This window comes from Acipenser ruthenus, chromosome 7, assembly GCF_902713425.1.
Source record: "Acipenser ruthenus chromosome 7, fAciRut3.2 maternal haplotype, whole genome shotgun sequence".
NCBI lineage: Eukaryota > Metazoa > Chordata > Actinopteri > Acipenseriformes > Acipenseridae > Acipenser > Acipenser ruthenus.
The window spans coordinates 67287989-67396381 of NC_081195.1; the positions used below are offsets into that span (position 1 = coordinate 67287989).

The 108393-nt window shown below is 40.6% G+C and overlaps 4 protein-coding genes across 8 annotated transcripts in view; all 4 read left to right on the forward strand.

Moving 5' to 3' along the window:
- Nucleotides 1–2368: 2368 nt before the first annotated feature.
- On the forward strand, nt 2369–14885 carry LOC117416144 (inner nuclear membrane protein Man1-like). Its single transcript, XM_059027687.1, has 13 exons — nt 2369–3985; nt 7547–7587; nt 7809–7878; nt 8299–8372; nt 8474–8553; nt 8646–8791; nt 10312–10413; nt 10623–10725; nt 11123–11301; nt 11504–11585; nt 11971–12076; nt 12171–12249; nt 12589–14885. Exons 1-13 carry the CDS (start codon nt 2530–2532, stop codon nt 12750–12752), a joined length of 2682 nt encoding a protein of 893 aa, XP_058883670.1. The 5' UTR covers nt 2369–2529; the 3' UTR covers nt 12753–14885.
- A 2155-nt stretch (nt 14886–17040) lies between these two features.
- Nucleotides 17041–58871, forward strand: LOC117415957 (methionine-R-sulfoxide reductase B3, mitochondrial-like). 4 transcript variants are annotated; one of them, XM_034026927.3, is made up of 7 exons: nt 17083–17197; nt 22658–22811; nt 29487–29595; nt 31349–31426; nt 35664–35692; nt 57144–57241; nt 57926–58871. In XM_034026927.3, the coding sequence occupies exons 2-7, from the start codon at nt 22697–22699 to the stop codon at nt 58103–58105; spliced, it is 609 nt and encodes a 202-aa protein (XP_033882818.2). In that variant the 5' UTR covers nt 17083–17197; nt 22658–22696; the 3' UTR covers nt 58106–58871. The 4 variants fall into 4 exon arrangements, with proteins under 4 accessions (XP_033882820.2, XP_033882818.2, XP_033882821.2 ...); XM_034026930.3 differs by lacking the exon at nt 22658–22811 and adding an exon at nt 23589–23713 and having other exon boundaries at nt 17084–17197; XM_034026931.3 differs by lacking the exon at nt 17083–17197 and adding an exon at nt 23589–23713 and having other exon boundaries at nt 22729–22811.
- A 3151-nt stretch (nt 58872–62022) lies between these two features.
- LOC131737560 (uncharacterized) lies at nt 62023–63360 on the forward strand. Its single transcript, XM_059027688.1, has 2 exons — nt 62023–62230; nt 62420–63360. The coding sequence occupies exons 1-2, from the start codon at nt 62023–62025 to the stop codon at nt 63358–63360; spliced, it is 1149 nt and encodes a 382-aa protein (XP_058883671.1).
- Nucleotides 63361–84142: 20782 nt separating this feature from the next.
- The window catches only part of LOC117415193 (high mobility group protein HMGI-C), a 73353-nt gene continuing 49102 nt past the window's right edge, over nt 84143–108393 (forward strand). Inside the window, exons 1-4 of one of the 2 annotated variants that reach the window (XM_059027690.1) lie at nt 84143–84865; nt 87066–87152; nt 89820–89903; nt 97769–97819. In XM_059027690.1, the coding sequence (XP_058883673.1) occupies nt 84758–84865; nt 87066–87152; nt 89820–89903; nt 97769–97819 (330 nt within the window). In that variant the 5' untranslated portion in view covers nt 84143–84757. The remainder of the gene's footprint in view (nt 84866–87065; nt 87153–89819; nt 89904–97768; nt 97820–108393) is intronic. The other variant, XM_034025219.3, reaches the window with a different exon arrangement.

Sequence of the window (108393 nt, forward strand, 5' to 3'; positions counted from 1 at the left end):
AAGTGACCAGAACTATATGTTTTAGGTAGAGTATATATAGAATATTGTATAGGGTGCTGTACGCTACAAGTCTCCACATTTTCCACACCACAACAGGTCAGAGTGGGGAAATCAGCTTGTAACAATAATTAAACAGTGTAGTGAATGCTAATCTTTATGTGACATAATTTCCATCTCATGCAAAGACATTTCATATTGTGGTATCACATCAATGTCAGGTTCTAATATAGACCAAATAGTTGCCTATTTTATGAAAGTGCAGTAAATCCATACAAGGGTCATTCCATGCCAACTCAACCAGTGGCGTTGCCCGTCTGTCTCAAATTTTCCTAGAAAAATTCACTTGGGGTTTTCAGACACACTGAGTTCAGAAATTATAGCCATTATGTTTTTAAAATTGTCCCTTTTGACCTGTGACCTTGCAAAGGTCAACCTAAAGTGAAAAAGGGACCTTGACCAGAAAAATCACCCTGGGTGCAATTTAGATGTTACCATCATGTGTAGCACCTCGTTCTACTCGTATTGAACAGGGCTTTTCAGAAAAAAATACTAGGAGCACCCTACTCACTTCTGGCAAATTGTCAGATGAGGGGTAACTGACGAGTTTTATTTGAACTTCAGCCTATCTTTTCTGGTTGAGTTGGCGTGGAATGACCCACAAATAATAGCAGTTTAGCTTCATTGTGTTTACATTGTAACTGAAATGTACAATCCACAGCAAAAAAAAACAAAAAACTTATATTATTTGTTTATTTAGCAGGTGCCTTTATCCAAGGCAACTAGGGTGTGTGAACTATGCATCAGCTGCAGAGTCACTTACAACAACTATGCATTAGCTGCAGAGTCACTTACAACTATGCATCAGCTGCAGAGTCACTTACAGCAACTATGCATCAGCTGCAGAGTCACTTACAACAACTATGCATCAGCTGCAGAGTCACTTACAGCAACTATGCATCAGCTGCAGAGTCACTTACAACAACGTCTCACCCGAAAGAAGCACAAGCAGGTTGGACCGGGGACCTCCTGGTTACAAGCCCTTTTCTTAAGGTACAGCTCTAATGTAGTTTAACTGTTATCACTGTGCAGGATTGTAAACTGCACTCTGCTGTTTAAGTCTTTAATTGTGAATAGGGAATCGAGTGACGGCAAGCCTTTGGGTGTGAGGATTACTGCAGAAACGCACGAGAATCGGTTGCTTTGCAGAACATAGTGGTGTTAATGCTGATTCATGGTGTTAATGGTGGCTGCAGTATGACTCCTCACACCCAGAGGCTTGTCGTCACTCGCTTCCCTTTTCCCCATTTTTAAGACTCAGACATAGGCCTATTTGCAGTGATGATCAAGACTTTTTCACCCACAGTAAGGAAATATGTGGGGATTTGTATTTATCTTTTTTTTTTGAAATTGTGGTTTTCCAAATGAGATCTCATATACAAGAGACAAGAATGTAGGAGAATATGCAGTCCACGGCGAAAATCATCCTTCCGTGGACATACATGTATATGAAACACTTCCAAAGGCCCCTTGTGTTTACTGCTTCTCAGTGTTCTTAATATAGTAAAGGTGACGGGAGGGTGCCAATAAAGAAGTGTTTCAAATGTTTGCAATATAAATCTTATTTCAGGTGTCGGGACCCTTTCACTTTAAAGCTTAGGAGGGCACTGTTTAGAATGACATTGGGAATCTAATACTCCATCTTTTTACAAAAGAACCCTGGGAAAGGTTTGAATAAAATCTGTATAGAATATTACAATATGGTGAGACGCCATGGAAAAATTAAACAGTAACAAAAAGCATAATAATAATAATAATAATAATAATAATAATAATAATAAGGACTACTGCTAGCTCAAGTATTGTACTGACGCCACGGGAATCGAGACAGAAATCAAATAAAGCACTTAATAATAATGCTGGAAGCCAGCGTCTATTTGGTATAGTGTCTAGCCTGAGCAGCGTGCATTGCGAGTTTGTTGCCTTGTCAAGGTGAGCTGAACAGCTTGTTTGAGATGCCTGTGAGAGGGATTCACGAAACTCAGCTCATTAACATCTGAAACAAAGTGTGCGGGAGAGAGCTGCAGTCGGATGTGATTTAAAGATGTAAGCCTCCAGTCTGGTTGAGGATTACAGTACTAATGCGGTTCTTTATTTGGCAGTCTGGCGAGAGCCTTCAGTTTAAGCCTTAATGTACCTTTAAAAACTGTAAATAGTTTAACGTTTTTTTTTTATTTGTTTTGTTAATTGACAAACAGAATAGTTATAATTGCAACGCAGAGTTTTTAGTAAGAGGTTGCAGGATGCAATACACACATTTGGCTGTGCAGACAGTCTGAAGATTTCTTATTTCTTTTTTCTTTTTTTTTTGTTTGTAAAAGCGGCTCAGCCAGGTGATAAATTGATAAATCTGCAGGTAGGTCGCCCTGCCTCCATCAGACAGTGTACGTGACGAGGGAACGAGTTACTGTCTGGGTCTGGTCCGCTGACGTCACTTCCTGCAGCGCCTGTGCGAGTGAGCGTTGGGTAAAGATGGCGGCGGCGCAGCTAACGGATGAGGAGCTTTTCTCAGAGTTAAAGCGACTCGGCTTCATCCCAGGCCCGGTTACCGAGAGCACTCGCCCGGTGTACCTGAAAAAACTCAAGAAATTGCGGGAGGAGCAACCGCAGCAGCAGAGGGGGTCACTCGGAACCAGGGCGAGTAAAAGCAGAAACAGCGGGGGTGTCAGTAGCAACAACAACAGCAACACAGCGGCGGGAGCTTCGGGATTCGGAGCCAGGCCAGCCAGCAATGACGTCACCTACCTGAGCGCTGCCAGGAGCCCCGGCAGCCGCCCGGCTCCCAGCGAAAAGAGCTCAAGGGGAGCGGGCAAGCTGTTCCTGGGCTTCAGCTCCGACGAGTCGGACGCCGAAAGCAACCCGAATAAAGGCGGCGGCGGCGGCAGGAGAGAGCGGGGCTCCGGGCATCATTTCCAGCAACAACACAGGCCTACACCCACTAGCGGCAGCAGGAGTCAAGGAGTCGGCGTGAGTAGCAACACCAGTAAACCCTTTAGTAGTGCAGCGCTACTAGACGGGAAGAGAGGCGGAGGGGGTGCTTGGTGGGGGCCAAAGGGTAAATCGGCCACCGGGATCCACCACCTCCTGCATACCGAGCGAGGGGTTTACGGCGAGGAGGATGATGAGGATGATTACGACGAGGAGGACCGGGAGAGAGGCAGTCCGACTCTGAATGGCAGCAGGGCGTCTTGTGCCAGCAGCAACAGCAGCCAGCTAGCGGGGGGTTATTCAGACTCTGACGAGGAAGAAGAGGACAAGCCGGGAAAGGAAAGGCACATAGGTCGGCGGCTTGGCCCCAGACGGAGTCTCTCTAAATCAGTGCTGTCTGTTAATAAAAGTGCCAGGGGGGTGGACAGCGGCCAGGAAGGGACAGGAGGCGGTGTAATCATAATAAATGACAAGGCTGCCGCTGAGAGTCTAGACATAGCCAGAGACCGAGAGGGGGAAAAGAAAGACCGCGACGGCTTTGGAATTGGTAGCGGATTGCAGAACCGCAGCAGCTATAGAAGAGAGTCCTGGCTCCTCTCCACCGCCATGGGGGAAGGAACTGCAGACTCCTCGGCTAATAATAACCATGTGAGCAGCAACAACGGCGGAGGCGGCGTTAGCTCTGCGACAAAGGCGAGATATTCCTCTTACAACAGTGTCGCAGCGCCAGCCACCGCTTCCTTGTCTTTTCGGTCGAATCACTCGAACCATACAGGCTCGAATCATGCCTACAGCAGAACCGGACCGAAGAAAAAGCTGCCGGAGACCGAAGAAGAACTCTTGCAGCAGTTCAGAAGGGACGAGGTGTCTTCCACGGGGAGATTCAGCGCCCACTACCTGTCCATGTTTCTGCTGACTGCAGCCTGTCTGTTCTTCGTTTTGCTGGGGCTGACTTACCTGGGGATGCGGGGGCATGGAGGTGCAGAAGAAGACATCGTCAGTAAGTAGAAGTCGTCTTTTTAAATTTGTTGTGATTTATATTTTTAAAGACAACCATGTTTTTATTTTTTTAAATACAGTATTCATATCAATGTGTGCTAATGTGAAATAAAACCAATCTAATTGGAATTATAGGTATGCTTGTCTTAATGCTGCCGTTGCAGTTAGACTATGTAGACTTTTTTATTTTTTAAACTAGAGTATTTAGGCAATACATTAATAATTCACAGTATATTATAAGTAGTCTTTTGTACAGATCATTTTTTACACCCTCAAGTCAGCAAAGTGTATTTGGGCCCCATATAGCCAACTATGTTACACTGCCTGATGCATCATACTATGTCGATGTCAAATCTAGTCTTGGTTGGAGTGGAGATATAGCCTCCTTTCCAGTGTACCAGACATTGTAATGAGAAGTTACAGCTTGTCAATTGAATTTAGGCTGACGAGGTATGTGTCTCTCTCTGTCTTTTGACAGTCTGTATTGAGCATTTATTTTGGTAAGACACACACAAAAAGCAATCTGACATTGGAATCACATGGAGGGGGGTGTATATATGTTGCAAAACCCAGTACACATGCTTCTTTTTCCCCCAGACATGCAAGCCATGATAAATTAAGGAATAAACTGATTTCTGATCCAATCCTCTGGTAGTTCAGACAAAGTGTGGAACGGTTGCTGGAAATGACTTAAATCTACAAATTATTTCACATGCATTATAAACCAGAATAGTCAACTACTTTGTTTTATTTATTAAATGTGTAGCTTTGAGTGGCATGTGCTTCCACCCCAAACCCACACTAACTTGTTAACCAGCAGTAGCAAAAACAGATTGGTGGCTTTAACTTGATCAGATTTTGACTAGCACTGGAATTGCTTTCACTCCTATTGTTTTTACACTTTTCTTTTGATAAATTAGAAGCTGTGGTTGCCAATAGACATTATGGTTTTAATACATGTTCTTAAAATAAGCCATGCAAGCAAATTTGAACACATTAAATAGTTTGTGGAAAAATTTTCAGCAGACACACCACATTGTACACCTCAAGTTCACATGGGCAAGAGGGGGGTTCTTTGCAAGCTGTCCCAAATACCATTTTATCACAAGGATACCAATCCTTGCCTGGGGATATAGTTGAGGCAGGTGTAACCCCCCCCCCCCCAATATATTTAGAAACTGCTTGACCAATAGTTACCAAACAAGATTCTTTAGCATAAGTTATATTATGTATATTAATCTCGGGTATATGGAAACCGTTTGTCTGTCCGTCCAACTGTCTTCATGTATGTCATTTTTTAGTTCTGCCTATAAGTAGTTGCTACAAGAAATTGTATGCACCAGGGAAACTTTAGAGGAGCTGGTGGTATGCAGCAGCCTTTCCTGATGCCACCAGCCTGGCTGTAACCACATTTTGCTCTAGAAATGCATCTATATCTTTTTTCAAAAGTATTAATGTTTTAAACTCATAAATGGGTCATTCCCTATTGTTGGCCACTAATGCTCCAGCTAAAAGATGATGCTAACTCAGATCATACTGTACCAGTTCTTCAAAATCCTGTAGCATGCATATTTTAATGTATTTAGAGGCATGAAGAGACAATCTGATTGGGACATTGAAAATGTACGTTTTTCCAGCATAATCTGTGCCAAATCCCTACATTGCACAGAAGAAGGCTAACATTTGAGGTAATTTCCGGAATTGGCTCACAAGTAGCCTGTCTTAATTAGCCTGGTTCTTTCTGCATTTCTGCCTCTTGATCTTAAGCTTGTCTTTATGCCTCCTGCTGTCTCACTGCATGCAAAAAGACATTTGAACACTGTATGTGGAGTCAAGGCAGCAGGGATAAAGAGCAACACACCCTTAAGATCACACCTGTCTGTGGTATATGTAGAAGCTAAATTGCTCTCTCTCTCTCTCTCTCTCTCTCTCTCTCTCTCTCTCTCGTATTCAATAATGAGATTTGGGGTACAGACTTTTATTTAGCGGGAGTTGCCGTCTTTTCTTTGGCGGTGGCAACATCTAAAGTGTTCCCCAGGAATGGGACTTATATATATAAAATCTCATATCATATCTTTTTTTTTTTTCTAAAATGTTCAATTAGCAGAGCTCTACTTTTAATGAGGTTTTTAATTAACCCTTTGAGGTCCTATGTCGGACCTGGTCAGACATCATCAAAAAGACGCAAAAAACAGGTCTCTAGTCGTTTTTTTTCTCTGGAAAAAGCCGAGAAAACCATTCAATGGCCGAGTGAGACCGATAGGAGCCGAGAGAAGCCGAAAAAAAAGGGGCGTATCTCATGAATACTGATAGACCCGACACCACATAGATAACACGGACATACACAAACAAGATAGCTGCTTCTGCATCCAGAGCTCAAAGAACATCACAGACATTTGCAGAGCTTTTTGAGATGTTATAGTAATAAAATAACGACTTGGATCACATTATTGAGGAGTTTGGTGATAAAATGAGTGATCAGGAGATGATTTATCAGTATGCACGACAATAAAGAGGTATGTGAAAAATATAGCGAACAAGGGGTGGGGCTGGAGATGCAGTACTGAGTGTCCTGTTGATATGCAGAGCCTTTTAAACCTGTTTTACTGTGAAAAAAATACTTTTAAACAGCACGTCTAAAATAAACTGCGAGTGTGAAAATAAATTGGACCTGACGCACCTGAGACGCACTGAATAAATGGACCACAAAGGGTTAAAGGGAAGTAGATGTGCTTGCTTAATTTTGAATTATTTCCAGGACTGGATTAATGGAAATAATTGACACGTTTTTGGCAAGTCTGGGTGGCTTGTCTGGAAACGCTGGTACTTTGCATGCAGTGTCAAGCACTAGCAAGAGCTCATGGAATACATTCATTGTTTGTTTTGAAGTGGGGGAATTGATTTTATTTTTTCCGAATGTATTTGTTCATTTTCTTTTATATAAGAAGCCATAATGGCCTCTGACACATTTCTGCTGTAGGGTCCCTGCTCGAGCTGTGTTGGTGGATTTTCCTTTTCGTGGGGTGGGGTGGGGTGGGTGGATAAACTTGTTGGAGGTGGCTATCTGTAAGTGTTCTGTGTACGTGCTTTGGTCTTATGGATTAGGGTCATGTCCGTCTCCCTGTTGTGTTAAAATATTGTCTTGGAGAAACACGCTGAGGTGTGGCATCCTGAGTGTGGATGTGTGAACTATTGTCTCAATTTGAATTCTTGAAACCAAGTGTGTCACATTGTTCTCAACTGCTACATTTTATCCTATGTGTTTTAGTTTTTGTGTGTTTTTTTTTTTTTAATTTTATTTAATACAGTTTAAAAAGTCCAAACTCTTAACACAGCATTTATCACCCTTTTATCAATCTCATTATAGTTCTTTGCTGTATTTCTAGCTGAACATCATAGCTGTGTTTCTTCTCAATCTATAAAACACTATCAGAGCACAATGAAGGTGGAATTTGGAGCAAGTTTCCCCAAGTAATGGAAAACTGGTATTTGTTGTGTGTGTAATTTCAATTATGTGAGCCTCTGTCATTTGAATAATTATGCTTTTTTTTCTTTTCTCCAGTTAGGAGCCATCCATTTGGCAGTGACTTTGATGCTCAGTATGTAAGTATCTATCTGCCTGTCAATCTATGCATTGTACTGTAGTTTTTTTTGTTGGGCTTTAATAATAGATCTTGGTAATACTATTTAGCCCATTTTATTTCCAAACTGGTGGTATACAATGTAGGCTAAACCAAACAATACCTGCTTTCTGAGGAAACTGGATGCACAGAATAGTGAACTATATAAATTGATTTTATTTTGTCTTTTTCCCTCTCCTTTAGGAAGACGAAGAAAAGTCACAAATCCTGAACATTTTACTTCACCTACATGACCACCTGGCACAAATAGCAGGTATAGTTCTACTGTCTCAGTGTTCCTTTCTGGTTTAATTTAAAAGCACACCTCCCTTGTGGCATTTCAGTTGGCCAGATTCTTATAAATGATAACCACAAAATATTTGCGCTTTCCGATTGCATGTGCTACAACAAGGTTCTCCCCAGGCATTTTCAGGGGCTGTCTTGCAGATGCTATTGTGCCTAGGAATAATAAGCATTCAATTCTAATAGATGGTTGCAGGCTTTCTGTTCTAAACGGTTTGTATTTCATAAAACACTGGCTTATTCTGTGTTGGTTTACAGTTATTGCTGTGTTGGTTTACAGTTATGTGCTATTTGACTGTATTGAGATACTGAAACCCATGGTTCATGTGTAATTGTGTAGAGCTTTTACAACAGCATCAGCAGCAGGATATAATATTTGTTCCATCTGCAGGTGAACATGACTGTGGTGATCATTTCCATGAGAACAGAAGTCTTTCTGTCCAGGAAGCTTCAGAACTTTTAATAGTAAGTGTTCATATTTATTTGTTTGTTAACTCAAATTTCAACTTTCAACTTTCAAATCTTATTCTAAATGAACTCTGTTCTCCTCCCTCTCTTTCTCCTAGATTTCTAATCCTAGTTATAAAGAGAAAGTTTCCACTGCACTCGAGTGGATTCTCAGAAGTGGAGAAGATGTAGGGATAAGGTAAGCTTAAAGTGTATTAAACATGATATGAAAACATGATTTTGAAAAAAGAACTATAAAATGTTAATATTTTGCCTTGTTTTGTGTTAAAGGTTGATTGGCAGTGATCCTAAAGAGGAAGTAAATGAAGTTTCAGATATAAAATATCTGGAGTCCACTCATCCCAACATGTCCTTTATCTGCCGCTTTCAACGTGCTTTTGTTACGGTCATCAACAGAATGCTCATTTTTCTCATAGGTGCGTATAAAGTTGAACACAGTTATTTTAAAGTTAATATCCTGAATTCTGTCATGCAAAAAGTATTACTATTTTTACACCTGTGACCACCTGCTCTGCTTGTGCTTACAATATATGTAAAACAGCTTAAGGTGTCTTCCACACCTTGACAAGCACCATATAGACATTCTGCATCTATCTTGCATAGACTGAAGCTGCATATTGCTATATTCTGATTTTATATTGGCATCTAACAACCTTTTTTACAACAATTTTTGAAACATAGCTGCTTAACCTTAAAAGGAAAAACTCCAGACTCCTATTGCGTAGCAGTTCAAAGCATTCCAGGTTTCCCTGCAAGCCCGTACAAAAGGTGCATGCTGCATCCGATGAATTAAACTTAAATTGTACAGCATAAATTATGCTTAATAAAATTTTGTTCAGGAGAATGTCCTGAACAAATACACAGTACGTGGGTTGTTTTTTATTCATCGTATGTTATTGGCTTTGAACAAAAAGCTGTTTTCAGAAGCTGCTTTATTTATTTTGCTTTGAAATATTTCCTTTTGAAGCCCTTCTTCTTTAATACGTGATATCGCCTGAACATGTGTAATAAGTTAAACGTCTCAAGCTTTAAACCTTTTTATGCAAAATATTGTGTTAGAAATACATGTTCACAGCAAAGTCAATTTTTCTTACTTATTTTAAAGACAATTTTTTGCATTTTCTATTCCTCTTTCTGCTTTATATAAATATTTAGGCTTCCTGCACCTTTTCTTAAAGGATGAATTTCTGAAGAAGTGGTTTTAGAAAGGACCACAATAATGTTCGTGTCCGTACTTACTTAAAAGCAGTGACCCGGGGCTCCCGAGTGGCGCATCCAGTAAAAGCACTCGCTAGAGTGCAGGATGCGCTCTATAGCCTGGACGTCGCGAGTTCGAGTCCAGGCTGTTCAGAGTGTCGCCTGGGGGGAGAGAGGGTTAGGTCGGCCAGGGTGTCCTCGCCTCACCGCGCACCAGCGACCCCTGTAGTCTGGCCGGGCGCCTGCGGGCTTGCCTGTAAGCTGCCCAGAGTTGCGTTGTCCTCCGACGCTGTAGCTCTGAGGCGGCTGCACGGTGAGTTCGCAGTGTGTAAAGAGCGGGCGGCTGACGGCACACGCTTCGGAGGACAGCGTGTGTTCATCTTCGCCCCTCCTGAGTCAGCGCAGGGGTGGTAGCGGTGAGCTGAGCCTAAAAAAAAAATAATTGGGCATTTCAAATTGGGGAGAAAATAATAAAAACTAATTGGCAACGACTAACTTTATAAAAAAAAAAAGCAGTGACCGGTCATTGAGGATGTGATTTTCCTATACTTTGTGAGTGTGTGTGGAAATAAAGCCAGGTTAAACTCAATTTAACCAGCCATTCAAGTTTCCAGGTTCCTGAAATCTTTGTATGCTGATTTGTGAGCATGCTAGATTGTCATACCTCTTAACAATGTGTGTCTCCTTTTTTTTATAGAACTTTCCTTTATATAATTATACATGTGTCTTGTCGTTGCAGGTATTGGAATTGTGTGGGGTGTTCTGTGGTACATGAAGTATCGCTGGAGGAAGGAAGAGGAAGAGACCAGACAGATGTATGACATGGTGGAAAAAATCATAGGTAATGCTATGAATCCTTTTATTGATTTTAAAACCTACATTGAATTAAATTATTGCTAACAAATGGGGAAACCAATTTGTAAACATGCATTATGGAAATTGTATAGTGACTGGGTTGACATATTTGCATACAAATATAATGAAGCCTAAAAATGATCAGCAGAGGTTGGTCTCATTTTTGTGGTAACTTTCCTTTCCTTCATCCAATAGATGCATTAAAAAGTCATAATGAAGCTTGCCAGGAAAGCAAAGACTTGCAGCCCTATCTACCAATTCCACATGTGCGAGACTCCCTGGTCCAGCCTCAGGCCAGGTATGTGTTTGTAAACACGGTTCTGTACTTTGAATCAATGTAGTTACGTACAGACTCATCATCCTCGCTTGATATCTGATATTGACATGTGCATTTAAAATAGCTTGGTTCACAGCTGCATTCTATGATTCTCTAAATAAAGTTCCATTACAGGTGTTAAATGAAAATGACCTGTTTCACTGCCACACAATCTCTGGTCATATCAGTTATACGGATGTCAATACATGTAATTGGCATTTCCCCTTACATTAATCCTATGGGTATGCTTTGTTTTTTTTTCGCAAAGTTGGCAGACCACACAAGTGTATGGTATTCAGACAGCAAAAATATATATTTTGTATATTGTTTGCCGTAATTTGCAGAATTGAATCCTTTTTCCTAATGAAAATTATTTCAGGAAGAAAATGAAAAAAGTATGGGACAGAGCAGTTAATTTCCTCGCCACAAACGAATCTCGTATTCGAACCGAAACACAAAGACTAGGAGGGGCAGACTTCCTGGTTTGGAGATGGACCCAGCCATCATCTCCCTGTGATAGAATATCTATTATGCCATCCAAAGTATGGCAGGGAAAAGGTAACTCTTTCTCTTCATGGCAATATCATATGTTTATTAAAGGGGTATAGAGGGGATAGCCAGTGAAATTGGGGGTGGTGTTTGGATTGGTGTCATATATTAGTATTGCATGCAATTCACCTTAATCATGCTTTCTAATGAGCAAACCTTCAATGTGAAATGCGCAATAATGCTAACTTCCCCTTGTACTTTTTTTCACCAGCTTTCCCCCTTGACAAAAGAAACTCTCCACCTAACAGTTTAACACCTTGTTTAAAGATCCGCAACATGTTTGACCCAGTAATGTGAGTATAACACGGCAGTGATGTCAATGTAGTTTTACTAAGTTATTATTTCTACTTGTTTAAGACTCATTAAAAGCCTACACTTTTCTTTCCAGTCTCTTGTTCTTCTGAAAATGGCTCTTTGTCTACCTTCGGGTACTTGGTAATATTTTTTTGCCGACAAGCTTGCCTCTCGTAAGGGCTTACACCCAACATTTTAACTGTTTGGTTTCTGGAGAAGCAAAGAGCACCAAGCACTGAACCAAGTAATTGTGTTTCAGTGTAAAATTACACATGGGGGTGGGCACTGCAGCTTTAAATAGTCCACAATGGCTTTTAATTAAAATACTTCATGTTTATGTGGTTCAGTGCTTGCAGTACCCATATATGTGAGTCTCCATTACAGGGAAGTTGGAGAGGATTGGCATTTGGCAATTCATGAAGCCATCCTAGAGAAGTGCAGTGATAATGACGGAATTGTTCACATTGCTGTAGACAAGAACTCACGCGAGGTTGGTTTTGACATTTTTTTTAATATTGTATGTGTTCTCATTTTTTGTGATGTTATCTCTGAAGTATAACACTCTATACCTTGTCCGTTTTCAGGGATGTGTATATGTGAAATGTCTCTCTGCAGAATATGCTGGCAAGGCTTTTAAGGCATTACATGGCTCTTGGTTTGATGGTAAGATTTTGAACTATTAGATGTAAATGGCATTATTGCTCATATACAAGTTTGTTAAACATGACATTTTGTTAATTTAATATAATGGTGCTTTGGTTAACTAATTTAATGTAGTATTAGAATCCTATTACAGACCCTTGACTACAGTGCTGTCTGACATCTTTAGTGTTGACTTACAGACTTTTTCAAATGAGAAATACAAACATGAATTGGGTGAATCTGTTTTTAAACAAGATTGTTTATTAGCAGTGTGTGTAAGCATGTGTGTTTTTATTTTATTTTTTTAAACTTAGCCACAATTTTGAAGTTTGTTAACTAATTCTTTACTTTTCTTTACAGGAAAGCTAGTAACAGTGAAGTACCTCCGACTAGACCGATACCACCAGCGTTTTCCCCTGGCCCTGAGCTGCAACACTCCTCTTAAAGCGTCTAACACACACATGAAAACAATGTCTCGCCTGCGTCTGCGCACTGGCACAGTGAACTCACAGGGACGCTCCTGAGAGTCTCCCTCTGCCTCTGAGTTGCCACTGTACGCAGCATTTGGGATACTCCTGTGCAGATGCCGTCTTCCTTTTTAACCTCTTGGTTTTCTATGTAAACATTACATTTATAAATAAAGACCTTTGGGGCCATTTAAGGAAGCTGGAGAAAGTGTTGTGGGTGTTCGGTAGCATCCAAGGAGACGGCTTAAGAATTGAGCAGTCGAAACAACAAAAGCAAAGTACTTCATGTAATCTTAATTAAAAGAAGGGATGGAATACATATTTGGTCATTATAGAAGCTCTGCATGAAGGACCTGGACTCATTTTTTTCTTTTTTTTTTAATTTATTTTTTTTGCTTGATGCGGTGGATATATATGAAAATAAGTAGTCTTTTTTTGTTTTTGTTTTAATACAAATATAAATCCTCATCTGAAGATTACCAAGGAGATACAAGGCTTCTAATTAGAATTGCACATTTTTGGAAATCTGCCCCAAATTAACAAAGTATTTGTCAGCCTCTGGGTTGCTTTTTAGCTGCATGAACTGGTTAAAACATTGCCCCTATTTAAGCTTTTAAGTGTATGATTATGTGGTTATTTATTATTTCCTACAAGATGTTTGGGGTGATGTAATCCCTCATAGTAGTGCAAGTGTGACAAAAAAAAGGCATGCACAACCACTTCGACGGGTGCTGAAGTATATAAATGTAGATGATGATGGTGCTGACAGCAGTAGCTTTTTCTCTAAATGTTTGTATAAAAGCAAACATAAGCTTCCTGTTTTCTGATCTGTAAATTTAAATCCTACAGGCAGCACCAGTATACAGAGGTGGGGGGACATGAGATGATACAGTACACATATAAATGGCTGTAGGTGGGGAGGGGCTCCTCTATTTAGTAATACAGTAGAACTAAGTTACATAAATTAGCAATAATACAAATGGTTGCCGGACTTTAAACAGTTTTGCTGGTTAACTTTCCATTCATTAACTGCCACAGAGATCACATTACAGTTTTTCTTTATTCCATTTTGGATACAGGTGACCACTACCAACATGCAGTATGTACTATAATTTATTTTAAATAACCTATTTCCAACATGCAGGTATAACTAGAAATGACTGGAACACAAACAAAAATAATAACCTTGACCCACTGTATTGGCACACTATATATTTTTTATTTTTCAACTTGAAAGAAGCTGAACATGTATTAATTCTCAAAACTGCAAGAAAGGAGCACTTCCCTTAACTATTTAATTGAACTAACAAGAGAAAGAACAAGTGAAATCCGATCCGTTTGAGGTCTAATGCGGTTAGCTGGTGAATTCAGTTGAACTTCTATTGTAGTTTGCAAGGTTGTGTATTATTTTTTTAAATCCTGTAATCAAATACTATGATGCAGATGAGAACGAGAGGGTATATATTAATCAGATAAGCTTATGGTCACTGTTTATAAACATACTGTGTAGTTTATGCTGGGTGTTTTGCAGCACGAAGTTGTACAGACAGTGCACATTTTAAATGTAAGAAACCTGATGCACACTCCCCACAGCAAAGAACCTTACTGTGCCTTAACTTTTGTGCTTTTTTTATTGGCACTGCATTTCTTGAGAAAGTATTTGGGTTTATAAACTGTTGGATGGTGAAACTTTTAATCTGTTGTGTTCATTGCACAGAGCTAATGCTATGTAAAAGAAATTCTAGCAAGGAATCTTGCTGTATTTTGTGTGCATCATGGTAATGTTTATATTTTTATATGTTTTGGCCTGACTGGTGCACCTCAATTTTTTATGACCTATTGCAAGAGTGAATGTAAACAAGTTGATGTGGTATTTTCCAAGGGTGATGCTTGATTTAGCTGCATCTTTCCATTTATTTTTTTCCTGCTTCTGATGTATGTTATGTAAACACTACACTTATATAATTGTAACATGTACTATTATGCAGCTTATTTTCCATAAACTGTTAAGTTGACCAATATCCCTACCTGCAAGACAGATGGGAAGGTGTATGATATCCAGACATTTAAAGTTCAGATGTTTTAATGTAATTAAACTTTGTCACTTGTCTTGTAAAAGCAACTCTAATTAATTAAAGGTTTATTAGGGGTTTTTAATGGGGAGTCATGTATTAAAGATATTAAAATGGATCTATGGTTTATTATAAAAGTTTCACTGAAATGCTGTCAGTTCAAAGTTTAATTCACCTTTGAAGAAGGGAAGGTGTTCAGAGCCTTTAACATAGCCTACCACAGTCTGTTTAAACTATTCTAGCAATCTAGATCTCTTGCAGTCCCAGCATATTATGCATGTGTTTTTTAGTTGTGTTTGTTTTTATGCAAGCACAGGCAGCTAATTATGGTAAGAATATTGTTAAAGCATAGACACACTGAAGAACTGTACATAGTATTTACCATATATTCTCTGAGGAGTATGGAGCGCATCTCCCATGCAATGTTTACCTGTGCTTGTGTATGTGTATTTGGAGATTATCACAACATCTTGACCTTTTCATGTTTCTTTAGGGGAGGGGTTGGGATACTTAGCCACGGATGTGAACGCCTGTGTCACTTCCAGGAAGCGTTAGACTGTTACCTTCACCTGCTTCAATACTTCAGTAGAGCAAGTGGGGAGCCAATAGTTTGTTTTTTATGGAAGCAGGACACGTGCAATGGCAGAAGCATTTATAGAAAAGCATAATAAAACCTCTGTTTTGGGGCAACAGAATTCATAACCACTCCAATGTGCTCAGTACAGAAATTCTAATCCAACCCCTCATGCTGAGTGCTCAGAGTACAGGAGTTCTAATCCAACCCCTCATGCTGAGTCTGCTCAGATTACAGGAGTTCTAATCCAACCCCTCATGCTGAGTGCTCAGAGTACAGGAGTTCTAATCCAACCCCTCATGCTGAGTCTGCTCAGAGTACAGGAGTTCTAATCCAACCCCTCATGCTGAGTGCTCAGAGTACAGGAGTTCTAATCCAACCCCTCATGCTGAGTCTGCTCAGAGTACAGGAGTTCTAATCCAACCCCTCATGCTGAGTGCTCAGAGTACAGGAGTTCTAATCCATCCCCTCATGCTGAGTCTGCTCAGAGTACAGGAGTTCTAATCCAACCCCTCATGCTGAGTCTGCTCAGAGTACAGGAGTTCTAATCCAACCCCTCATGCTGAGTGCTCAGAGTACAGGAGTTCTAATCCATCCCCTCATGCTGAGTCTGCTCAGAGTACAGGAGTTCTAATCCAACCCCTCATGCTGAGTCTGCTCAGAGTACAGTAGTTCTAATCCAACCCCTCATGCCGAGTCTGCTCAGAGTACAGGAGTTCTAATCCAACCCCTCATGCTGAGTTCTTAGAGTACAGGAGTTCTAATCCAACCCCTCATGCTGAGTGCTCAGAGTACAGGAGTTCTAATCCAACCCCTCATGCCGAGTCTGCTCAGAGTACAGGAGTTCTAATCCAACCCCTCATGCCGAGTCTGCTCAGAGTACAGGAGTTCTAATCCAACCCCTCATGCTGAGTGCTTAGAGTACAGGAGTTCTAATCCAACCCCTCATGCCGAGTCTGCTCAGAGTACAGGAGTTCTAATCCAACCCCTCATGCTGAGTTCTTAGAGTACAGGAGTTCTAATCCAACCCCTCATGCTGAGTGCTCAGAGTACAGGAGTTCTAATCCAACCCCTCATGCCGAGTCTGCTCAGAGTACAGGAGTTCTAATCCAACCCCTCATGCCGAGTCTGCTCAGAGTACAGGAGTTCTAATCCAACCCCTCATGCTGAGTGCTTAGAGTACAGGAGTTCTAATCCAACCCCTCATGCTGAGTCTGCTCAGGGTACAGGAGTTCTAATCCAACCCCTCATGCTGAGTCTGCTCAGGGTACAAGTGTTCTAATTCAGCCTATGCAACAGGTTTGACCTGAGTCTATGGGTTTTAATGGATTACTGTAATTGATGCAGGATTCAGGTAACTGGATGGGATTTTGACTGCTGGTACATGACGGTTTTAGTAACAGTCATTTTTTCCCTCCAGATTTTGTTTTCAGAGGATAACTATTAGTAGACTCCACATCTTGCAATTCCTAAATATACAGTTTGATATGTTGGTAGAGATGGCAGATAATGTATACCATAAACCACAAATCAATGAAATTCATATATTTAAATAAAAAACTAATTAAAACATTGTGTTGAAGATGCTGTGTGTATTATAGTGCGGAGTGTGCCTATCGTCCCAGGCCTCGGCACGACAATGCTGCCAGCCTTGGCAGGATCCTGCTCTTGCTCATATTAGGATATATGTCTTGCCTAGCAGAGGAATTTCCCAGAATCCTTTTCGCATTACCCAAGCGGCACGGAGAGAGCCCATTCCAGGTTAACGGTGTAAATGATTCGTCGCAGAAACAGTCACCATAATTTATTTTTAATTATCTTCAGCGTCTTGCTTTTATCTGCATCGCTTACAAAAGGTAAGACCCGACACTTACATGTTTAGATAGGCTAGCAAAAAACCAAACCAAAAAAGGGCTCGTTCGGCGATTCAGCCGTAGAAAGAGTTGCCAATTTGTATTTCTAGAGCTTTCCTGGTACTGTACTGACGGGTGAGCAGATACAGTTTGGTACTTTTTAGAATTGTCCTACAGAATATTTTCTGTTTGTAAATATACAGTTCAGCTCTAAAGTGCAGCAGAACTAGTTTGTTTTTGTATAGTGGATTGATATTGTATATATAGATGACAGAGTGATACAGTGTTGTGTGTTGCAGGTAATAACGCAGTGTTGAAGCACCGGTAACATCATTTATTAATGTCATTTTTCTAAATGATTCACGATTGATCTTCATTCCAGTTGCAATGCTTAGTACACTACGTTAGTCTAGCACTTAATGCTTGGCTGCAAATATAATTTGTACGGCACAAACTCAGCTGCAGTACGCGTCTCTGTCAAAAATGAAATCTAGTGTTATATTTTGTGGAAATGAAGTCGGTCTACGCGTTAAATTAACGTTATGCAACCAGGTTGTTTTCGCTTAGGCGTTTGTTGTCAAGCACAACATGGTGGCTACGAAAGAAAACCAATGATGAGGGGATCAGCGCTTTAGACTTGTTTATTGTAAGGTGAAATGTGACCCGAGTCGTATAGCCAACAAGGCTATACACTCAGTATCATCTTCATCGCACATAAATGCCTAAATCTCAATACAAGAGGGAGGAATAATGAATATATATATATATATATACTGAATTGCTGGGGTTGGAACAGACCGAGGGTGGGATTTTGGATCCTTGTCATCTGAAGTGCACACTAGTAATTTATAATCTTTCTTTAATTTAAAAGCAAAAACACTCAACACAGCAAGTCTGGTCAGCAGTTCACGCTGTGGATCAAGTTTCTGTATCAATCAAGAACTAAATACTTTATTTTAAACATGCATTGTTTTCCAGTGCACATAAGGACGCAGACAGCCAGTGAGGGCTTTGGCAAGAGTGGTTCTGGTATTAATGTGAGCTGTTCAGGCCAGACAATGAGGCACATGACTGCACGTGGATCCTGTAAATCCTCTGGCTGTTGATATCAGCAGGCTGAGCTATTTCTAGTGGCACTGGTCTAGATCAGCTGTGTGATGCAGAGTGCCATGGTGTTACCTGTTAGAAGCGGTTCCCCTTTTATTGTGCTCAGAACCAGTGTTTCTTTGCTTGTTTTCAATTGAGGGTGTGCAGATATTTCCAAAGGCAGCATCCTTGTACAGCACCTCTGTTGTAGGTCATGTGTCAGTGAGATGAGATGAGGTCGAGAGCTTTAAAGCCACCAATATAGACAAGCCCAGCTCTTGCATTGTGGTTAAGACGCTGCTTGCAGTACGTGTGGGTTTCTGGTTCGTGCCTTGTGTTTTTGTTTTTTTCCTGTACAGTAAGCCATCCTTTCAGACTGTTGGTTCCTGTTGTGTGTAAATACAGTAGGGAGCACAATACATGCTGTATTGTATGTGTATGCAGATTTAAGATTCCTCATATTTTTTGTGGCTCAAGTGTAACTGGATCGTACCTGTCTGGAACACAAAACCGCGTGTAAAATTGTATTACGTTTTTATTTATTATTTATTTATTTATTAGCAGACGCCCTTATCCAGGGCGACTTACGATTGTTACAAAATATCACATTACAGAGTATCACATTACAAAGTATCACATTACAGAGTATCATATTACAGATAAGAGTAGTTGTAAAGTACAATAGAATCAGTAGCAAAAGATCAAATTCAAATAAGAGCTAAAAATGGAGATTACAGTAAATAATTACATGTAAGAGCGGGTTCGACTAAGAGCAGTTAACTTATAGTAAAAAGATTTGCTCATACGAGTCCAGTATGAGCACGTGGTAAGTACGATGAATGGATGAGAATGATTTCAAACAAGAGCAATTACAAACATGTGAGTACGGATACCGGTAAGACTAAAATCAAGTACAAGATACAGGAAATAGTTATAATTAAGAGCAGTAGTAGAATACAACAAGGTATAGAGCCGTTCAGTGCAAGTACAAGCTGATGCAAGTACTGGTACAATTGGGTGCCATATAGTCCAGTATAGTGGAGAGCTGTGAGGTTTACATTGCATTCAGTCTACTGGTTCATAAGTGATTGCATGCCAGAGAAAGCAATGAGGTAAAGATGGAGCCAGACTCCTTAGACCAGTTCCGCCAGGGCAAAGAGCTCAATTGTATACATGCATGCAGTGTCAAGGATCGTTCTGTTTGTGCAGCTTGCAACATGTGAGAGCAAGATCAGCTAGCTGTTAACTAGTTTCCAGCAGATAACTGGACAGAAGCCAGTATTTAGTGTGAAAGAGACGTGATGGTGGGTGTCTGGCTTGTCGCAGCATTCCAAACCGCAAGGAAATGAAGGATCGCCGTGTCACACGCCTTTCAGAAAGAGGACAGCTATTCATCAGGCTGCGTGTTGTTGGGAGAGACTGCTGACTTGTCTCGAGAGTTGTCTACTGGAATGTTTCCTTTCTGCTTGCCAAGGTGGCCTTTAATATACCAGTTGCAGTCTGTGTTACAGATACACTGATCATCAGTCCGGGCTTGCAATTAAACAGTGTGTTCAGGAGGGCAAGTTGGGAATAATAATGTCCCCCCTGTTTTGTATTTTTCAGACATCATTTATGCTTTGGTTACTTTACATGATATTGTTTTTTGCTGCAGTCATTTATAAATTCTGTTACAGAAAATAATTTGAACATTTTGCCACTGAGTGTCATTCAAGCAGTGTTTATTTTGAGTAATCGAATCTTTGTCCCGGCCCTTATTACAATATTGGAAACTAAGCCACTGTTACAACGAGATACAAGCAGAAAGTGATCTCTGAGGTATATTAGCTGCCCACGCACCCGATTGGGGAAGGAAAAAAAAACAAAAAAAAAAAACATGACAATCGCATGCAAATAAAAACTGCAAAGCTGGCAGCCCCCAGGAGAGGTCAGGCTTGGGTCGTGCTTCTTCTCTGCAGCAGGGGATTTGGAATCCGTCATCCTGGTTGAGGGTTGATCTCAGTTCATTCACACTACTGGCGCACGTGTCGTTGCAGATTAGGAGCAGGGTTAGGAAATAAGTCAGGGAGGGCAGCTCAGCCTGTCCTGCGAGTGTGACTTTGTCTGGGATGGGGTTGGGGGTATGAATTATATGGGGGAGATCAATGTGGAAACGTTTTTCAAATTGATCACTGCTGAAGCCACTGCTCTGTGTGTAAAGTGTTACTGAAAGCATTCTTAGTATGTACAGTAGCTGCCTCGGGTTTGATAGATGGTGGTTGCACATTTGCTTTGGAAGCAATCGCCCAGTTAGGGATGGATCCAGGATGTATAAAGACATATACAATACTAATCACAATAACTAGCGCTCAATGCTGTTATGCTTCTTGAACTATTAATACCCAGCATGTAGGTTTTCATGGGCTTGGGGGAACTGGCTGTTATAACACCCAGTTTCTGTGCCTGTCATTCCAGAGACTTACTTGGAATCTTAATGAAAGTAAATGCCAGAGACATCACACTTGTTTTATAATATATACCCCTATTATGTAATATACAGTAATGCTGTCTTTTAAAAAATGCCTTTCCCCGTTACGTTATGCCCCCGGGGATGCATTGTTTTTGTTCATGAAAACTTCCAGCTCTAGTTTAAATATAGTGGCAGAAAGAGCAGGTGCCTAATACTGTGCTTCAGCAAGGGTGTGTTAACAGAAGGTCGTGTAACTGGGAAGTCAAAGAGCAAATGCTGGTTCCCATACTAACTGTCTGTAGGTTATGTCAAGGCTTGGCGTGTTTCATCTTCTGTAAGCATGTAGAACTGTAGGGTGCTTTGTTGATAACTGTGCCTCCTTGTGTTGGAGACTGGTACTGCAGGAGTGAACTTCCACACATTGGGTTCTGTTCACAGAGCCTCATCTCATGAACTTGGTGTAAAGTCCAGAACAGTTATAGGAATATCATACTTGATTTATTCATTAAAACACACTTTGAAAAAGCTTTGTGAATGTGGCCCCTGTGCCTTCTGGTGTTAACAACACAGCTAAACCAGCTGCTGTAAAACAAACATTTGTCTTAACATTTGTGGCCCTATTTAACAGTTTGGCCTATTTATGTGTTAATCAGTGGAAAATCTACATTTTATTTATTTATTTATTTATTTATTTATTTATATATATTCCAAACAGAACAGTTTTCTTGCATTTTTTACAATCTTAGTACAGTTCTCCCTCCTCATACAGATTACGGCTCCCGACTTCAGCATTATAAAGGAGGGGGGATGGGACGGTACACTGTAACTGTCTGCATGGCTTGCCATTTCAAAGAGCTTCAAGAGCATCATATGTTAGGAGCCCTGCAACAGATTAACTACTGCAGAACTTTACAATCAGGGCTGTAAGGCTTGGACTAAAGCAACACTAACATTGTGTATTTCACTGAACTCGTACAGTCCCAGAGTAAGCTTGTACATTTCCACTGAGCTGCTGCCGGCAGTGCTGAGGTCTTTGCGGCTCGGCGTGCTGACGAGGCCACGCCCCCGCTGCACAAACACCACTCTCATTGGGCGGCTTTCTCTTTGATGTTCTAAGGTTACAATGTAGAAGGTCTTTCTTTAGAGCTGCATTATTTATTAAGGGGTTATTTTAGCGTGCTCCATTCAAATAGCGGCCCTGTTTAAGCTGCAGTGTCCCGACAATCCGGCTCAATTGTACATTAAAAATGTCATTCAGTGGTTAACCGTTCAGTGCGTTCTACTTCTTAGAAACCAGACCTTGTTAGTAGTTTCAGCTGAAGGCATATAAAAGTCCTTATTGTCACATTTTATGACTTAATCCTGCACCCTTCTGGGTTATGAATGTCCGTTTGCAAGGGAACAACCCTCCTCAATATTTAACACCATGCTGTATGGGTCCTGCAACTGTTGCAGCAAAAAAAACCAAAAAAAACCTAAACAAATCTACCCGAATCTACAGTCTAAGTGTTAACAGCACAATTTAAAGCATGTCGATAGATTGTATATAACCACTGAAGAACAGATGTGTTGTCACATTGATTTGGGGTTGTGTAAACAGGTTTGTATTGGAATCAGGGATATGAACTAGGGTGTGGGAGGGCAATACAAGATTGCTCGATACAGAACGTGCTGAATTAATGTAACTCTGTATGTGTGGCTCCCTCATTCACTGCATTACTAATCCCACCTGTGCTTTGGCAAGCCGTCACCACTAGATGGAGCTCATTCCACATACACTCCAGCTTGCTTCTGCTCGTGCATTGTGACCTCCAGTCCTGTACATCACCCATGGTGAATCCGCAGGGGCCCCCTCGCTGGGGCTCTGGTCCTGGTTGATAGCGGAATGGCTGATCTGCAGAGTGACATCACTGCCTCTCTTCCTGCAGTGCTGTCGCTGCCCCGCTGTCTTAGCTGTGACAGGCCAGATGGCTGCGGCTGGTAGGCTCTCAGGCCGGCTGGTACTACTGCACTTGCTGAGACAGACTAGGAAGACGTGTAATGATGAGCAGCGGGGATTCAGTAGGACTGCCGCTTGTCTAGGTAATGAGCCCTCTCACTGAGCACTTTCATTTCCACGCTGTCTTAACTAGGTGCTGTACAGTGTTGTACTGCAAGCACAGCACCGCTCCTGTAATACTGCTCCAGGCTTGAGCTGAGGGCTGCTTCAGTTTCCCAGATCCAGGAGCACTTGTGAACATGACGTTGTGTTTACTGTAGAGTGAACGATTCTGCTGAGAACATACAGTGCGCGGCTGCTGCTTGGCTGCTCCTCTGGTTTTCTCTATTTGTAAGAACAGACTGGAGGTTTTTTTTTGTAAAGTCATCTTCTGAGATGTCATGCTTCAGACATGCTAATGTAATCGGCTTTCTTTCAGATATTCTCCAGGTCAAACGCACCGTATGAAATATGTGCTTCTACTGTAACATGTTTGTGTTAATTGAAACTTCACAGGATTACAGAAGAATCACAAGAACAGGGAGACTGCAGTGTCAGCATCACTGACTGAAATTACTCTACCTTTGCATGGAATGAAAAAAAGTTTGATGTTTTGGGGGAATGGTTACTTTCATATCTCCATTGTTCTTCCTAAACCTATCTGTACTTTATACTAACCAAGTAGAACAATGCATTCAATTGATTTACTGCAATACCACAAGGTTATGTTTATCTCAAGTAATATATTCTTTTAAACTGCCTTTTCTAACCAAAATTGACTGAAAACAACCAGGGATCTGCACTGTATACTGTACTTGTCGCTGTGTCGTGTGCAATGTGTTTAATGTGTATTTTTCCTTTTCTCTTCTCCCTACCTGTAGCTCCAAACCCCTCGTTGCCTTCCTCTTTGCTGGTGGGAATACCCCAGTGATGTCTGCATTCAACCTGCTGCATTTGGTGACTAAAAACCAGCCAGTGCCCCTGCGAGCCTGTGGGCTCCCCTCAGGTTGAATGGGTGCTGTTTGTTGTGTTATGCAAACCAGAACCCTAACACAAGCCAATGGGTGATGACTCTGCTGCAGAAAACTATAGACCGTTCAGAACCTTAAAGGGATGTGTGTCCTGTACATTTTTCTAATGCTGATTTAATATCATGTTAGGTGTGTTCTCTATAGTATTGTGGCTCACATCATTGCAATGCTTAAAAGCATTCCTGCAAAAAATGAGTGTAAAAGATTCACCAGAGTGCAGGGAATTGAGGTGGGGAAGTATATTAGTGTTGCGCTGTGCTCCATACAGTAGATGAAGCACTGTGCACCGAAGCCTGCGCAACACTGACGTGCTTCCCTGCTTCACTTCCCCTCGTCATCTTTTAATGGTTTCTTTTCAGTCCATTTTTGCTGGAGTCGTCGGCAAGCAGGTCACATTCGAAGCTGATTTAAAAGTAGAGTAACCCCCATGATTTATCACAGGTGTCGGGGTTCTATATATCCACAGTATAACAAGGGCAGCGATATATCGAGACACATGTACAAAAAATAAGCTAACAAATAATGTAACTGTAATACATTTGATGTACTTTATTGCTTTTCAGATTTACTGAAAAATGGCCAAATTACGTACTGCACCAGTAGTAACTACTGTATTGCTAAACAAAATGACATGAGTAAAAGCTAAAGGCTATAGCATAGCCTACAGACAGTCAGTTCACCTCTGGAAAGTAATCCGTTACTTTTCTCTGCTTGTTCTTATTCTGTGACTCGCCACCCTAGAAATCGCGAGCAGCATCCACTTGCAGCTCCCCTTTTCACTTGCTCGACAGCCTTCAGCTTTTCTTCTACAGACACATTCTTTCTCTTCGATCTCCGTTCTGCATACGTATCTGTACGCAGCCAGTGCACTTTCAATGGCTTCTCTTTTAAGCTCCAGGCAGCAAAATGTAGTCTAGTCTGATGGGGTAATTAATACTCGGAGGCGTGCACAGTTAGTTTCTAGCCATTGCATTTTAAAGACTGTTTAAAGCGCAGTCGACTCCAGGACCACAGTACAGTGAGACACTATATACGAGGGGTGGGAGGGGCACTCTACAGAACAGGCAGAGTGGGACACTGAACAGGGAAGGGCAGTGAGATGTAGGAGAATGTGGATGGAGTAAAGCATCTCTTTATAGTGGAGTTTGGTTTTTTTGCTGACATTTCTTTTCAGGAGTAGGACGTTAGGTAAGTCATCCTTGGTATCTACACTGCTTCATGGCCCATGACAAGTCTTAGTAACATGTGTCCAGCCTCCTTCCTTTTACTGCTGAGGTTATCTTCCTGTTCCACAGTGACACCGAACAGCAGTGCTTTCTGCCAGCTTCCCGTACGGCTGGAATGTTGCAGAGCTGCCCTGGGACGTCCCAGGAGGGGGCTGCTTTAGTGCCCAAATGTTTTACATGTTCTCATTTTCAGTCAGACATTCTCTAGAGACTACCACTGAAGACAATTTAAAGAGGGAACCGCAGAGAGGAATTACCGGGTAGATAACATGTATTTATTAGTGCATCCGTGTAATCCGTAGAATTTCCACGCATCACTCAGAATGCTTCTTAAGCATCATGTAATAAATATCCCTGTGTTGATGGTCAAGTATTTCAGCATTAGAAAGCTGCTACAGATTGTGAATGCTGGTCATCTCCTAGATTCTAATTGGGATGTGACTTAATAAATCTCAGTCTTGTTAAGGGCAGACACGTGTAAGCAAGAGATAGCAAATATGGCATGCGATTACTCAGGAAACCGCATTATCGTTTAGTTTAGGCTTCCTTCCTAGTCGATAAAAGACTTTACAGTACCTTTGAAGTACTAAAGAAGCAGTAGTAAGAATGGTCCAGCAGATGGCGCTGGCTTGGTGTTTGATGGTCGTTTCGTTTTATGAAACGTTCGCAGCGCTGTAGTGGGACAGACATGCATTGTCATTTGGGTGCCCAGTCCCCAGTCATACAATACCAAAGAAATACTCGGTAACACTTTAAAATAAATGTATGTTCATGATTATTTCATGTGCATTAAGGGAAATGTTATGAAGTCATGAAAAGTATGTCATGAGCGCATGCTTGTGACTTTTGAATTCAATAGGAATTTCATTTGAAATCAGTAGGAAATCATGTGTTAGTTACATTGGAATTACAGACACTTATTTTAAAATGTTACCAAATACTTTATAAAGCTGTCTTTTTCAGTATTCCTTGTATATAATACAAATAGAAACGTTATGTTTTTTAACTCCTCCAGACTAGTTTGTCTGATAGGATAGTATTGCATATCCTCAGAATGAGTCTGCACAGTACCACGACATGCTTTCACAGTGTCTGTGTGTGGTTTTTATACATTAATGTAGGCTACTTACTGTTTCAGTGTGTTTTCTGCAGCAGACTTCCCAGACAATTGGAGCATCACATTGTGCTTTGCTGTGTTTTGCAGTTTTGGGGCTTTTCCCATTGTTTTGATAAGGCCATATTTTACACTTTGTATGTGAAATGCATTGCTTGCTTCACATTCTACCTGCATGCAGCAGTGTGTTGCTGGATTGTTACAAACTAACACATGTGTTAATGGTGTAAGCTGGTTTTTAGGTTCCCAGCCTTCCTTAATGATGTTCTTGACTTCCTGCATTGTAGTGTCTGTCAATAATGGGCAAAGGATACTATATATCTCTATTTGAAAAATCTGAAGCATGTTCAGTACTACAGTGCCTCATGGCATTATGGCAACCCATTGCACAATATGGGACTCGATTCTCAAAGCTGTATACCCCAAATTGTCATTAGCACATTTTTTTTCTGAAAAGGAGAAAGAATACCAATTAAGATTAAAAAACAAATTAGAAATAAGTGCTTACAATTCCCTAAATTAAAGGTCTGAGTTAGGCAACCTTATTGGGTGTATTTTTCTTTCTGAAAAAAATTGTTTTGAGTATTGAGTTGGAGTAAAATAGCTTTGAGAATTTAGCCCTTGTGTTATAAAGAAAAAAAACAAAGTGCAATACATAACTACATTTTAAATGTTCTTGTGTGGATCCTTAAGTAATCTTTTGATCAAAGAAGGTCAACCCTTAAATGTTAATAAACATGTAACTACATTTCCATTGAATATACATTGAATGACAACAGCTGTGGCTGGCAGCATTAGTACTTTTGTAACCATTAAGACATACAATTAAGTTTTTGTTTATATTTGAAATGTGCAGGAAGCTTACATAAAAAAAAAAAAACTAGAAAAGTAAAAGGCGCTGTTAACAAGGACTGGATGCATAGGGACATCTTGAAGGATTTGGTGAATTCTGAAGCTGTTTGTAGCTAAACTGCCAGATGCAATGTTAACATTGTAATTTATATAATGCATACATTTCCTTTGCTGTTGGCTCAACTTTGAATGGCTTACTAGTTCAGGGAAACCGTGCGCACAGAGAATAAAAAAAACTTTTGACAACTTTAAATAAGCAAGGGTGGTTTATAAAGAACAAACCTCGCTTACAATTAGGAAACAATATTTATATTTGAGGTTGAGAAGCCAGGATGTTGGAAAATTTAGCTAATTTGGACCGTGACCTCTAAGTGCACCAAAACCAAATAATTTGTAGGGTATGACACAGGGCACATTCCTGCAAAATGTGTGTGAATGCTGCTTGAGTGGTTCTTGAAAGACAAACAAAGAAACCAGGAATGAAATCCTTATCCCTCCCGAATCATACTGAAGCTAACAAAGGGGTACAGCCGTGCGCTCTCTGAGCTTGTCGTTGGAGTTCTGCAGCTTTGCAAGCGACACTGTTCAGTGTACATTATTATTATTAAAAGTAAATTGTGAAAAACAAGTGTTTTAAATAGCTTTCAATCAACAAATTAACTTTTAATGCACCTTTTAATCCATTTTTTTTTTCTTGTGATGGAGCATCTCGTTCACTAGGATGTCCCAGACAGGTTACAATTCCCCTCCATTCAGGCAGCGATGCATGTGCTGGTACAGGAACTAGAATCGCAGCACGAGCTGGAGAACAGAACTGAAAAACCCTTCCAGGAGTTCTCAATGTGCTGCAACAAAAACAGAGAGCTTGTAAGCAAGACCAGTAAAGGAACGCTTTCCAATAGACTTCTTACCAGACTGAAATGAGATGCCAAGACCAGCCACTGAACGAAACAAGTAGCAGACACCAGTCTATACAGTACTTCAGCTAGTTGGAAGTATTTTACACAGTTTTGCAGATATGCATCTATGGACATAAAAAAAAAAAAAAAAGTATTTTCTTGTATAATTTGGATCATGGAGTACACTGCGGTCTGAATCTACAAAGGCAGTTAAAATAACAGCCAGGAGTGACCCAACAGCAATGAAATATTTTTGCAAAGAGCATGTGCTCTGTGAGCACTGTTTTAGTAAAAGCATCCAATGTCTGGAAATTGCAATCCAATACCATGTAATTTAAACCTGCAGTCTCTTCTGCACTAAATAAAATACAGATGGGAAGCTCTGTTGCTGATACTTGGGGAGCATGCATAAATTAGCAGAAAAATTATATATATATATATATAGTCAGAATTGTTTATTTCTAATTGCAGGTATTCTAATTACCCTTGTAATTAAAACATAAATAAATAATACAATTATATATTTTTTTAAACAATGTGTTTTGTCAACAGGGATTTGGAAATGAAATGAAAATGCTTTGAAAAGCTTGTAGCCAAAAAAATAGAAAAAAGAAACAAGTCTTTGGAATTCCTGAGTAATATATATATATATATATATATATATATATATATATAAATATATATATATATATATATTATATATATATATATATATATATGAAGAAATGATTCCCAACATGACCCTAGAGCTGAGGTTACACATGTATGGAATTGGTGAACCCTGATTGCTCCACTCCTTACCTTACTGAGGCAAGAGAATGCCTTGTGAAGAAGAGCCAAACGCTTCCACAGTTTAGAAAGCTGGATAGTACACTATATATTATAATATACCGTGTATACTGGGCTTAAAACAGAAGGCTCGCTCATTCACTTGTTACGGGGGGGGGGGGTATATTCTGGGTCTGAATCGTTGACCACTTGATATCATTTGTGAATCCCGGTTGATTTAGGACACTTATTTTAACTGTCTAAAAAGTGAGTTTTGTAAATCCTCTCTTTTTTTAACACTGTATTAAAATGGCTGGGGTTTTTAATCTGTAATGCAGCAGGTGGACTGTTTTCTGAACAATGTACAGGCAGAGCTGGAATAAAGGCTCTTGTTTTGGGGTTATAGCCACACGTTATCTAGCCGACGCAGAGTGCTGAATGTTGGTACTGGCACAGAATAAGCCCACAAGTGCACGTCACATGGTTAACCGACTCTGAGCAGCTATAAAACTGTGTGTTTGAGGTCTCGGCTCATTCATTCAGTTAATAAACCGCGTGGCTTCAGCAGTGCCCCTTCTGCTTTTTATTTTTTTATTACACCATTGCCCCCCCCCCGGCCATGTACAGCCAGCCCCTGTTTAGACCATTAGAATAGTTATAAGGACGTATCTTATTTGTTTGGTTTGCATCTCAAGAAGGCTTTGGCTGCAGCACGTTGCCACCGCTCCAGTGGATTTGCCTTGCTTTTGTGCAGCGTTCTCTCTTTCTAAGCAACCAGCCCGCAGTCTCAGCTGGGCCGTTGACCAGCTAGTGCAGAACACGTGTGCGCTGTGGCCACCAGCCAAAGCAATTGATCCGGTTTTAAACTATACTGTTTGTTTTTTTTCAGGGTCACGTAGGGATAAAAGGACCTATAAGGTAGTCTTCTCCCAGCAGGAGCTGAAGAAACGGCTGACACCCCTGCAGTACCATGTTACTCAGGAGAAAGGGACCGAGAGGTAAGGTGGGCGGAGGGGAGGGAGGCGGCAGGCTAACCCTAACCCTGACCCTAACCGCACTACTCATTCTGTCTTGGATAGTCATAAGGAACCCCCTTTGTACTGCATGTTAAAGGAGAGTGAGATTTGCAGTGTTTGAAGGTCAGAGGCAGGTGCGCTTACTGTATCCATTCTTCTGCACTTGATTAAAGAAAAAAAAAGGGTTTTGTAGTGTTGTTTCAAATGAGAAAAAACAAAAACAAACTGTGGAAAGGGCACCTAGCCAAGGAGTGGAATTCGAAGGTGTTCCTTGTGTATTAAGAAACTGGTTGCCAAAAAAAGAAGGTAGCATAATGTCGCTTTTTTTTTTTTTTTTTTTTAAATCGCTAAGCACATGTGGAGAAAGTATTTATTGGATCATTTGCAGTCGGAATGTCAAAAATGTTCAGTATCTGCCCTCACTTGGCTGTAGTCTTTGGAAAGTAGCCCGAAGTGCTGAAAAAGGAGTGCTTTCTTCCAGGGTTGTTTTCAGTGAGTAAAGCTGAACTCTGCTGCTTTACAGCTCACCGGTAACTTGCCAAGACCTAGCCTTTTCTGCTGTCTAATTTATACCGTCAACTGTGGCACCAGGCCGTGGTTGATTTCTGGTCCAAATTTATCCATGATGTAACCGGTCATTTCCTGATGAAGACTCTTTGTGGAGGTGGTAACCTATTTATTTGGCCTCGGTTTCATGTTTTTAATGTTTGATTGTCAATAGAAAGCTCAGCAATGATCCTGCAACATGCCCTACCCTGCCCTGCTCAATGCCCTGCCCTGTTCACTTCCCTGCCCTGCTCACTGCCCTGCCCTGCCCTGCCCTGCCCTGCTCACTTCCCTGCCCTGCCCTGCCCTGCTCACTTCACTTCCCTGCCCTGCTCACTGCCCTGCCCTGCTCACTTCCCTGCCCTGCCCTGCCCTGCTCACTGCTCGTTGTACCCCAGCAGCTTTCTTGTGTAGTTCTCAGGCAGTGGAATGGTTTAATGCTCAACACTAACCCAAGATTAGGTCATTCTTTAAAATGCTTCTTATTAAAAAAAAAAAAAAGGGAAACTCGTAAAAATGGGTGAAAGGATAATAAAACCAAGCTGCGTAGCACACAGACTTTTTGTTAAAATATACAGCTGATTTGTATTAAACGAATGACCTTCTGGCCTTATAGATTGTTAATTTACCAAATATTCTCTTAAAGCTGCCGTCTCCCTGTCCGAAGTTAATTTAAAGTCTAAATGTGGGCAATGCTGCATGTCTCTGAAATAGTTTGTGGTTCTAAATTGTTGGGGGGGGGTTACTTTTTTTTTTTTTCTCTTATGCAAATATATTCTTCACAAATGGAGCACCATAAGGAAACTACAGCCAGTATTACAGAACATATTGGAATAGTTCTTTGATCCCAGTTAGCTAACACATTGTATAGCGTGTTGGCTGTGGTGTTTCACATTGAGCCCTATTCTTGTCCTGTCCAGTATTCAGCCCATTGCCCTGGACTTCATACATGAGCATGAAGGGGTTGATTTGATCAAACTCCGATCTGCCAGTGGCACATTGTTTATTTATGAATTACCCTGTATATACCATTTTAATGATAATTTAAAATTTGAATTTTAGTTTTCAGTCTGTCAGTCCTCACACTGGGATTGGATTCCAGAATGGGTTTTGAATTGAGTGAGTTGTTTTATCTTGCATAGTATTCCCAGCAAGCACTAACCCAGATTCCGTATTGACTTCCTTGCAGTGCCTTTAAAGGGGAGTTCACCGACAAGAAAGATGCGGGATCATACACATGCGTTGTTTGTGGGGCCTCATTATTCCAGTAAGTATTTGAGATTTAAAACAAGGTTGGTTTCCCCACCAAGTTACTTACTGACCTGCCTCCTTCAGGTCGTTCTAGCTAACAAAATCATTTCAATTCATCTCACCTTTCGCACTCTTGAATTGACTGCATAGGCCTCAAGTGTGCAGTTTTGAAAGCAATACATGTTACAGCAAACACGTATTTTCATGTTGAATACTTGAAAGGAGGTAATGTTTAATATTCAGATGATTTAGAAGCATTAGCAGGCTGGTGAATGCATATCACTGGCACACTAATGCATCCTGAATGCAGCACATTGATTTCAGCTACAGTTCATGGTTGTATTGCATTCTCATTATTATTTTAGACACATCCTGCCCCCTGCAATACTTTGTGGTATTTATTATTACTGATGCCTCCATTCACTGGGAGGGACAAGGTAAAGGTGTACCCGGTGCACCTAGGCAGTACCCATCCCTGGCTTGGTTCAGTCTGTTTTGAGGTATCACTGTCCGAGTTGCATCGTCTCGCAAGGGCCCCTGCTGACCACCTCTGGTATCTCACAGAGGCAGCTGCGGTCTGGTATGCCACTTATTGTTAGTGTGTGATATTGATCTGACTGGAGCATGCACACTAATTGGTTCAAGAGCGAGATATCGACATCGCTGTCCTGTTGCAGCTTGCATGGATAGAGCAGGCAGAGAGTTAATTCTGCTTGACAGGACATCAGCAGCATCTTGAGAGTAATTACCCAAGTGAAGTTTTCCCACAGCTCAACGGAGAGCTTCAAAGACCTCTGAATTTACAGCTAGTATTAACCTATATCAGAAACATGATCCCACATAGGTTAAATATTTTCCCTTTGAAATCTATAAATTGCTTGCTATGTTACTTTTTTTTTTTATAAAAATCCAGGAAGAATGAATTACTCTGGGTTTGATAGTAATCACATTTTTCCTAGAATACTATTTATTTTATTTATTTTTTTATTTTTTTTCTTCAAAACTTTGAATCTGTTACCTGCATGTTGGAGGTTAGGGTTAGAAACTCTAGCCCTGCACCCATCCCTGGATTTCAGAACTATCCTTGTTTAGGTATATTATTGAAATGACCATAAGCCAGAAATCCGTCCCTTGATCAAGCATATTAATAAACTCTAGTCAATGAAATGTATAACCATGAGAAAAAGCATGGTCAAACTGCAAAAATACCGTGGTAACGAAAGTGTCTGATTGCATAAACATCTGGCTCCTGATCATTGAAATGTTATTGAATGCAGAATTGAATGTGAGTACAGGACAGTGCTGTATTTTTTCATTGAATCTTCCTCTTTGAGCCCAATTCTATTAACTTTTGAATATGGAATTTGGGACTACATACTCCAAGTTTTGCATTGAAGTGTTAATCACTACATCAGTGGTATTCCATTACATTCACTGGAAGGCCAGGTAAGGCAATGTCCAAATCCTGGCAAGCCCTGTAAACGGGGGCTGGGATTGTGCAACACTGGCAAGCCCTGTAAACGGGGTCTGGGATTGTGCAACACTGGCAAGCCCTGTAAACGGGGACTGGGATTGTGCAACACTGGCAAGCCCTGTAAACAGGGTCTGGGATTGTGCAACACTGGCAAGCCCTGTAAACGGGGACTGGGATTGTGCAACACTGGCAAGCCCTGTAAACGGGGACTGGGATTGTGCAACACTGGCAAGCCCTGTAAACGGGGACTGGGATTGTGCAACACTGGCAAGCCCTGTAAACGGGGACTGGGATTGTGCAACACTGGCAAGCCCTGTAAACGGGGGCTGGGATTGTGCAACACTGGCAAGCCCTGTAAACGGGGGCTGGGATTGTGCAACACTGGCAAGCCCTGTAAACTGGGGCTGGGATTGTGCAACACTGGCAAGCCCTGTAAACGGGGGCTGGGATTGTGCAACACTGGCAAGCCCTGTAAACTGGGGCTGGGATTGTGCAACACTGGCAAGCCGTCACTGTGACTGTTTTCCCTGGTCCGCGCTCTGGTGGGACGGGGGGGTGGACGAAAAAGAAAATTCATAATACTTGTCCTTTCTGTGTATCTTGTTTTCTGTTGATGACGTCAACGTGAGAATGGCAACATTTCATGCTCACCGTATCGGTTTTAAAGCAGGTATAACTGCGATGACAAAATACTTCGAAAATGTCACCAATAACAACATTGAAGTTAGCTGTAGCTACAAGTGAAAACTACATCTAAGCTACAATATAGCTGAATGTTTATTTAGACTTTATTTATTTTGCTTATTTTATTTCCTAAAAGCAAAGCAGCTTTAACTTTTAATTTGTCAGTCGTAATTTTATAAAGACATTATGGAAGGCATAATAATACAGTACTGTGCAAAAGTTTTAGGCAGGTGTGAAAAAATGCTGTAAAGTCAGGGATTTTGTAGGCATATAGTCAGGTGTATGATTAAACAATTATACCAAACAGGTGCTAATGATCATCAATTCAATATGTAGGTTGAAACACAATCATTAACTGAAACAGAAACAGCTGTGTAGGAGGAATAAAACTGGGTGAGGAACAGCCAAACTCAGCTAACAAGGTGAGGTTGCTGAAGACAGTTTACTGTCAAAAGTCATACACCATGGCAAGACTGAGCACAGCAACAAGACACAAGGTAGTTATACTGCATCAGCAAGGTCTCTCCCAGGCAGAAATTTCAAGGCAGACAGGGGTTTCCAGATGTGCTGTCCAAGCTCTTTTGAAGAAGCACAAAGAAACGGGCAACGTTGAGGACCGTAGACGCAGTGGTCGGCCAAGGAAACTTACTGCAGCAGATGAAAGACACATCATGCTTACTTCCCTTCGCAATCGGAAGATGTCCAGCAGTGGGGCTGCATTTCTGCAAATGGAGTTGGGGATTTGGTCAGAATTAATGGTCTCCTCAATGCTGAGAAGTACAGGCAGATACTTATCCATCATGCAATACCATCAGGGAGGCATCTGATTGGCCCCAAATTTATTCTGCAGCATGACAACGACACCAAACATACAACGAAAGTCATTAAGAACTATCTTCAGCGTAAAGAAGAACAAGGAGTCCTGGAAGTGATGGTATGGCCCCCACAGAGCCCTGATCTCAACATCATCGAGTCTGTCTGGGATTACATGAAGAGAGAGAAGCAACTGAGGCTGCCTAAATCCACCGAAGAACTGTGGTTAGTTCTCCAAGATGTTTGGGTCAACCTACCTGCCGAGTTCCTTCAAAAACTGTGTGCAAGTGTACCTAGAAGAATTGATGCTGTTTTGAAGGCAAATGGTGGTCACACCAAATATTGATTTGATGTAGATTTTTCTTCTGTTCACTCACTTTGCATTTTGTTAATTGATAAATATAAACTATTAACATGTCTATTTTTGAAAGCATTCTTACTTTACAGCATTTTTTCACACCTGCCTAAAACTTTTGCACAGTACTGTATATATGTGTATGTATGTATAACAGCACCTCGCTGCGCCTTCTTGCACACTGAACTCTTGTTTCTTCGACTGTCCTGGACCGGGCCAGTTGTACTAACTAACAAAAAATGGGATCGGATCTGGGCTCACTGGAGCCGGATCATGAGAAGGTGTTGTACTAAGATGATCTGGATGAGGCTCCACTGATCCGATCCTGGAGCTCAGAAGCTGTAACTAGGGAAACTGACCACTGAGAAGCGAACATGTTGTTATTATTATTATTATTATTATTATTATTATTATTATTATTATTATTATTATTATTATTATTATTTATTTCTTAGCAGACGCCCTTATCCAGGGCGACTTACAATTGTTACAAGATATCACATTATTTTTACATACAATTACTCATTTATACAGTTGGGTTTTTACTGGAGCAATCTAGGTAAAGCACCTTGCTCAAGGGTACAGCAGCAGTGTCCCCCACCTAGGATTGAACCCACGACCATCCGATCAAGAGTCCAGAGCCCTAACCACTACTCCACACTGCTGCCACATGTGTGGCATGTAGTTTAAAGACCCTGGCTTCCAAATTTGTATCACAGTAATATTACGAAGAAATGGTGGTACATCAATATAGTGAAAAGCTGACCGACAATATAAATCTGTATAGCTTAATTTACTCAAACAGTGGCAGACGAGAAGCCCGAGGGGCCAGACTGAAGGCTCTCACGGGCCGGATTTGGCCCGTGGGTCACCAATTGAAGAACACTGCACTATATACTGTGTAATAAGCTCTATTTTCTTTTACAGATCTGAAACTAAATTCGACTCTGGATCTGGTAAGTGTTTCTATGCATTTACATTGCACTGCTACAGCACACATGCACTGGGCAGAGACACCTTCCTGATACACCTGCTCAAAACACAAACATGTACAGATCAGAGAGAGGCAATAATGCCAGCCCAGGGCAGTGACCATAACTCTGCAACTGACTGTACAATGTTACTTGATCAGTTGCAGATATTAACAATCTCACAGAGAACCAATGCCTGTTTCTCCATACACAGACTCTTTCAAATCCCTTTCCAGGTTGTTTTTAGAAAGTAAGCTTCCCTATCATTTGGTTCTTTTATGTATTTTATTTATTATTTATTTATTTAAATTTTTAGTTGTTGCCAGTGGGGTATTTTTATCCTGGTTCACCGATGCAACCCCCCGGCGACTCGGGGGAAAAGGTGGCTGAAACTCGCGTCCTCCGAAACGTGGTCCTGCCAATTCCTCATTTTTCACACTGCAGATCCACAGCGAAGCCATCAGACCTATAGTGGTGGAGGACAACACAGATCTGAATGGCTCCACTGAGAACCGCAGGCACCCTATAAGCCATAGGGGTTGCTGGTGCACGGTGAACCATGGATTCCCCTGCCGACCTAAACCTTCCCTACCCGAGCGGCGCTCGACCAATTGTGCGCCGTCCCCTAGGAACCCCCGGTCACGGTCGGGAATGACATAGCCTGGATTGGAACCTGCGATCTCCAGGCTGTAGGGTGCATCCTGCACTCCATGCGGAGTGCCTTTACTGGATGCACCACACGGGCATAGTACACATGAATACAAACTAACAATTGGGAGCTCTAAAACAAGTAAAACAATGACAGAGAGAAGAAAAAGGGGGGGGAGGGGGGGGTTAGGGCCTAATTAAAATAAACTTCTGAGATAAGAAAAGGCATCTGTCCATGCCGTTACAGATTTTGCACTGGCATGATGTAATCTAGCTGTACTTCTCTCCACCAACACAATATCTGCAAATTAGTGCAACCAGACATGATCTAAGGGTACCTCTGTCTCCACCCAGCCTCGTAGGATTGACTTTTTAGCTGCTGTTAGTCCAGCCAACAAGAGCCGTCGTGTCTGAAGGCTAATATTCATTTGGGAGTCATCGCTGAGAAGGTGCAGTCGGGGACTCAGTGGCACTTTCACACCAATCACGTCAGAAAGCACAGTGGCCACATATTTCCATAAGCATTCAATTTCAGGACATTCCCAGAACCATATGTAGATACGTTCCGGCCACACCCTGAGTGCATTTATGGCAGAGAGGATCTGAAACGATCTTCATCTGGAGTCGTCGGTATGGTGTAGCATATATTCTATGTGCTAGTTTAAAGTGAATTAGTTGGTGTGCTAGATTTTTTGAGGACGAAAAGACATTGTCCCATACTGCTTCCCAATCAGGACTACCGCCCAGTTTTTCAAGCTCTCTATCCCATATTAAGGTAACTGGAAGGGAGCTATTTTTAAAAGAAAGAAAAAAGTGATATAAAGAAGAAACTAAGCCTCTTGAGGTGACTTGAAGCAAATATATTAGTCACAGGGTGGATAGGTAACATAGAGTCCAATGGCACCCCATAGGCGCGAAGGTCTGAGCGGAGTCTGAGGTACATGAAATAGGTAAAACCAGGGAGCGAGTGATTTATCCTTAAGGTCCTGGAACGTGCGAAGACCATTATCAAAGCTATCACTAAGAATATGAATATGTCTGGAGGACCAGGGTGGATAAGTAAAATGCTGAGAGCCTGTCAGTAAAAAGGGATTGTTCCATATAGGTGAAAGCTTATGAAGTTTTGTGGGGCTGCCAAGAAATCGGTTAACTTTCTTCCAAATATCTAATGAGTTTGCAATGATTGGACCCATTCGAAGAGAAATAGCCCTGTCCTTAGGGGCGGAAAATAGAAGATCCTGGAGTCTGATTGGCTTAACTAAGGCTTCCTCAATTGGTCGCCAAGAAGCTGTAGACCCTGAATCCAGCCACGTTTTAAATACCCTTAGCTGAAAAGCCCAGTAGTAATATTTAAAATTGGGTACTGCCAGGCCGGTTTAGGGCGCTGCAAAGTAGTCAACCGAATCCTGGGTCGCCTATCCTTCCAAATAAAACCAGTTATAATAGAATTTATTTGTTCAAGGTACTTTTGTGGTAATGAAATGGGGATCATAGAAAATAGGACATTTTTATAACAGAAATCATGTAATGAAACCTGTAATGGAGACCATCAAGTCAAATCTGTTTTGATTTTATTTAGAACTTCAAGCATATTTTCTTTACGAATCTGCTGGAAATTTGGGGATATCTTAATGCCCAAATATGTAAAGCCTGTGAGCTGCGGCCGAATAGAGATATGAGGGGGAAGAGGGGTTGTTGTGGCGATACGATTCAAAGGCATATAAACAGACTTAGACCAGTTTATTTTATACCCAGAGAGTTTACCAAAATGATCAATTATATGCAGTGCGTTAGGGACTGAATCAGAAATATCAGATAGAAACAATAAAATGTCATCAGCATAGAGTGATGTATGGTGTTTGGAGCCCTGTACAGTAATGGGAGCTATATTGTTACTTTGTCTAATAGCTTGCGCCAATGGTTCTAAGGAAAGGACAAATAATAATGGTGACAATGGGCAGCCCTGTCGGGTACCTCTGCCGAGTGCAAACTGAGGGGATAACATTGACCCGGTCTGCACACATGCAGTAGGATTGCTGTAAAAAGTGCGGATCATATTGATAAAAGAATGGCCGAAGCCAAAGCGTTCTAGAACTGCCCACAGATAGTTCCATTCCAGGCGATCAAATGCCTTCTCGGCATCCAGAGAAAATACAGCACAAGAGGCGGGTTGATGGGGGGCTTGGTCTATAATATGAAAAAGACGCCGTATGTTGTCTGAAGCAAGGCGGCTCTTTAAAAACCTGGTCTTGATCAAGTTAGAAGAAAAGGCTGTACAGCAGCCCCTAATAAAGCATTTAGTAACCTCCCATAATGAATGTGGGTTGGTTGCAGTATTAGAGTTGATTTCTAGGAAATCTCTCAAACTCTCTGCGAGGTGTTTTTTATGAAAGCTTCATTCTGAAGTAGAAATTAGTTAAAACGCCAGCGTTTAGCACGCTTAATTCCTGGGACCAAGTCAAATGAATACAAAACCGGAGCATGATCAGAAATAAGAATTGGCAATATATCTGTGGAAATAATATTACGCATAATAATTGGGGAGATAAAAATGTAGTCGATGCGAGAGTATATTTTGTGTCTATGCGAAAAGAATGTGAAATCTTTAACACCATTGTTTCTCAGACGCCAAGCATCATGTACATTTAAGTCTTGTGCAAAGTTTTGAAAGTATTTAGAGGCATAAGAGACAGGGCAGTGCCCTGTGATGAAGTATCAAGAGCTGGATTGAAAGTCAAATTAAAATCCCCCCCAACAATAAGTGCACAATCTGGGAGTGCTGATAGCTTAACCCTGACGTTCTCAAAAAATCAAGGATCAAAAACATTGGGTGCATAAACTGATGCTAAGCACAGTTTAACACTGTTAAGTGTTGCTGTTACTTGATAGAAACGGCCTTCAGTATCATTGCTTGAACTATTAATGGTAATATTTCTCTTTCTGTTAACCACAGTCAGTACCCCTTTTGTTTTATTCAAGGCGCAGGTGTGAGCAATTACTTTATAGTGTTTATTTTGAAATGTATTGACATCAGCAGATTTGAGATGGGTCTCCTGAATTAATGCAATTGTAATGTTTTTACGATGTAAAAAATCTAAACATTTGGCTCTTTTAATGGGTTAAGACCACGCACGTTCCAGGACATACAATTATAATTAGCCATTATGGAGGTTTAAAACAGGCAGTAAGGGGCCACTCGTCCCCGGTGTACTGAGCGTGTATAACAGAGATTGCATAATTAACAGACAGCAATGAAAGAAGTAAACATATCCTGGAATTGGCATCGAACAGATCAAATAAAACGAAAGTAAAAAATGTTTTAAATAGTCCCACACTGGTATAACAATGTGCTCTCAAGCGATTGGGTTGGCCGTTGTGAATGATCTTCAGTTTTGCCGGGTACAACAAGAAGTTCTGGGCTCCAAGCTGCCTGAGAGATTTCTGAACCGGGGCGAAACATTTTCTTCGCTGGGCAGTAAAGGCGGAGTAATCAGGGAAGAAAAGTAGAGAGCTTCCGTCTAGCCGGGGTGGTGTAGCTACATTTCTGGCAGCCCTAAGAATGAGCTGCCGATCAGTATAGCGAAGTAATTTAAAAATGAAGGTGCGAGGCCTGTCTCTGCGAGCGCTAGATCCATCATAGATGCGATGGGCCCTCTCAATTTCAATAGGCCCGGTCAAAGATGGCAGCCACATTGGTAGGGATTTTTGCAGGAAGTCAATAGGGTCCCCCCCCTCGGTCCCCCCCCTCGGTACCCTCTGGCAAACCCACGATCCGCAAATTGGATCGGCGGTTTCTATCCTCTAACTCAGCCAGTCGAGATTTAAGCAAGGCAATCTCCGTTTCAGATTCTTTAATGCTAGCCCGGTTTTGGCGCTGGGCAGCCTGGAGAATATCTACGCGCTTATTCTGCTTGTCAACAGTGGAGAAAGTAACAGAAATCTTTTCCTCGGTTTGCTGCAGCCGAGACTGGATGGACTTAATTTCGGTAATTTTCTCAGCAGTGATTTTGCTTTTTAAACACTCCCTGATGCATTCCACAATAAAATCTCTCAGCGAATGAAGCTTGGACTCTGTTAGCCAGGGCAGCGTCTGGCCCTGTGAATCTTCGCGGCTGGGCTCAGTCGCGTTCCGTGCTGCGCCCTCAAAGGCAAGTAGTTGCTTTCTGGCTTTTTTACTCTTGGCTTTCATAGTTGGGGAAGGAGTATTCGGGTCCATGGCTGACGAATCCCTTTTCTCTGGTGTCTCCATTGTGTAATGCTAGTAGCAAAGCGTGCCCTTCACTGAAATAATATCGGCGATGAGTGTGGGAGCGCTCAAACTAAGCCACCATCTTGGGTGGAAGCCACCGGAAGTCGTCCCCCTTGGTTCTTTTAGGTATGAAACTTCCTGAATGCATTTTATTTATTGACTTCTGTATTTCTTCTGCTTTTGGCACGTTAATTAATTCACTTTTTAGAGTTTCAATCGATATGCAGTATTACTTCAACTTCAAATCGACCGTAGAGTTACCCACACTTCTCCTCTTGTGCACAAGAAGCGTGGACTTGAGTGTGCACTCTCTGCAGGCATGATAGGTCTGCCGGGTCCCCTTGCTCCCTCACTCATTGGCCTCACTTGCTGCTTCCTTTATGTTTCCATTGTTTTTTTCAGCAGGCCAGGAGCGTGTGTGTGTGTGTAACCCAGAAATATTAATGCCCCCTTTTTAACATTTAATTTGGCAAAGTACCAAGTAAGCACAAGCAAATAAACTGTGACCGTGTATTGACAAGTCAACCTGTCTAACTCCCCATACCACTTTGAACAGGCTGCACAGCACCAGATCCCCTTGATGGAGAATGCCAGCCTCAATATGTACAAATAAGGCTGTTTATAGCAGGAATCCAGAAGGTAACTGTTCAGTATAGTTGGTCTCGTCAATTGTAAAACTCCCATGGGACATAGCTAGGAAGCCCACTGATAACAGCAGTGCAGTTGTACTTCAAGATTGTTCTTTCCAGTAAGGTGTGGCTGCTTGAGTGATCAGTGATTCTCACAAGTATTGTATGCTGTCAGTTAAGGGTGTAATCTGGAAAAACAAATTCATGGTTGGTTTCCAGACCCTAATTATCACTAGTCTTAGACTATCTTAGGTTAGGTAGTCCAAGACTAGTGCTAATTAGGGTCTGGGATACCAGGGTAAAGTCTCTCTTGCATTAAAGTGCTGAAGATTCAGTAAATAAAAATATTCTTTGTAAAACAGTCATTGCTTGCACATGTATGTGTGCTCCAAAAACAGTATTGCAGTGTATTGTAAACCGCCACTGATATCTGACAACTACCCCAGACCACTCCCCTTGATTTGGTTAAAGTTGCTTTATAGATTTGGCCTCCAGCCTAGTTGCAGTGACAGAGCCCCCTAGTGAGCAATTTGAAAGCCGTCCATTTGAGCTGCAGTGTGTTTAGTGGTTGTGAGGTAGGGCTCTCAAGTTCATCATGATCAAGATTGTCACAGATACAGGACAGGAGGGGTCGTAGGGATTATTCTCTTATTCGATCATGAACTAATTTTTGATCACTGGAATTCAATATCAAATAATGTTTAAATTATATTGGAATTCCTGACTCGAGGTGTGATTTATTCATGTATGTATTTATTTTTTTATTTTCAAAAGGGCCAAAGTAATAATTACAGCAGGTTGAAAAATATATTTTTGAAATCCTCATATCGGTAAGAATTGGTCACCAAAAAAATATTACAATGTAACCCTTTTCCAGTCCATAGTCAACTTTAAAAAAAATCAGAAATCGATGGACTGCATGTCTAGGAAAAGCATGTTGATGTTCACCGAGGGCTTTGGTTTGTTTTGGATTTTGAAGCCTACACCTCAGACCTGTGTTTCAGTGCTCTGTAAAGCTATTTATAGGTGACGTGTCAGATATGATAGTGGAAATCCCTTGTGCCTGGGGGGCTGTTTTCATATTGATTCCCCAGTTATATGGTTGAACACGCGCTTGTCATTATATGTTTATTATTAACAGAAGAATGCGATACTGTGTGCGCTCCTAAAATAGATTGCTGCTTGGATACAGGAACCTCCTAACAATAATGAAGATATTTAAATGAAACATCATGCTAAAATGATGGATTTCAGTTTGAATTCCCCCTGCCTTGGGATAAGAGATTTGAGTTTAAACTGTTTGGTTGGTGGTCTTTTTTTTTTTTTTTTCTTCAAATGAATGATGTGGAAACCTGAAAGCAGTTTATCCAGAGGGCGGGTTGTACTTGTGTAATTCTTGTGTAAGTGTGGATCCTGTGAAAATCATTTAAGGAAGCAACTTTTGCTATTTATTTATTTATTTATTTATTTATTTATTTAATTTATTAATAGAAAATGCTTAAACAGTAAACTATTTCTAAACTAAAACAGCAAAAATCAGATCCCTGCTAATAATATCACTGAAGTGGGGTTCAGTTTGTTTAAAGGCACTTTTTTAAAGATGTTACTGTATTAATGATTAGCAAAGGAGATCAGGATTTATTTTAATATCTATTAACTAACGAATAACTAGTAAGCTAGTTGTTAAGTTAGTAAACAAAAAAGTGTCCTTTTAAATTAAAGTGTGACTTATATTAATCATTATTATTATTATGTATATTGTTAGCTTAACCATAAAGTGTGACTTATTATTATTATTAGTAGTAGTAGTAGTAGTAGTAGTAGTAATAATATTAATTATATATTGAGACGCTAGCACACCGCATCATCGCTTGTAGTAGTAGTAATAATATTAATTATATATTGAGACGCTAGCACACTGCATCATCGCTTGTAGTAGTAGTAGTAATAATATTAATTATATATTGAGACGCTAGCACACTGCATCATCGCTTGTAGTAATATTGATAATAATATATTGAGACGCTAGCACACTGCATCATCGCTTGTAGTAATATTAATAATAATATATTGAGACGCTAGCACACTGCATCATCGCTTGTAGTAATATTAATAATAATATATTGAGACGCTAGCACACCGCATCATCGCTTGTAGTAATATTAATAATAATATATTGAGACGCTAGCACACTGCATCATCGCTTGTAGTAATATTAATAATAATATATTGAGACGCTAGCACACCGCATCATCGCTTGTAGTAATATTAATAATAATATATTGAGACGCTAGCACACCGCATCATCGCTTGTAGTAATATTAATAATAATATATTGAGACGCTAGCACACTGCATCATCGCTTGTAGTAATATTAATAATAATATATTGAGACGCTAGCACACCGCATCATCGCTTGTAGTAATATTAATAATAATATATTGAGACGCTAGCACACTGCATCATCGCTTGTAGTAATATTAATAATAATATATTGAGACGCTAGCACACCGCATCATCGCTTGTAGTAATATTAATAATAATATATTGAGACGCTAGCACACCGCATCATCGCTTGTAGTAATATTAATAATAATATATTGAGACGCTAGCACACTGCATCATCGCTTGTAGTAATATTAATAATAATATATTGAGACGCTAGCACACTGCATCATCGCTTGTAGTAATATTAATAATAATATATTGAGACGCTAGCACACCGCATCATCGCTTGTAGTAATATTAATAATAATATATTGAGACGCTAGCACACCGCATCATCGCTTGTAGTAATATTAATAATAATATATTGAGACGCTAGCACACTGCATCATCGCTTGTAGTAATATTAATAATAATATATTGAGACGCTAGCACACTGCATCATCGCTTGTAGTAATATTAATAATAATATATTGAGACGCTAGCACACTGCATCATCGCTTGTAGTAATATTAATAATAATATATTGAGACGCTAGCACACTGCATCATCGCTTGTAGTAATATTAATAATAATATATTGAGACGCTAGCACACTGCATCATCGCTTGTAGTAATATTAATAATAATATATTGAGACGCTAGCACACCGCATCATCGCTTGTAGTAATATTAATAATAATATATTGAGACGCTAGCACACTGCATCATCGCTTGTAGTAATATTAATAATAATATATTGAGACGCTAGCACACCGCATCATCGCTTGTAGTAATATTAATAATAATATATTGAGACGCTAGCACACTGCATCATCGCTTGTAGTAATATTAATAATAATATATTGAGACGCTAGCACACTGCATCATCGCTTGTAGTAATATTAATAATAATATATTGAGACGCTAGCACACTGCATCATCGCTTGTAGTAATATTAATAATAATATATTGAGACGCTAGCACACTGCATCATCGCTTGTAGTAATATTAATAATAATATATTGAGACGCTAGCACACTGCATCATCGCTTGTAGTAATATTAATAATAATATATTGAGACGCTAGCACACTGCATCATCGCTTGTAGTAATATTAATAATAATATATTGAGACGCTAGCACACTGCATCATCGCTTGTAGTAATATTAATAATAATATATTGAGACGCTAGCACACTGCATCATCGCTTGTAGTAATATTAATAATAATATATTGAGACGCTAGCACACTGCATCATCGCTTGTAGTAATATTAATAATAATATATTGAGACGCTAGCACACTGCATCATCGCTTGTAGTAATATTAATAATAATATATTGAGACGCTAGCACACTGCATCATCGCTTGGTGATGAACACCTGCCTGCTCTGCAGAGGAACGTTTTAAACACTGAAAGTGTAAACTCTTGAACTGCCTTATTAAATCTGAAGATGTACATTTGAAATGAAACTGACCATTTGTAGCTTTCTCAGAAGACAAGCTTGTAGTTTTGTAAACTGTGTGTGCAGGCTGTTTTGATTAACATGATCAATGGCCTTCGAGGTCAGTCATCTACACAGCCAGCAGATGAGAGCATGCGCCTTCATCCGCTTTGATCTGGGCTCTCTTATTTTACACAAAAGAAAATAAAACATTTTCTAAAAGCCTTTTCACGGTTGATTGCACGATGAGTGTATATGTAGGATAATCGCTAATGGGCTATAGGAACAAAGTAGCACATTCCCTTTACGGTTATTAATCTCTGTGTGTTACACCACTGTTTCACTGAGCCCTGCACCGTGAAGTAATGCACGACATAAAGGGATTAAAATATTTCTAGAAAGTAGTTTTAATGAATGCTATCTGGTACTATATGATAAATGTATTGGCTGTAAATAGGATAATTCTGTCATTTTTAATCCCCTGGAATTTGTACAATCTTAATTGCTGAATTGTTTTGTTCGACATCAGTTGTAATTATGATTTTCTTTTTGGCTTTGACAGTCATTCTAAAATATATTTCTCGTTGTAATATCTTTGTAATGTCAAGGAGGGAAAAGGCAGGACTGTGCTCAGGTTACTTATAACCTGAAGAATGTGTCTGGACAGATCCCTAAGAGAATAGGCAGTTATTCAGTAAATGTCTTCTATTAATTACAATTATACCAACATGTGATTCTGTGTGTGTTCACTACATCTTGTATAGTGTTGTGTTGGGTGCACTTAATTTGCAATAGTTGGAAGATCTTAGCAAAACTGAACCCAGGCCTTTTAGGGGTGAAAGGCATGACAATGTGTTGAATTAGCCTCCACACAGCAATGTTTAAAAGGAAGCAAACTGTTTGTGTCTCCTTTTAAAAAACAAAATAATCTCCACAACCGAGCTTAATGGAAAAGCAGCTTCAACTCCTGACCACAACGCCTCCAATTCCATCGACAGCAGCTGTTTTTAGTGATTGCTGAGAAGCATGGTGCATGATGCAGGCTGCTCATGCTGCTGCTCACTTCCCTGCCAGAGCTGCAGATGTGTTTTAACAGGGCCGATCCGACGACGAACATGGCATTTTCAAGGAAGTCCTGGTGTGTTGACAGGTATTGGAGCCTTGGTTTGAGAATTAGCCCGGTGTAACAGGGTGGTGATCCGGCGACCGCGCACACTGCCGGCGTGGCTATAGAGCACTGCCGGCGTGGCTATAGAGCACTGCCGGCGTGGCTATAGAGCACTGCCGGCGTGGCTATAGAGCACTGCCGGCTTGGTTATAGAGCACTGCAGGTGTGGTTATAGAGCACTGCAGGTGTGGTTATAGAGCACTGCAGGTGTGGTCATCTCGCAGACATGGGTCACAATCTATAGTGGAAATGCATCACACGTTAGTCCGGCTCAATTTGGTTCAGTTTCAAAAGAGATGCCTGACAGCTTTTATTTTTATATATGTATCCAAGCGTGCCTCACGCAGCAGCAGGTACACTTCAAACAATCACAGGTGCGCAATCACAGCAGCACAATAGATCAAAACAGACTGCTTACCCTCGGCGACATCGCTGAATGGACTCCCCGGAAAAGCAAAAAGTTGTGAGAGCACACGTGGCAACCTTGCAATGTATATTTAATTCATTAGTCCAGATAAAAAAGAGACAGATTTTAAAGGTCTGTACAACAGTGCTGACGTTTCGACACTGCCAGCGTCTTCCTCAGAGCATTCTGGGGAGGCTTGTGTACACAGGTACTAAAAAGACTCTTGTCTAATTAACTTAAGCATGTAATTAATTAATTAATTACACACATTTATGCTATTTCAGCAATTACATACAAAGATATATATTTATATTTGTGGCAGGGCGGATCCCTGTCTGGAAGAAATGTGCTGGGGTTTTGCAGGGATAGGTTCATTTCTGTCCTTGCCAGAGAAATGTGTGTACTTATTTATTTAATTAGTGTCACCTGCCTGGGATTCGCAGGCAGGTATATAACGGCAAAGAAATGTTCAGGACAGTCTCCAGTATGTGTGAAGAGAGAGGTGTGCGTTAAACAAAAGGTAGGTGTAAACCTTTTTGTTTGTGTTGTAATGTTAATGTTGTATGATTAGTAAACAGCTTAGCTGTCCAGTTTGGTAGTTTAGATGGTACAAAGTTTAGTTAGTGCTCTATGTGTGAGTTAGGTTTTTGTTTTTGTTTTTGTTTTGTTTTGACTTCCCTTATTTTTGTAAATGGTAAAATTGCACATAAGTGCTTTAAAAACTTCAATTTTTGTGTCTGGGTCTGTTAAAAGGGGCTAAGAACCTAAAATTAAGTGGAAATCTCTCTCTCTCTCTCTCTCTCTCTCTCTCTCTCTCTCTCTCTCTCTCTCAATTCAATGGTGCTTTATTGGCATGACTTACAATAGCAGGTGTTGCCAAAGCAGTTATACAATACATACAGTACTGTGCAAAAGTTTTGGGCAGGTGTGAAAAAATGCTGTAAAGTAAGAATGCTTTCAAAAATAGACATGTTAATAGTTTATATTTATCAATTAACAAAATGCAAAGTGAGTGAACAGAAGAAAAATCTACATCAAATCAATATTTGGTGTGACCACCCTTTGCCTTCAAAACAGCATCAATTCTTCTAGGTACACTTGCACACAGTTTTTGAAGGAACTCGGCAGGTAGGTTGGCCCAAACATCTTGGAGAAGTAACCACAGTTCTTCTGTGGATTTAGGCAGCCTCAGTTGCTTCTCTCTCTTCATGTAATCCCAGACAGACTCGATGATGTTGAGATCAGGGCTCTGTGGGGGCCATACCATCACTTCCAGGACTCCTTGTTCTTCTTTACGCTGACGATAGTTCTTAATGACTTTCGTTGTATGTTTGGTGTCGTTGTCATGCTGCAGAATAAATTTGGGGCCAATCAGATGCCTCCCTGATGGTATTGCATGATGGATAAGTATCTGCCTGTACTTCTCAGCATTGAGGAGACCAATAATTCTGACCAAATTCCCAACTCCATTTGCAGAAATGCAGCCCCACTGCTGGACATCTTCCGATTGCGAAGGGAAGTAAGCATGATGTGTCTTTCATCTGCTGCAGTAAGTTTCCTTGGCCGACCACTGCGTCTACGGTCCTCAACGTTGCCCGTTTCTTTGTGCTTCTTCAAAAGAGCTTGGACAGCATATCTGGAAACCCCTGTCTGCCTTGAAATTTCTGCCTGGGAGAGACCTTGCTGATGCAGTATAACTACCTTGTGTCTTGTTGCTGTGCTCAGTCTTGCCATGGTGTATGACTTTTGACAGTAAACTGTCTTCAGCAACCTCACCTTGTTAGCTGAGTTTGGCTGTTCCTCACCCAGTTTTATTCCTCCTACACAGCTGTTTCTGTTTCAGTTAATGATTGTGTTTCAACCTACATATTGAATTGATGATCATTAGCACCTGTTTGGTATAATTGTTTAATCATACACCTGACTATATGCCTACAAAATCCCTGACTTTGTGCAAGTGTACCTAGAAGAATTGATGCTGTTTTGAAGGCAAATGGTGGTCACACCAAGTATGGATTTGATTTAGATTTTTCTTCTGTTCACTCACTTTACATTTAGTTAATTGATAAATATAATCTATTAACATGTCTATTTTAGTGTAGGAGAAAGTGCATCTCTGTCTCGACCTCTCCTGTCTCACAGTGACCACAGAGCCTGTTCTCCCTGGCCAGCCTGTGTCGGCCTTTTTCAATGGCCAGGTTGTGGTCACTGAGCCTGTACATGGTCAGGATCGGTCTCTGCTTTGTATCTCTGACAGTGGAGAGATACTCTGCTAGGGTATAGTTTCTTTTTAGGGCCCGATAACAATCCAGTTTATTTTGGGAGTTTGTTTCTATGTCCCAATGTTTCAGATAGGAGTTTTTGGTTTGTTTTATAATTTGGTTTACTCTGATTGGGGGCTGGTAAGCAGTGTTGACCTGAAGCTGGTTTGTGTTAGCATTAGTGGAGGTCAGTGCAGTGAGCTTCAAGGCCAGCAGACTTAGGGGACTCTTTTCAGAGCTGAGCTCTTGGGTTTGGAGAGCCTTATATTGGAGTGAGTCTGACTCGCTTTTCTTTAGATGCATCCAAAATTTGAGTGCTCTTTTCTTAATATTTATAAGTGTCGGGTAGCGGCCTAATTCTGCCCTGCATGCGTGATTTGGTGTTTTTCTTTGCACCTGTAGTATGTTTTTGCAGAGTTCAGCATTTGACTTCTTTGTCATGCAGAGTGAGGCCAGGGGCTGCAGACTGTTCCAACATCTTTGCTAACTCATTGATGTAAATATTGAACAGTGTTGGACTCAGACTGCAGCCCTGTCTCACCCCCTGCCCCTGAGTGAAGAATTCTGTCCTTTTGTTGCCAATTCTAACTGCGCACTTGTTTTCTGTGTACATTGATTTATATCATAGACTTTACCCCCTACACCACTTTGAAGAATTCTGTAATATAAACCCTCATGCCAAATGGAACCAAATGCTTTTTTAAAGTCAATGAAACAGGCAAAGATTTTGCCTTAACTTTTTTGGTGTACATGTTTGTCAATTAGGGTGTGTAGGGTGTAGATATGACCAGAGATGCGGTTATTTGGTAGGAAGCCAATTTGACTCTTACTCAAGACACTGTGTTTGGTAAGGAAGGCTATTATGCGGGCATTGATTATACTACAGAATACCTTCCCCAGATTACTGCTCACACAGATGCCTCAGTAGTTATTGGGGTCAAATTTGTCTCCACTCTTGTGAATTGGGGATATAAGCCCTTGGTTCCAGATGTCAGGGAAGTAACCAGTACTTAGTACCATGTTGAATAATTTAAGCATTACCTCTTGTAACTCGGGGCTGCTGTGTTTGAGCATCTCAGTACTGATGCTGTCAGGGCCGCAGGCTTTTCTGGGTTTGCCTGGAGCTTCTCAGTTAACTCTTGTAGGGTGATTGGAGCATCAGTTGTATTTTGGTTATCTTTAATTGATTGTTCTAGTAATTTCAGTTTTTCTCTAGTTAAATTTTGTTTATTTGTTAGATCTTTTTGTTGTATGTCATTTATAAAGGGTTTCAAAATAATTTTTCCAAATTGTTCCATTTTGTATTGTTAATTCTTGTTGTTTTGTTGAGTTTAAATTATTCCACATTTCCCGGAACTGGTTTTGGTCGATAGATTTTTCTATGTCTGTGAGGGTTTTGTTTGTGTGTTTTTGTTTTTTCTGTTTGAGGGTGTGTTTGTAGTGTTTTAGGGTCTCACAGTACCTCAGATGTAGATGTTTTTGATTAGATAAATGTCTTAGATTTGTTCATATGGATTTACATTCATCATCAAACCATTTTTGTGTGAGTTTTTGTTTCTGGTTTATTTTTTTTGTTTTTTTGAGATTTGCCATTATGGCTGCATTTTCAAATATGTTATTGATGTGTTTAACTGCCAGATTTAGTTCTGTCACTCTCTCTCTCTCGATATATAGATATTGATATTTATTTATTTTTCTTTCATGTTAATTTGTTTGATGCAGGCCATGGCACAATTAAGATAAATTTGCCATGGGGATTGTCAATAAGCAAAAAGATGAAAAACTTTGACGGAAGAGCTCATATATGTATATCACACAAGAATGACCATGTTCCCCTTTGGTATTTGTGTGTATATTGTACATGAACAATAATTATTCTTCTACTTATCTGGTGTCAGAATGCTGATCTCCATTCATGAATACACAAATGCAGATTACTATTCCTAAAATAACCGTGTACTGTTAAAAGCAGAACTATGTAGCCAAAAGTGAGATCTCTATCTTTCTCGCATTGCCTCTTTGATGTTTCCACTGCTCCCAACTTTTTAAAACATTATGATTAAGCTATCTGCCGTTTTAATACAAGTTAAAATGCTGTTGACCGTAGGAAGTGTAATGTAAATGTGTGAATGATTGCCCAGTGGATTATACAAGGCCACTTCCAGCTGCTGGTGTGACAGATCAGATACATCATACATTCTCTTGTCTGTGTCATGTAAACATTTACTATTTGAAGTGGAGCCCGTACTCTAACCAAAATAAATAAGTGGATCTGAAACGGCAGCAGACTAAATGAGAAAACTAGACATGGTCCTTTTTTTTTTTTTTTTTTAAACCAAAGTCTAATCTAGCATTTAAATATGATTTCCCCAGTATTAATCCAGTGGCGAGAGCCGAGTTGTGGAAGATCTCTTAACTTTTGCTTACAGTTAAACAATGGGTCTGTTCGTGTGTTTGTACCCAAGACTAACTATTGAGTCTAACATGTAGACTGTAAAGATGTAAACACCAATGTTCTTCTGCAGCTTGGCAGAATTCCAGCCCAATACAAATCATATTTTATGTAAATTAAAAAAAAAAAAACCTGAGCATGTTCCTTTTTATTTCCAAAAAAAGCAGGTTCTGGGAGCGAGCCAGGATAAAAGACAAAGTACTTGATCAAGAAGAGGGAAGTGGGGTTTAAAATGAAGCTTTGGCTGGTTGAGAGTGACTTTACATGGGTATTTATTTTCACTTGGAATAAACAGAAAACATCCCCACTCATCGTTCTGAGCTCCGTTTCCTCAATTCAATGAACTTCCAAACTGTCTTCTGTTTTATACTCTCTTAATGCATGTGTGCTTGCGTTACCTAGAACAAGAGAGGCATCTGTGCGAGATCCTCGGACACTACCACCGGGGCCTGCAGTGGCACCCAGCAGACAATACTGACCCCTGGTGTTTGGGAGAAGTCATTTGTGTGTAGAATTGTATATGTTACTGTATCGTATGGATAACGAGCTATATAGTGTCTGTTCTTGCTTGGGAAACACATGCTTCCCTCCTCTATTATAATAAGCAGTGCTTTCTGCTGCAGGTAGTAGCAGGAGGGCTGTGTTCACTTCACAGAGTCCCAGAGAGCTTCAAAGAGGACGGAAGCTTGTGCGACTGCACTTCGAACTACCCTTCGCAATGTTAACAAACATCTGCAAAAACAAAGACCCTGGAGGCACCATCTCTCGCTAGCACCTACTCCAGATGCAGACGTATTTCTCTCTTTTTATTTTCTACAAAAACAAATAAAGCGCATATATTTGTCACATGAGATAATATTCAGCTGTGTGTATAGAATTGCATTGGGATAAACATTGATAAGCTTGACAAAGGCTGATAGTTTTTTTTTTTTTTTTTTAAGTAATGAAACTTAACCTGAAGTTTTGTGTGTGTGTGTGTGTGTATATAATATATAATTGGCTAAAAATGAAGCTACCCTCTTAACGTCCAAGCCCAGTTTGTTCCCAGAAATGAAACCAGGCTCAGATGTGTTCAATTTCCTTTTCTTTTTTTTTTCTTTTTTTTTTTTTTTTTTTTAGCTACACTGCATATAAATGTGCCAAATGTGCTTGCCTGGTGATAATACTTCATTAGATTAGTTTAGTAAGTGTTCATGAGGATTTTCATCTTCTGAGTCATAGAATTCTTTTATTCCCAAAAGAATTTCCCATGTCTGGCTGGAGTTTCATTTCTTTGTAGTGTTTAGCTGGGCTTCCTGAAGCGCTTGCTCTGTAAAGAACCATGTTCTTGTGATCTGCGCGTAATACCCGAGCAGCAAGGTCACCCGCTGCCTCCTGTGTTTCAAGAAAACCTACCCCTCCTGAGGGCTGACCATTCACAATTAACTCTCAACTTTTTAACCTACAGCTATGGCCAAATGTTTTGCATCACCTTATAGAATTACCTAATGTTGCTTCATAAAGTCAAATGAAACCTGCTGAATGTTACATTAACATATTGAATTACATAGCGCTTGGTAGTTTTCCATATAGCCTGCCTAACGAAAAACTTATAAAAATCTGACCTTTCAAAAATCTAACATGAAATACTGTACTACTATTATGGCTTCCAGTAATAATTTTGCAATATAATTTTGTAATTCCTTTGATTTACATGATGTTGTATAAAAGATATAAATTATGTTCATATAGTTATTTTTTATTTTATTTTTGTAATTGTTTAAATCCTAAAATTCTAGGTGATGCAAACTTTTGCCCATAGCTGTAGATTCTCAAAGATGTTTACTACTAATCATTATCAATGCAATTTGATGGGAAAAAGAAAACACACCAATAATATTACCAAAGAAAAAATAAACTGATAATGTAAGGTCTTGTTTAATATATTTGACATTCAAGCAAATGTGTCCCTATGAGATTTTTTTCAGTTTATTTGTAGCATGTGTGTTTGTGTGTGAGCGAATGTGTTTGTGTATACCAGTGCGTGTGTGTCTGTGTTTGTTTGTGAGCAAGTATGTATGTGTCTGTGTACGAGTGTGTCTGTGTATACCAGTGCGTGTGTGTCTGTGTTTGTGAGCAAGTATGTATGTGTCTGTGTACGAGTGTGTCTGTGTATACCAGTGCGTGTGTGTCTGTGTTTGTGAGCAAGTATGTATGTGTCTGTGCACGAGTGTGTCTGTGTATACCGGTGCATGTTTGTGTGCGCACGAATGTGTCTGTGTATATCAGTGTGTGTGTTTCTGTGTGAGCGAGTGTGTATGTGTCTGTGTATACTAGTGCGCATGTGTCAGTTTGTGTGTGTGCGCGAGTGTGTCTGTGTATACCAGTGCGTGTTTGTGTATATCAGTGTGTGTGTTTCCGTGTGAGCGAGTGTGTATGTGTCTGTGTGTACTAGTGTGCATGTGTCAGTTTGTGTGTGTGCTTTTTTGTTTGTGTGCAGCTCACAGACCTACCCCATCAGGTTTTCATCACTCACTGAGAGTATTGGAAGAGGATATAGAATTACCAGTATATTGCACCATTTTAGCAATTCAGGAGAAAATGCCATTGGATATCTTTTTGGGGTGAAATTCAGGATAGAGCAAAAAAATCCTTTAATTTCACATGTTGTATTGTTATCAGTGACTTGCCCACATGTTTGCAGTTTGAGAGACTGGGTTTTATTTTTAAACACACAGTAGTTCGGAGCTCTCCGAGTGCTGTTGAATGATTTATTGAATGTTTTGGTTGTTGCACAGGCACTGAAATCCAGACACAGATTCCAGAGGAAAACAAGTCTGTTTTACTGGAAAAAAAAAAAGCACTGTGTTTTCGTTCTTTTTTTACTTGTGCTTTAGAGCCGCAAGTCGCAAAGGCAGACCACAGTTAAAAGGTAGATTGTTTATGCCTCTTTGGCAGTGTGCGATTGTGTGGTCTCTTTCCTCGGCTCTTTAATACAGTGTGTTTAGGTCTCTGGTTTTCTGTGTTGTCTATTCTTACCAGACGCACGTTTATCACATATAATACAAGAGCCCAATCTAAATGTGTTACTGTGGAGACTATTGGACCTGGCAACAGGTTAACACTTAACAATACAGTTTTTTATTGTAACTTTTTTTCCTGCAAAAAATGTGAATGAGACCACCCATCTATCTGACAAGGGCATATTCTCTAGACCTGAATTCAGACGATTTGCTACAAGATATAATCAAATATGGAGGGAAGTATCAGTTACTGGAGGTTTGTGATAACTGCCAGTCTTGGATAGTGCTTGCTTTTATGTGTGGTACATGTTAAAAATAGCCCTGTTTACCTTTTGGTTCTGGAATTGCACACAGACAGTGACTTCTTCTTTATTATTTAGTTTATTTAGCAGACGCCTTTATCCAAGGCGACTTACAGAGACTAGGGTGTGTGAACTATGCATCAGCTGCAGAGTCACTTACAACTACGTCTCACCCGAAAGACGGAGCACAAGGAGGTTAAGTGACTTGCTCAGGGTCACACAATGAGTCAGTGGCTGAGGTGGGATTTGAACCGGGGACCTCATGGTTACAAGCCCTTTTCTTTAACCACTGGACCACACAGCCTCCTTCTTTAATGTATGTTTTCATTATGACCACTAAATACCTTTTTTTGAAAAGCTAAGTAATACCTCCCATAAAATAGGCTGTTAAACCCCCAGAACAGTTGCTGCTGCTATTACATAACCTATATCCACATGTTTGCAACACTCTGAAATCCTAGACTCATGGGAAACGGACTATGAGCCAGCAGTGTTTGATAAAGCTTGATCTCCTCCCTATTAAGATTACTTTCCAAAGACAATTCAGATTTCAAGTGATACATCATTGCAGTGCATATATACACAATGACCAAATCGTGTCACATTTTACACTGCAGAGCTTTCAAAAGGAAAAAACAAACTGGTGCTGGCAAGGAATACAAATCTGTAACCAATAAACTACATCTTGTCAACAATGTGATGCTACAGAGTGATCACTGAGAAGTATATCTAGTTGGTCATTGAATTTATTAAGTGTCAATTCATTAGTATTTCTTAATTTAGCACTACTGAGTGTTTAATATACGAATGTGGGGGCCAACCATTTAGACAAGTGCATCTCAGTCCCGTCCCACAGTAGTTATTAAAATGGGTAGAAACATTTCTTGGAAGGTTAAATTATACTTTTTTTTTTTTTTTTTTAATTCTTCAAATGTATACATTTGCTTAACAATCCAACTTAATATAGCATGCATGCATATATATATATATATATATATATATATATATATATATATATATATATATATATATATATATATAAACAGTTTACAAAGGCTTATTATTTATCCTGGATAACAAACAATTAAATAATACAATGTTGTTATTTTGTTTTCTAATTGATGGTACATCTTTAAAGAAAAAACAAAACAAACAAAAGCCTTTCAAGCACTTGAATGTAAGGAATGAATTAGTAAAAGAAACTGGCTGTGCAGCCCAAAAACAAAGAGGAGGAATGTGTCCAAGTTGTACAAACTGAGTAGACTCGGATACTGCCAAAAAATGATTGGGGGGGATCCTGCCTAAGCGTGTTTCGAATCATTTCTTGTAGTGCGGTTTCCACTTACCAATGGCAAGACACAGTATATAGCTACGAGTGAAAGGCATTTAGAATTCATCTTATTACATCAGTATCGTTCTGAAATGTACTTCAAAACAATCCGGAATCCAGACTACTGCTTCGTGAACTGTGACATTTTGTGCATGTTTCTTCAGCGTGTGATTTAAACCGGCGCTGAAAAAAGAAATAGTGTGCTTCAGAGCAGCCGCTTGAGGTCCAAACATGTTCCTTTTTACTTTTAACCTCCACAGTCAACAAATAAAGAATAGAGAGATCAAGACATTCTGGCATCGACTGAGTTTTTGTTCAAGAGTGCGGATATCCAGAATGCTCCAGTTTATTGATTACTGTGAGGTTACTGTGCACCTGATGTGTAGAATTTGAGAAAAAGTTTAAATTAAGCCGAAGTTATATATGGAAATATTATTGTTATTTATTTATTTTGCAGATGCCTCTGTCCAAGGCAACCTTACAGGTGTTACAGGGCAGTAGAAGGTTGCAATGCGAAATTAATACTTAAATACAGTGTAGTTTACAGCAAGTACAAATAATACCACTAATATACGATATGAAATAGGATGCAACAAGTTAGTGCAATAGTGCATCAGCTGAGGATTCATTAACGTGGTGCATAGGTCAGGTGAATACAGTGCAGGGTAGGAGGGGTTGATCAAGGGATCTACAAGTGCAGTCTAAACAGGAGGGTCTTGAGGAGGCGACGGAAGGCAATTAGAGACGTAGCAGTCCTGAAGTCTCTGGTAGCTGGTTCCACCAATTATACTGCATTTACTAAGAATATGCTTGAAGAAGAGTGACATATTCAATCAGCTGTGTGCCTCAGCTAGCACGGATAGAGACTTTGTTTTTTGTAAACTGGGTGCACAAAAGGTTGCTTCAGCCCTGCTGGGCTAATCCTGTATGGCAGTCGAAGAAACAGCTGCTTGAATTTGTGCTGATTGCTGCTCTCCACACGTCTCCCTGTCTTAATACCAGCCTTCAAAAGCATGTTCTTTTCATATCTTAATATCTGCACTGCGATGGCGTGTCTGACCTGCACAGCTATTCCAAGCTCTTCATGTTGCACTCCTTTGTGTTTTTAATTTGTTCAGGATGGCCTTCATTCTCTGACGTGATCAAACTTGAGTCAGTCTTTCAGACCGATGACTTCTCCTACGGGATGCACAGAGTGGAAATAGGCTGCAGCCAGGTAGGCTTCCCTCCTATAAAAAGTGTACTTGTGCAAGAGTAGGTTTGGGCTTGGCTGCAGGCATTTTAATCTACTTTACAAGGTTGCAGCAGATTAGGCTGAGTTTACTCTTACTTAGTGAAGATAATATGCCATTCACCAATGTTTAACAATTAACAAACAAGAAATCAAATGGTCATATAACAATTTTATATGAACAGATTTTGTCCTAGAGTTAGCCTATGTGCTCTTCCCATGCCATTTTGTTTGGAACTACACACAAATAGGGTTATTTTCAAACTTGGTAAGTGGATTTTGAATAAATGTATTAACTTTTACTATGAATATAAATATATTTTGCTCAAAAGAGCCAGAAATTTTATTCACACAGGATTGCACAACAACAGGTATCAAGCTTTGACAATAACTCCCTAAGTGTAGTATCACAAGATCTTACAATTGATTTTCTGTTCTAATTATATACAATTGATAAAAACATCTCCCCCCCATGTATTGCGTTTGCATTTCTCATTCAGTCATGGGGCAGAAGCCAATCAGAATGCAAAACAAACAAGCGAGTGTAGAAGAGTAGAACTGTTTAAGAACTTCTCTGGTTGTTGAAATGGCTCTTTCAGCCAGGAAGGTTGGGCAGCTATGCGGCATTACTATGAGAATTATTATTATTAATATTTTTTTGTTATTCAGTGTGGTGCACATCTGGGCCACCTCTTTGACGATGGCCCTCGCCCGATTGGCAAGAGGTATTGTATCAACTCCGCTGCCTTAGCCTTCATACCCAAAGCAGAGTCCTCACCCAGGGAAGCTGCCAGCAGTGCCCCTGCCAGCGCCAGCGACCCCACTGCCTCTGGAAAGACTGAACTGTGAGCTTCAGCGGGAGAAACAGAGCAAGCCAGGGCGTTGAACCCTCTTTTTAAAAGCGTGCCGGTGCATTCTGTTTCAAAACCAACACCCATATACTTCCATATACTTGGGTTGCTTGCGTAACCAGTTCTGTTATTTGCAATATACAAATGTATTTTTTTGTAGCAGTTTAACTTTGTAATAGGTCATTTTGATAAAACGTTTGAACAAAAAGCAAATGGAATTTATACTAGTGTAAAGCCCTTTTGTATTGTCTTTTTGTTTTTGGTTTCATAAAGCACCATTGGTTTTAGCACTGATTGACAAACCGTAACACTGCTGAATAGCTGTATTACACAGTACGTTGCAAATCAGTTTTAAAGAACGTTTTCAAAACTAACGAAAAGGGGGCTTTACAGAATTCTGTTTACAATAAGCAGTTACCAAATTGCATGTGAAACGTTAAGAAATACTCATCTTTGCTATAGTGCTGATTATTTGAAGTGATATTTGATACGACTGGAAGAGAGCCCCTATGCAAGTATATTTTGGTGCAGTAAAACAAGCACCAAGATGAGAGCCGAACAGTCTTTCTAATAAAATGGTTGAGATGACAAATGTTTAGTCTGAGCATTAACTCAGCCCCAGCCTTTAACATAGCTGGGTTTGGGGACGATTTTTCACTCAGTTTTGTATTTCACTGATTTGTTTTGACCATTAACTTGCCTTGAACTTTCTTGCATTGGGAGTAATCATGTACAGTATTTAAATAAAACTTTAAGACTGTTAATACACTGGACTTCAACTTTTTATATATATATATAGTATACAGTGCCTTGCAAAAGTATTCAGACCCGTGACCAATTCTGTTACTGAATTACAAATGGTACACTGAAATTTCATTCTGTTTGATATTGTAATATATATATGTGCATGGCGGGGGCTGGGAGCCTGTTTAGAGTTTGCTTTCGTAGGAATTTACTATCAAGGTACCTTGTCTATGTAGCTGAAAGTTTTGGCTAAGACCTTTCATTTTGTCAAGGATCTGGTCTCTAGGGAAAAAGCTTTACAAAACTTTATTTTAGAATAAAACAACCATTCAAGACCTCCCCCCACAACTAAATAAGGGGTCTGGGAGAGTTTCTTTAGTAAAAACAATATAATCTCTAAGTATGTATCACATCTCATAATGCTAAACAGCATACTGAACCCTGAATGTGTTGAAAGATGATGCTCACATTAACAAATGGATGCAAAGGTGACCTTCGAATGAGCACGAGTGACCTGCAGGATTCAGTACACACAGGGGGGGGGGGTGACGATGTGGCAACAAGTTCATATCTGCAAATGTAACGTTTCCCTATGGTAGCTCCATTAAAGGTGAAACTATTTCCATTGTAAATATTCATTTTTGGTTGCCAGATTCCCATGCTGCAGACCCTTGTAACTACGCTGTGCTGCGCTCTGAGTGCTTAGCTTCAATAAATATGGGTGTAGAGACTAGCCTGAATGTCAAATGCATTCACTACTGTAGCAAGAAATGGTATCAGTTGGCTTATACGATACTAGACATATTATATTAGGCTTGGGCTGTTAAGTTGGTCATCCTTTTTTCCTGGCCACTGTCACTCTCCTAATAATAGCCCAAGCTCCACAAAACACCAAGTTTGGTCTGTGACCCCTAATAGTAGCCCGGACCCCCATACAGTAAACTCCTACATCGGCCAGTTGAGTATCCCTGTGCTGTTTATAGTGTCACTGGAAGCCATGATGCCTCATTTCACATTGGCATTTACAGTGAAACTCCACGTTTTACTGGAAGACTTAACATTGAGGCTACCATTAGGTTGCAACTGGGAAGCAATAAAGTAACAAAAAGTGGTATTAAAAAAATTGCAGTGATGTTATGCAGTTACATCTGCTATCTTTCTCTCAGTTTAGTTAATCAGTACTTTTTAAAGCTGCTGAAAGGACAGCTTGGCTACAACTGAAACTGAAGCCAGGCAGTAACCCACACTGCAGCCATTATGGGCTGTACTCTGCAACTAAACATTTAAAGCAGACAAGCTACATAATTAGCTGTATTTGTTATGGCTTGTTCCACAAGTTCCACATTTCAAAACCGCACTGTGCCGCAGCGCCTCACCAAGTGGAAGTATTGCCTCTTGAATCATTGCAGGGTGTCTCGTGGGATTTTAATCCTGTCTGAGCCAAGTTGCCACCCTTGGCTGGGGAGCAGCTGGAAGTACTGGAGCTCTCACAAGGCTAAGGAGCAGCAGTGTAGTTGAGGGTAAACGTGGTTATACTGGCTTTACCCACGTCTCACTTAATGAGAAAACGCTGTACTCCTTCCTACTCTCCTGTGATAAGCAAATCCTGGCTATACCAAAGGTTAAAGCCAAGGCACTTCATTATATAAAGCGACTTCTGCATTTAATGATGGGCATGTTCTCTTCTGATTAACCCACAATCCTGCACGACCACCTCAACTGCCATGTGCGGAATCTACTGGGCATCTCTGCACACCCAAAAAAGGTATTTAGTGACAAACACACTGCAACTTTCTGAATGCACTCTCTGTGGGGGCTACCAGGAGGAGGCTATCGAGTGTCACTGCTGCCAGTATATCCCACTTGCTGGCGCCCCGAGTGTCACTGCTGCCAGTATTTCCCACTCGCTGGGCTGGAGCTCCGAGTGTCACTGCTGCCAGTATATCCCACTCTCTGGGCTGGAGCTCCGAGTGTCACTGCTGCCAGTATATCCCACTCTCTGGGCTGGAGCTCCGAGTGTCACTGCTGCCAGTATATCCCACTCTCTGGGCTGGAGCTCCGAGTGTCACTGCTGCCAGTATATCCCACTCGCTGGAGCCCCGAGTGTTACTGCTGCCAGTATATCCCACTCTCTGGAGCCCCGAGTGTCACTGCTGCCAGTATATCCCACTCGCTGGAGCCCCGAGTGTCACTGCTGCCAGTATATCCCACTCGCTGGAGCCCCGAGTGTCACTGCTGCCAGTATATCCCACTCTCTGGGCTGGAGCTCCGAGTGTCACTGCTGCCACTATATCCCACTCGCTGGAGCCCCGAGTGTCACTGCTGCCAGTATATCCCACTCTCTGGAGCCCCGAGTGTCACTGCTGCCAGTATATCCCACTCGCTGGAGCCCCGAGTGTCACTGCTGCCACTATATCCCACTCGCTGGAGCCCCGAGTGTCACTGCTGCCAGTATATCCCACTCTCTGGGCTGGAGCCCCGAGTGTCACTGCTGCCACTATATCCCACTCGCTGGAGCCCCGAGTGTCACTGCTGCCAGTATATCCCACTCGCTGGAGCCCCGAGTGTCACTGCTGCCAGTATATCCCACTCGCTGGAGCCCCGAGTGTCACTGCTGCCACTATATCCCACTCGCTGGAGCTCCGAGTGTCATGCTAGTTTTTTTGCAGTTCCCCCCTCCCCATGATTTTCCCATGGTTGTCTGTGTTTACCATAGTTTACCCTGGTTTGCCATGTTTATTAATATGCTTTACCATACCTCGCTATTCTTTACAATGCTTACCTATGATTTCCTGAATAAGTGGCTTTCCCAGTTAAACGAGAGGCAGTTGAGACGACCTCAGTCACACTTTTTTGATTCCACCGTGTAACAATTTTTTTTTTTTTGGTTCCTGGGTAGTAAGTGTTATTTCCTAATTGCTTATGCCTCAAAAGTATAGAAAATGGCTATTATTCCCCACAAACTTTGCTTTTGTGACCAGGACAGTGATATTTTGAAATTTACCTATTTTCCAGAACATTGCAGATAGATTCAGTGAACTTGGAGTAACTTCTAGAACTTTCTAGAACTTTCCAGTAATATAAATACTAGTATAAATACAGGGGCCTTAAGCCCACCAGTTCAGTTTAGTTCCAGCTGCCTAAGTGGATACATATCTGCATTTTTCTGAGATGGCATCAAGAGGCTGCAAGCATCCGGCAGACGCATTTTGCTATGTCTGCGGCCAATTTATCAAGACAAGAGCGAAAAAGTACTCTGTGGAAGCATCTGCTAAGATGTGTGAGGCCTACAAGGCATATTTCGGCATGCCTGTCGGGGATCAAGACAAACCCTGGGCACCTCATTTCACCTGCGAGCACTGCAAAAAAACTCTGGAAGGTAAGATGGACAATTGTTGCTCGGAATTTTATGTTATAAAATTTGTTAAAATTTTTTTAAATTGTAAAAGTTTTTAATTTTAAAATGTTTTACAATTTTCAATGTTATTGGAAAAATATATCATATATGAAAATTGTTGCGAGAATCTCTTACACATTACTCATGGGTGAAATAAATGTATTTTTGTAGGATGGTACAGAGGGGAAAAGAGAGCCATGAAGTTCGCTATCCCAAGAATTTGGCAGGAACCCACTGACCACTCAAGCAACTGCTACTTCTGCATGGTGGAGCCTTCCAAACGTCGAACTGGCAAGAATGCACCTGCTATCACGTATCCAGACTTTCCTTCATCCATCACCCCGGTGCCACACTGCCATGAGCTCCCCGTACCCACTCCTCCGGAGAGAGAGCAGTCCTTTTTAGAAGAGAGCAGCAAGTCAGAGAGCGAGGAAGACGTTGTAGATCCAGATGACAATTTCAGAGGTGGAGCTGAGGAGAGAAACCCATACTACCCCAACCAAAAAGACCTCAACGACTTGATTAAAGATCTTGGTCTCACCAAGTCCAATGCCGAGCTTTTAACGTCTAGGCTCAAGCAGTGGAACTTGTTGGATGAAAGTGTGCAAGTCGCAGATCAGAGGAAGCATCACCAACCTTTTTCCAGCTTCTTCACCCGTCAAGGTGGGCTCTGCTTCTGCCACAATGTGACCAGTCTGTTCGAGGCAATCGGAATCGCCTGTAACCAGAATGAGTGGCGCCTCTTCATTGACAGCTCATCCAGGAGCCTCAAAGACGTGCTGCTCCATAATGGTAACAAGTACCCGTCTCATCCCCTGGCTCACTCGGTGCACCTCAAAGAGGATTACAACAGCATCAAGACCTTGCTGGACGCCTTGAAGTATGATGAGTACGGCTGGGAGGTCATAGGAGACTTCAAAATGGTGGCATTCCTGATGGGCGGTTTTACCAAGTTTCCCAGCAGGAACACCAAGGCGCACTACCACAGGCGGGACTGGCCACAGCGGACCGAGTTCTCTGTGGGGAGGAAGTGTGGACCCCCGGAAGGTGCTGATGCCACCACTGCACATCAAATTGGGCCTTATGAAACAATTTGTCAGAGCTCTAGATAAGGAGTCGGCAGCCTTCAAGTACCTTCAAGACTTCTTCCCTAAGCTGTCTGAGGCAAAGGTCAAAGCCGGTGTCTTCGTCGGACCACAGATAAAGAAGATCCTGGAGTGCAATGAATTCCCCAAGAAGCTCACTAGTAAGGAGAAAGCGGCTTGGAACAGCTTTGTCGCAGTGGTTCGGGGCTTCCTGGGCAATCACAAGGCCGAAAACTATGTGGAGCTGGTTGAGACTCTGGTGAAGAACTACGGCACAATGGGCTGTAGGATGTCCCTCAAAGTCCATATCCTTGATGCTCAACTTGATAAATTCAAGGAGAACATGGGAGCGTACTCGGAGGAGCAAGGCGAGCGCTTCCACCAGGATATACTGGACTTTGAACGCCGCTACCAAGGACAGTATAACGAGAACATGATGGGAGAGTACATTTGGGGGCTGATTCGTGAAAGTGATTTACAGTATAATCGTAAATCTCGAAAAACTACTCACTTCTAAATCTTTTGTAGTCATTTTTGTATTACTTTAGTATAAATACATGTTCATTTGGATTCATATGTTGTTTTTTTCTGACTATGTGAACGAAAAGACACAAATTCGCCCATTTTCTCATTGGAAATAGGTAAATTTCAAAATATCACTGTCCTGGTCACAAAAGCAAAGTTTGTGAGGAATAATAGCCATTTTCTATACTTTTGAGGCATAAGCAATTAGGAAATAACACTTACTAAATTGTGTTACATAGTGTTCTTAATGAAAAGAAAATGAATGAAATCACATTATGATTAAATGTTAAATACATCATTTAAATATTGAGTCCATGTGTAGCAGGGCGAGTGCCCTGCACGTGTGTATTTAGTGTTGGTTATATAATTTGTATGTGGAATGGGTTTATTTTGTGTCATTTTGGGAGCTGATTTGTTTAATTGAATTATTGTTTACAGACGGACGCTCGATTGAGACTTGCTGCCTGCTAGGCTTGGTTGAGGGGAAGGGCAGCAGGTGATTGGCTGGGCTGGACCTCAATCAGCAGGTGGGCGGGTCTTGATCGAGTGTCCGTCAGGTTAAAAACATCCGCGGGAGATGGCTCAGGGCTGCTGCAAGGCCTGCCGTTTTCACGGCACCTTTGATTTATAGTTTGTTGTATTGTGTTTTATTTTGAGTGTTTGTACAGTCGTGTATCGTCCTCTGTGCGCTACCATCGCTGGTAGCGTCACATGACATTATTTTACTTTCGTTTTCTTTTTGTTTGTAAATAAAGTATTACTTGTATTGTAACACTTGAAATTTATTTGCTTGCGATTGTAAGTCGCCCTGGATAAGGGCGTCTGCTAAGAAATAAATAATAATAATAATAATAATAATAAAATAAAACCTGCGCGCCTGTGCCGGCGTTTTCAACACCACCACCACTGTCTCTCTGTATGCTTGAACAGCGGCTACCCACACGCGTGACACGAGGAAGACCCTGTCACACCATGTTTTTTTTTTTTTTTTATTCCTAAACAAAATGAAATCGCACCTGCGATGTTGACACTTTCTTTGCAACAGCAGCCTGTGAAACCACAGGAGACTCCAGCTCCTTCAAGAGTTCAACGTGGTTTACGCAATTTACGCAAGTCACAGCGTAATCACAGCGTATTACACTTTGCTATGGTTTTATTATGCTAAACTATACTACTACTACTACTACTACTAATAATAATAATAATAATGTTATTTTTGTTTTGTTGGAAAAAACAGTTCTCCACATTATCTTTATTAACATTATTACTGGTCCCCCTTTTTATTGTGTTAAGAATTCCGCATGAAACGACCATGCAGACAGCACCTGTAGAACTCCTCTGTTTGTATTCTGGGACACTATCACCCTTCATTTAAATGTGCTTTATTTTGCTCTTATCTGCCCCCTATTTTACTGCATTTAATCCTGTACTTCAGAATACTGTAATCTGCCAAGTGTTTAACCTGCAGTACTTTGTATTTAATCACATCCTGATGTAACTATCACTATTTAATCATATCCTGATGTAACTATCACTATTATCTGCTGTATTATTGAATTGTGGTTTGTTACACTTGTACTTTGCTTGAACAAAAGTTATTGTATTTCTTGCTCTTATTGTATTACTTGTATTGTAACACTTGAAATGTATTTGCTTACGATTGTAAGTCGCCCTGGATAAGGGCGTCTGCTAAGAAATAAATAAATAATAATAATAATAATAATGCACCAGGAAGGATGCTGCAATAAATAAATCTACCCAAAATAAATAAATACATTAGAAGCTCAATTAATGTGTGTATTTAAGAGGGATCGTGTTTTTTCTTTCTGGAAGGGAAATGTCCAGTTCTTTGTGTTTCCTCTATGGAAGTGGCAGTGGAGGTGCCACACAGAGCGGTCAAACCCACGTCCAAACGAGTGAGGGCAACCCTTGCCAGACATGCCTGCTACTCTGAAGCAGACGGGGAAGAAAGAGCCTTCAGAGAGGGCTGCCTCCTGGTCAGGTTAAACAGCCCCAGGCCCAGCAGGTCCTGGCCCTCAGTTAGCTAACCCTTCCCTGAGAAGAGGGCCCCCAGCTGGGGAGGAATTTGAAGCGGGAGCAGAGGTCACACTTAATGCCATCTAGCCAGAGGCGTGCAGCTCATTCACAAAACCAAGCCCCATGCAATTAGCGCTACAGAGGGAGAGAAAACGCAGGTGGAAAGAAAGAAAGCAGGGAGGAGTGGCGGCAGCGTATGATGGGGCTTTTCTATTTTAATACCACTGTTCCTATAAAGATGATTTATTTGATTTAGAAGAGATGTTAGCTTTAACATGGGAACACATGCAGGCAGTTAAGCAGTTTAAACAGCGACGCGACAGTTGTGAGAGTCGTGTGAGCCTGTGTGCCGTTTTTGTCCAGTCTAAGCAGGATGACACACTTTTTCGAAAGTTTAGTTGAAAAAGCCCAGCTGGAAATGGAAGGGTTGCGATGTGGTGCTCAATGCACAGTCTAAACAGACTGCTAAATATTCTTTATTGCACACGTTAAATAAACTTGCAGGGCTTTTACAGGATAAATAGAAGATACTTTGGTGAGAGGGAGGCTTGTTAACTGGCACTGGTGAGATGCTTAAAACAATAATAGAGATTTTTTTTTTTAAAACCCTGTGTCTGAATGTTTCAGAGTGTGGGAAGAAGGATGCGGAAACTTACAAAGGGATTGCTGGTGTTTTGCGAAAATTATTTGATGACTTTTAAACTAATGAAGGTTTTAAAGACAGGGTGTTATGCTACAACAGCAGTAGCGATTACAAAAATACATTGCTGAGATAAAGTCAATTTTTTGTCCAAAATAACGTCACACTTCACATTAAACACTGCACTACTTTCCCTGGTTTCCTGCCGTTGTATGTATTCTTGCAATATCTGTTTTGATATTTTTATTAACATATCACTGCTCATATATCAGTTGTGACCAGTTATTTTCCTTTCACATTGGTTCTACTTTGGGTTTTCCCATCAAAATGTCTTTTGAATTCAATCAGAAACATTTCATTGGTTCCTGAAGTTCAGCATTTCGAATGGTTCATCTGTCCTACCTGCTCGCTCCAACGCAGGTTCAGAGGGGCGGGAACAGGGTAGGAACATTTTTTTGGTCATCATCTTGCAGCAGCCAATGACTGGAATGAGTTTCAACAACAGTTAAAATTAGAAAGGTTCATATCCGAGGTTTCTTTTAGCTGTAGGGTCGACTCATTGCTGACTGACATCTGTGCCTGCTGAGTTTGATATTTGATGTTTTATGTTTCGTGATTGATTTTTGTTTTTTTTTTACTCTTGTTTATTGTGTTTGATGTTTGCTGTGGTGGTGTGAGCCTCTTGCCAGCTCGTCATTGTAAATTAGAATTTGTTCTCAATTGACTCATCTGGATATATAAAGGTTTTGATTGATTGATTAACTGTCTCTATTGACAATGTCTGTAGAGACACTTTAACTGTCTCTAACTACAATGTAATTACACCGTAGTAAATTAGAGAAGCAGAAACTAGGAACAAAGAACTGAATCTGTTAAACACTCTGCCGTTCTAATTATAAAAAGGACACGCTCTCGTGATTGATCATATCACCAGAACCCCTTGATGGAATTCCAGGCTTATTACTTATAACTGTGTGTGCATTATTCCTTATATTATTGTACCTGACTGCAGCAGCAGCAAGCTTACAATAACACAGTCAAACATGACAACCCTAGTGCAATAATTAACAGGCAACGTTAAGAAACTAGTTGAAGAATGTCATGAATCAAAACTTCAATGGACACAGACTTGCTTTATTCCTCAGGTGGGAGAGGATTTCAAGACTCTGAGACTGGGGAGTGGAAGGACTCTGTGGTAATTAGGTCTAATTGCTGGTATGCGGAGGAACCCTAGCTGCACATTCTCCGCAGGGCAGTAATAGACTAGATAATTAGGAGCCACCCAGTCCTTGGCAGGAGGCAGGAGACAGGGGGAGGCTTTTATTGATTTGATTTTATTGTAGTTGTCAGCTGGGTCTGTGTAATAAACCATTAAGATAACACCAATAACATCTTCCACCTGCCTCTCCAGCTCAAGTGACAGAAAACACCAGGGTTTGTTGAACTTCTTTAGATACACTGTATTGCACTGAGCACCTATCAGTCTAAACATGTCTAAATAGTGCCACTGTTTGGACAATTCAAATCTTAGATCTCTCTGTGTATCAAACACACACTCTGACAGTGCGTGCAGGTCGCTTTAGTATATTCCAGTTTTAGTATTAAAAAAATTCCAGCGATTTGTACATGACTGTCAATTATCAAGCAAGTAGTGCAATATTAATTGTTAAATAGACCCCATATTTTAATGATGCAAAAAACAGTTAAGTCCCCTGGTCTAAACATTACCATTAATCTTTTACAAATACTTTTAAAAACTGTACAAACCTTTTTACCCCACGAACGTTCCTTATATGGAACCTGGCTCATTGTGACACCCCATACATAAGGTTCCATTTTAGAATTCCCAGAAGATATTGATGGTTCCACAGAGATAAGAGGCAGTATAAAGAATAATGTACTGTACAGTGTGATGATCAGTTTTGACAAGTATATTGCAACTTCTTTAATGTCTGCTACACATTTGGTTTGCATTTTACAGCAGTCACGGTGAATAGGGTTATTTATAAAGCAACAGAGTGCCATCATTGTGAATATTTCCACTTTAAAAAATATATGTATACTAACTAAAACCATTATTAAAATCATCTACATTCTTTAAAAGTTTAAGAAAAAAAAGGAAAGGAGATAAATGAATGCAGAAGTCATTAGGCTGGCTGGCACAGTGTTTGACAGATGTGAGTTGACTCCTAAAGCAGAGAAATCCAGTGATCTCATTTTGTCTGTAAACTTTTGCCAAGTATTTATTTTAATAGATGGGAGGAACAGAGCTGTTCACGGCCATTCTCCACATTATGCAATTGTACTGCAACCACTCCAAGAACCACCTCCAAGACAAAGATTCATGAAGCTGCATTCTGCCAACGCACCTCTCGATTTGCTATGATAGAGCATATTAAAACACATGGCTGTGGTAAATGCATCGTATAAACATAGGAAGCTGCAGAAATACTGTGCTGAACTTTTCTAAGGGCAGTTACGGAAGATGTCAGTATATAATGACAGTAACGGCTCTGATGGGCTGCTCTGGTAGACCAGGCAAACAGTTTTCACCTCTGAGGATGGCGCACGTGTTTGTAAAACGCCGGGTTTGTGAACCCCACGGCTCGCTGGCCAGGTCCCTCGCTGTCACTGTGGTTAGCTTAGTGCTTCCACTTAGCTCTGCACTGTTCCCTGGCTTCCATTCAAAACAAGTCCTGGAAAGCACACAAAACGTGCATTCTTTCAGGATCCCTGGGAGCCCCGTTGTAGCAGAGTCACTGCCAGCAGTTAGGTATACTTACACAGCTAAGGGATTTGTTTTTTTCAGTTCTAAATATAACCGAATGTCACCAGTAAAAGACTTAAATCTCAGGGCCACACCAAATAGGATGTCCTCCGACCGAAAAAAAACAAAAACCTGCTGTCTCAGCCAAAGTTCTATCATGTAGAGTAGAAGAAGGGAAGCCATGTCCATGTGTGGATATGGGTTTAATCCAAAAGTATTCGAACTGTATTAACAACAGAAAACCAGACTACAGTGGCCCTGCTGTTAAACAGAGATATGCATGTTCCCCTAGTTTAACCCTTTAACTACTGGGTTGACACACTGGTGCCCCCTGCTGGTGGAATGAGGAAATACTATAAGCTTTACAGTAGATTTTGCACGGTTTCTAAAGATGTTTGCGTAAAAAGTAATTTCCTTACTTCTCTGTGGCGTTAATCCATTTAGCCTTTCACCCCACTGAAGATGTACTCCCTGTGCAACAAATTATCAGGATCACTTTTCCTGCACTTGATTCATACACTGCATCCTCATCTATTATTTATTTCTTAGCAGACGCCCTTATCCAGGGTGACTTACAATTGTTACAAGATATCACATTATTTTTACATACAATTACCCATTTATACAGTTGGGTTTTTACTGGAGCAATCTAGGTAAAGTACCTTGCTCAAGGGTACAGCAGCAGTGTCCCCCACCTGGGATTGAACCCACGACCCTCCGGTCAAGAGTCCAGAGCCCTAACCACTACTCCACACTGCTGCCATCTACAAATACAGCTGATGTTGCTGATTGAGAGAAGGGCTAGAGGTTTGACAAGGCTAGAAACAAGTTTTAACACTTGCTAAGGAATGCATTGTTGTACACTGATACCATATCAGTAACACTATGCTACTGCATCAGGAGTTCTGTGCAGTAGTTATTTCAGATACAGTGTGTTTCCACAGCTGCCAGAGCAGAGCTCTGCTAATGGGTCTATTGTCAGGGCAATACACATGTATTATCCCAAAGGTATTGTTCTAAATGTTTCTGTAGGGGTTGACATGTGCGTATGAAACATGCATGCTCCTAATCAGGAATGTAACAGGGAGTGTGTTTAAATACTTACTCAACCAGAACCAGAAGGAACAGACCCAGGGGGAGGACCCGTTAAACACTGATTCTGTCTGACCCAACTTTCCCAAAGATAAAGAAAATGGGGCTGGGAGCAATTATATGAGACTGTACTGGAGAGTACTGAAACAAATGTCATGCAGGAACAAGGCTTTTTCACTGCTTTCTACGTTTATCATCACCTCACAACTTTACATTGAAACGTCTGACCTTAGGATATCCGCATCCACTATCACATTAGTGCTGTCTGTAAGGAAATAGGACCCACACGAGACATCACTTCCACAGATCAGCAGTGGATACCATCCTAATGAACTGGAAGTCATCAGAGAAGCAGCCAGCTCCAGTCCTTATCGAAAACAAACTCAATACATGGAAATCTATTTCAGCATTCAGTTTATATTTAATATTGTGCTCTTGCAATGTTTTTCTTTCTTCCCTTTATAAAAACCTTGGCTTCAATGCAGGCGAATCAACGGGCACTACTGTGCTGTAAAAGCATCTCAATCATCCTGAATTAACTCACCAACCCAGCACAGCAGAGCAGAGACAGACCAACTGTGCTGAATGTGAACGAGTGATGTCAAACTCAGGGCTCCAGGTTGGTATGATATGGTATGCTCAGTCAATGCTATATAAAAACCAATAATATGAAAGATGCCATTGGCTGGTTTACAGTGTCAGGGTAATAGACTGGGATTGAGGGCCACACCATTGACCACGCACTATCTGGAAGCTTGGAATCTGTAACGACAGTTACATCACACAGCTCTACCCATTACAAAACTTTACAAAACATTTTAAAAATTTACAAAACTTTACAACGCATTAGTAAGACCTCATCTAGAATATTGTGTTCAATTCTGGTCACCTTGTTACAAAAAGGATATTGCTGCTCTAGAAAGAGTGCAAAGAAGAGCGACCAGAACTATCCCGGGTTTAAAATGCATGTCATATGCAGACAGGCTAAAAGAATTGAATCTATTCAGTCTTGAACAAAGAAGACTATGCGGTGATCTGATTCAAGCATTCAAAATTCTAAAAGGTATAGACAATGTCGATCCAGGGGACTTCGTTGACCTGAAAAAAGAAACAAGGACCAGGGGTCACAAATGGAGATTAGATAAATGGGGCATTCAGAACAGAAAATAGGAGGCACTTTTTTACACAGAGAATTGTGAGGGTCTGGAACCAACTCCTCAGTACTGTTGTTGAAGCTGACACCCTGGGATCCTTCAAGAAGCTGCTTGATGAGATTCTGGGATCAATAAGCGACTAACAACCAAACGAGTAAGATGGGCCGAATGGCCTCCTCTTGTTTGTAAACTTTCTTATGTTCTTATATTACACTCTTCCACCCAACCACAGTGATTGGCAGCTGGAAATGTGAGAAAAGCAGAGTGAAACGGAACAGGAGAGGCTGGGCGTTTACCCACATCCACACACTCCCCATGCAAGCACTTTCACCACTGTGCATACCAGCCAGGCTTGTTTGCACGAGCAGTTATAGAGCTTGTAACCTCCCCTGGGTCCCACAACACTGCCTGGTTACACAGGCACACAAGGCTCAGTCCCTTGTTGGGATCTGTTAAACCCTTGTAGGCTTCACTGCAGCTTATTCGTCCGCACCCTCGATTGTACAACACTCCAGTATTGTTGGCATGCATCACGTGCATCTCTGTTCTATGCCAAGCGCAATCAGATTAAAGATGGCGGGGATGGCAGCACAGTGCACAGCCACAGATCCCAGCTGCCAGCACTAGGAGAACTTCTCCAATCTATAAAAACAGATTATTGACATTCTTCACATTCCTTTTTCCGTGCCACTCGCTACTCGGACACAGTGTTAGGCAAGAAGTTGTCTCATTTCACTCCAGATCAAGATTGGAAGGGAACAAGTTAAGGGTGTTTTCAGCACTGTTTGGAGCAGCATACCCAAGGTATTACGAGACCTGCTTACCAATGCTAACGGTTTCTGAGCATTACCAGTGAACGCATCTAATGGCACATTTCCATCTGCAACCAGTTTGTGAAACTCATCTCCTTACTAATGTTGCAATCACACAGAGAGCTGCAGAGGTTGTTTTTTTTTTCTTTACTCCTCCTAGCTTCACACTGTTAAAAGGTTGCAGGTCTCTCTCTCTGATAATATGCATTGCAATTTCTCCTCGGTTAACAACTGTTGTGAGTAACCCAGGAATTACCTATTAATTACACACAGGCTCATAACGCTGTTCCCACATTGTGGCTCTCTGGAGACAAAGAAAGCATCCCTGAACTTGTTCAGATTGATCTCCTGGTTAGTGTCTAGCAGTTTGGGTTTTTTTTTTTTTTTTTTTTTAAAGTAAACAGTTTTAAACTGACGTCCTAAACAGGATTAAAACGCAGACCTACTGCAGAATGTGCTTCAGCAAAGCGAGCAAATTGTTTTGTCTCAGAACACTGGGAATTCTTTTTATCAATCAGATTTTTTGTTTTGTTTTTAAAATGTGCAAATAGCAGAAAACAACTGTCGTGGCTGCATTAGAAGAAAAACAGCTTGGACAAGGCAGAGTTTAGGGACAACAATAATTTATAACGTGGTTTCAGGACATGCTATGAGCACTTTTACTAACGCGTTAACAAATGTCCTAAAAATGCTAATGGCTGGTTAATGTATAATCAAAATAAACTATATGAAAATGTATAGGGGCCTAAGAAACAACCAGATCTTACTTGTTTAAATTTTAAAAAGACGACATTACTTTTGTATAAACAGATTACTAGAAAATCTAGTAAAGTTAGTAAACCTGTTCACAGTTAATACAAAAAAGTGCGCTTGGAAAGAAAACGTGACCTGAAAGGTGACTGAACTCCGTCTTTAAAAGTGACCTGAAACAAACTCAACCACATTGAAATGCTAAGCAATGTCACAGTACATTTACATAAATGTACTGTTGTGATGTTGTTGAAGCTGACACCCTGGGATCCTTCAAGAAGCTGCTTGATGAGATTCTGGGATCAATAAGCTACTAACAACCAAACGAGCAAGATGAGCTGAATGGCCTCCTCTCGTTTGTAAACTTTCTTATGTTCTTAAATATTGTTTCTGACTAATTGCTATAGGCGCTATTTGTTTTTCCTAACTTCCAGAGTGATCTTTATTTAAAGTGCATTAAAATGCCACTCCCTTCCATGCGAAAACGTCTTATTAAAGTATTGGACTGGATCTTCTTTGGGGTCCAATTATAGCGTCATATTTAATTTATGATGAACAATGTTTTCAAAACATTTACAGATATAGCTGCATCGTTTAGAGCAATACAAGACTTTGAGCCATTTCCTTTAGTACGGTCCGAATAACCTCAAACGTCTCAACTTCTTATTATAAATCACGTTGCATTAATTACACCGATGCCTAAAGTCATTCATTTTACATGTAATGAGCATGGGATTCTGTTAGGTTTCAAAGGGAAGTCTAAACCCCAGTACAGTGCTAACATTTCCAAGACAATAACAACACAATATCCGAGACTTCATTGTCCTTTAAAAACACACAGTTAAACGTTTCATGGCGTCCAGTGGAAAGCAGTACAATGTGTTTGTGCTTGTGAAAGAAAATAGTTTAAATTTGCCAGTGTGGCATGTTGAGTGATGCCCTGCTGTTAAAAGGTGCGTTTACACTTGCACAAATATTGAGAGGATAAGACGTCGGATTCCGGTGACTTGTTTTCAGTGTGAACGCGCTGAGGACGTATTCTAGAGGAATTACACGACTCCAACTCGTAGCATCTAAAAAAGTAATTGTAACGTCAGCTTTTTTTCTTTCTTGCCCCCTCAAAGTACGCATGCTCAGAGTCTGTTTCGCAAGTGTAAACGCGCCGTTCCGGTACAGACTGTCCCCGAATCCTATCGCGAGTGTAAACGCACCTATAGATTCTTACCCCTGTGATTAGGCCAGGCTGCTTCTTTTGCACAGTGGTTAACTCCCTTGTGTAACGGGCAGTGTTGTGTGATACGCTGTCATTAGATTCTGACCTGTCTCGCCGGTGACATGAGGCGAGGTTAAAGGCTTTTAAACCCTGACTAAAGACGAGCCTGTCCTGCATTGTGGTTAGGACGCTCGTGTGCGGTGCGCGGTGCTCCGCCCGGTTACACTGGTGGTATCGTCCCTGCTTCACGCCCAGCCTCCGCCCTGGTGCACCTGGTCATTAGGTTTACTATTTAATTACTAAAGTGATTAAACATATGTACAGCTATGGCTAAAAGTTTTGCATCACACTATATAATGAACTAATTTTGCTTCATAAAGTCAAATGGAACCTGCTGAATAATGTCAACATATTGAATTACATACGCTTCGTATTTTCCAATACTTAACGAAAAACTGACAAAAATTGAAAAACGGGACAATACGTGAAATACTGTGTAGGCCTACTATTATGGCTTCTGGTAGGCTTTTGAGATATCTTTTTTTGTAGTTTCTTTTTTGATTACATGATGTTAAATAAAATATCTAAATTATGTTCATATAGTTATGTATTTTTTTTTTATTATTTCAATCCTAAAATTCTAGGTGCTGCAACACTTTTGTCCAGAGCTGTAGCATATATACCTAGACAATGTATTGATTGCATACATGATGTGTGAGAGCGGCCCTGATTCAGTGCTTTCACTGCCCTGGTCAATTTACATGATTAAAATGAAAGATAACTGTAGTCACGCTGCCAAAGTGAAAGGGTTGTCTCTGACAAGTACAAACTGGCTCACAATTCAAACATGGTGTCAGTTTGGGTAGTTTAGGTTTTGTACCTGGAATATTATTCCTTGTTTTAGAGAATTGGGGTACACTGCCGACTCTCCCCGGATGATCAAACACGAGGAACAGTGAGAAAGAAAGACCTTTGAGAGCAGACAGAAAGACAATAAAACAACCACCCATAACAACTCTATAATGCATCAACAAAACTAAACTAAGAACTGTACAGACTCGTTAAAATCCTATCTGCTCATTGTCTCTGACAGGGCTGCTGAGTACATGCCTGGTAAAATACATTTTCAACTGCCATTACCCGATACTGTGGCCTGCATCAGCGGATAACTACCATTACACTATGTAACACAATTTTTGTTCCTGGGTAGTAAGTGTTATTTCCTAATTGCTTATGCCTCAAAAGTATAGAAAATGGCTATTATTCCCCACAAACTTTGCTTTTGTGACCAGGACAGTGATATTTTGAAATTTACCTATTTCCAATGAGAAAACGGGCGAATTTGTGTCTTTGTTCACATAAAGTCAGAAAAAAACAACATATGAATCCAAATTAACATGTATTTATACTAAAGTAATACAAAAATGACTACAAAAGATTTAGAAGTGAGTAGTTTTTCGAGATTTACGATTATACTGTAAATCACTTTCACGAATCAGCCCCCAAATGTAGTCTCCCATCATGTTCTCGTTATACTGTCCTTGGTAGCGGCGTTCAACGTCCAGTATATCCTGGTGGAAGCGCTCGCCTTGCTCCTCCGAGTACGCTCCCATGTTCTCCTTGAATTTATCAAGATGAGCATCAAGGATATGGACTTTGAGGGACATCCTACAGCCCACTGTGCCGTAGTTCTTCACCAGAGTCTCAACCAGCTCCACATAGTTTTCGGCCTTGTGATTGCCCAGGAAACCCCGAACCACTGCGACAAAGCTGTTCCAAGCCGCTTTCTCCTTACTAGTGAGCTTCTTGGGGAATTCATTGCACTCCAGGATCTTCTTTATCTGTGGTCTGACGAAGACACCGGCTTTGACCTTTGCCTCAGACAGCTTAGGGAATAAGTCTTGAAGGTACTTGAAGGCTGTCGACTCCTTATCTAGAGCTCTGACAAATTGTTTCATAAGGCCCAATTTGATGTGCAGTGGTGGCATCAGCACCTTCTGGGGGTCCACCAGTGGCTCCCACTTGACGTTGTTCCTCCCCACAGAGAACTCGGTCCGCTGTGGCCAGTCCCGCCTGTGGTAGTGCGCCTTGGTGTCCCTGCTGTCCCAAAGGCAAAGATAGCAGGGAAACTTGGTAAAACCGCCTTGGAGACCCATCAGGAATGCCACCATTTTGAAGTCTCCTATGACCTTGATGCCATCTCAGAAAAATGCAGATATGTATCCACTTAGGCAGCTGGAACTAAACTGAATTGGTGGGCTTAAGGCCCCTGTATTTATACTACTATTTATATTACTGGAAAGTTCTAGAAGTTACTCCAAGTTTACTCAGCACTGAATCTATCTGGAATGATCTGGAAAATAGGTAAATTTCAAAATATCACAGGATATACTGGACTTTGAACACCGCTACCAAGGACAGTATAACGAGAACATGATGGGAGACTACATTTGGGGGCTGATTCGTGAAAGTGATTTACAGTATAATCGTAAATCTCGAAAAACTACTCACTTCTAAATCTTTTGTAGTCATTTTTGTATTACTTTAGTATAAATACATGTTAATTTGGATTCATATGTTGTTTTTTTTCTGACTTTATGTGAACGAAAAGACACAAATTCGCCCGTTTTCTCATTGGAAATAGGTAAATTTCAAAATATCACTGTCCTGGTCACAAAAGCAAAGTTTGTGGGGAATAATAGCCATTTTCTATACTTTTGAGGCATAAGCAATTAGGAAATAACACTTACTACCCAGGAACCAAAAAAAAAAAAAAATTGTTACACGGTGTTATTATTAGCAGTATTATTATTGGTGTACTTTTCATTCTTCAACAAAAAAAAAAACTGCTTGCCACATGTTACTGTTGTTAAATTGGGTTTGAGAACAGAAAGGATCACACAAGTAAAAACCTCTCCAGTGTATATATGAGTGTTGGGTGAATGCACGGTAATGTGTATGAAGCAGAGCTAGCCGTTGTTATGTTTATGGCACATAAGCTGGTTGACCTTTCATACTATGAGGTCATGGTTTCCAGCTCCTTCTGATCTTTATTAACCACATTTCCTCCTCCTTAAGCTGGCTTTCTATTTACAGATAGGGCCATTGTACACTGCCTGAGCTCCTGCGAGTTTGCTCAAAGTTTTCTTTGTCCGGCAACCTGGTTTGTTTCTTGATTAGATAGAAGTTATTTGAGGAAGCCATTCCTGAGATGAAAAAGCCCACATCAATGTGTAGGTCCCGTGCTGCTTGATGAATACCTGTGAGCTATTAGCAGCAGTGTTGACCCCTGCCAGTAAACCCCAAGATAGCTCCAGATAGCCAGGATTAAAGGTACTACACGTTTACGATGCTGCATACAGACAAACGTTTCGCCAAGTGAAATTACAGAGTCAGGAAACAACGCTGATAAAGGCACTGGCAGAAACATTCGTCTAGTTTCTTATCGTGTACTTTAAAAGGGCTGCTAAGTGAGGTTGTAAAAACCTAATTACTTTGCTGTTTGTTGTTAGCATTATCAGCATTACTCTTCGCCCCCCCATTTTGTTTGGTTGGTTGCTGGTTTCTGTGCTGCTTTGATTTGATAGGATTTGATATGTATGCACAGCATTGCAGCCTGGGTACAGTTACGCCATTGCAGTAAACTCTGAGCTACTCTACTGGAAGGGATTTCATAAGCCTTCTAGTTTTAAAGATCATATTAGGGAATTGTTTAGAACCTCCTGCCAATGCTTCTCCTCCAGTCCACATTAACACACAGAGTCATGTCTTTTTTATACTGCTCTTAGACCTCTGTGTGCTGCTGAATAGGTTTGCATATCACTTTTTATAAACGCTCCAAAAAAAACACATTGCAAAGCTGTAAATATATTTCAAACTTTATGAAGGATTATTTTTAACCCCTGAAGGTACACAAGGAATTGAGCGGTTGTTCAAACGGTTTCTTTTTTAAAATACATTTGAGAGTAACTCGAGTATCACGAGGAGGAAACGGACAACGTGGATGAGCAGATCCAACCTATTTCATGTGCCTCATTGCAAGCATAAGAAGGTTAGCATTATTTTATTTGTCGGACACATATGTCCCTTCTACCTTAAAGGGTTATAAAAAAACCCATAAAATATAGATTACAAACCAGATCCATTTTTGGAGAAATGTACAAGTGCATAACCTTAAGAAAATCAAAGGGTAAAAGAATACAAATCCATGTTGGTAATTTTGAAATAGTGTTTTGTAAATTCAACAAACTAAAAACAAACAGACCCCCAAAAACAAAACCATTGGAGCACAAGCCCCAGATTCACAGGAGCATCACTGGGGAACACAAGCAAGCAAGAACAAAGTGAACCACATACTGTTGCGAATAAATGTGGCTATTGATACTCCATGTATGGAAATTGGCAATGTAAACATGCTCTCTTGTGGTTACCTAGCCAGTAGCTGGACATTTTGACTGTGCACTGTTTTTTCATGACTGAGGCCATCAGTTGCCGTGCAGATAACCACATTGGTTTGTTCAGAATCGGAATCAAACGTTGCACACCAGCCTTTGTTGTGTCACGGATCACGTGTTGTTTGTGGCGTTTGCCTCTTATATCGCTCAGAACCTCATTGGCTAAGATAAGGTTCATAATTATTAATAATAACAACATGCATTATACAAACAAATAACGAATACATCCGAGAAAAGACTAATAATTACTTTATAAGAGGACTGAAGCTTTGCACTACCACTGTGTCATAGTTATTTATTGTATTTCTTGCTCTTATTGTATTACTTGTATTGTAACACTTGAAATGTATTTGCTTAAGATTGTAAGTCGCCCTGGATAAGGGCGTCTGCTAAGAAATAAATAATAATAATAATAATAATAATAATAATCATAGGAATTCTATTTTAATAAAATGTTAGTCCTTTTAAATAGCCAGTAACAGATTTATAGATGTTTTATAACTGGATCCTAAAACTGAAGTGTAAACATGGAATTTATGTTTTAAAATGGAACTCTAACCTTGGAACAGCATTTGCCTCGGAACAATTCTCAATTCTAAAATGGTAAGAATTGAGGGAGCAATCTCGACAAGTGTTCCAACCTGTGCAGATCACCGTACTAGAAGAGCCTGGAACTGTCACCACCACTCCTTCACTGGACAACCAATTCACTCATTTTTGAAAACTACAATGGTCTGCAAGGTAGGGTATGACGTAAAACCAAGAGAATAACAGATATCAGTTTTGTATTGCACTTTCAAATACAGGACGTGTTTTGCAAAGTATTTGTTAGGTAGCACTGCAATACAAGTACTAATAGACCACATTCTTTTAGACTGACTAGATCTGCACCCTCCTCCTCCTCCTCTCTCTCTCTCTGTGAATGGCTGGGCCTGGCCTTGCTGTCTGGGTGAGCACGGTCCTGCCTGGGTCTTGTGTGGGCTCTACCCCCAGAGGCCCCTCCTTTCACTGGCTATGCGTGTGGCATTGCCTGCCTGCCTGTCTTCTGATGCTCTGTTTAATACTGGAAGTTGTTGGACTGTGTTCAGCCATTTCCATCATAGATTTTACACGGGAAATAAATGCATTTAAAACCTGACCCGACCTGAACTCCAACCAGTAAAAGGGTCTGTAACAGACCCGTTTAACCAGCTCCTGAACCAGAACCAAGCCTCCTGAAGCAGCGAGACCAGCTGAAAGCAGCACACACCAGGGCTGGCCAGTGCTTGAATGCTCCATAGGGTTCACACAAACATTTACAAACGTTCCCCATAGCATAGGAAAGTGTAAAAAAAGCAGTGAAAGCATACAATGGACAATCACTGTAAAGGCAGAGTGGTACAGTAAAGTATACGGCAAATTCAAATTGTGTCGTTTACAGCACATACATGAATACAAAAATAAAGTTAAAATAAAGCGCCACTCTTCATTTCTGCTTACTAGCTGCCTTGCTTGCTAAGCTGGTGGTGGCCAGACTCGTGCTGGGAGATGTTTACATCACGCACAGTTCGTGTAAGAAGCAAGGATGCGTTGTTTTCAATCTGTACTGTTTATGTTGAAAAAGTAAAGTCTCTGAGCTCGGAGTTAAACGCCATTGTGAGTAATCGATCTCAGGTTTCGTACTCTTCCTGTAGTCATTTGTGGCCGCGGCTATTGATTGTGTTCACTGCATTGCTCACAGGGCTGACGCCGCTCAGTCTAGCGGGGAGGGGCCTCGCTCTGAAAGGGAGGGGTGGAAACACCACAGCGCCGCTCACATCCACCTTCTAGGGGGTCCCTGACCAGATTCTTTTTTTTTTTTTTATGAATGAACTGGATGCCAATGACAAATTAACCACTTTCTTTTAGAAAAGCCAGAAGCCATTTCATAATAAAGTTCAAACTGAGGACCAACATCACATCGTATTTCTTTTCATTCACAGAAAAACACTACCACATGCTTTGTTGTTGTTGTTTTTTAAATACATGAAATAAATATAAAATGCGGTTAACGTTTGTAAATGTATATTAACGAATCGACCCTCTGCGTTAGTTTAGTTTTGTTTATATGAGGCAAGCTAGTCTTCATAAGGAATTTTACAATAGAATCGCTACGCTGTAATGCTGTACATGTTATTTTGGGTTAAAAGTATTTTTATTTTGGTCAGAAATAAATAATAGAATACAATTAACGGGGAAAAAAACGTTTTTTTTTCTGCTAGACTAACCACTGTTTAATGCTTAAGATACAGACTACAAATACAGTATCGATTTACATTTCGCTTTAAACACACATACACACAAACTTTTTATCGTTGAAAAAAAAAAAGACGTTTGATGTTGTAAAACCCCGATCAGCCGCTTTTGGGGGTTTTAAACCCCTCTTTGGCGCTATTGTATTGAGCCTGGGGAACGAGCCATTGCTTGCTGTTGAGCTAGCGGCTCTGATCGTGGGAAAGTGGCTTCACGTAAAGCAGCGGATTCTTTGTCACTGTTGTTCCCCTGTAATTGATCTCACTTCTCGTGGAGGGGCGGAATGCTTCAAAGCCGGGGCAGGCTGTTGGCGGTCGGTCCCACAACACACGCAGCTCCCAAGCTAACTCGCTCGCTCACTCACTCACTCACAAAATGCATTTTTTTACTTTCGATCGGAGATGATAAGGATGTATTCAAATACTCAAGCATTTTTTTTTTGTTTGTTTGTTTTAAAAATCTTCTTACACCGTGATTTCAATAATGTGTATGTAGTACGTGCAACGCAGTTATTATTTAATTACAGCTGGTTTTACTTTTTATACATAGGCCTATGTATAAAAAATAAAAGTTCACAGATAGTAAGTTTGTTATTTAAATTGACAGCGCATTATTCCTCATATACCTTTCAGTTTAAAATATTCTGCGTTTTTAAAAATATGAGAATACCACTGATCCGGGTTTTCACGGTATAGATAAGGCCTAAACTGTGCTTGTTAAACATAATAATAATAATAATAATAATAATAATAATAATAATAATAATAATAATAATAATTAGCAGGTGTCTGTGGTTTTAACCTTGTAGATATACAACCGATTCAACATTTAAACTACACTAAGTTAAAAAAAAAGGAGTCTGACAAAAGCAGTTTTAATATTTTGAATTTGTTAATTTAGCCCTAATTCTTTTTCTCAGAAGGTTGTTTTTGGTATTCGTAAGGTAAAAAAAAAAAAAAAAAAAAAAAAACTTACTTAGGTATTTAATGGACATTTTGAACTGCCTGACGAGGAGAACAAATGCATTTGAATTCTTATAAGCATAATTATCGAAGCGTTCTCCGAAATCTGTGGTAAGTAAAACAATAAATAAATAATTGTTAAAAAAAAAAAAAAAAAAAAAAAAAACAGTTGAAAAAAGCATCTTTTAAAATAGCGCCCGCCTTTGGAAAGGTAGGCCGCAGAGTCTGTAGTTTTTCCAGATGTACTTCCGTAACACCCCACATAATTAGGCTAGAAAAGGAGCTATTTTGGACTTCCGGGTGATCGACTATTATTCTTAATACCATTTTTTTTTAACGAGAGTACTGCGAGGTATTAGGAAGCCAGCTCCTTCTCGGTAAACACCATTGTGTTGTAACCCGCCTAGGCTGTTGTTATACTAGGTATGCAAACCGTATAGGCTATTATTAATACTAGGGGCTCATCTGTATGAAGAAGGGGCTGATATTATTAATACTGTGTAGGGGCTCATCTGTATGAAGAAGGGGCTGGTATTATTATTAATACTGTGTAGGGGCTCATCTGTATGAAGAAGGGGCTGATATTATTATTGGCACAAATAATCAGAGATTAGTTTTTCATATTTACAGTAATTAGGCTACTGTAATCCATTCTTTTTAAATAAAAAACTTTTTTGCATTTAATAATTAGCAAATCCAAACATAATATTAAAGCCTATAACTGGTTGTCTGTTTCCAGTTTAAGTTTGCACAGAAATAATGTATAATTAACGGTAAATGTATTTTTTGACAATAGCAAAACACCCATCAGATCGCAATTGATTGCACCTGTACCAGAATATGACAGGTACCACTTTCAACCTGACAGTGTAGCACTTTCAACCTGACAGTGTACCACTTTCTGACATTGCACGGTTCAAGTTTTGGTATGCGACCACATTCTGACGATGCAGCACTTTCTAACACTGCACCAGTACCTGTAATATCAAGCCTGGGTTTCGCTTGTAGCTTTGAACATGGAGAAACACAGATATATTTGGAATTTAAGTATGATAATACCTCAGCAAAATGATAATTGTAGACAGTCCCTTCATTAAGTATGCGCATAGCTCACTATTATTAAACTAACGTATATGATCAGAGCGAACCTCATACACCATAGCGTCAACTGTTGTTTGCCTATTCGTTTTGATATCCACTCTATAAATATCCATTCGTTACGAAAAATCTTTTTTTTTTTAAAAACAACACGGATTTATGAGAATAGTATTGTTTTTATTAGCAGAACGCAACGTTATTTTCTAAATACCTTTAGTGACGAGAGGCAAGGTGCTGAAAGGGGTTCTAAAAAGAACAATTTGGGGTTCCATAGTTGGAAGCTTGATACTGGCATTCTATTTAGGACTGTGGGTTTGTAGTGAACCTAAATAGCACGATTGGTTGGTGTGTAACTATGGGTGGCTATTGACAGAAATCCAGTCAAAGCTCGATATTCTAAAAATTACACTATTAATAACGATGTCTATTTTAGTTATAGAGAATGCAATGATGTATCCATGCATGCATGGATCATCACCGTGCTTTCATCATATAATTGAAATGTATATTATTTTCAACCTGATCACACTGCATTTGTACAAGAACATTATGTCGTTATAGTTACAGCAACAGCTGTAATTTAAATATATTCGTATTTAGGAATTCCCTTACACAATATAGCCTACTGCAGAGGCAGACCCCCCTCCCCGCCCCCATACACAGTACCGCTGCACCGGCTGGACTGCAGTCAGTGAGCGTTCACTAATAGGCGCTCCCGCTGCAGCTGAGCTGTTTCACGCTACGTTATTTTTATAATCAATATGACTCTATGAGTTCGACTCCGGCGGTGCAGCGCGCTATGGAGTACGCGAATCCCGGGGCTGTCCCTTTAAACCGGCGAGTTCGCATCCATTTAGAGGAATGGCGCTGCTGGACACGTGAGTGTGTCTCGCTGTGGTCGCTGTCTTTACAGCCGGAGAATTTCAAATGTTTTCTCTGGCTGTGGTCCAACCCCTAGGTTTTTTTTTTTTTTTTTTTTTTTTTCCTGGTACCTCCTCCTTTATTTTTTTCACAACCCCTCTCCTATACTTTTCCACCCATCGGGAAAGGTGTTTATATCTATCTATCTATCTATCTATCTATCTATCTATCTATCTATCTATCTATACCCATCCTCATTCACAGTCCGTGGGCTGGTTTCAAATAATTTTACCAACCCCAGCAAAAAAAAAAAAAGGACTTCTTCCCCAAACTCCTATAACACTAGCTGTGGTGATTGTAAGACGTATATCCTATATAGGGTTGTGCATGGTCTAGACGCGCAGTGTCACCGTTTCATTTCACTGTGCTCTGATTTGTAGTGAGCCAATCTTAATTCATATTGATCGCTGCCTTTCCATTTACAAAAACAAAGTACCAGCGTCTTTTTTTCCATTTTGTACAGCAAAGTACCGCAGCAGCACGTCTGTCCTCATAGCATTTAAAAAGGCCTGTGCATTTCCAAACATTGTTGTAGTCCTTCATTTTTTTATTTTTTTTATTTTTTACTTTTTGTTTGTTTGTTTGTTTGTTTTTAAAATTTCCGAATCTTAAGTTACAAGAGAGGAGATCTCCCCCTCCCGTTTCAGCACCAGGACGTCCGGTGCGTGGTTAGCAGATCTTGTGTGAGTTGTGGAGGTGCTGAAGAATACGATTCTACGAGAGTCACGATGAGTACACGAGGCGAAGCAGCCGGTCAGTCCTCCGCAGCACAGGATCAACCTGCAGCACCGGAGCCTCAGAAGAGAGGTCGGGGCAGACCGAGGAAACAGCAGCAAGTCAGTCTCCTTTCTTTACAAAAAACTAACTAATAAATAATCGATATAATGGAATGGGAACATGCAATTGTCATTACCGCGCGGCAGCACTTGTGGCTTGTGCAGTCCCGCTTCTAGTAGCACTACAGGCTGCAGTCCTATGCAGTTTATTAATAGCTTGCTATTACTAGTACTATACAAGCGTATTTCTGCCAAGAGGGGGGACACAAATAAAGCCGTCTGCTTTCATGCATTGCTGAGATTGTTTTGAATGTGTGAAATTAAACACATTTGCTTTAAGAAATAGTCGCTTTTGTTTAAGTACTGTGTACCACGGGGTTAGCTAGCGAGATGCGGGAGTGCTTTCGATGTAACTGTTCTGATCTGGCTACGCTGAGTTTCACTCTGTTAAGATGTCTCTTTGGAAATGTGTTTACAGTGAACCCCAGTACAGGAATATATATGAACTCGTTGTTTTTTTTTGGTTACGAGTATACAGGCAAAAGTGTCTATAGTTGCCTAGACTATGCAGTAATGTGAACTTTACAAATATAGATGTTTGTCGTGTCAGATGGTTTTATTAACCTGCTTGCGAATGGTTATTTCTTCATTTTTTTAATTAATAAAAATGCTTTAATATAATTGGCTTTTGTGCAACCGGTTTGTGTAATTTTGTGCAACCGGTTTGTGTAATTTTGTGCGAACCGGTTTGTGTAATTTTGTGCAACCGGTTTGTGTAATTTTGTGCAACCGGTTTGTGTAATTTTGTTTATTGCGCTTTTAAATTATTATTATAATTCTTTTTTATTTCCTTTTTTGCATTAAAATGTTTAGGTTCATAGGTTGCTGTTGAAGAAAATACAATATCTAATTTGCTATTTTTTTTATAAACGTAAACGTTATTATTATTATTGTTATTATTATTTTAAAAGGTTTATAAGCATTATTTACGCGGCTTCACGTCGGTTTTTCAAGGTTTGCTGTTTTAAAAAGATTGGTTTTGGTACAGCGACATTTATTGAACTTTCAAATGCAAACCTGTCTTTAGCCATTCATAATAATAATAATAATAATAATAATAATAATAATAATAATAATAATAATAATATACTTATTCTTAGGCACTTCATTCCAAAGTGTTGATATATCCTATGCTAATAACTAACAAGGCTTTTCAACTTTGAAGCTTAAAGAGGGCTTTTGACACATTCCCACCACATCCTGTAGCGAGAGGGAAATGTTTAATATTTATAACTGCAATAATTTTATAGTAGTGATGACTCACTGAACAAGTATTAGGGACCTCACTTCTGAATCACTCACATCCCTTTTTAAATGACTGTATTGTTTACTATCAAACACTAACACCATTTCAAGTTTCTACAGTAACCTGTTAACCACACACACACACACACACCCACACACACATACATATGTGTGTTTGTCATGCTTTGCTTAATGTATGTGTGCTGTGCAGTGATATGCTACAAACTGCAAGGCATGACACACTTCAGTTATACACTTATACAGTTATGCTGAATTCGTGTTCTGGCGAGGGGACAGTTCCGCACTAGTTTGTATCATGTTTCAGATGCACTTCAAGCATGTTTTTAACATGGAAGCATCATCAGGACCCCCTTGGAATTGAGATGAATATCTCAGGGGTTATGTCCTGGTTGAATAAGTAAATAAATAAATACATTTGAATCAGAAACATGTGAAGCATTTCAGAAAACTATTCATATCCATTTTTATTTGAATGTATGTGGAGATCCAATTTATGTATCCCGCATAGATTACCATTCAACTAAAAAGCCATATACCAAACCCCCCCCCAAAAAATACAACAAACATCCAAATCTATCTTTTAAAGCTATTATTTAAAAAGGAAAAAAAAACACGCTGCCTAAAACTCAGTATCAGTTAGTCTGGACAGGCCGCACAGTGTCTTGGAATCCAGTAAAATGTAAGATAACGGAAAACTTTAGAAGAATGCAATACAGTTATAACCTCACTGTTCACTTTTCATTTCAGTATTTAATGCCGTGGTCTTCCAGTCAGATGCACAGTCTTTCACTTCAAAGATGAACGCGCTTCTGAATCAATTACAAATACATTTGATTTGCAGAGTTTCGCAAGGTTTGGTTTCCACGTGTTGTGCAGTCCATGGTAATGGCTCACCCAGTACGTATCTCACTGTCACGCTCCTCTCCTTTTATAGGAACCAACTGGAGAGCCTGCTCCTAAACGGCCAAGGGGGAGACCTAAAGGAAGCAAAAACAAAGGCCCCTCCAAAGCAGCTCAGAAGGTGAGATCCAGCTCTCTGGCATTTCCAATCCACTGCTCAGCACAGCCCTCCAAACCATTCCACTCACTCAGCTCACTGTCTTTCCAAATAACAAAAGCCACTTCTTTCCTGGAGCACTGGCGTTTTTAATGGGGGGTTAACACTGGTAACATTTTGAAGTCTTTTTTTAATGTGGGGTTAACACTGGTAACATTTTGTAGTCTTTTGCACCAAAAAGTAAAACTGTTCCAAAAACAAACAAATGCAATAAATAAATAAACAAATAAACAACGTTTGCACACATATGTTTATATGACTAGTATGAAAATCAAAATCGAAAAGCTCAAGTGAGAGGTGTTTAAAAATGATGCGTTTCTTAATTCAATTGTTTATGAAAACAAACAAGCAAGCAAAAACAAAATAAAGTAAGAGGTACTTGCTTGTACCAGTAATCAGTAGACCTGTGGTATGAACTGAGCATTCCTTATCGTTTGTCTAAACCAGGGCTAATTTAATATCTGTTATGATTCAAGCATGATTGTAGAGTTTCGTGATCCAAACAGATTTTTTTGGGGTCTGCTGGAGTCAGACTATTTCTTTGCACATTACACAACTAAATAGTTTTAATTTAAACCCTGTGGTTTGTAAAGTTTATGTGGATCCTTGTAGACAACAATAGCTAAAGAACTTGATTGAAGTGCAGCTGCTGGGATGTTTTAAAGGCTAGCCCTAATCTGATTTAATTGATCATTTTGAGACGGGCTGTAGAATGGAATATTGCTCATGTTTAGGAGAGGAAAAGGTAAGGCATACATAACAATGCTGTGGTGGAGAGAGTGACAGTGATGTGGGGAACTACCTCCAGCATGAGTTAGAACTCCATGCATACAAGTATTGCTATTGAGTTCTGGGGAGATTAGTTAATGCAGGACACTTAAAGGGCCACCCCAGGTTAGAGATGAAACATTTAAACATAAGCCTTTTGTTAAAAAACAAAAAAAGTTCAGAATCTTCCTTAACCCTAGAACATGACTAAATTGTTTGCCATTTGTCTAATAACTTTGTAAAGTTTGAATTACCTATCACAAAAGCGGAGTAAAGAATTTGTATTGAGTTTAATCTTTGAAAATGTAGATAAAGTTGTAAGAATCACATATATAATGGCAAGCTTTGATTACCCTCCAAGCGCTTTCCCTACTTACACTGACAGGCACACCTCACACCTTTCAGAAAATACGGGAAATAATTCTCTGTCTTTTTATAGAGCATACAATGTAAGGCTTATTCATTTTCAGATTCAATATTTCTTCAAAATGCATTCCCACATGCACATCAGTGATGTACACATGTATTCCTATGCAAATACATTTACATATATCAAAAACATGAACAGCACTCACATGATGGAGTTTTTAATTTGCTGCAATGTTTCTGAACATGTTTAAACTTTGAATTGCACAATAGTTCACAGATCTGCCAAATTCCCTGTTGTTGCAGAAAAATAAAGTAGCAGTCAATTTATGCTAAATAAAAATCTAAACATTTAAGAAATTAAAAGTTAATCAAACAGCCCTAGTTTCGCTTTACCATACCCTGCTGTTCTTTACCATGCTTCCCTATGCTTTGCCATGCTTTCACTTTGCTTTATTACACTTTGCTATGCTTTTACTATGGGGAATGTTTAGAAGGGCTTCCATTCTGTTCTCAGTTTTAACACAGCTACTATTGTTTATCATTCTATCTAAGAGCAAGAAAGGTGTGCTCATACATCCAGCAAGCAGGTATTAGTTTATAACTGTGTGTGGGAAGCTTCTTTGGCATTCCTGATGTTGTTGGTTTGAAGTATTACGCTGGATGTGCCTTTAAGCCCTGGGCAGGTTTGGATGTGATAATTTGTTTCAGCTTTCCTCCACTCACAAAGGTAGAATGGTGATGATACATGCTTTTCTTTTCAGTGAAGTGTCTGAAATCATATTATGAACACCCATTTTGGGAAATGATTTCACAGTTAGTGAATGACTGTGAAATAGGGTGGCATGGTAACGGTTGTTATTCATGTTTTTCTTGCACTGGAATGAGCAATACTGTATCAAAGTAAAACAAAAACTTACAGTGGCACAAGTACCGGATTCCTGCAATTTAAGACGCCCTCAAATTTAAGACGCAGCCCAAATTTACCACCCTCAATTTGAGGAAAAAATAAAACATCAACTAAATCTGCATTTACAAAGATACAACCTCAATTATGCTGTTGTCTCGTACAAAACTAACACGAAACAGAGTTGTTGTAGGTTAACCACAGAGCTTGATTATTGTGCTGCATACTATAGTGCTTAACATGGCATCTCTGTCATACACACACCCCTCACTCACTTACAGCATCACGCATCCCGGCAACAGCAAGCACGACACAACACTCCACTACACCAGGCAACATGTAACCCAGCAACCACAACAGCATTGATCGCATTGCAAACACAACAGTCACAACGGTATGCACAGTACCAACAGAACATAACATACGCCTATGGAGATTACCCACACCTGTTTTGCTCCCAGTTTGTGGACTGTGGTATTGCTTGGCATGTCGAAAAAAAAGGGGGTCTGATCAGTATTTCAGATCTGGCCAAGCTGGTACAGTTTGTTAGAAACGCTGAAATTGTAAAAGCTTCTCTTCGAATTCCTCAGGAAGCTAATGACGCTTCTTTGAAAATGGCTGCCTATATGGATGATTCGAGATCAAGCATTGTTTTGGTTCGTCTTTTCTCAGCAGTAAGTCACGTTGCTGTTTGTGTATTCGGGCAGTGACGTTTTTGTTCGTCTTTTTTCGACAGTCAGTCACGTTGCTGCTTGTGTATTTCGGCAGTGACGTGTTTTGTTGATTTTAATATACGCATCACTATACTGTACTCGAATTTAAAACGCAGGCTATTTTTGAGAAGCAAAAAATGGTTCAAAAAGTAAATTTGAAGGAATATGGTAAGTACAATGTCCCCTTCAGTCACTGCGTCTATAATTGTACCATGTTCATTTTCCTATCTATGTATCTATTTTATAATACATATATATTTTTTTTCAAAGTTGTGACAGGGCAACTTCTCAAACTCCATAGACTTCACACAAACAAACTGTTTAAAAAAAAATTATAATTGTGATCAAAGGGGATATTATCAAAGTAAGTTTCAGTAGCCATTGTTCAATTGTGTAATAAAACATGTAATAAAACAGTACCAAAAAAGTGTTTAAATGCATTTAAGTGCTATTCCTAAACTCTCAGTGTGTTAATTAAACTAATTAGTGTCAATGAAGTAATCTGTCAAGTGTATCTGTAAAGACCCATGCAAATATAGTGAGCAGCAAGAAAGGGTGAGAGGGGAAGCATTGGGTTTGAACTATATCTAACTACGATAACAGATGGAACTTTATTCTCAGTTCTTACTGATTTGAAACTAAAAGTTTCCAGGTTTTACCAAAGCTGTACCGATTTTCATCCAAGATTTGTCCTACTCACCCCAAATTTGTCCTAGTTTTTGTGTAATATGGGACCGTCTGTTTAACATACTGTAAGTAGGTACTGATAGAGGTAAACTTCACCAGCTTTACATGGTTTGCATTCACAAAGAAAATAAGCTGCTTTCTGACTGTCCCCCGGTATTCACAAAGAAAATAAGCTGCTTTCTGACTGTCCCCCGGTATTCACAAAGAAAATAAGCTGCTTTCTGACTGTCCCCCGGTATTCACAAAGAAAAGAAGCTGCTTTCTGACTGTCCCCCGGTATTCACAAAGAAAAGAAGCTGCTTTCTGACTGTCCCCCGGTATTCACAAAGAAAAGAAGCTGCTTTCTGACTGTCCCCCGGTATTCACAAAGAAAAGAAGCTGCCTTCTGACTGTCCCCCAGTATTCACAAAGAAAAGAAGCTGCTTTCTGACTGTCCCCCAGTATTCACAATGAAAAGAAGCTGCTTTCTGACTGTCCCCGGTATTCACAAAGAAAAGAAGCTGCTTTCTGACTGTCCCCGGTATTCACAAAGAAAAGAAGCTGCTTTCTGACTGTCCCCCGGTATTCACAAAGAAAAGAAGCTGCTTTCTGACTGTCCCCCAGTATTCACAAAGAAAAGAAGCTGCTTTCTGACTGTCTCCCAGTATTCACAAAGAAAAGAAGCTGCCTTCTGACTGTCCCCCGGTATTCACAAAGAAAAGAAGCTGCTTTCTGACTGTCTCCCGGTATTCACAAAGAAAAGAAGCTGCTTTCTGACTGTCCCCCAGTATTCACAAAGAAAAGAAGCTGCTTTCTGACTGTCCCCCAGTATTCACAAAGAAAAGAAGCTGCTTTCTGACTGTCCCCCGGTATTCACAAAGAAAAGAAGCTGCTTTCTGACTGTCCCCGGTATTCACAAAGAAAAGAAGCTGCTTTCTGACTGTCCCCCAGTATTCACAAAGAAAAGAAGCTGCTTTCTGACTGTCCCCCGGTATTCACAAAGAAAAGAAGCTGCTTTCTGACTGTCTCCCGGTATTCACGAAGAAAAGAAGCTGCTTTCTGACTGTCCCCCAGTATTCACAAAGAAAAGAAGCTGCTTTCTGACTGTCCCCCAGTATTCACAAAGAAAAGAAGCTGCTTTCTGACTGTCCACCAGTATTCACAAAGAAAAGAAGCTGCTTTCTGACTGTCCCCCGGTATTCACAAAGAAAAGAAGCTGCTTTCTGACTGTCCCCGGTATTCACAAAGAAAAGAAGCTGCTTTCTGACTGTCCCCCAGTATTCACAAAGAAAAGAAGCTGCTTTCTGACTGTCCCCCAGTATTCACAAAGAAAAGAAGCTGCTTTCTGACTGTCTCCCAGTATTCACAAAGAAAAGAAGCTGCCTTCTGACTGTCCCCCAGTATTCACAAAGAAAAGAAGCTGCTTTCTGACTGTCCCCTGGTATTCACAAAGAAAAGAAGCTGCTTTCTGACTGTCCCCCAGTATTCACAAAGAAAAGAAGCTGCTTTCTGACTGTCCCCCAGTATTCACAAAGAAAAGAAGCTGCTTTCTGACTGTCCCCCAGTATTCACAAAGAAAAGAAGCTGCTTTCTGACTGTCCCCCAGTATTCACAAAGAAAAGAAGCTGCTTTCTGACTGTCTCCCGGTATTCACAAAGAAAAGAAGCTGCTTTCTGACTGTCCCCAGTATTCACAAAGAAAAGAAGCTGCTTTCTGACTGTCTCCCGGTATTCACAAAGAAAAGAAGCTGCTTTCTGACTGTCCCCCAGTATTCACAAAGAAAAGAAGCTGCTTTCTGACTGTCCCCTGGTATTCACAAAGAAAAGAAGCTGCTTTCTGACTGTCCCCTAGTATTCACAAAGAAAAGAAGCTGCTTTCTGACTGTCCCCCAGTATTCACAAAGAAAAGAAGCTGCTTTCTGACTGTCCCCCAGTATTCACAAAGAAAAGAAGCTGCTTTCTGACTGTCCCCGGTATTCACAAAGAAAAGAAGCTGCTTTCTGACTGTCTCCCGGTATTCACAAAGAAAAGAAGCTGCTTTCTGACTGTCCCCGGTATTCACAAAGAAAAGAAGCTGCTTTCTGACTGTCCCCCGGTATTCACAAAGAAAAGAAGCTGCTTTCTGACTGTCCCCCAGTATTCACAAAGAAAAGAAGCTGCTTTCTGACTGTCCCCCAGTATTCACAAAGAAAAGAAGCTGCTTTCTGACTGTCCCCCAGTATTCACAAAGAAAAGAAGCTGCTTTCTGACTGTCCCCCGGTATTCACAAAGAAAAGAAGCTGCTTTCTGACTGTCCCCCAGTATTCACAAAGAAAAGAAGCTGCTTTCTGACTGTCCCCCAGTATTCACAAAGAAAAGAAGCTGCTTTCTGACTGTCCCCCAGTATTCACAAAGAAAAGAAGCTGCTTTCTGACTGTCCCCCAGTATTCACAAAGAAAAGAAGCTGCTTTCTGACTGTCCCCCAGTATTCACAAAGAAAAGAAGCTGCTTTCTGACTGTCCCCGGTATTCACAAAGAAAAGAAGCTGCTTTCTGACTGTCTCCCAGTATTCACAAAGAAAAGAAGCTGCTTTCTGACTGTCCCCGGTATTCACAAAGAAAAGAAGCTGCTTTCTGACTGTCCCCTGGTATTCACAAAGAAAAGAAGCTGCTGACTGTCCCCGGTATTCACAAAGAAAAGAAGCTGCTTTCTGACTGTCTCCCAGTATTCACAAAGAAAAGAAGCTGCTTTCTGACTGTCCCCGGTATTCACAAAGAAAAGAAGCTGCTTTCTGACTGTCCCCGGTATTCACAAAGAAAAGAAGCTGCTTTCTGACTGTCCCCCGGTATTCACAAAGAAAAGAAGCTGCTTTCTGACTGTCCCCCAGTATTCACAAAGAAAAGAAGCTGCTTTCTGACTGTCCCCCGGTATTCACAAAGAAAAGAAGCTGCTTTCTGACTGTCTCCCGGTATTCACAAAGAAAAGAAGCTGCTTTCTGACTGTCTCCCGGTATTCACAAAGAAAAGAAGCTGCTTTCTGACTGTCCCCCGGTATTCACAATGAAAAGAAGCTGCTTTCTGACTGTCTCCCAGTATTCACAAAGAAAAGAAGCTGCTTTCTGACTGTCCCCCGGTATTCACAATGAAAAGAAGCTGCTTTCTGACTGTCCCCTGGTATTCACAAAGAAAAGAAGCTGCTTTCTGACTGTCCCCCGGTATTCCTCCCAGTATTTACCTGGGAAATGTATTCCTTTCAATGATTTTCACCAGGTTTAATTTTTTTTTAATTAAACACTGTTACATTCCCAGAAAAATGACATAGAAATATAAAAAGAAGTGAACTAGACAAACACAATAAAGGGCAGTACAGAGTCACGCTATCTTGTTTCAGTCTACTAATCAGTAAAATACAGTAAACACTGCTTACTTTAGGAAACATAAGCAACGTTTATTTTTTATTTTTGTTCCAACCATGCCCTCAATTATTGAAAAGACCCATTTACACTCCTGACTAGGTCCTAATGCATTAGACTAAATCTTCCACTTCACGAGTGAAGTTGCTTACCCTTGGTATCCCCTTCGGTCACACATTTGTTATTGAATTGTTTGGAAATTTCAATACAGTTTGTGTGAAGTCTATGGAGTTTGAGAAGTTGACCTGCCAAAACTTTGAAAAAAAAACCCCAAAACATCTGTGCATTAAAACCAGATAGATAGGAAACTTAACACCATACCATTGTGCACACAGTGACTGAAGGAGCTATAGCTGCAGCTGCAAAAGCTACCTGCAAAACAAAAGCTGCAAACCCTGTTATACTGTAGAATGACATTCCCGGGTGCACAAAGGTTGAACCTTGAAGCCTACGTTGCATGTATTTGCCCCCTGTCTGTCCTCTTCACTGTTCAAAGCAGATTTCTGTTCTCAGCTGGGGCTCACAGAAACCTTCATTTTCTAAAGTCATAAACGATGTGTAAAGGGCGTCTTTAGTTTTACTGGTCACACTTTATAACTACCGGGAATTAACAGGACTTTATTACGAGTAAATTAATAAGGTAATTAAATGTAATTGTATCCATTTCATGGTACCGCAACCATGAATCCAAATAGAAAAAAAACAAGAGCTGGATCTTACCTGTGAAAAGTAATATCTGTGTAATGTCACTGAACTGCTAACATATTAAATACATATTTTGAACATAAGCAATTTGTTTCGAAGTGCTTTCAGGATAAGGTCCATTTTATTTGTATTTTTGTTTTTATAAATATGTTTTTTTAAGAGTTTTTGAAAACTTCTCTAAAGCTTTTCTCTATCTCTAACTCCTATTTAAAAAAAAGTCAGGAACATTTGAATAAATACCAAGCCTTATTAGTTTATAAAGAAATAAATAAAAACAGGCTTAAAAAAAGGGTTTGTGGAAAGGAACGTCAGTAATGCATCAGAATGTGTTATTTGTAAGCTTAATGGAAGTTTAAATAGGCTTATTTCTACAGCCCCACTATCCGTGATGCCCATGAAATGAAGTCTTGTATTAAAACTTATATATTAAACTTCTTGTCATTATGGGACCTTGCCTCCTTCAAAGGCAAAGCCACACAAGGTAGTGCGGAGCTGTTGAGCTCAGCCATGCTGGAAGTGTTGGTATGTTCACACAATGGTGTGTGGCCCAGTGCTTCATGAAGCCAGCTCTTTGGAATGCACTAAAGTCTTCACAACATATAAGATAAACGGGAGCCTTACTAGAACCAGCCGAGCAGACATGCTAAAGGTACTCATGATTCATTGATTGGGTGTTTGCTTGCAGACCATTACACCTCCCAATTAAAAATATATTATCTAAACTAAAGACTAAAGCCAGAAATAGCCTGGCCAAGACCTGGGGCTTTGTTTTGTCACAATGTGTAAACAGCGCTAAATCAGGGGAGACAGAAGTGTGGCCTGGGATCCGCTCTGTGGTTGCATGCTCACAATTCCTCAGTGCATGGTGTGCTGTGTTTTTTTTTTGTAAGGGCTCTAGCAAACTGTCCTTGGGGCATTTGAAAACAAACTGTGCTTGTTAGGAAATTGGTAATGTGAAACTTGACAATGCGCACAGAACTTAGGAAAAGGCAATGAAGACAGCGAGAACACTCACGATCCACCTTTTTCTTTTTCTTTTTGGAAGCAAATGTATATGCAAATGCTTAGTTGAATGATTTCATTAACAACAGTAAGGAAGAGTATCATAAATATTAGACTAGATTTTATTCATAAAAAACACTCTAAAAGACGCTTCTTTTAACAGCTAATGGGCTTTGTGAACGGGGCCCAGTGTTACAGGTAATGGATTTAATGGTGTGCTATTGCTTTGCGAACACTGACCCCTTATTGTACAAGCCTTTAAAGCTAAACCCCCTTGGACTGAGGCTAGAGAGAGAGTACCTGCAGTAAACTCAGCACAGCAGCAGCCCAGGTTCCCTGTGTACACTTTTCCACATGAGCCATCAATGACTTCAGCTGACCAATACCTTTGACTCATTTTATCTTGACGTCTATCTGGTTTATTTTGCTGGGCGGATAGAGTTTAGCCGATTCGGATTTGGTTACGTTTAGGATTCTGCCTGACAATAGTTTGATGCCTGAGGAACACTTTATATCCATTAAATTATTTAAACACGTCTTGTCTTGTTAATTGTCTTCAACTGTGCAGCTTTTAGTTTCTGCTCGGCATTACATAAGTTGTGTCAGCCTGGCTGTCCAGGTGACCTGCCTGTCCTATTGTTAATTGTTAACTATTAGAAAACTGGAAATCGTGTGATGCACAAATCCAATAAAAAAACAAAGCACAAACACACACACACAAGCACACGCGCATGCACGCACACACACACACACACACACACACACACACAAGCACACGCGCTTGCACACGCACACATACACACGATAAATAATAACCACCCTGGACTGGTACTCGAGTTCGATCATGTTTGTGCACTTGTTTCCCTGGCTGGTGGTGAAACACATTGATCGCTTGCAACAAGTTAGCTGCTAACAAGATGCTACAAGCGAACACAAGTGGCTGCATCTTGTTAAAGTTGATGGAACCAATTAGCGGATTTAGCCCTCCTTGTTGTCAAGGCGCTCACTGTATATATTCCTGTTCATATTTAACTGCGAGATAAAGGGATACTTTACAGCCACCTACACATTCCTAATATTTAATTTCTTGCCCGTTCAAAAGAAAATGATGTGCGTTCTCTAGCTCTTTTGTTGTTACTGTTTAGATCCTAATTTACCAGGCTTACTAACTAATTTCCTGTTTCAGTGAGGCATTGGTTTTAGAAATGACAGCTCGGTGTGCAGCTGTGGTGTCTGTGAGGTATTGGTTTTAGAAATGACAGCTCAGGGTGTGCAGCTGTAGTGTCTGTGAGGTATTGGTTTTAGAAATGACAGCTCAGGATGTGCAGCTGTAGTGTCTGTGAGGTATTGGTTTTAGAAATGACAGCTCAGGGTGTGCAGCTGTAGTGTCTGTGAGGTATTGGTTTTAGAAATGACAGCTCAGGGTGTGCAGCTGTAGTGTCTGTGAGGTATTGGTTTTAGAAATGACAGCTCAGGGTTTGCAGCTGTAGTGTCTGCCCCCTCTTCGACGAAAGCAGCAGTCATTCCCGTTTGACAACTAAATGCTAAGGGCCATGTTTTCAAAGCGTTTGCTCCAGTCTTTAATGCTCCTATTTTGTGATAGAGGTAAAACCCCTGTTCATTTTACAAAACTAGAACCAAACAAGTAAGTAATGTGCTCCAAACTCTCTTAAGCACTCATTTTGTATCATTTACATGTCTTTTATAGTTTAAAACTAGGGGTTTATTAAAGAAAAATATATTTTATCTTAAAATATGTCCCTAATGAAAGATGGTAATACAGATAACGACGGCTGCAGAGGGTATTAGTGCTATTATAAAACAAACAGGTTTTTATATGTATTAAGACATTTTCTAGACGAGATTGTTTAGGCGGCTTGAAAATGATGACACTGTAAGCAGGTTTCAGGTTTCTTTTAGGTAAAGGAATGTGTTTTAAGAACATTAGGGAATGCCCGAATCACTTTCATACATCATATATATACATGCTACCTTCTTTGCAGAAGTCAAGGTCTTTTGTTGCTATTAGAATGGTTATAATTAAAAATGTGTCATTTTTTCAGAAAGCAGAGGCCACAGGAGAAAAGAGACCCAGAGGCAGACCCAGGAAATGGGTAAGTACCGAAGATTTTTTTCACTCTCCTACAGCCTGACAGGGAGTTTTTTCCTTCCCTAGCGGAATTTCGTTGTGCTTTTTTTGTTTTTTTAAGGACAGGTGAAAAGGATTTCATGAACTGCAAACTTGACTTTTAAATGGGCTTTTTAAACAACCCTTAACAGTTTTATGAACAGAGCCCATGATTTGACACTGCTAGTTGGTGGTATTATATCCAGAATATGATACCCAGTTATGACAATTTCTGAATTCTCGTCTCTTTAAAGGGAATTTTACAGGCAGTCATCTTGACTGGGTTTCAAGAGGTTCTTGTATCACAGGAGAGGGATTGCGAGTAGTTTTAGCAGAGTGAGATTTAGATATGGAAGAAGATAGCTCACTTTGTTGACAGTTTAGAGCTCAATTGGTAACAAACATCTTTATGATATACTGCAAATACTAAACATTTAAAAATGTAGTTGTCAAAAAATGTTTTTTTTCATGAGTGTATTCTTCCATAACTATAAAGAATGCACAATTCCATCATGTACAGTTTGGGGAGAGAGGACCAGGAAGCGACTCAAACTCTGCTAAATTATTTCTGTTATAATAAGAGACACCCTACACACGATGTATAAACTTATTATAAATCCCCAGACGAAGGTGGTGCTCAGGAACTGCTTTCAAAGACAATGAAAGTGTGCCGTTGCTCAATGCATGGGGTGACGTCTGTACACAGCACTGGATTGCTGACAGATCCTTAACAGTGATTGGTTGATTTCTCGTACATTCTTTGCTTATACTTACCTATGATATTCCATTTTTAAAAGCCCAAGTCAGCCAGAACAAATATCTACACCTCCTGTCCCATACTGAGCCAGGAGTTAGTTCTGCTTCTTTCCTTTATACTCTGTTTGTTTACTCAGAACACACTCCTTTTAAATGTTTGCCAGGAGACAATACTAATGCACGTGTTAACAACATGACAATAACCCTGTACTCTTCCTACAGAGCACAGGAACATAGATCTAAATAACACGATTGATAGCCGGAGTGGTGAATGTTTATATGTTCATATCAGACATGCTTGACTGATACACCCAGGTGAAAATGCAAACAGAGCCACAGTTCAAGTGGCGTCAGCAAAGCTGAGTGATTTATGTTTGTTTGTAGCTGTAGTCTACATTAGCACACATTGGCAATGTGACTTTTAGGCTGAAAGCAAACTTCTGCTGTTTCTAACTTTTCAAACAACGTCATGTATGCAGAGTTAGCGTGCATGCGTTAAAACTGCATTAGCCAAGGAGGACAAACGTTTTTGCTGTGCCCTAAAAACTGGAAGTCACAAGAGGAGTTCAGTTTCAGCAGAGGTTTCAGCTTGCTGGAATTTGAACCCAGATCGAAACTTGTAACGCTTACCACAAGTTTATCGAGGTCTGGAAGGATTTGAGTTAGTCACATGTCTTCATTTTCAGCCTTAAGCTTCAGATAAGGACAGGTAATTTAATATCTTTAGATGGTCTCACCCTTGTGGAATATTCTCGTTCTGTTCTGCAGCTCGACTTGTGTGATTTATAAGGGCAGCCCCCTAGAAAAGTTTATCACAGTAAATTTGCACAGTAATTTAACCTTGCCATCGTTTACCAGGTTTTTAAGCATACCTCTCTGTGCTTTGCAATGCACACCTATACTTCCCCATGCTTCCACTATGCTTTGTCACACTTTGCCATGCTTGTACTGCAGTCAACTTTCATAAGGAGCGGCTTGACGTTGCGTCTTGTTTGTAACAAGACTTTTATCGTTTTTGTTAAGGCCGGAATGATTACCTTATCAGAGGCCAAGCACAGGTCTTGCAGGCACCTGACTATCCAAACAGCTTCATTATGTGATGGTAGGAAAAGCCCAATAGCAGACAGTGAGAATACTGCAGAAAGCCTCTAATCACAAGATTTTGCTTGATAAAAGCCCAATTCATAAATGTGCCATTTGTTCAAGAAACTTTTTTTTTCTGCGTTCAAAGTGATGCTGACTGCAGATCCTTTTATCAGTCCATGCCTGTGTCAGAGACTGTTGACAGAGTGTCATTTCCTTGTTTACAATAGGCTGAAACTGTCAGTCACTATGTTTGCCTCCTTTGTCACTGTGCGCTCTGTTTGTCAGGCTTTAGTGTTCCCCTGATTCCTCTGTGCTAAAGTGACCTTTGCATTGTATGGGATCAGTTCAGCAGTCTACAGATGGGATGAAGCAGCACTGCAGCTCAAGCTGGCTGTCTTCATTGTTCAGCCCCAGTCTCTGAACTGCTGACACATATTCATTGGAAAGGCATACAGTTTGAGAAGGTTCAGTTTTAAAAAAAAGCGGGGGGTGGGGGGCATTCGCAAAACCTCAGGACTGTTTTAAGGATCTTTTTTATTCAAGACTGTTTGGATTAAGCCTGTTTTGATTAATTAAATGGAAGTTTGCATTTCATGAACCCCTTAGGATTGGACGTTTATACTCATTTTTCATAGCACTATTTAACCTTATAGAAGGCGTATTATCACCTATCAAAAAACAGTCTTCAAAAACATTCCTTAAAGCTCTTTAAAGTTTTGTGAAAAGGGCCTTTCCAGGGCAGAAGCCCTGCTGTTGTAAAGAGTGTGTGTGGGAATGTTGGTGCTAATTGGGGAGTGGGCACATGTATATAAGGAAGGAGAACATGTGCAGCAACGCTTGAACAATAACTTCATTGTTGACGCTACCTGCTACATATGGTGTTAGAGGTGGCTTAACATCAAGGAAGAGAGAGTCAGGAAAAGCTGTTTTGCAAGCGCTGTTGCACACTTTTAATACACAGTAAAATACAAGGGTCAAAACAAAAGAGTTACACAAAACAATACTAAACCAATTCTACTATTCAGGCTGGGCATTGGCCTTGACTGAATAGTTTCCAAAACACAGTACAAGCACACTCCCCAACACCCCTCTGTAACACCTTACACAGTACAAGCACACTCCCCAGCACCCCTCTGTAACACCTTACACAGTACAAGCACACTCCCCAACACCCCTCTGTAACACCTTACACAGTACAAGCACACTCCCCAGCACCCCTCTGTAACACCTTACACAGTACAAGCACACTCCCCAACACCCCTCTGTAACACCTTACACAGTACAAGCACACTCCCCAGCACCCCTCTGTAACACCTTACACAGTACAAGCACACTACCCAGCACCCCTCTGTAACACCTTACACAGTACAAGCACACTCCCCAGCACCCCTCTGTAACACCTTACACAGTACAAGCACACTCCCCAGCACCCCTCTGTAACACCTTACACAGTACAAGCACACTCCCCAGCACCCCTCTGTAACACCTTACACAGTACAAGCACACTCCCCAGCACCCCTCTGTAACACCTTACACAGTACAAGCACACTCCCCAACACCCCTCTGTAACACCTTACACAGTACAAGCACACTCCCCAGCACCCCTCTGTAACACCTTACACAGTACAAGCACACTACCCAGCACCCCTCTGTAACACCTTACACAGTACAAGCACACTCCCCAGCACCCCTCTGTAACACCTTACACAGTACAAGCACACTCCCCAACACCCCTCTGTAACACCTTACACAGTACAAGCACACTCCCCAGCACCCCTCTGTAACACCTTACACAGTACAAGCACACTCCCCAACACCCCTCCCTAACACCTTACACAGTACAAGCACACTCCCCAGCACCCCTCTGTAACACCTTACACAGTACAAGCACACTACCCAGCACCCCTCTGTAACACCTTACACAGTACAAGCACACTCACCAACACCCCTCTGTAACACCTTACACAGTACAAGCACACTCCCCAGCACCCCTCTGTAACACCTTACACAGTACAAGCACACTCCCCAACACCCCTCTGTAACACCTTACACAGTACAAGCACACTCCCCAGCACCCCTCTGTAACACCTTACACAGTACAAGCACACTCCCCAACACCCCTCTGTAACACCTTACACAGTACAAGCACACTCCCCAGCACCCCTCTGTAACACCTTACACAGTACAAGCACACTACCCAGCACCCCTCTGTAACACCTTACACAGTACAAGCACACTCCCCAGCACCCCTCTGTAACACCTTACACAGTACAAGCACACTCACCAACACCCCTCTGTAACACCTTACACAGTACAAGCACACTCCCCAGCACCCCTCTGTAACACCTTACACAGTACAAGCACACTCCCCAACACCCCTCTGTAACACCTTACACAGACAAAGGGTTTCCCCTTCCATATATACATGTGGCCACTGCTCATTTAGCACTCAATAACCTAACTGGTGAAATGGCCACACCTGTGATTGTTGGCAGGGACAGATGTAACCCCATCCCTGCCAACCTTACATTCCCACTACAGCAGCAGGGCTTCTGCCCAGGCCTATTGAGAATAATTGAACAGAATGATCTAGACCTTTTAACTGTTGCATATGGATTCTTTGTGGTCGGTGCTAATGCAGTGTTTCCCCAGTATTAGGTGTGAACAGTGGAATTACTTATCTTGAGGACTAGGGCAACAGATTGTCTGGCAGAAAAATGAGATAGTGTTTTTGTGAAACTTGTCTCATACATTTCAGTGGCTGGTTACAAAATGAATTCATTAAGTGATTTTACTAACACTGTACCTTGGAGGATGTTGTTATACGCAAGACTGCTCCTACAGCTTAAACTGATAGAACACTGCATCAACACTTGGGACAAATGCCAATGCCTGATATGCCAGAAACAGAATAAGAATGTGGATTGAGACAGAGCACAATCAACAGTGTTTTGGTGACCATAAGGACAGTGTAGTTCAAAAATCATGCTTGGTAGTTCTGAATTATGGGAACCTCATTGTGTTCCGAAGAGTAACTAACTTACTCCACGGTAAAATGTAGACGCAGTTCTGCATTCCACAGCTTGTTTGGAAACCTGTGTTTTCTGAGCAAACTGCAACAGTGCAACAGGTAGCAGGTGAACTTTTGGACTCTGAATGAACTGATAAAGCAGTTAAAATTTATTGCAAGAATTTCTTTGTACTTTTGCCGCACCAGTTCAACTTCTTTTGACAATCAGCCCCAGAAACAGGCTAAAGCCAGGTATTACCACATGGTACATAGGTCAGAGCTCTAGGCTTTCTTTAAAACAAGCTAGTCACTGAATGAAACCGCTCACACACACATACACACACACACACACGCGCGTGCACATACACACACACACACAGATGCGCACACACACGCACACACACACATGCACACACACGCACGCACTCACACACACACACCCCTTAAATCCTAGCATCTTTCTAAAGTCTAATCAATTTACTTATTTCTAAATAAATGTATTCCTACATACATGTGTGCTGCAGTGGTTCATTCCATTGGTATGGAGTGGGTGGATGATTGGTTTCACAATGAGTGTAAATAGGTGAAGTTCACTACCTGGGAAGCAGCCACTGTTCCAAGCCGAAGCCTAAGCTGTGCACAGTGCCAGCAATGCCTTCCAGCTAAAAGGAAACTTACATTTTAAAAGCTATTTTTCTACTTTTGAAGTAAGAACATAAGAACATAAAAAAGTTTACAAACGAGAGGAGGCCATTCAGCCCATCTTGCTCGTTTGGTTGTTAGTAGCTTATTGATCCCAGAATCTCAACAAGCAGCTCCTTGAAGGATCCCAGGGTGTCAGCTTCAACAACATTACTGGGGAGTTGGTTCCAGACCCTCACAATTCTCTGTGTAAAAAAGTGCCTCCTATTTATCTAATCTCCATTTGTGACCCCTGGTCCTTGTTTCTTTTTTCAGGTCAAAAAAGTCCCCTGGGTCGACATTGTATAAATGTATACATGGACAAAGGGGTTATTAGGAGGGTGGGCATTACATTGTCATGTATCGTTTATAATTTCTGATGAGCAATTTTTTCCTGCCAGAGTTCCTTTCAGTTTGAAAGCTTGCACTGGTGTTAACGAGCGCGTGTTTCCTGTAATAACCGGGCGGTGAGCCTATTGAAACAATTGATCACCAGATATTATAAGTGTTTTTATACAAATTATGAAATTATATGTATTATATGATTCTTATCACATGTTATAACATGGCAACATACTGTTCAGTGCAATAACCGTGTTTAACAGACCCCTGAATTAAAGTATTACCAAAAAGATAATATTTTGATTTTCCTGGCGAGAGAAAAAAAAAAAAACGCTAAAGGGAGTCATTTACATAAAGGGAGCAGTCACTGCACTTTTAGAAATACTAAAATGAACATTTCGACTATAAGTCACGTCTTGAAGACGTTTGTCACTGAATTTGCAACTTTTTTTTAGTGTTTCCAAATGTAACGATTCTGGGTTGTATGTTCTGTGGCTACCAAGAACAGGAGCGGTTGATTTGCTGTAAGGTACCCCTGCGGTTGTCAGTACAATGAACAGACATTTCTTAACATTCTTTCTGTTTTGCATAAAGCAGTCTCAGAGCGTGCAGACACTTGTAGAAATGATGTCATCCTCCAAAGCTGGAGCTGCAATAGAGAAAGCGAGTTTGTTTCCACATTTGAGGTCGTCTGCAGCATTCTTCTATCTACACAATTGCCACAGTGGTGACATTGTGCACACAGAATTCAGCCAGACCTTGAGAGTGTTGCACTGTAAGCTTGTACTGCAGTGCTGTATGTAGTGTAGAGTGTTGCACTGTAAGCTTGGCAGAACATACACAGCGGAACTCCACACTGTGTGGTCCAGTGGTTAAAGAAATGGGCTTGTAAGGAGGAGGTCCCCGGTTCAAATCCCACCTCAGCCACTGACTCATTATGTGACCCTGAGCAAGTCACTGAACCTCCTTGTGCTCTGTCTTTCGGGTGAGACGTAGTTGTAAGTGACTCTGCAGCTGATGCATAGTTCACACACCCGAGTCTCTGTAAGTCGCCTTGGATAAAGGCGTCTGCTAAATAAACAAATAATAATAATAATAATAATGGTCAGTGCAGAATTCAGCCAACAAGTTGTACTGCAGCCTCCTGAAACCCTGGCCTGTAAGAAGGGACTGCCCAGTGAGAAAGTGGGATGAGAAAGTGTATTATTAGAGGCTGATTTCCTTGTTTGATGGGGAATTCCACAACAACTTCAGTAACACAATGTTCACTGGTTGGGTTTTTTTTGTTTCAGCAGTTATGATGTTTATGGCTATAATTATCTCGTGTGTACAGGGGCTTATATTGTACCGTGGACTTGTCTGAGTCTGCTTTCTGCTCCGCGGGTTGCAAGACATTGAAAACATCCTCTGTGTGCCAACTGACTCAGCCAGGAGTCATAACTGAGCTGCCTGTGAGCAGGGGAGTCCATTGAGCTCTGGAATAGGAAGTCATAATGTTTCAGATGCAGTCAGATTGAAAAAGAAAGAAGACCTCATAGAGTTGAAGTGTTTGAACAGCGAGTCACTCTTAACCAAACCCATTAGCTGCTAATCAGCAGCATCGTGACCTGTTTTCAATAGCCCTGATGCTTTTTTTTATGAATGAAAAATGAAATTCCCTTAACTTCTTAAGGTAGTACCATTCTAGCCATTTTTCCAATGTACATCACATGTTAAAGATCATTTTTAAGATGGTTATTACCTATAAGCCCATGTTAAATATATAATCTGTAAAGGTGCTGCAGGAACTGCTGCATGAATGTTTGTTCACAGAGTGACCAGAACCGCTTCAGAAGAGTAACCCTTGGAAGAATGCAGTTAAATTATCACCTGTATATTTTACTATGGAGACACTGCAGATATAAGGTCTGAATTGTAGGATCTTACAGCTACAATAAGCCAGCTCTGTTATAGCTGTAAGCAGGCACCCTCCTGGAAGTAATCACACATACTTTCTGCCACAGCCGCATGTAACATTTCAATTAATATCCTGACCAACTCGAAAACAGCTACTTCAGGGAACAACTGTGATTGCTACAGTGATTGCTACAGTCAGTAGGCTTGCTGAAGAACTGTAAGAAATATGTGTGTGTGTGTGTGTGTCTGTGTGTGCGTGCTTTCCAGTGTGAGTGTGTGCGTGTGTGCGTTCCAATTTCTGTGTGTGCGTGCGTGCGTTCCATTGTGTGTGTGTGCGTGTGTGTGGGCGTGCTTGTGTGTGTGTGTGTGTGCGTGCGTTCCAGTGTGTGTGTGCGTGCTATGTGTGTGTGTGTGTGTGTGTGCGTGTGCGTGTGTGTGTGCGTGCGTGCTGTGTGTGTGTGGGGGGGTGTGGTCTGTTCATTGCACTTTCCACGCTACCCAAGCGAATTCCCATTTCCTTTGTTAGCGGAGTGCCAGACACCGCTGCACTGACAGGAACTAAATGTAGTTTATGCAGTTGGCCAGGTGGGTGGGGGAGTTGGGGAGATGGGGACTGGTAGTTGAAAATCTGTAGCAGGGAGCTGAAAATCCAATGTGATTTATTTGAGCCATGGCAAACATGCCGTACATCACCTAGCCTGTTGGCTTTGTTGGCACCTTGTCACATTCTTGCGGGGCTGAGGAATTCATTGTTCTTGTTTGAACTGATAAGAACAAAAAGGATTTTCTGCCTGAGACCTTGGGAAATGCTGACAAGGAGAGCCAGGGCTTCACTTTCCCAAGCTTTTTGTTCTGTGTTTTTCTTTTTCCAGCTGGGAGGTGTTGAGGTTAGGTGTGTCTGGAGCCGACCCTGTTGAGAAGCAGCGTGTGTGTAGGGCTTGTACTGCGCCATATGGTGGTGCGCCTCTAGTAGTTGAAAATCACATCCAAAGCCTTTCTTTCCGATAAAAACTAACAGGTTGTTAAATACTTACTAGCTGGTGGCTGGAGTATTGGACCATATTCCAGTCGTATATCAGAAGACTTTTAGGCCAGCCAGCAACTGCGGCTCTTAAATGCTATGAGTTTCGTTATCAAGTGCTTCCTATCAGTGTTATAGGGAGTGTGCATGGGGGGGGGGGTCTCTGTGGTTAGCATTGATTATAAATAAATAAGATGTTTCTATCATGTGATGCTTACTCAATTGAATCTAGGCGGTAGGAGGAAATGGACCCCATATTGAGCTCACATGCTTCATTGCCTGCCTTGGGGAATGACACACCAGAGGAAGTGCTCAGTGTGTCATTCTTCTGTGCACGTTGGTAAAGCATTGTGAATGCTGATATTCTTCCACACGCTTCAGGAGTCTTTTCAGAAGCAACGTGCGCTGGAATACTTAGAAAGCAGGACAAATTACGAAGCCAGAAACAGCAATAAACAGTCGCACACTCATTCTGAAACAGGGAGGAAATCAGATATCAGGAAGATGTGGACAATAGAAAGTGTCTGTTAAAGTTGTCTAACCTTGATTCGTGCAAAGAGAGATGTATCACACTCTGAGAGTGTGGCAGGCATGGGCTGATGCATTGCATAACGATTTTATTACTATTTATCATGCTGAAAAATGGCTGTAAAACTATAAAACTCCAAAATTGTGCTGCACATGTGTTCAGCACAGTATCTTTTGTTTGCTGCTGTATCTTTAATTCCATGCCGTAATGAGCACACAGTTAAATGTTTTGGTGGCAGTTAAGTGCAGCTGTGTTTTTATCCAAACAAAGTGCATTTCATTTTTTATAACACTTATGCAAGCACTCTGAGCTGTATTTGCAAGTGCAGAGGACTGGATTCTCCTTGATTTTACACTAAACTATAATATGTTTACAGCCCTTTGAATCTTGGGTCTTTGAAACACAAACTGGTGAAGCAACAGGAGTCGTGGCCTTGCACACTGGTTTTAGTTTTTGATTGAAGGGAAAAGTGTCCCCTGGAATTTGCCAAACCTCCAGCCAGTGCTACACAGGGCGTTACAACTCTCGGGCTCTTCATTGTAAAAAAAAAAAGTGTTTTGTGGTTGGGATGAGTAAAGCACTACTGATTGGAGTGCAGGGTGAGTCATGTGAATTATGGAATGGCATAATTGGAAAATCCCAGCTAAGTGCAGACGGCAATGAAATCCACAGCTTTCCCTGGAAGAGAGCAGGGCCCTGTTCATTGTAGCAGCTTGCCCTTGTCATATTAACCTTGATCCATGATGTCACTGTGAACTCTGTTCATATAAACACACATGTCGCTACCATCTTCACACCCCACTTCAGCTGAAATGTTTCAAACAGTGAGTGGAACCGGGGGAATTGACAAGACAGTGAGCTGTGAACAGGACTGCCCAGTCTGGTCTGTGTGTGGAGAGAGGGCTTTCGGTTGACCTCCTTCAATTAGCTGGGTAGTCCTTAGAAAAGTCTAACGTATAAAATGTGTAATGGAGGATTTCCAGTTTTCCATACTTGCCCTATGCATAGTCACTGTACCTGTACCTAATATCGGTTTGGGCTGCCGTTCACCCTGATCACATACTCTCCAAGGTCATGAGGGATGTTAACCCATTCAGTCAATGACATTTCAGACTTGACAAACCTCTCGCCTGTCTTTTTCATCTCCGCTTTCCCTTCGTTTTGCCATTGCTGATACACCCTGATGACCGATGCCAGCGTCAGGTTTTTTTAATGCCACACCCACACGGTATTTACTGT

Bases quoted from the DNA above. Each gene is read 5' to 3' on its own strand.
- LOC117416144 (XM_059027687.1), top strand. From the start codon at position 2,530: ATGGCGGCGGCGCAGCTAACGGATGAGGAGCTTTTCTCAGAGTTAAAG. The intron at 7,588-7,808 runs GTAAGTATCTAT...CCTCTCCTTTAG, and splicing joins GTGACTTTGATGCTCAGTAT to GAAGACGAAGAAAAGTCACA. The intron at 11,586-11,970 runs GTGAGTATAACA...TCTCCATTACAG, and splicing joins AACATGTTTGACCCAGTAAT to GGAAGTTGGAGAGGATTGGC.
- LOC117415957 (XM_034026927.3), top strand. From the start codon at position 22,697: ATGGCTGCGGCTGGTAGGCTCTCAGGCCGGCTGGTACTACTGCACTTG. The intron at 22,812-29,486 runs GTAATGAGCCCT...GTTTTTTTTCAG, and splicing joins TAGGACTGCCGCTTGTCTAG to GGTCACGTAGGGATAAAAGG. The intron at 29,596-31,348 runs GTAAGGTGGGCG...ACTTCCTTGCAG, and splicing joins CAGGAGAAAGGGACCGAGAG to TGCCTTTAAAGGGGAGTTCA.
- LOC131737560 (XM_059027688.1), top strand. From the start codon at position 62,023: ATGGCATCAAGAGGCTGCAAGCATCCGGCAGACGCATTTTGCTATGTC. The intron at 62,231-62,419 runs GTAAGATGGACA...GTATTTTTGTAG, and splicing joins CTGCAAAAAAACTCTGGAAG to GATGGTACAGAGGGGAAAAG.